This window comes from Vigna angularis, chromosome 7 (genome assembly GCF_016808095.1).
Source record: "Vigna angularis cultivar LongXiaoDou No.4 chromosome 7, ASM1680809v1, whole genome shotgun sequence".
In the NCBI taxonomy this organism is placed as follows: Eukaryota; Viridiplantae; Streptophyta; class Magnoliopsida; order Fabales; family Fabaceae; genus Vigna; species Vigna angularis.
Window position 1 is genome coordinate 15,092,933 of NC_068976.1, and position 102,093 is coordinate 15,195,025.

The following is a 102,093-nucleotide window of genomic DNA, read 5'->3' on the forward strand; positions in this document are numbered from 1 at the left end:
TCGTAGAAGTAAAATAGTTGCATCAAAACAACCATGGTGAAACTGAGTTTATTCCCAAATTGCAACCTCCATGAAACCATCTTCAGTGGCACAAGCCCTGAACATGCCATTGCAATTGAACCCACAAGCCACTTCTCCGGTGTTGGAAACTGCAATGAGCCCAGCTTTTCCTTCATCGAGACGGTGCTTGATCACAAAATCAACGGCATCATGAAGCTTCAAGTTTTTGTATTCCATCACCGCTGCCACCTCACGCGCCAGAGTGCCACGTATGATGGCCTCGCCCTCACCCGTGCACGAAACCCCACACAACTCGCAAGCGTAGGTCCCAGCGCCGATCAGCGGCGAGTCACCGATTCGACCGGTCATTTTGTTCATCAGTCCACCGGTTGACGTCGCCGCCGCACACCGCCCCTCCCGGTCCACCACTACGCAGCCAACGGTCTCCGGCGCGTACACGCTTATCGGGAGTCCATTCATCTGCAGTGGACTCTCCACACCGGATCCACATGTCTCGTATCCCGAGTTCGGAATTCGGTAATCAAACTGCAATCATCAACATTATCACCACACGTGGCGCAAATTTAGCGCAACATTCGTAAATGAAATAAAAGATCCGTGATTAATTAGTACTAGGAGTAACTGATTACGTACCAGGATTGTGTTGGCTTCCTTTGCCAGCTTCAGCATGCCCACATTGTCAGGTGTGACAAAGTATTCGTTGTCCACAACCTCCACCCCCTATCAAAATATTCATAAATTTTCACTTTCACCAATACAATTAAAATGCATCACGTGAAAAATGGTAGGTGCAAACTGAAAGTAAACAAAAAAAGCAGATCTTTTTGAAAAATAAAATAAAATAAATTGAACGTGAAATGCTAATTAATATTATTAATTTGAAATAAAACAAATGCTACTATTGTCATTACGGCAAATGAGAAGAAAGGCAAAAGCGAAGTTTGTTTTGTTTTGGTTTAGTTTAGAAGAAAACATGAACCTGTTGCCTGGCGAATTCTTCAGCGCCAGAGAAGGCGATGTATGAATGTGGGGATTTGTCCATAACTAAACGAGCCAGCGAAATGGGGTTCTTCACGGTCGTAAGACCCGAAACGGCACCGCAGCGCCGTTTCGGCCCATCCATGATGCTAGCCTCCATCTCTACCGTTCCTTTTTCCGTCAGGGCAGATCCACGGCCCGAATTGAAGAGCGGATCCGTTTCCAACTCCCTCACCTGTCACACAAATCACACTCTTCTCAAATCTAAGAAAAAAAACAACTAAATTATTATTATTATTATTATTTGCGGAATATAAAAAGAGCAAAACGAAAGAACTAAGCCATGCACGTTGAGTTTGCATTTTGGAGATAGCTTATAATGTTTGTAAGAGGTTGTCGATATGTACCACAAGTTCGACAACATCGATGGCGGGAACATTGGAACGCAGAGAAGAGATTCCAAGATTGAGACAGCGAGTGAGAAGTTGTTTCGCCTCTTCCTGGCGCTCGAGTGGGAGATTAGGGTCCACACCGGCGCCACCATGCACAGCAATTGCCCAACCTCCCATTTTCTTTTTCTCACTGCTCTACCCTGACTTTCTCTCTCTGGATTTCTGAGCCTGCGAAAACCTAAGCCTTCTAATGTGCTTTTATAGGCAACCTCGGACTTCAAAATTTTATGTGTTGGAAATGAATTTTGGATTCCATAAGAAGGGTTTGGTTTCGAACCTCGCCGCCGGATCTTTAGGGTGGGTAGACAGATTCCCAGTTGTGTTACGCTTTTGGTTCTCCGTTACGTTCCGTTATTTTCTTATATGGGATTTCCCCCTTATTTTGGCTCTGTTTATTTTTGGAAAATTTTGCTCCTGCCACGAATAATTATACAGTGTGCTATTTTTTAACACTATCACCTCTACCTAATATATATACCCAATTACGGTAGGTTTTTATTTTGATACTGTTCTTTTAAGTATCTTTATATTTAGGGGATGAAAAATTAACTCAATATACTTATATGTGTACGTGGGGATTTAAGCATATAAGTATATTGAGTTAATTCTTTTATGTTGGATTTTTATTGGAAAAAATTAAGAAAATGCACTTACAATGGATATATTTAAGCAATTCGAAATAAATAAGTAAAAAAAACGAGTTAATGCAAAATGTGTAAGATGAGAAGTTTGGTTATTGTGATAATTACGCGTGATATTTCTAATTAAAGACGTTTAAAAACTGTTGATTTAACTCTAATTATTATAATCACATGTTAGCATCCTTAAAACAATTAAAAATTTCACCTCAAATTAATTAAGGAATCTCTGTTAATTATTTCTATAAAAACATCTTAGACAACTTAATTCTGTTTCATTTAAATTAGAAAAAAATTAATGTAATCTCTTCGGATGAAAATATGGGTGAAAACAATTGCATAGTAAGTTAATGTAGTAAAATTAACATTTCAAAACCTAATTCTCATAGTGTGCAATTACCATTTTGGCCCCGTTGTGCACGCCCTACTTTTCCAGCCATGCAGAAGGAACCAGAAGTTTGGCAAAAAGAGGTGTGAGATTCTCCTTAACAATAGGAAAAGAAAAAAAAATTAATTAATCTATTGATTAATTGTTTGAATTATTATCTGTTTTCTGTCTGTTTCTGAAAGATTCACCTAAGAAGGAATCATGCATTTATTTTCTTTTAGTATACAGAGACACGAATGATTCTAATATTTCTACGTGATGCCATCTCGTTTTTTGCTATGGTCTGAATTAATAGCATTTGTTTAATCTCTCGAGATTATAAACTTTAATGTCTTTAATTGACCTTAGCTTATTCTAATCTGGCTTACTAATAGTGCCGCGGTTTAATAATTAAATCATTTTTAGTAGCTCAAAATCATGGTCGCTACTTGCTACAGACAAAACCTTCAATTTAAACATTTCCTCATTTTTCTATTTTACCTTTCCTTAGAAAACTCAATTAGAGAAGGATCTAGGACGTATAACATATTAAGCAAAGAATATTGGTAAATCTCGACAATAAATATCTATTAATTAACTCATAACTAAAGTTATATTTTAGTTAAAACGTGTTAACAACTGTATACTAAATAGTACTAATTACTATAAATAAGTGCATGGAATAGACTATGACTTTAGAAAGTTTGAACAAATTTCCAGATTCATGAATCTGTGTAGCAGACAGAAGAGTATTGTTAATTATGCTTCCATGGTCGAGGGAAAAACAGTGACAAAGTGGGCCATACAAAAGAAAGAGAAGAGAAATAGAATCTGAACAATGACCACTTTAAAATGGTCAAGTGCCCCTACTTTTTGGTCACTCTCCCTAAACCAAGGGGCTGGCCCCAAACAATTTGCAAACATTATTAATTTCTCATTACATAAATAATTGTCCTCACAACATTATTATATTTTAATTAGTACCCCACGTTTAATTAATCTCGTTTTTATTTCATTTGTTTATGATTAATCTCATCTTAGTTGGTGCACTTTCGATATTTAATTCCGCCACTTATTTCGTGAATATGGAAAATTTGAAGTTGATCACTTAGAGAGAGGTGGTAGGGACTGCCCAGGTGGGTTGGTGACAATTAAAATCTTCAAAAACTTTATTTAGCAATTCATTAATTATTCTAAATTCTAATGATGAAAAAAAAATGAGGATTGCTATTGGTTGTAATTGATGAAAAAATGAACCTCGAATCTTTTGAATTAAGAAATATGGATACATGGACCCAACGGCTACCTAACTAGCTATGACCAGAGTAAACAAAAATAAAAAGGGTTAACAAAATGAAACTTTTTTTTTTTCAATTAGTGTTGTATAAAAAATAATGAACAAAGACGGCTTTTCTAACACTTTTTTAAACACCATAAACTACAAAAGATTTTATTAAAAAAACATGTTAATTTTAATATTGGTTGTAAAATTTATGAAAAATTCTCACTGCTACTTGAGAATAGTGATTGCCTATTATCAGTATGTTTAATGGTTAATTATCTAGAGGAGCACGTGATCAAAATAAAATATTGTTATTTATTATTATAAGAAAGAAAGAGGTGGTAATAGTAGTATACGTAGTTGGAGACACCGAGTTCCTAGCTTTTGGGTATGTCGAATAGCCAATAAGTGAGGACCATGACATGTCAGTAACGACAACTCTTTCCTATTATGGTTTTGGTTTCTCAGGGTAATGTCACATTGTACAATTTATTATGGTTTTTCTAGTGTTTCTGCTGGCCCAGTTGCTCACCATTATCAAAACAATTTCCAATCAGTCATCATTACCACCAATTAAACACATCATCTAGGTTTTGTTTCTTTGCATAAAGATGGATTTAATGATAGTAAATATATATGGATTTCAGAGGAATGGAATGTACATATGAAATTTATAACAGATAAAAAATTATTATAAATTTATAAGCGTTATATACGAGTTATTTGATGAGTATAATGGATAAAAGTTGTTTTAACAGATTAAAATGTAACATTACGGTTTTATTTTTATGGTTAAAATTAATATAAAAAATAAAAATTAATTAACTAAAATTAATTTTAAATAAATTTTAGATAATTATTTTTTAAATAAAAAAATTAATAGGAGTAATCATTATTTTTATTATTATTATCAAAATAATAAATAAGACAGAATATTTTTGTAAATACACTTACCATCTAAGCAAATTTTTTCATTTTAAAAAAATGCATATCCTTCTTAAATTAATCCTTACAAATTCTTGAAAACAAACACACTTAGTAATTCCTTGGAAACAAACAACACTTTTATTTTATTTTCGGATCATCCAACATCTTTAAAATGATTTAATTTCAGAGTTGAAAAAATTTATATATATATATATATGAAATGTTATCTACATCTCCTAAAAAAATTATAAATCGTATACCTTCAATCAGAAAATTTAAGATTCTTTCATTGCCCTCCCAACCTCTGTATAATTTTTTTTTTAAGAAAAAGAAGCTGAATTATTTCCAATTTTCAAAAAGGAAGAAAAAATACTAGTAAGAATATTAGCAGTATAAATATAAATTCAAAGTTACATAAATTAAAAATAAGAAAGTTAGATGACATATAAAAGAATTCCAAAATCTTAAGTTTTTTGTTTTTACTAAAAACTATATCAAAATTTTAACTATATTAATTATCTCGTTAGTGTAGAAATCCATCTCACACTTGAAGAAAAAACTAATAACGTATGTGTGGTGGAGATTAATTAATTAATTAATTAGTTTTACTTAGAAAATATATATTTAATATTATACAGATTGAATAGGAAAAGAAGATTAAAAACTTTTGATTATATCGAACATGAAAAAAGTGTGCACTCAAAAGTAGTTCTCCCTAGCTCTCAGACATGAAAAATGAACCTAAGAAAGTGAACCAGTTTGGTTTAGAGGATAGAAAGACGTGGAAGAAGAATGTTTGCAAAAGAAATGATAAAAAGAGAACATTTTGCAAACTTTCGAAGAAATACGCAAATATACAACCAAATAAATAAAACATAATGATATTTTGACAACATTTTAACAAATTTATGTGCTATTTTTTCATTGATCCAAAATTATTTCATAATCAATGACAATAATCATAAACACTAACATGGATCAATCACAAAATGACACGTAGATGATGTTAAAATATTGAAAAAAAAATATTGTCAAAGTATCATTATCTATAAATAAATAATGTTGTATACAGACAATATTAAAATAAGTGATATATTATGTATAAAATGAAAAATAGAAGAAGGGTGTTGATGGAAGGTAGAAGGAGTGATGCATGTGGATTGGCAGAAGTAGCATCCTAGAAAAGTGGTATGGGTAAAGAATCTTAGAAGATACTTAACCTACCTTTCCCTCCCACCGCTCCAACACACAACATTTGTTTTCATGCGTTTCAAACGATTCTCGTCATGTGTTCTCTGTCTTTCCTTCTGTCCCTCGTCCTTTCTCCATACCCACCCTCTTCTTCTTTTCATTACCTTTTTAAATCATTATAGTCATTTTAAGATGAGTTTTCAATTTTTATATTACTTAGGAATATTTTGTAAAATAATCACTAATTTTAAAATAAACTCTCTAATACAATTTATGAGTATTTAATGAGATGTGAGTTTAAGATGATACGAAATGCAATCTAAAAATTTGAGTGAATATTGAAAAAATGGTGGATCTGGAAAATTTGATGGTGCAATCGATTTGGGCAACTGGATTGGTGAATGGTCCTATTAAGATGTACGGGGAGATTATGAATTGCACCCGTGACTTGTTTTAAAATAGTTGAATCTTGCTCAAATATACTTGTACGTACAAAGAGAAAAAGTATTAAAAAAGGTAAGATTATTGAGAAACAGAATCAGGGTTTGGTTCGGTTGTGACGTGGAAGAAACAATGATAGAAAAAGAGGAAGGATTCTGAGAACGGTTGTAGCACAGCATGTGTTGTTATGAGACACTGTCAAGGAATGCTAGCTACGGAATTCCAGATTCTGATTCCACTACGATACCTCGTGATAGCTTCGCCATGCCATGTGTTATATTTATTTATTTTTTTATAACTATTTTATTTTTATAATATGTGTTAAATGAACACATTATTCTTTTTATAAATCATACACTCTAAAGTCTAACATGACTGAAAACTTCTAAAATAATAAATTTGATGACAATATTGGAATACCATTAACTGGGCTTACAAGTAATTGGGCTTAGTTGTGTTCACAATACTCTGATCTCTATCAACATGGGGTGTTGCTCCCTGTACCACCGCAAATCTTTTCATGCACCACCCTATTCCATAATTGTCCTTCACTAAAAATTGAATTACCATGTTTAAACCGTTAAAAAAAATAAACGAAAATAGAAAATCCAACATTCAACGGACATCAGTTAACGGATATCCATGTCCGCTGAAGGCCGAACGGATTTCCACATCCGTTTCGGCCTTACCAGTACACACATTTACATATATATACATGGGAAAGCATGGAGTATGCTCTAAGGAAGGGGGAGGAGACGGTGCACCGTGAGGTGGAGATAATGCAGCACGTGTCGGGCACCCTAGGGTTGTAACTCTGAAAGCGGTGTATGAGGATGCGGAGTGTTGGCACCTTGTGATGGAGTTGTGTTTCAGGGGAAGGTTGGTTGATAAGATGAGGGAGGGGCCATGTTCGGAACACGTGGCCGCTGGGATACTGAAGGACGTAATGATGATGGTTAAGTATTGTCATGATTATGGGCGTGATCCATAGGGATATTAAGCCTAATAATGTTTTGATTACTGGTGGGAAGATAAAAGTGTGAGGGTGGGTGATGGAAATTTAAAAGAGAAAGAAAAGAAGGGAAGGGGGGATGGGTGATGGAAATGGAAAAGAGAAGGAGAAGAGGGGAGGGGGGTGTGCACGCTGGAATGAGGTGTTGAATTAGGGTATTTAATTAAAAATATAAAAAATTAATGGTAAAAGTAAAAAAAAATAAACCTAATGATATTTTTGGAAAATAAATTAATTGGGAAGGTACAATAAGAAGACTGGGATGGTGGAGAGAGCAACACCCATCAACATGATAATTTTTCGATCTTGCTTGATTCAATAAAATTATATAACCAAGGTCAACTCAATGATGTCGAGACCAACCATACTAAAAAATAATAGATTTTTTAAAGAAATAATATATTAAAATATATTTTTTTTTTACTTTTTAAGTAAAACTTGAAATTATCTAATTTTATATTTCTTGTATGTTTTTATTTTAATTTTCTTTTTAAATGGCATATTTTATTATAAATCATATTTATTTTATAAAAGTAATTACTACCCATCAACATAAACCATCTATCAAACCTTTTTTATAATAGTAATATTTTTTTAGTATTTATAAAATATGTTTAAAAGGATTAATTTAAAACGACTGAATTATTATAGGAATAACATATTAAAATGACTAAAAAGATAATGAGAAAAAAATTACAAGAACTAAAATTAAATAAAAAAGTAATAATATTTTAATCGATAAATATTTAGAAAATATACAAAATTATAAGCGACAACGTATAAAAAATAATATTTTTTTACAAATATAAGTAATGTTAATACAAAATTTTAATCTTTTAATAGTTAATTTGTTTTTCACCTTGTGTACACTTATGAGTTTTAAGTCCGAGTAAGCATAAGTTCAAAATTATAATTTTTCTTATTTAATTACATTTTAAAAGAAGGCTTATTTATCAGTTTAATTAAAAAATTCATCATAACAGCTTTGTTTTAAAGTTATTAAAATATTTCACATGAATATTTTTATCGCATTCTACAAAAAAATGAGATTACACATGGACAAGAATAATAAATTGACCAAAAAATAATATTGAAATAAATATAGTGAATCAAGTTATTTAATGAAAGTAGTCAACTTGGATATTTTACACTAATGACATAATTATAAAAAGCACGCGAGAAGAATCTATGTCGTAAACAATGCTTTAAAAAAACCAAAAAAATGGAGAATAATTATAATAAAAAGTAAAATAGTTGGTGTTGTATCTGAAAAATCCATAATCTTAAATTAAAAAAAAACCCTCAAATATTAAATTTAAGGAACTAAAATAATACATAATATTAAATTTAAAGAACTAAAATATTGGGAACCTTTAAAACCAAGTGAACTTAACGCACTAACATAATGTACATTTTAAGATAAATATTAATAATAATAGTAATAATAAAATAAATATAAATCTTATTAGAGAAAATATTATGTATTAAGTAGTTTTATAATTAATACACAATTTAAAAAAAAACATAACAGGACCCAATTTATTAGTGTCTATGTATGGGGTGTTGCTCCCTCCACCATTATCCTATACTTCCTCCACCTCCTCACATTATTTTAAATACAATTATATCTTTAACTTAAAAAGATTTTTATTTTTATCCTATTTTAAATAATTTGAAATCCTAATTTTACTTTCCCAGCACCCACCCACGGAACTTTCTTCTCCTTTCCCCATTTCCGTTTTACCTCCCGCACTTCCATTCCTTTTTCTTCTCAGTTTTTTTTTTTGGTTTGAAAGCTTCCATTGCCGCCGTGGTGTGAAAGAGCGTCGCCACCGTGGTGTGGAAGAACATCGAGGAGCGTCCAGAGCATCAATCAGCGTGAGGAAGTATACATCAACGGATGTGACATCCTTCAATGAATGTCCCCAAATAAAACAAACTCTAAAATAAAAAACGTAACCTTTAAACGGAGGTGACATCTTCAACGGATGTCAACATCCGTTTAAGGTAAAACGAATTTCGACATCCGTTTTTCCTTAAACGAATGTTGACATCCGTTGAAGGATGTCACCTCCGTTTAAAGGTTACGTTTTTTATTTTAGGGTTTTATTTCAAGGTTTATTCGAATACGAGTAAGCACGACACGCACTACACCACTCTACGCACTACACCACTCCACGCACTGCACCACAAGAGCGACACTGCACCACGAGAGGGAGAATGCTTGATAATTCTTTCCACCACCATCAACCTTTGCAACTTGTAGTATCTCACAACGACGAAAGAAAAAGAGGAAGAAATATAATGTTAAAATGAAAGAAAAATATTTTACTCATGTACGGGACTAGAATAGGTTATTAGTGAAATAGGTTGTGAATGAGTAAAATTAAAAAATAATAACCTTAAAAATAAAATTTTACTGAGGGACAAAATAGTAAAGAGGAGGTGGAGGAAGAAAGGTGTGGTGGTGGAGGGAGCAATTAAGTAGGCAATAAAAGTTGGGCCATTGTGGGCCGAAGGCAACTCGTATTTAAAGGGCCCAAGCCCTATGCAGTAATAGTGGCAAGTTCTTCTTGTTAATACCCAAGAATTAATAAAATGATTTCTAATTCCACCATGCATTTCACAGTCTACACATGTCACATCATGAACGTCCTTATAGCAATATATTCATTATGATAACATGAAAGTCAAAGACAACGTAGCCTTTTTCAACGTCAAAAATAGAGAAACCTCCGTGGACTATGCATAACACTCCCACGTTTAGTCTTGTTTACCTAAAATGTGCAATGAACAGTTAGCATTGTACATGGATTTCCTATTTTCCAAACATTATTGTGTGTTGAGTAGAATGTGAATTAGTCAAAGCTTAAAAAAGTCTCAAGCTAATTAAAACCACTTCTTCTATTTTCTTTCATCCCACTGTTTATGTAGAAAAAACTGCCTGAATCTACCTTTCATTATGAGAATATATATAAATGAATGGATATTTTAATAACTTCTTATTTTCTATATTTAATTTTTTTGATACAACAACATACATTATTCAAGTAATGATTTATATAAAAAATATTTAAATAATAATTGGTAAGTCTACCAAAATAAATATCTCCAAAAATGAAGTTGGCTATGATTTAGTGTATATTAGCTAATCATGGAAGTCTCTAGAGTATTAAAGGCGGAATAAAAAGAATGCTTTAATAATTAAAATCATATATCATTACCTTTACTTAATTAAAAATTTGATTTTTAATTTGCTTTTTTGATTTTTTCTCTCACTCAATTAAGTCTTTATTTTTTCTTTAAATACTGTACGTGGTTTCCTCTGTTAAATCAGTGTAAAAGGATTTAGAAATATCACTAATCAAAATCCCAATCTGAGACATGTTAAAATATGGATTATATTCTACTTGGAAGGTATCATTTATCAAAATCAAAGGAGTTCAAAGATAAAGTATAATTCATATATGATATGTGACACTTTAAAATAATGTTAATTTTAATTTAATCGAAGAGATACATTCTATTTTTAAAAAAAAATAGAAGCTCAACTGAGTCAAAACAAATTAAAAATAAAAGTTTATGAACCAAATTACTAATTAAGTCCCTCGGATACTAAATTACATTTAAATAACACCTAATAAAAGAAAAAATAAATATTATAAATAATATAAATGTAGTAAAATAGGATATAAAAATAAATTATAAATATTCATTCAAGGATCGGAACATTAAAGTAGAGTGTTTCCCAACCAACATATAAACTTTCTCCATTTTGTGTAACTTTAAATTATAATTTTAAAGAAGTACATGTTGCTTAATCACAAGAAAATTGTGTCTTGTCTAACACACAATTCATCAATATTAGCTAAAACTCGTTGATAATTTGTGTTTACTTACTGATTACCGATGATAAAAAATAACCAGTGAAATGGTTGTCAATAAATTTTATTGACGTATCGTGAAATTCCTTAGTAATTACCAACGGATATTGGTTGTTGGTAAAATTTGTCCTTAAATGTCGCAATTTAATCCTCTTCTTTCTTTTCATTTTTTTTCTTCTTCCTCCCCTCCCCTCTTGCTCCTCATCATCTTTCTTCACTTTTTACTCATCATTTTCCTTTTTCTCCTCCTTCACCACCATTGGTGAGTTGCCACTGTCTCATTGTCATTGTGCCACCGCCACTATCATGCATCTATCATCATTGTGTCTCTTCGTCCTCCTTCCCTTGTTCTTCTTTTCTTATTTTTATCACCCATCTCTTTTTAATATATAAAAAAATTGATAAGACTTGGCAAAAAATTTACAACTCATTTTATTGACGAAATTATCGAAGAATTTAGTTGAGTGACTTTTTTAACATAAACAAGATATCATCCATTTCACCTAAACAATACTATTGCCACTTACGCAAAAAGCAAGTTAAGAGCAATACCCCTATAGGATTTTCTTCGCTTTAGAGGCTACCACATTGCTCAAGCATTCATGCCAACACTTGAGTAATAATCGCTTATTGAGTGTTGCAAGTAACGTCACTTGTATCACGGTAGAGACCAGGTGAGTTAAATCACAAATGAATAACATATTGGGCTTATACGCTTTTATGTAGAAAAATTTATATCCTAACTATCAAATGTAACATTTGGCCTAGGTAAACACTTGATTCTATAATTGGTATCAAAGCTAAAGTCATGAATTTGATTTCTACCATGACAATTATTAATCTAGAGATTATTTCAGTTGTTATCAATTGTCTATGTTGAAGGTCAAGTGGTCAAAGTCGTAATTAAATCATGACACTTTGACCACAACGCGCTCTTAACTCAAAAGAGTTGAACTTTGATTATTAGTTATAATTTTTGACGTAGTAATAAACTCTTAATCAAATATTATGAAATAACATAAGTTTCATAATCTCCTCCATAACCTTTAGATGTTTTATTGTCCAACTAATAATTAAACTTTCAAATCACACATTAAATTATGTAAGAAACTTAATACTATAAGTGTTTTAATTTTATTTCATATCTCTCTAGTCTCTTCTAAACAACAACATGACACTCCAATGATATATACCTAGAACACTCTAAACAATAAAAACACAATATTTTACTTTTTTACAACTATTTCAGACTTTTATTGGATTCAAAATCCATAACATTATTATATATACTAAACTATAATCCATTACATCTTCATGTAACACATCTTTTAAAAAGGAAAAAAAACTAAAACTCTAATTGATTATAGTTATCAAATCGAAATTTTGGTCAATTCAAAATATTTTATACTTTTTCAACTTTCCAAGATCTCAATTTTGACAAGAATTTAATAATAGATTTTTCTATACTTGTGAGAATATTTCTTTTCGAAAAAAAAAATAAACTAAAAAATAGCATTTAATTTTTATTTATAACTTTTTTTCCTGTTCACTTAAAATCTATTGTTAAAATAATATTAGGGTGTTAAAATCTATCTATTCCATTTATTAATACTCTTCTTTTTATCTCTATATTTTAAAAATAAATTTTAATTTAAAATAAACTTATAATATAATTAAAAAAAGTTATTTATATATTCTAAATTTTATATTTATCATATATGTAATAAAAAAGAGAGTGTGAACCCATAATGGAGCACGTGTCGGGTGTGCAATGTTAGTTCCCAAATTAATATGCGATAAGTTTATATGATATGAATATAATAGTTAATGAGAACAGCTGTTGCAACGTTTCTCACTACACTCTTACTATTCACACCCACCCTATAACACACGCACCATTCCAGCTATGCTGTCAGAAAATTTCTTTAATATAATTTCTAACTTCTCCCTCATATTTAAAGACAACATTAGGATAAAACTAGAGAAGTGAGAAAGTAAATAATTTTTTTCAAAATGAACAATTAAGAATTTCATATTTAACTTTGCTATATGTCAAGGTGAGAATTTTTTTCAAAAGTTTCATATCGACTAAAAAAAACCAATTCATAATTTATAATATATAATGTGTAAACTTATCTTACAAATTATTTTAATTAAATTTAAAGTTTACTTTATAATATATTTTATCACTAAATTTATACTTTGATAAAATAGATTTTATTATATTGTATACTTTTTGGTCTTCCCTTTAAATAAGAAAAAATAAAAGGTGTATGAATAATTTTTGGTTTTGTATGAGTTGCATGAATGAATGGGAGTGTGAGGGTCCTCCACTATAAAAACAATCACGCAAGGAATGTGTATCTTCTGCTAAAGCCCATCAATTCAATTTCATTTCTCTATTACATTCCAATTTTATCAGTAGTGGGCCACTTCCATACCAATTTTCCAACCATTTAATCCTTATACCTCTTTTTCTTCTTTAGGTATTCAATGTCCAACTAAGTCTATGGTGTTTAAAACTTGTTCAAAATTAAATTTAAAAAAAAAAACACCAAAATTGTAATTATAACATTTTAAATTTATTTTGAAGTGTGAAAAATTTATATATCAAACGTCAAACCATGCATTTTATGAATAATAAAGCTATGAAAAAGACAATTTGGTTCGAAAATTAATAATGATCAGAATAAAAATTTTAATAATAAGAAATAATATTGATAATAAATAATATTAATAATAATAATATATTAATTTTTATTATAAGGGAAAAAATAGTAATTTTGACATGAGTAATAATTCAGTTCCAGAAGAACCTCAAGTACCTTAAACTGTTTAAAATGATGAGATTTCAATAAATTATGTCATGAATAAGATAATATGAAACCAAAATGAAGTCAACATTAATGAGACTTTTGCATATAATATATTGATGAATCTTATGAGTGACAATGAAGATCAAGAACCAATAACCATTAAAGATTGTCGGCAAAGAAATGATTGACCAAAATAGAAAGATGCAATAGAAGCAACATTAGATTTGCTTGCTAAGCAAAAGGTTTTTAGACCAGTAGTTAGCACATATGAGGGTGTAAATTTTGTTGGGTACAAATAGATTTTTAGGCAAAAACAAAATGAGAAAGATGAAATTGTTAGATACAAAACACAATTATTTACTCAAGGTTTTTCACAAAAAAAAAACATAGTATTAATTACAACAACATTTAGAGACACATTCACTAGTGAATATAACAACATTTCGATATTTGATTAGTCTAGTTGCACAAGAAGGTCTGCATATACATCAAATGGATGTTGTTACAATCTATTTGTACGATTCTCTTTAGATTGAATATTTATATGAAACTCCCTCAAGGATTAAATTTACTTTAATTGTTGTATATGTAAATGAAGCTGATTGCTTAAATAAAGAATTTGAGATGAAGGATTTTAGAAGGGAAAAATTTTGTTAAGGGATAACAAATTACATATTTAAAGAGGTGTTTATGTATATCAAGAGGGATATATGGATAAGTCACATCCATTATGCAATATAATGGTTGTGAGGTCATTAAATGTTGATAAAGGCTCTTTTAGACCTCAATAAAATGATGAAGAATTTCTTAGTGGATAAGTACCATATCTTAGTGTTATAGGAGCACTAATATATCTTGCTAATTATATTCGATCTGATATAGCATTTACTGTAAATTTGTTAAGCAAGATATAGTTCTTTATCTACAAGAAGATATTACACTAAAGTAAAACATATATTTCGTTATCTTAAGAATACTATGAATACGAGTTCACTTTATCCAAATGATTCAAAATCAAATCTAATGGGTTATGTATATGCCTATTATTTATTAGATCCTCATAATGGTTTATCACAAAAAAAATGATAGTTGTTTACATAAGGTGGCACAAAGATTTCATGGTGTTCTGTAAAACAAATTATAAGAACAACATTGTTAAATCATGTGTAACTTAGCATTATATAAGGTAAGTGGTGAATATTTTTAGTTAAGATCTATAATTCAACATGTGTTACAACTTGTGGTCTATTTTAAGGAAAAATAGAATCAACAACAAAAGATTGGTGTCAAAAAAATTCGTTCATGAAAATTTGACAGATTTATTTATAAAGTTTTTGTCAAAAAAAACTTTTGAACAATTAATTTACAAGATTAAACTTCATCATCTTGATGATGGATATTTACATGAGGAGGGAAAATAGAATATGTGATAAAAAATAAAAATGATGTACTTTTTTTTTCACTAATTTTTTATTCAAAAGGGATTTTCCTAATATTCTTCCCATAGTTGAGCCAATAAACAGCATATAAATACATAATTATGTTAGTAAGTAACTTAAATATAATGGCATGCGTATGGTGGTGTTGACTGGAAAAAGCGTGATAATTGAGGGTACGATGGTAGCCGCAGCTAGTAATGCTACTACAACTTCCATTCTCCTCCTTCATTATTACTTCTTTTCATCGTAAAGGGGTCAAAAATCTTATACTCTCCTTCTGTGTTCTTCTTTGTGCAATTTCAATACCAGCGTATCATTGGCTTTTCACTTTTTTACTTTTTCTATTGCAGCCATCCTTCACCACCTCTTAAAACACTACCATGTTAGGAACACAAGCATGCGAATATTTATAAAATAAATAAAAACTAATCTTTTTGTTTTGAAGGAGTTTTTCAAATCTTTATGGGAGAAAAAACTCTTTAATTCCAAAAAAGATGCGCACTATTCAAAGCATTTTTCAGAAAACAAATTCATCGTTTTCTTCTTTTTAGGGACAGGGGAGGTTTTCTTTTCTTTTTCCTTTTCCTTTTTTCAGATGCTTCTAAGACTATCCCAGTCTTATTTATATATTTATTATACTAATAACTTGTTAGTCATAAACCTTTCTTTTATTAAAAATCACTAGTTAAATTTTGCTGGAAATTATTACTTCATATATTAATATTATGAATTTAAAGTGGGTTCATTCAGCTCATGTAGTTTGGTCAATGATAGGTTGAATTAAACGAATCATGTCAGTTCAACTTACTTTTTTTTAGTTAAAAAATTTATAGCTTGAATCTATTCATCACGAGTTAGATTGTTAGTAGATTGAGTCATTTAAAAATGTTTTATTTTTCTTTTTCTTTTTTGTATATTTATTATAGTACCATTAGAATGAATTCACTCAATCCATTATCAGTACAATTAAAGTATTTATTTATTTTATATAACATTATTATTATAAGGATAATAATTGAAAATTAGAGTGTTAACATACACACAAATAAATTAAACATTTAAACTATTTAAATATTATTTAACAACACTTAAATATTTTAAAAAAAAGCAAGACCCTAGTAATGCGCTATTTAAACATTGCAGTGATTCAATCAACTCATTATTTTATAACATTACAATGAGAGTGCTTGATATGATCTTTATGGATCTTTTAAATTTTCTAATAATTTTTATTTTTTTAATTAAATATAAAAAATAAGCATTATATATTTAATTTTTATTTGTATTTTTTTAGATTTATGGTAAGTATTGATATTAAAAGTATTTCTCAACTCAATATCAATCCTAAATTGTTTTTCGACAAGTTTGTTTCACAGATGAAGAGATAATTGAAAGAGAATTTTGAGGAGAGAAAAAGAAAAGAAATAGCAAATGTTTAGAGACAAAGAGAAAATATTTGATAAATATCATGCTTAAATTAGGACGAAAGATATAGAGATAAAAAATTAGAAGAGAAGAGAGAAAGAGATTAAAGAGGAGTTAAGAGAGAGAGAGATTAAAGAGAAGGAGTTAAGCGAGAAAGAGATTGAAGAGAAAGAGTTGAGAGAGAAAGAAATTTAAAAGGAGTTGAAAGAAAAATAATTTAAAGATGAAGGAAAATATAATGATAAATATGGTGTTTTTTATGCAAATATTTTTTTTTCCATTCAACCTCTCAAAGGAAGAGCTTTTAATGATATGTTGTAACCTATTATTTGGTCTCAATCTATTAATAACGTATACACATATCCTAATTTTGAATTGAAAAACTAATAAAAGAATAACCTATGACCCTGTTATTATATGTTTATCTTGAAAACGTGTATTCATGATATTCGAGAACGAATGTACATGAAGAATAAGGGATGAATATGATTTTTGGAAGTCTTTTGAATTTTCTTGTAATTTTTATTTTTCAAATAAATATAAAAAATAATCACTCATATAATGAAGATTAAATGCATCATTAACAAAAGTTAAATATTAGTTATTGAGAATTAATGTGGAAGGTAGATGGTCCTGTCTAATTTATCCTATAAAAAGGTTACACTTGTAACACAAATACAACATACAAATTTTGTTAGAAAATGAAGTTTCTTTTCTGTGAGAATTTTGTGGAGTTCTCCCTTGTAAGAAGTCAATTTTAATCTTATCAATAATGCTAATCAACTCCATAACTTATAATTCACCTTCTCATTTTTTTTTAATGTGACATCAATACTTTTTTTCCAAACTAAATATGAAGAGTCTTTCCTAGTTTCAAATCGGTGTTCACTTATTTTACCTAACATTATTCTAAGAAGTGATAGTTGAAAATTAAAGTATTAACCTATCTAACTTCATAAATTAACAAATAAATAAATTAAATCTAAAATCTATTCAAGTATTATTGAACAACATTTCAGTATTTAAAAATATCAAATTATCAATCTACATAATTAAAGTAGTAAATAATTATAACAAATTTTTGTGTCAAAATAATACAAAATTAATAAAAAATTGTTGTTGATGAATTACTCTATTTTTAACTCTACTTGAACCTATTTAACTTATGAATTAAGTGAATTGAGACCAATTAACTTAACCTATTTTTGAAAAAACAATTATTTTTATTTTAATCCAAATTAAATCCGTGATAAATGAGATTACTTCATGAATTGAAACTCATTTTCATGGATATAAATAATCAGCATTACAAAAGTCAATTTACTATTTTTGTGCACACTGTATTCTTGGAAGTGCCTAATACTTGGTACATTGATACATCCTTTTCATGTTTTTCTTATATGAAAACAAAAGGTTAAATTTTTGTACTTTTATTTAGAGTTGTGAGAGTGGAGAAAGTTAATAAATTAATTTGACCTATGAATCATGATTAGTTAAAAAATATATTACAATTTTTAATTGCTCAGCTCACCCATATTCTATTGATGGTGAGTTGAGGTGACTCACAAACTCGTAATAAAAAAAAAAATAGATGCATGTAAGTGGGTGAAATTGGAAGAATTTGATTAGAGATGTTAAAACGGGCCACTAGGCTCGATCCAACCCGACCCACCACGGGTTGGTCACTTAGTGAGTCAATCCAATTCGGCTCATTTATTAGCGAGTCAAAAAAATTTGAATCCGGTCCGACCCACCATGGGTTAGTGGGTAAACAGGTTGGCTCACTAGCTCACTTAATTACAACTTTTTTTAAATAAAAAGAAAATTACAAATTTTCTATAATTTAAATCTAAACAAATTTCACTCTTACTCCTAACATGGGTGTTTAATTAATTTTGAAAATAAGGAACTTAAATAATTTTTTCAAGCAAAAACAAAATAATAAATATTTTTTATAAAATTAAATTTTAATAAAATAAAATTAGGTAGGTGGGTTGGTGGGCAAACCCGGCCCACCATGGGTTTAACCCGCATGAGCCGAGTTTAAATGAGTCGGGTTGAAATCTGACCTTTGATGAGATTGAATTAGTTCAACTTAAAATAATTCAATACACCTTTGATGGGATTAATTGAAGAACAAATTATGTTATGAGTTTTAAAAAATTCTAAAATTGAAATTCTAAAATACATTTTTAAATTCTATAAATAGAATATTATTTCATATTTAAAAAATTAAATGATTTAATATTTTAAAATATATATTTAATTAATAAAGTAATAAACTATATTAAATAGTAGTTGTTATTGTTATCTTTATTTACTAATTTTTGTTAAATTAAATCTCCAGTCAGTATATAAAATTTGTCACTTATTCTATAACAGATTAAATTGAGTTGAGTTTAAAATCAACATCCCTAACATATCTTAATTTTCATATACATTTCACATTTAAATTAGGTGTTTTCTATCATTCAAAAAAATTATTAAAAAAAACCATCTTATCAAATATTTTTAATCTTATAATTTTTTTAAAGCTTTGAGTAATTTATAGATTTTAAGTTAAATTATAAATGGTTTAACTAACAATTTGATTCAAATAGTAGAATAAACTTTATTCTTTAGTTCATTTAATCCTTAAGTTTAGACAGTAAAAACTAACATAGATTAAAAACAGAATCTACATGAATTGTAAAAAAAGTTATAAAGTGTCGATAGGTAATAAAATAATTTAGAAGATAAAATTTGTATAACTGTTGGAGTAAATGAGTGAGTAATTAAACTTTACAAATTTAAGTGTAGATCATAAGTTTTCAACTAAGTTACAAATTTGTTTTTACAAATATAATATTTATCAGAGTTAACTAGATTTGAATCTCTTAATGTGTTACTTTCATAGAGCTTTAAATATTACGAATTAATAAATATATATATATATATATTGATAGGAAGAAGATACCTAAATGAAAAGGGTCAGTCAAGTTTTTCCATAAAAATTAGTTATTAACACAATAAAAAATATATATTAGAAGGGAAAAAAAGTACTATGTTAATTAAATGATATTTTATCTATTCAATGAGTAACCAATATTTTAAAAATGAGCTCCAATTCCTTTTAAAAAGTAAACTTTTGAATTCTAATCAGTGAAAAAAAAAACTTATGATAAATGAATATTCATCGAAAAATTATTATATTTTTAAGAATGTTTATTACCAGTAAATTTAATAAATATTTGAGAACGGGGACAAATCTATAATCTAAAACATTAATAAAAAAAATCAATATCTTCTTTCAGTTTTTTTTTAATAAGATATCTTATTTGAGAGTTATATAAGAAAAAGAGAAAAAAAAATTGAGCGTATCTATTTGCACAATCATACATATATACTAAGTAATAAAATTAAGACTTGAATCTTATAAATTCTCTCTTTTGAAATATGATGACATGATTTGAAAAACAAGACTTTGATCTTAAATAACATCCAAGATTTTGAATAGGGGATTATAATATTAAAAAATTATTTTTTTGTCTTGAAAAAATATGTTTAGATCCACAACTAAATAGAATATTATTGAGAATTTAGATCTTATAAAACATTTGCATTGGAATAAAAATTACAATAAAAGTAATGTAACATAACACAATCCACAAAAAATAAATTACAATCATATATAATAATTCTTACAATAGACATACTCTAATGTTCACATTGCTACTATCTTTAAATTGTAGTAAAAGAGTTTTAAGTACGATAATACTGCAAATTGATAATTAATCACATAATCAGCTCCTAAGTTTAGTTATCATGTACAGTGCCGTAATCTTGAGGTGTAAAAAAAAATGACATATTTCAATAAAACAATGATCAGTTTTATACTTTATTTTAAATTGTCGTCATTTAATTAAATAAAAGTTTCAACGTTTTATTTAATGTTTGCTCATTTATTTTGTCCAAAATAATAAACAACCCTCCATTATTATTTAGGATAGGTCCTTAAAATGCTAAATTAGTTATATAGGCAACCAAAAAATAAAACTTGTTAGTTAGTTTGGAATTTTTTCGAGAAGCTAAAATCATAATTACCAAGAAAATGTTTTTAATTCAACTGAAATCACTATAAGAATTAAAAAAAATTAAATTACTATTTTCTAGAATAATAAAATTATTCACAAATTTAAGTACATATTATTTTAAAATGTAATATAAGTAAGTAGCAAAAATCTTAATAATTAATGTTATATACAAATTTAGACTTTTATTCAAAAATCAATTTATATGAAGATTAATTTAATGATTAATTGTATAAAAGTTCGTGTTATATAAAAGCTAATTTAGTAAATAAGTAATAAAAAAATGGTAATACTTTGATTTGATTGTTCATAATTTTATGTTAATTTACCATGAGAGAGAATTGTGGATTATTCATAATTCACAACTATCATTAAGATTTAAACTCTCTTGTGTTGAGGCTTGATGTAACCCTTTGCACTCTCTTGTATTGATACTGTTTTATTAATCTAAGTATGTCTTTTTTTTACATGTTTGTGAATTAGTTTTTGCATGTTGTTGCATGAATTAATCACTCGTCTCATTTTACTAGTTTGGGATTGAGTCAGAATTAGTTTCAAGTTATGGTTCAACTAGTTCTTCTTATGTTTTTAGATGTAGGAATACATCTACGGTTCTAGATAGTTATAGAGTCCTGAACTTAAAGCAATTGATTCATTTATATAAAAGATTAAAAAATACTGCTTTACATTAACAATTATAAATAATACTAAAATACATAACATATCATCAACATTCATATAAATATTCAAAAAAAGTTGCAATATTGAAACAACAATTCTATCATAAAATAAAATAGTGTGATCACATCACCTTTAAATCAAGATTATTTATCCTAAGATATTAACGTAACTTAACTAGTTGCTCTTACCTATTATGGTTTGTTTATTCAAATTTAAATTCTTAGCTGCACTACTCTCTCAAAAAAAGGAAATTAAACTTTGTAAATAAAATATTTTTATCAATAATATGATCTAGACTAACAAAGATTTATCTTTGTCCTAAAAAGAACACATGTAAAACTTCAAACTCTTTTGCAAAACTATTTCAAAACCCTACAAAAAATAAAAAATAAGGAACTTACTTAAAAAGAAATTCTGAATGGATAAACTTATTTTGTTCTTCACCAAGATTTATAAGGATCACAAAACAAAAAAGGTAAAAACAAATTACTTTAATTTTATGAATAAAATTTAAGTTAGATGTTTTTATTATAAATTTTATTTTTAAATAATAAAATATTCATATTTCATTAACTACATCACTTCTACTCTTAAATATTTAATAGTTCTTTACAAAAACAATTTAAGTAACTATTATATAAAATTAATTTAGTGATTAAATTATATAAAAATTAATTCAATAATCATGTTATAAAAAATCAATTTAATAATTATGTAATAAAAAATAATAATTTAATAATGTTATAAAAAATCAATTTAATAATGTGATAAAAAATCAATTTAATAAATATGTTATAGAAAAATAATTCAATAATTATATTGGATACAAATCGATCTGGTGAAAAAAATAATTAATAATTATTAGTTTTGAAGGAGGGAAGAAACACAATGTCCAAGTGCAGATTATATGAAAAAATAAGATTTGAATGAAGGAGTATTAATGGGAGTGTTGACCTGTAGGAAGAGTTCATGTTCTGTGACACTTCATCATTCACTAATTCATAGTTATTTGTAAATTTAATAGTAAATATCTACTTATATGATTAGAAGTAAAAGCAAAAATTACTTTGATATTTTCAGTCGGTAGATGAATATTTCCGAGCTTAACTTTTAAGGTTCTGCAAACCAATAGTTAAGATATATATTATGAAATATAAAACATTTTCAACTATTTAAACAATATACATTAAATAATAAATTTTATATCTATAATTTGAGAAATCATTTCCTTTTTCCTAAGCTATCTATTTAAATTTTGAAATTAATCTCATAATTTCATATGATGTAGGGCCCAATAAGTAAGCCTCTTACTTTTTCCTAATTTTGTTATTAACAAAAGTAATTGTCAGACCTATTTTATCCAATTTTTTAATTAGTATCATAAGCAGATGCTATAATAATATTAATAGAATTTATCACTGTTCTAATTTTTAATTCATACATATAAAAAGTAACGCTATATTTGTGTTTAACATTTGTTATTATAGCACTTAAAATAAGAAAATATTTTTCTTAAAAAAATACTTTACTAAAATGAAAAACCCAGACGAAATATTTTCATCTATTAGTTTTTTGACAGCCTGTACCTCTTTTGGCCTTGTTCATACATAAAAACATTAACGCTTTTTATATTTTAATAATTATATTTGTGTTTAACATTTGTTATTATAGCACTTAAAGTAAGACAATATTTTTCTCAAAAAAGTACTTATTAAAATGAAAAACCCAGAAGAAAATTTCCATTTATTAGTCTTTTGACAGCCTGTCCCTCTGTTGGTTGTAAAATAATTTAAAATTACTGTTATTATTTTTATAAATATAAATCTCAAAATAAATGATTATAAAAATGAATGAATATTGTATATATAATAGTTTGTAATGGAATGGTGAACAACCTCTGGTCATCCACGAAGGATAAATTTATTACTGGTGAATAAAAACAAGGAAAGTAGTTTTACCTGAGACAAAGAATTATGACTACATGAGAGAATAGAATAGAATATATGACTATAATGTTTTTGGTTTCACAGAAGACAAAAGTAAAACGATGAAAGTTGAAATGAAGGAAGAGAATAATAATAGCTAGCGAGGAATGGTGAGAAAATCTGAGTTTGAATGCTTCAATAGAAGCTGATCTTGGCTCCTACTTTTCTTCAATGACGCACCTAACTCCCAAGAATCACACGAACTATCACAGCTAAACGACCCTTCCATCACGTCGTTTCGGCTACACTGAATGCACTCAAACTTCCTTTTCTTCAAATTCCCTCTTTTACCCTCTTCACTCTTCCCTGACACAATCTCCATCATCACCTTGTAGCATTCTTTCACCTTCTCCTGCAACACAAAACTTCCATATTTTAATTAATCCGACAAAGGTAATAATAATCACTGCTCCTAATATGGTTATTAATTAATTGAGATTAAGAGTGTCGATAAAAAAATATTGTAGCTAGGTATTGTAGGGTCCACAATAAATGAGTTATGCAGGTGGAGATGTTCTACTGTCTTTGACTATTAGCCATGAAAAGCGTAAAACATTTCCGTTTTCCATGATTTATAATCAGAAAACAACACATTGGTGTTTAAGACAACGCCAACAACCTTGTCGATTCCGAGAATACCCAAGAGCTGATCTTGGTATTCCTCTCCCAAACCAGGCTCCACAACACTCACCACGCGCAACGTCGTCGCAGTTGCCAACACAGAAGGAAGAAAACTCATAAATCTCGACTCTGCAACATAAAAGATCAAACATCAATAACAACAAAGATCGAGAATGTGAATCAGACAATGAAACAAAAGAAGAAAGCATAAGATCTGGTTGGAAGTAAGTTAGTTAGTCAGTTACCTGCAAAGACAGAGAGAAGAACGGTTTCACATCTTCTGAGAAACTCCAAGCAGAGATGACCCTTTAAGCCGAGTTTTCTCGTGATGTAATCAAGGAACGAGAGAGGTGTTACCGGGTTCATCTTCCATCCGAGTGTGGAAAGGACCAAGATTTCCATTCTCTTAACCGTTTTCGCTTCAAAAAGGTACTTACTCTCCCCCACCTTCACGATCAAGAGAAAAAGCATCAGAACCAAGTTAGAACCATCGATCAAAATCTAGTATCGAAGATCCGGCATTGATCAGAAACACGAACAAAACAGTTCATACATAGATAAGATCAAGAGACATACTTGGAGGTCCACGAAAAGGGGCACGTGGGTCTCTTCAACTTTGGCTGCAAGAGAGAGGCACGCCACTGCAACGAGTTGCGTGAGCCACGGCTTGTCGTTCTGGAATCTGAGGGTGAAGAGGAACCTGTCGAGGTAGTTAACTGCGAGAAGTGCTGTGAGGGTAGAAAAGGAATGGTGAAGATTCAGTTTGAGAATCCAGTCCACGGCTTCTCCGCGAGAAGAAGCCAGAGAAGGGTTGTTTGGGAGAGAGATGGAAAGGCTGTTAAGGTTTTCTTTGGCGAGAAGAGAAGAGAGCTCCTGGGTGTCCCAGAAGAGGTCTTGTTCTGAAAGGACCACATCGGAGGAGTTCGGTTTTGAGGTTGTGCCGATGTAATCATCTTCTTCTCTTTGTTTTTCTTCCTCCAAATGAATGTTGTCCTCTAAGCAGAATAGGGTGTCTAGAAGGGGTTTTGGGTAATGGTGAGACATGTTTGTTCTAAGAAGAGGTTGTCCGGCGGTGGTGGTGAAGATGTTGGTTCATTGTAGAGGTGTCTCTGTGATGTGGGTTGATGGATTTGACATTGGAGAGGTTTTCTGTGTTTGAGAGAAGAGAAAGGAAAAAGAAGGAAAAAGGAGGAGGCAGTGAGTGAGTGATACCATAAACTAAAGGTCCTTCTTATTTATTGATGATGGGCTTTCTTTTGGACAACTTTTTTTTTTTTAATTTCTTTTCCTTCAAATTCTTCTTTATAACAAAAAGTTAAGTTTAATAATCATGCATAATTACAGGAAAAATATTCACATTATCAATCTATTAAAAATAGATATTAAAAAAGTGAGTAAAACAACTATCAAGTTTATTTCTTAAAGTATGAGACATTATAAAATGGATAATATGTTGACAAAGGTGAGAAAACTATATCAATAGGTCATTTTTTCCCTTTTTTCAGGCATATCTTAGCTAAATTGTGTCATTAATCTTTTATGATAAATAATTTATACTAGTATGAAGTTAAAAAAAAAAAAAACTCGAAATTGGTTTTTTGTTCTTGCTTAATTGTCACCTCGTCATTTCACAACGCAACTATAGTGTAATAACTCGTGTACTGCATAAACATTGAAATATACATTGTGCATAACTTATAGTATTACGTTTTTAATTACTTTTAATCTTTGAAAACATTTACAAAAAACGCTGTGCATAAATATTTAAATAAAAATACAAATGTGGAAAACTCATTTTTAATTTTACGTAAACATATATTAATGTATGAGTATACATATTGAATTATATTTTATACATAATCTTTATTTCGCTCCATATAAACTTTTCTATTGATATTTCGATTTTAGATTTCTTTTTTTTATTTAAAAATTGTCAGATGAACTATAGTTCTTACTATTAGTCTCTAACAAAATAGATTAATAATCACTTCAGACATGAAAATGAATTCAACGCAATATATTATTTTATTTTTATGTTTTGTTTTTAATAAAAGGTGTTTTAGATCGCATGAACTAGATATAAAATCTGTACTCAGGTCTGTGTAGATTGAAATTTTTTCCAGTGAGAAACTGAAAGTAAATTGGCCTCAGAAAAAACTGTACTCATGTTCATATGTCTGCAGTATAATATCCTTTCATTAGAAGCACAGAACATTTTGAATTTTATATTTTCACAACATATTTTATTACTTATTTTGTGTATATGTTTTCATAATATTTACAATTTTTACATATTTTACTGATTTGTTAAATATGAGAAAAATAAAATAAAAGGTAAAACAGTTTTGGTACGATAGAGAGGTGTCTGTGTGATAGGATGATAAGGCCATTGGAAAAAATAATAACTCAGAGACGATGGAACCATAACATTACGTACTCCGAATTTCTGTCAAACTATCACTCTAATCATTATATTATATAAATGAGATTATATTCATTTTGAAAATAGGTTTTATGTTATTAAATTAGTCTTAAACTTACATTTTAATATGAATTTATTCGTTAAATGGGATCATTTATAATTTTTTTTTAAATATTATATCTTAGTATAAAATAATGAATTACATATAAAAATAAAATAAAATTTTATATTTAAGAATCTATAAAATAGAATATTATAGTAAATAAATATATTAAAATAATAAAATCAAATATTTTATTTTAAAATAAATCAGTAATATAAATAGAAAATTTTAACCTCATCTTTTTATCTAAAACATAGTTTATCTTTCTAAAATATTATTCACTAAAAAATTAAATATATATGATTTATGAATTTGTTTAATATTCCTCTTATATTTTTTATTATTATTGAGTTGTCATTTATTTTGGTATATAACTTGAAATTAAATTTTTTTTCAATGTACTTTAAATGAATATCTTAAGTCTAGAGTTTTAATTTTACTAAATGATAAAAAAAAAATAACATGTATAGAAAATTGAGGAATGTGAATTTCTAAAATGTAAAGACTAAAATTAAAGAGAGAAAGAAGCCAAAATTATGAATAGAAAACTGTTTTTTTCACTCTTCAAAATAATTTCGCAATCAAATTACTATTAAACTAAACGGTATTGACAGGGAAATTCTTTGTCATGCAAAACGAACAACACTGAGCCAAATGAATCAGTTTTCTTATTTAAATTTACTTTATTATATACTGTAAAAATAAAATATTTCAAGAAACATAAAAAAGGTTTTACTTACTGTCACGATATATCATTGAATAGGATAGCATAAATAAATAATTAAATTCAGAGATTATTTTTATGCATTTAAATATTTTGTACTAAAATAAATCTTAATTAAAACTTACAAATGTATGATGCAAACTACAACTATTATTAGACGACAGTTTTTAAAGAAACTTTTACATGCACTGTAATTAAATTTTAAATATTTTTTTGTGAAATTTTTTATATCTCGTTAGTCTCTATAATATAAAATTTATTATTATTATTATTATCATCACCATAATATTTAAATATTAAATAATTTTGGCCTATTGATTCAATTATTTATTAAAGCAGTTATTTAGGATTTAAATTCGTTTAAGGGAAATAATTACCAAAGCATGTTTTTAAATGTCTATCCAAATTACGATTTTATACACAAATCCTTTTACAAAGTATGTCTTTAATTTACTATTTGGAATTTTTTTTTAATAAATAAATAGAAAAAATAATAACAAAAATATGATGATAAGCTTATACTTTGGATTAAATGTGGTCACCACCCTTGTACTTTTATATTGGTAAATTTGGTTAAAAGTACGTGAATTTAGTTTGTCTTAAATTTAAAGTATATAATAATGTTTTTAGGAAGGAGACGCCAAATTTATCAATATTGAAGTGTATAAGAATCTTGAATATATATAAAGTTTTTTTCTTCAAAAATACTTATTGAATAAATAAAATTTAATCTATGCATAAGTTAAAATATATTTTTTACAGAAATTAATACAAAAACAATTTTTGTGAATTAGATTGTGTATAAAATAATTAAGATTTCTTGAAATTGTTTTACTTTTCTACTATAAGTGTTTATCAAAAAGTCTGCCAAACATAGCCTAAGCTTGATTAAAATAAAATTCAGCTTATTTGCTCTAACTCGTCTAGATCAATAGCGTTTGAAAAGAAGGATAAATTCTTCTTTCATAAAAGTATTCATTCTTAAATATATGTATAGATTAATCATTTGATAAAATAATTATATTAAATTTAAAATTTCCTTTATTTCAGAGTGAATTTGGATGAGCTTAAATAGCTTATAATTTACATAAAAATAATTTAACTTTATTTATATGACAATAGCTTATTCAATAAACAATATTTGTTCACCAAAACAGATACAAACTTCTCTGGTAAAAGATCAAACATAACCTAAATTCTTGATATTTATAAGTCTCTCTCATGAATTACAAACAATTGAAAGTCGAGTCAATGAATCTAATAATAGAATCAAAAGGGTTCTAATTATTACTTAAATATAAGATTTCAATTTATGAGAATAATTTATTTTTCCTCAATTGGGTATATGAGATGAGAAATTATTTTCTGCTAAGCATAAATAAAATAAAAAAGAAATTATAGAGAAAGGAAAAAGGTTTGTAGCAGAGTGGAAATTCAGAAGCATGCGTGTAGTTAATTTTCTGAGATGATAGGTTGCTTTCTCTTTTATATATTTTTTCTTGTTTCGAAATCTTTTACATCTTTTTAAAGGCTCAATCTCCAATAAACAAAGTAGGGGCAAGCTGGGCAAACAAAGAAAGAAATGCAGAGAGAATAGAAGAGAGGAGGTTGCTATAACTACCAATAAATTATTTTTTATCTTTTATAGATTAGTCTTAATATTCATCACTAATTACTTTAATTAAATGACAAATCTCTTTATTTTTATTCTATATCTTTTATAATCTTCAATATTATATGTTTTCTCCTGTCTAAGTGCATGCAATAAGATATGATTTGGAACGAAAGAGATATAGGATTAAAATCAATCTAAGGCGATGATAGTGTGGTGGTTGTGCATTTTGGAAGCTAAGCTCTTTGTGTGGTGGTTTCCAGCCAACACCATAGTTGCAACAAACTACTTTTTCTCATTGCTCTTACACACACCACACTTTAGCACCTAACTTAGGTTGTCCTCCTTCAACATGGACCAACTTGTTTCAATTGTGGAACATGCTCCTCAACTTTTACTTTGTTTTCATAGGATTTCCTAAATTTTAGCATGCTAAGTTTCAAATAAATTGTTGAAAATCTTATATCAATAAAAAAATAAATAAGATTAATTTAAAATATATAAATCTTATTATATAAATTAGTTTTATAAAATTAAATTAAATTTAAAATGTATTTATTAATACTGTTAAATATATTATCTTTTATTTTTAGTTAGTTTGTTATTATTTTTTATTTGTATTTTGGGCTTAATCCATATTTATTTTATTATAAATACAAGACCCTATGTGTATATATTGGGAGATTAATCCCATATATAGTTTTTCATTATATTCAACATGATATTAGAGCTATGGTTAGAGCATATCCTAGCGATATTTGTTGTTTGTTAGACATGTTGTTTCACCCGTTATGGAGTCGTTATTAGACCACCTATGTCTAGTCTTACGCTCGAGATGATGTTTATACCTCGACATGAAGGGGTGTGTTGGAAGTTTCACATCAACTAGAGATAAGACCAATTTATAATATATAAGTGGGTGCAAACCTCACTTTACAAGCCGGTTTTGTGGGATTGAGTTAGGATTAAAGTTCACTCTTTAACAAATATAATACCAAAATTATATGATAGAGTCTATTATGATCAAATTTGTATTTATGGTTTTGTTTCTTTTCTTAAATTTTGAGAATAGCAATAGAAACAGGGATGACAATGGGTCAGACTAAATATAGATAATGTCTACCCACTACTTGATTTACAACAAAAAAAATTCACCTACTACTCATGTGCTAGCCGCACGAATATCTATTTAAAAAATATTCACATATATTTCAAAACTCATCAATATTCACAAACACATTCAAGTATTTAAAAAAAAATATTTTTTAAATAAAATTAAAGTAAAATTACAAAAAATGTATAAAATATAATATAAATTAAATATAAATTTAAATTCATTTCATTTAAATTTAATTTAATAAAATATAAATTTAATTTAATTTTAATTAAATTTAACTTAATAAAATATAAATTAAAATTTTACTTTTATTTCTTTTATTTTTTTCATAAATATCCATATATACAAATAATATAACATTTATACTTAATCTGTTTATAAATAGATATTAAAATACTCTTAACTACTATTTATTATTTAATAATCAATAGATAGAAATATGAAGTGTTAATTGTTAGTTTTATGATGAGCATTTGTAATCTTAACCTAAACGAGTTTAGTTGAAAAGCTAAAGAGTTAATATAGAGTTGTAATGAGAAGATAATGATGAGTTTGTAGATGTAAAAAGGAGGTATATAACCGTACAAGTAGATGTAAGAGTTTGTAGAGACAAAAACAGGAACTCAGAGTTGAGTGTGGTCAAAGTCCCCACAGTGTGAAGAAGCAGAAAGTGGTTCATCATTTCCTTCTTTCACAATATTATTCAAAATCAATTACTTTATTGGGACTCATAAATCCTTTCTGCTGCTGTTGCTGTTGCAGTTGTTGCAGTTGTTGCAGCTGCAGCAGCTGCAGACGCAGCTGGTACAATCCAGAATGTAGCATGCACTGCATTAGCTGGCTATGCATTATGCATACATACAGTATTATTACATTACATTCTCATTTCTTCTCTTTTCTTTTCTACTGCTACTCTGTTACTTTTACAGGTAATACACCTGCAAATGCAACTTACTCCTTTTTTCTTTCCTCTTAATTTCTACACATTTTTTAGATGATAAATTCAAATTTCTTTCTCTTCTAATTTCATCAATCTTAATTTTTTTAAGTATATTTAATTCAATGTAAAAAGAACTGTATCAGTTTCAAGTCAAAATTATATATTAAACTAAAATAGTCCCGCAAAAGTTTGCCTCCATGTCCTCTGTTTAACACAGATAAATAAAAGCATTATTTTTCACTTGTTAATATCTTTTACTTCTACAAAAAATAATAATGAAATGTGTGCTTTAATATATTTTTTTAAACATTTTTAAAATTAAAAGACAGAAAACATTTTAATGTGCTTGAATGAGAACATTTTAATGTGTGATTCTTTTTATATAAAATATTGAATTTTTTATAATAAGATATATTTTTTAATACAAAATATATTAGAGTATTTTGTTAGTTAAAATTATAAAACTTTAAATTTTACTTTAAAAAAAAGTAAAAAAGATTTATTTTATAATTCATAGTCTCGTATATTTTATTTTTATTTTCTTTGAACTTTCTCATCTACTCGGTTTTAAATAGAGTTTTATTAACTTTAGCCGCAATTTTGATAGTTTAAATTATGTTTTATATGTATGATTGAGCAATATTCTTATCTTTATATAAAAGGTTATTAAAGATTCAAATTGTTCACTGACTTTCTTCTCTTATTATTTATTTCAAGATTTTGTTACGAGAAGATAATTTTAATTGATGAGGACAATAATAAATTATATCTACTGGAATCCAATAACACAAGAGCGAATATAAGCTTAAAAAAATCAGAAATATGAGTAATGTAACATTAAAAAAATACATTTTTGAGGTTACAATGGTTTAAAAATAGAAAGATTTAATTATTCTAATATTAAATGTTTTAATATAAGTAGTTTTATTATTAATTAGTTTTACTATTTTAAAACACATCATTCCATTAAAAATCATTTTTTTAAAGTTTTTTAACTTATTTATAAGGGTTATTCTTTTTTATTCGTCCCATTGAAGAACTGAGACCATAAAATTGATCCTTGCGGCGAGTTTTTCAGTCTAGACTGTTCAGTTTCTATGTTTGAGTAAGTTGAGTTTTCAACCATTTTCTTTGGTCTTTTTTTATATATGTTGCATGTGGGTCTCACTCAACTTACATTTGTCTTTTAAGTATTTAATTAGAGTATTTGTTGATCAATGGTTCTAATGGTGTATCTTAATCGTGATTTTGTGGTTCGTATGAGCATATATGCTTTCTTGGCATTTAGGGATGTTTTAGGTTATGTAGAGTGGTTTGGTCATATGTCAGGTAAGGGAAGCTCACTACCAAGTTTTGTTGTTATTAATGTGTTGTTAACTTTTGTTGCATGCTTGATTTGATTAAAAATTTATAATTTGGTATGTGAAATTGCTAATGTGAATTTTGTTGAATGTGTGGTGTTTTACTTTAGAAATTGTGGTAAAACATGTTAAATTTTGTGGTAATTGCCCTCTTAAATGATTTTAAGGTTAGTTGTGTGAGTATGTGCAAATTAGAACTTGATTAACTATTTGGTCTTGCCTGATTTTGGTCTAAAAGTGATGTTAGACAGGTGAATTTCTATAGGGAGTGTTGTTTGAGTGAATTGTATGTTGGTGGTTTTTATTAGTGGTTTTAAGATTTGTTTAGCATCTTAGTTCACCAAAATCTGATGAGAAATTGGTAAAATTTGGTATGAGAGTTTTAGAGTATTGGTTTGAGCCATGCACCTAATTCCTAACTAAAAATTTAAAATGATATTCAATTGTGATTATAAACATGCTTTTGAATCAATTCTAGTGTCAAGAATACTAGTTCGGTTATTTGGATGAGTTTTAGATACAATCAAATCTGAAAAATCGTGTAGCTTTTAAAAACTGACAAGAATAATCAATTATTAACGTGATAATCGATTATTTTAGTCAAAATTGTATCTTTGCTGAAAAACCCTATAAAATAATTGATTATCAGATATGATAATTGATTATTGTAGTAGGTATTGAGAGATAATCGATTATCATATCTGATAATTGAAAGTATTATTTGTTTTGCTAAAAACTCTATAGAATAATGAAGATAAAATAATGAATTATTTCAGAAAAAAATGTTTTGTGCTGAATTTATGATCTTTTAAATGTTTTCTTAAAGAAACAAGATGGAATGTACAACCTCAAGTTTTTATTGAACAAAATCATAGTGAAGAAAACTTTCTTATAGAAAAAAAGTTCAATATCAAATATTAGTTAAAAGCTTATTTATTATCATACACAAGATCCGTTATTATTTATATAGTTTTTGTAATTAAATAGTTTATGTACGATCCAAGAGAAAACATATACAAGTTATTTATTGACAAAAAAAATTTAATACTTAAAGTCAAGCTAAGAAAATGATTATTCTTCGAAAAATGAGACATTGACCATGAATATACTTTTATCTCCTTTCTGTTTATTTGAATATATTTTTATCTCATTTTCTAAAGAATAATTATTGTAAATAAAGATCATAAAATATAATTTATATAATTCAAGTCAATAAAAAAGATTCCGTTCCTATAACTTTAGTATACTTTGCCTTTTTTCCTAAATTAGTTTGATAAACTCTACTCCATTAGGCTTCAAAACACCAATATTCCGTGGATTAAGGAAAGTATTTCCCAAACATCGACTATTGATCATAACCAGCAAATTAAAGAATTATAACTTCTCACTTTTTCACTAGGCCATGTGACGGAATTCTTATACCAGAATTATTAAAAACCTTTAAATATTAGACTTTTACTCAACTACCCACTTCTTACACTATGACCACGACATATTAATTTAAACTAAAACAAATAAACTCCATTATTAATAAATATACCTACTAACACACACCATGATCTTGACACTTTAAACAAAAAAATTCTTCAAAAAGTAAATTAACTTATATATACAAATATTCTTCTGTATAACTTTTTAAAATACAATTCTTAATATGTACATAAATTAATTTTTGCTTTAATAACAATTTCATTTTACATTTTATAAATAATTAGATAGAAGTCTGACACGAAAAACTAAATAATATAATCTCATCTTAAAGTTGTTTAAGCAATCATTTTCATTTAAATTGTTATCAATTAAACCTACAACCAAAATCTCTACTTTTGTTCCGTTTGCATTGTGGAAATCCTCTAATCATGAATAATGTTGTTAACTTTATTCACTAATTCACGAAAAAATAATTATTAACTAGTGCTAATACAATTATGCATAAATAAATATTTAAAAATACTTTATTTTGTATCGGTATGGTTGATGTAAGTAGGGATGACAATTTCACCCGCGGATACCCGTATCCGCGGGTAAAATTCGCAACGGGTAGTTACTATCTGCGGGTATTTACTATCTGCGGGTAAGGGGTAGCGGGTATTTTAATACCCGCTTCTAAACAGGTTGGGTACGGATAGTATACTACCCGCCCCGCTGGTACCTGTTACCCGCAAAAAATTAAAAAAGTTTAATAATTTATATATCTTTTAATTAAATTTAATTAAAAATAAAATAAAATAATATTTTATTAGGTTAAATTTAATTAAAATTAAAATTTAATTTATATTTAATTTAATTTATATTATATTATATTTTTTTGTAATTTTATTTAAATTTTATTTTTAAAATATATTAAATATATATTTTTTTTATTTTTTGCGGGTATCTACGGGTACCCGCAGATTTTAAAATACCCGCGGATATTTTTTAAACGGATACCCGCGTGGGTAGCGGGTCGGGTAGCGGGTCAAGTAGCGGATACAGTTCTATCCGGTGGGTCGAGTTGCAGGTATGCAGTACCCATGCCCAACCTGTCCCGTTGTCATCTCTAGATGTAAGTGTGTAGGCTTACCAAAAAGAAGATAAAGTGGTGGAATTGGAAAGACGAAAAGGCTTACCACAACACAACTATGCTAATGATATTAACAATGGAATTGGTTTTGTGAAAAAGAATAAATAAAGTAGAATTAGAAAAAAAATTAAATGTTTATTTTCTTAAACAGTTCAATAATAAATAAATAAAATTAGCAATAATCTTCTATTAAACATATAATTCAATAAATGTGATGATGAGAAGATGAGTTGTGAAATATTGGTCCACATCGATCGACTTCCGGTCCGGTAGGGTCCGGTCTGGACCGGGCCCACAAAACATAGTGAGAGATTTAATGATAATGTTTTTGGAGTAATCATAAAATAAGATGACAGTACATAATAATAGTGAAATTTAATCATAGCAAAGGGTTGACCTTTATAAACATTGCTCTCTTCTCACTTTTCTTCTCATTTCTTTTTACCCACTTTTCACCATTCTTCTCTCTTCACAATTTCTTCACATACCAACAGAAATTGGATTCAGTGTTTCAATGAAGAAACCTATGGAATTCATTTTCCTTTTCAGAGATAAAGTTAAGGTATCAAAATTAAAGTTATCAGCTTGATTCATCACTCTGTCACCTTTATTCAAACAATTTTCAGAATAATTTTCTTTTTTAATTAATTATCGTTAGAGGTTAAAATGTGAATCCGACACCCGAAATAGTCATGATTACTGTATTTATCTTTAAATATTAAATTTGTAATTACTTTTAATGAGTTTATTGTTTTTAAAATTGAAAATATTAGTACAAAAAGAATAAAGGAATTAGATTACACCGAAAAATCCAACGATACAGATATCATAGAAGTTGTAAAAAGCAATGTTGGTATGTCAGGATTCCCACGGAGTGTCGGGATACAATCAGTAAAATGAACGAATCAGATTGCACCAAAAAATGAACCATCTATGTTCCTCTGATTTTGTAAAAAGCAGTATCCATCATTATGAATCCTACAGAGCCCTCTAAAAATGAACGATGGAGATTGTATTGATTTGCTAAAATGCAGCATGTTTCACTAGGCTCTTGCACTTCGTGCCCTACAAAATTAGAGATTGCGTTAGTTCAAACAAATTAGCGATGAGATTGCAATAATTAAAAAAATTTACCATTCCACCAATTGTTTGTCTATAAATGCAAACCTTATTGAAATTATTGATTCCAATTTTTATAAAAATAATTTAAGTAGATTTTCAATTTTTTTAGTCTTAATAGATTTAATTTTTGAAAATTAATAAAATTAGGTTTGCTTAATATTGTTTTATCAGTCTTAAAAATACCTCTAGTATAATTCGTAGTTTTTTGTTTTTAATATTTTATTTGCCCATTTAGTTCAGTGTCGTATTAAGTGAAACTGTTAGTACACAATTCGAGTTAGACTCAAACGTGGTTTTCTTATATTCAATTTAATAAATTTATTTTTATTCAATTCAATTTCAATTTTTATTATAATAAGATAATATTTTTCTCACCAAATTTGTTTTTGGTATAAATGTTTTAGTATTATTTTTATTAAAATTGATATTTTTATTAAATATTTTTGAAATTATTTTTAAACTAATTTTAATTATATTATTATATTTCATTTAAATAAATTAATTTTAAACAATTTTTTATTTAAGATAAAGTAGTTGTTTTGTTCCTATTTTAATTAAAATAGTTCAAGCATATAAAAACTATTAAATTTATTAATATAAATAAAAAATTTAGACATATAAAAATTTACATAAATAATTATTAATTAAAGAAGTTTAGATATATAAAAAATTATTTTAATTAATAAAAATATTTGTAAACATTATTTATAAATATTATTATTTTTATTAAATAAATTTAAGTTTCACTTAAAAAAATAAGTATTTAAAATATTGAAATGAAATTATTAATATAGTTGGTTTAAAGACAATTTCATAGATATTTAATAATAATGTGAATTTTAATAAAAATATCAATCTAACATTTATAAAAAAATAAATTTAATTTTAATTTGAAGAAAAAAATTGTGATTAAGTTGAATAAAAAAAGAGACAAAATTAAATATAGGATAACATATCATAGACTATGTTATGTGCCCTAACTATTTTATGGGGCCTAACTATGTTATGAATAAAATAAAATTTACGAACTAAAACGTTAACATAGTTGATTCACAACTTTTCAAAAAATGAGATTAAGACAAATTGAAAAACTTACTTTGAATTATTTTTACAACAAATTTTGACCAAACTAAATTATTAGTTAGTTCCATATTTCTTTTAATCGTTTACTAGTAAAAGTGGCCATTGGGAAAAATAAGGCGGAGAATGTGTCTTTTATATGCATAATAAAAAAGAACTATAACTTATGATGCATGGAAAAACCTAATTTCACATCCCAATACATTTAAAAATTTAAAATAGTAATAAATATTGAACTAGTTTATTTAATTTAATAAATTAAATTATTGAATAAAAATCAATAAAATGATTGTGATACAGTTATATTATTTTTAAAGGGTGTTAACATATTGTGACGCATAATAATTTATTTAAACACATAAAATATGGCGCTAAAGCCACAGAATGAATGTCAAGGTCATTTCAAAAACTCTCTGAGATTTGTGACCAAAATGAACCCAAAAACTATCTACCATTCGGCTGTCCCCTATTTTTTAATCAACCTCATTCCCCAAAAATCTCTAAATCTAAAACGCTCCTGGTATTTTAGAAACAGAAATTTGTGTACCTATAAAAGAACAGGCAAGGACCCAGTTAGATATGCAAAGCAATCTTAGAAACTTATCGTGCTGAAGAATCAATAGTTGGACCACTGAAAAAAGAAAAATGGAACCAATAGGGATTGATAGAAAATAAAAAGAATTGCCATTCCGAAAAAGAAATAAAGCAACTGCTCTTTCAGATGACACTTGTCTACTCCTACATCCTGGAGACAAGAAAAACATCGAATCCATCTTCAGGAAAGAGTGGTTAAACGTATCACACTTTGACACTAGAGAATGATGATGATTTGATGAAATTGTTAGATTTATCAGCAATCATCAAACCAATAAATGGAAAGAAAGGTACCTCTGTCTTTGGATTTAGAAACATATGCAACTAAACATCGAAAAACCCAAGTGGAATTTCTCCCTAATGTTGACTTGTGCAATGTAGCACTGAACCTAGTTGGACAACCTACCCCAGGCCCCAGCTGAGTTCGACCCTTTTGACTCTCTCATTTGTCTGTCCTCAACTACTCCTAAAATAACCCGTGAACAATATAGCTGGACACAGTCAAGAATCAGTACAATTGTAGGCTTACCAATTCCGACTCATTTTCCGAAAATTTTGTAAATTTGTGTTATGTATCTTTAGTCAACAAAAAGGTCTAGTAGCACATTCCATGCCTCATTACATATAATATAGGAGTGTGTGGCGGAATCAGAAGTGTAAATCTGCAGAATGTGAAGTGGTAACAGTTCAAATGTGAGTTAATGTGATAGTTCTGTCCTTTACCTCCTCCATAGTTTCATTCGTTGCCAGAGAATTGAGTCCACATTCATGGTGAAAATAGCCTCCAAACATCTCAGCAGAGCACATTCCAAGTAAATGCAGAGAAACATTTAAAAGATAAATCGTAAGAACGCAATTTCTAACACATTACTGGCTATTGTTAAAATTGATTGAAATTCACAATTATTGGAATCACATTTATTAGTTAATGAATTCACCTGATTTAGTAGTTAGAGTGTATTGATAACCCCATTTAAGAGATGATGTAAGACGAGGCTGAATCCTAGTAAAACTGTAACTATACTAAAGGCAGTCAATCCATAAAACATTATTCCTTACAGTCTGCGAGTTTACCTAATCATGAACTTTTACAAAGACAAGTGTTATGCAAGCTAACTTCAATAATTTTCTACACTCCCTTCAGAAATAAGCTACACATCCCAGCCAATTGTCACTTCTACCATTTACTTCACAAATTATAAGTACCAATACCCCATCGTTTAGTAAGATCTTTAAGAAACCTTTTATTAACAAACCTTTCTGCACTTATTTGGTACTTATTTTTAATGTATTCTTCAAGGCACACCCGATAGGAGAAGTCGATCCAGCTACAGTCAGTTCTTACCACAAAAAGGCACCTTGGAAATAGATATACAGGATGCTGATCAACCTATAAGAAAATAAAGTCATAAAGGCTGCACTTACTGCCAACTTTGAGAAAGAATATAGCTAGTAAATAAACAAAATAATAGCAATGCAGGTGAAGTTTAAAATAATAACAAAATAATTACAATTAAAATGAAATGCTTTTGAAACACACAAGCTTACCATTAAAATAGAACTCATTGAGGTTTTCTTAGATTACATCAAGACCTCCGTCTTTTTAAAATTCTACACAAACCTTTTTGTTTTGTTTTAAAAACATACATTGCCACCCATTTTCACATTACACAAGAACTGCTTTACGTTTTTTAAAATCATTACTTACATCTCCTGTGAAGTTTAAATTAATAACAAAATAATTACAATTAAAATGAAATGCTTTTGAAACACACAAGCTTACAATTAAAATAGAACTCATTTAGGTTTTCTTAGATTACATCAAGACCTCCGTCTTTTTAAAATTCTACACAAACCTTTTTGTTTTGTTTTAAAAACATACATTGCCACCCATTTTCACATTACACAAGAACTGCTTTACGTTTTTTAAAATCATTACTTACATCTCCTGGTACGCCTCAGTAGGGTAGACCATTTTAATGATTAAAAATTAAGTGGTGGAAGTGTAATTCTAAAATATCTTGGAGGGTGAGATGGTGTCATCTAATTTACTCTTAAAAAGTCATCCGACTTGATTTCTTTCATGCATTAGGCTATCAAATAGCTATATTCGAAGTCAAACAAGGAAGGGTAAAATAATATTATTTTCGGAGGTCCTGTATTCCTTGAAAGTTGGCACTTGGGAGACAAATATTGAGTATCGTCAAAGCAAGGGTGTTTATGTTCTCATGTCATAGTACCAATCAGCGCAGATTTTATTTGTTCAATAAATTGTATTAACAAACCAGCAAAGACATTGGAGATTAAAAGGGTATAATCTAGTAGAGCTAACTAGAGATTCATAAGCTTCAACCGCCATCCAGCACAATACTTATACCTAATGTTATCAGCTGCACAATATTCTAGTACATTTTTTTCTGATTGCAGTGGTAACCTAGATGGTAATAGAAAATAAGTGTTCTTTCAAAATGCATTAAATCAAAGAAGGAAACGTGGCTACTGCTGTTTTGGGAAGCAAGAGAGTGGAAATTGGTGAACCAATGCACTCAAATTATCTATATGGGTAGAGATGATGATCAATTTCTAAGTGTTACCATTTCAGCTTAATTACACCCAAACTCCTCCACTATCACTCAAGTGTTTCATGTCATCTAATAGATTAAATCAAGTATCCAGTCAGTTTGAGGGTGGTACACTGTCATTTATAACAAAGCAATGCTTTATGACGGGTAGATCTTTTTGTTGACTTTGGTTACAGAAAAATGAGGCGGCACAATGCCACATCCTCAAAAAGAGCATCATGTTGATTAATGTCTGATACCTGATTTCACTGGTTTGAAGCCTACAGGGAAATTAATGTCACAATTGAACCTAAGAAGTTTTACGCAATATCATTGGAACGTCATTTTGAAGATGTACCTTACTACATAAACTTAAAAGTATATAGTATTAACTCAAACTACGTGCATACAGATAAAAAACAAAATGAAAAACCTAGCATTTTGCACATTGGTAGTTTGTGCCCATGCATAAACGGGCAAGCAAGAGAACAGCCCTTTGACACAGGTTACCAAACCGTTCTACATTAAGGGTGTGTTTACTTGAGGGAGAGTGGGTTGATGGATTTAAAAGTAAATTGTTTATTGTTTTTTTTAAGGGATTTGGAAGTGATTGAGAGTGAATTTAAAAGAAAAGTTTATGAAAGTTTGTGTTAAAAAAATTGTTTTAATAAATAGAAAATAAAGGTCACAAAAATTGTCCTTAATGGTAAAAGTAATATAAAATGATATTTATGAGTACACCATGGTTTAACATTGAAGACAGTATTGTAAGAGGCCAACACCATGGTGGTCATTTTCAACATTCTCCCAACCTTTCAAATTCTGACAAGAAAACTCAAATGTTGAAGGGGGTTCAACACTTCCAAAATAGAATGCAAGGTATGGAAGATATGCAAGGACGTGTCGAATTGAAGATAACTTATCCAATTTAACTCTAGACATCAATCAATAGATGGCAAAAGTCAATTTCAATGTCAACTTAATTCACCACAAATTAGAGGATTAAGTAGTTTATATTTGCATAATTGTATCATGTTCCTTATGATGTGCCTACATATTCTCATGTCATATTTTAAGTTCACTTTATTAACTATCTGATTATGGATATTTTATGTAAATGAAGTAACCTCTAATCATTGTTTGTCTTTCATAAATACAAGAATAGTAATAAAAAAATTCCATTTAAATTTATTATAAAAACAAAAACTAATACCACATATGACTACATTATATATTTAAAACAATATGGTATTAATTACTTATTACTTTTTTTTTAATTCTACTATTTCAATAATTTTTTCCAAACAATATATTACTCATAAATATCATTTTGTATTACCTTTACCATTAAAGACAATTTTGTAATCCTTATTTTCTATTTATTAAAACATTTTCTTAATCTATCACATCAGTCAAATCCTTCAAAAACTTTCACAAACTTTACTTCTAAATTTACTTTCAATCACCTCCAAATCCCTTCAAATAAACAACACACAATTTACTCTTAAATCCATCCACTTCTTCTCCTCAAATCATCTTCCTCAGGTAAACACACCCTAAAAGACTGAACAGTCATGGATTTTACAGAAAATCTTCGTTGATAATTTCAGGTCTGTAGCTCAATCAAGACTACTTACTAATTACAAACAAACTATTTCTTGGATCTTCCAATCTGTTTTCATGGTAAACACTGCACACATTTTAGAAACTTTGAAGTTAGCAAAACCAAAAAGTTGAACAAAATCAAACGAATGGCTTAATTATAATTTTAAAGCAGCTCCATCATTTCAAGAGATTGACTTTCACAAGCAATAAAAAAACTGAGTCTGATAGCAATATAAGATGATGATTTTCATGGGAAATCAGTGTAGAGAACAGGTTAATTGCAAGGTTTAGTTGATGTACTTGAAGGTATTTTACTGTTTTGAAGTAGGGAATGGTAAGGATATTTTGAAACCATGAGATGGGTTTTAAGAACTAGACTCGTGTTTCTATTAGCTTGTCTGGTAGAAGTGAACAGTAATATATGAAACTGGTGTTGACTGATCAAACTAGTGCAGAATTACAAATTATTTCAAAAAATGGGGTCGTTTTGAAACGTTATACCAATCTGGAGCTTTCTGCCATATCACCAGGAAATCACCAATCCATGTAGCGATTTCCAATACCAGGTGGCAATATATCTTTTGAAAGCCCTTCAACTCACTGTTCTCTAGTACAGTTCCATCCAAGCGAGCCATTTTCCAGTTAAGTTCTTAATCCAATTGCTCTGTACTGAACACAATATGTTTCATGTTCTGCACGGCGTTTTTCGTTTTAATTTCATAAATTCTCAGTCTTCCATGACCTTCAAGATGTTGCCTTGACTTTTATTTTGGTGAAGCACACATTGTCTTAGTTTCAGGTCAGGTCTCTGTTCTGTTTTGTTGCTCATTTTCTAATTTCTATTTTGTGTGTTAAGAGTTCAGAAGGCTTAACTTCTCATTGGTCACTACAAGTCATGATACCATCCACTCAGCCACAGGGAACAGCTCCATGGAGCACTTATGCTTCAGTATTTTGTGCAGTAGTAAAACTACCAGTGATATAACCTTGATTTGACATCACATAATGGCATTGGAGAAACTGTAGATAGACGTCTACTTCAAATGAGTGGTTCAAGTCTACAAGAGCAAATGACCATATGGGTAAAAGAGCAATCGACACTATACTTAAGTCTACCTTTTGAAATGGTGTTATTTACTTCCTTAAGGCCATAGCCCTTGCGCATGTTCTTATGTTTGTTGATAATTAGAAGACCAGGAATGTTTGCTATCATTCATAGAATGTTAAATGACTAATTTTATAGTTTCATACTGTGATTGTTAAAATAACCTTTTTTAATTCATGGAATCTAGAACACATTATATACACCAAAACACATGCACTAAGAGAAGGAGGTTTGACTCTTAGGCAACAAAAGTTGCAAGAATCAGTTTTTATGAAATTAACCAAGCTCTCAAAAGAACATTTTGATCGTTGAAATAAAGTTAAGAGAAGCTGCTGAAGATAGGTTGGTTTTTCAAGGTGATACTTGGAGTGTTTTTGCCAATGTAATAAGGACTGGTGAGCCTTTTGAGATACACTTTGCAGAAAAATATTGAAGGTGGCATCTCCTTCCCTCTTCAAACTCTAGGGGCAAAGAAAAGGACGGAAACTATAGAAGAATAAAGAATTGAAGAGAAGAAGGAGGAGGAGAAATCTTCAAATTTAGTAGCCGTGAAGATACTATGAATTAAAAGATTTGGAAGACTCTGCTAAAGACAAACTTGTAACTAAATTTGAGTATTTAGTTACCTTCAGCATTAGTGGCATAAACTTGTAACTCTACGGTCACAATAATAGCTATGAAAAGTCCAAAAACATATTGACATTACGGTTGAGAACATTTTACTAAAACCCTTTTACAAGCAGTTAGTTGGTTAGAGTTCACGTAATTTAGGAGAAATTCAATCACAAGTCACATTGATATAAACATGTCAAGGTAAAGGAACCAACCGATATCATGCATAAATACATAATAAACATTAAAATAATCATGCATGTGATTCACTTCAAATAACATTATTAAGACAGAATAAGAATCTATAAATCAAATTAATCACGCATATTATTCACTCCACTTACCATAATGGCCCACAAGCCACTTCCGATTTTATCTTCATAATCTGGATGATAAATAAGAACGTTTTCTGTTATGGCTCTTTCATCCTCCATAGTCAATAGTTCCCCATTCTTGTACCTGCAAAGACATAAACAAAGTCGTTTCACGGTTCACACACAACATCCGAAACTCGTAACCTTAACACTAATGAATTGATTGAATCTCAAAATACCTTGGTGAGAAGAGAATATGTCTGGTTAGCTTAACTATCGGTTCAATGTCTCTCACAATCTTCTCCTCTTTGTCCCTCCATTCCGGATCATCCACCTCGACGTCGGAACTGCGGGTGTGGGTCCCGCCTGATGCGTTCTCGGTAGCTTCTTCCGGTGATAAGGTGGCACTGCACAACAGACGGTGGCCCTGAGGCGGCGCCACCGGCAAGCCTTGGAAGCTACGGAGCCGAAGGCGGTGAAGCAGAAAATGCCTAGCGGCCATCACTGTTGTGTCAGTGTTTGCGTGGGTCGGACACAAATTCAATGTTCAGCGACGAGCAAGTTTTGTTCCCTAGTTTTGGATTTTGGAGGGCTCGTGTCAATGTGCAATCAACGTGTAAACAGGCTCTTCAAGCCCAATAAGAATTATTTTATGCTAATATTACGTTATGAAATTATTGTAGATGGAAGATTTTATCCCAATGTACACGTATCTCTTTTATACATGATAATCTTGTTTATTTTAAATAAAATTATTGTAGATGGAAGATTTTTCTTCTAGTTATGTTTGGAATAAACTTTAAACTTAAAATCATCATTTAACATATAATAACTCTTTTATATATTGCATCGTTTAAACTTCAGATTATTGAATAAGCCAAAATAAGTTCCTATTTTGGCCAAATCCAACTAAAAAGTATCACAAATAAGTTTTGTAAGAAAAATATATTCAAATTCTAAATTTAAAGATTTTTAATTACATAAAAATCAATCAGCAACTCATGTTTTAAAAAGTTAATTTTGTTATATCACGACATTTTTCAAAGTAATAAAGTAATCCATTTTCTCTCTCCATGTAAATTAAAAATTATTTCTCCACAGTCTTTATTTTGAAGGACAAAGGTTTGAGTTTTTATCTTAGAAACAAGTCAAATATCCATCAATAGAGCATTGAATTGTCAATTGAAAATTCTTAAAAAATTTCACAAATATCTGTCTAGTTAATATAAATCGATGAAACTTATATATATATATATATATATATATGCATGAAACAACTTTCTACATGTTCTTATATGGATTTTAATACTAAAATAAAGTTGTGTAGTTAGAAAATAAAAAATTAAACATTCTCTACATGCTTAAGCATTTATAAGTTCAATGTATATTAATAAATGCTTAAGATATATTTGTCAAATGAAATATATTATCCACCTAAAAAAAGTTCTATTGTGTTTTTATAAATTCTTATTCACAATCCAAACATATAACTATGAAACTATATTAGTATTAACATATACAATTTTTATGCAGTCACACAAATAGTTGTATAGTGGTAAACTAAAAAATAAGAAAACTTGAAATTTGAAGACAAAAGAAAACTTGCTTGAATACAAAATTTATAAAAATCTAATTATTTTATATTCTCTCACATTCCAATTTATAGAATAAAAGATGAGAAAAAGACTTTATAAATTCATACAAAAAATAATATATTTTATGGTATATATTATAACTTTTAAATGATAAGAAATTTCTTTACAATTTTTACAAGGTTGTAAAACAATCGCTTACTTTAACCTTTTTTCTGAGTTTACTTGAGCTCTTTTTTTAAAAAAAAAAAGTTTACTTTCTTTAATGAGAATTTAAAACGAAATTACGTATCCCTTAACAACCAGTTAATGATCATGAAAAATATAACCTAGTGAGCTATTGATAACTATATATACATGAAAGTTACATGCATGCATGCATGTTTATATTATAATTTAATTTATTTTAATTATCTAAATCGATCAAGTTGGGTTTTTTTAGTTCTAATTAAAATCATAAATAATTAAACCTTTAGAATTTATAATTTGACCAAACTAACTAAAAAGTTTAGTTAGGTTGTCATTCAAATCATGTTTAGTTGTGTATTTGTGCCCTTTCACATAATTGCTTATAATTTATGACTATGGTCATATTTTCAAATAAGAAAATTTGTCAGCTAGAGATTAAAGATATCTAATGGACCAACCTCCTAATTTGGCATATTCATTTAAATTATTCCAAATGGAAAACAAATCGTGAATAGTGAACAATCCATTATTATTTTGTTTTTAAAAGTGCACTCGTGTTCGTTAATATATATTATAGTTCATCTAAATTATTTGTGCTAAATTAAGTGATACGTAGTTACAATACTCGGAATTTGTTTATATTTCTTAATTTTCAATTGTGGCATTATATACATATATTAGTGTTATAGTGATTTATTATACTGATTTTAATTCACTAGTCATAATAATAAGTTAAGTGATGACATTTTTTTAAATATTATAAGTTTTTTTATACTAACAAGAGGTAGTGTTGTTAAAACAGATCACTTGACCTGCTTCGGTTCAGCCTATTACAGATTGGTCACTAACCCAACCTGATTTATTTGTAGTGAGTCAAAAAAATTTAAACTCGACCTGGCCCATTATGGATTGATGGGTTAAACGGGTTGACACGTTTACTCACTTAATTACAAGTTTTTTTTTTCAATTAAAAAAAATAACAAAAATTTTCTAATTCAAATTTAAACAAAGGTGAAAGTTCTTAAATTAGATTTATGATCAAATAAATATAAGATTTCATTCATACGAAAATATTACAAAATCTCCTCAACAAAAATTTTAATTGCTTCATAGCAATTCAAATTTGTTTCTGCATAAAAATTGAGTTACCAAGTAGAGATTTGTGGATTTTTCATGTTGTCCAATTATTCTACACAAAAATAATTTCACACGAACTTCCATTTCAATATTTTGTAAAATGATAACATGACAAAAAGTACTTACTAGAAAAATTATGTGGGTTGGTGAGTCAACTTGATTCACCACGGGTTCAACCCGAGTGAGCTAGGTTCAAAATTGGCTCATCAAAATTAAAAAAAAAAAATCAACCCTACTTGATTTGAACCCGTGGTAGGCCGGGTTGACTCAAAGGTTCCAACTCGTTTTGACAACACTAGTTAGAGGTAGAACTGGTATAGAAATGATGCTTGTAATATTGGAAAAGACTTTTTGTATCTATTCTAGTTATAATTAATATAAAAAAAACACTTTATTTCTTTTTATTTATAAACACAAAAACAATGTTTAGTGTTTCTTATTCCATATTGCTTCTCGATCCAACACCTACACCTTACTTCACCTTCACTTTCCTATTTTCTTCTTCCAAACTCCATTTTCATCCAGGTAACATCATCTCATCCTACCACCACCACCCAATGGTGGGAGTGTATAGATCTAATGCGATGAAGTTATGTTGATAGCCTCGATCGCAATAGTGTAGAAGTGAATTTAAGCTAACTTCATCTTCAACCTAACCAAGGTTAGCACAAGGAAGACACCATTATTGCTTCTTACAAGGCTGTCGACAACATTGATCACCATCGAAAGCCTTGCGCTGATGTTGCTCTTGCGCTTCCCCTCCCGTAGTTTGGACCTTCATTATCTACCCAATGCCTCTATTGTGCAACTTCAACTCCGTCAGGGTCATCATCATCAACATTGCCACAACGCTTAAACAGAGTCATTGCCCATCGTTGGCGCTACACTTATTCTCCCTCACACTAGGTTTTCTCTTTTTCTCCCCCCAAATGCACAACCATGGAGTGACATTAAAGTCGCCATCTATAAATGGAGGAACCACCAATCGGAGACGCCACTGCTTCATCTTCTTCGTATGTGAACTATTCTGACAAAACTCCAAGTGTCACTGTTCCTTCCTATCCGAGCCTATTCAATCATTTTTCTCTTTTCTATTCGATGTATAATTTTTGTTCATTATTTACCATTGTAGCACAGAGGGGCAAAAGATGAAACATTGTTAGGACATTAGTTTACAATTCAATTAAACACTAAAATATAAATTACTATCTTTATTTGGTTTTCTGAAAAGGCTTTATTTTTTGGTGATTATGCTTTTTTGCTAGGTCACTTATCATGTGATGGATATTATTGTTCTTGCGTGAGAATGACTCCAATATGCGTGAATGAGCATAAATAGTAGCGGTATAAAAAGTAGGTTGAGTGATGGAGAATGAAAATAGTTGTAAAGAAAATGATGTTTCGTTCAAGACATAATATGAAGACACTTTATATACTTGTTATGACCTTAATCATATAAAAAATAAAATTTTCTATACCGGTTATAGAATTGATATAGAAAAATAAAAACTTTCTTACTATTTGTTTTTATATCAATTTTGAAACTAGTATAGAAAATATTTTTAACCCGTATTGTTTTTAGTTTATATATATATATATATAAAATTTACAATACATAAAAGACTTTCAAAAACATAAACTATTATAATTAAAATATGCAACATATAAGTATTTTTTTAGCATGTAAATACTACTTTAAATTTAGCATAAGCGTTTTATATTAAAATATCACAGTATTTTTAACTATTGATAATTTAATTTAAAATATTAAATTATAATTTAGAAATAGGGATACCCATAACAAGATTGAAGCAAATAAAGAGTTAAAAAATATTAAAACGATTTTATTGAATTTTTTAAAAGAATTTTTTAAGACAACTGATTTAATTAATTAGTTATAAATATATAGAAAGAATGTTGTCATTGTTTTTTATCAAGATTATTCGAATGAGAATTATACAATAAATATTATTAGTTTTACATTTGTCTAGGTCTAAGTCAGTTTAAATTCTTTTTTATTCTTCCATATTTTGAAATGTCTTTCAAGAATAAAATCATTACGAAACTCCAGTCTCTAAAGCGGATTATACTTTAGATAAGGAGTGATTGATCATAACAATGTTACTCCAATAAATTGGAATTAGAACATTAATTACCAACATGAGAACAATAACAAAATTCTAAGACAAATCATCTTTATTGAAAATGACTAGTAATTCCTCTTAGACTTCAATTGAAGAATAGATGATTAAAGTGTTTTGTGTTAATAATTAAATATACAATAACATAATATTTTGACACTAAAATGTACTTTATTAGATATGTTGTTAAGAAATAAAAACATAAATGTAAGAAATAGTATCATGTGTTTACAAAGTTTTTGTTAAGATTGATACATTACTTGAATCAAATTCATTTTTCATTATATGAAAATAAAGAAAAACGATAGAGAAATTCTTTCAAAATAAATCGGTGTGTAAAATTGTAATTTAATTACTATAACTCGTTATTATTTAATGAAAATTGTAATTCAATTACTATAGATCATTGTCTTGTTATGAAAAGCGCATGAATGTTCTTTCTCAATTCTTTTTTTGTTTAATATTTATTTTGGTTCCTAAGTTTGTTAAGTTTGTTCAAAGTAGTCTTACATTTTTTAGATGTAGGTTTCATATTTTGTAAGAAACAGTTCAAGTTGGTCCTTTTTACTGACAGTACTATTGCCCCTGGCCAAAATTGATTGAGGTGTGCAATTATTGATATCCTTGGCCAAAACTGAATGAGTTGACCGTTATTGATTGCATGGCACGTTGAAGTCAACTGATGTGACAATTTCCTTAATTTTACTCAAATTAATTTGCTTACTCTTTTTTTCCCAATCATCGTCTTCCGTCCAAGAAGAGAAATGAAAAAGAAAAAACAAACAAAACCTCAATTTGCAATCATCCTCCTCCAAGCAAAAATCCATAATCCTAATTTAAACCCTAACCTCAAATTGCAATACCAAACCAACAAAGAAAAATCAAGAACACAAAAGTAGGAATCCCAAAATCCAATTCAACAACCTACAATTTGAGAAAGCAAGAATAGCAAATCTTAAATTGCAAGATAATGAACATCAATCTACAGAGGAGAAACAAAATCTCAAGAAAAGGAAACACAATTCGCAAACAAAGAAAAGAACCAAAAAATCCGAAATCAACCATGATTCAAAACTCTAATCTGAAATTCCTAAAATTCGCAAGATCTGAAACACAAGAAAAGGAAACCCCAAAATGCTACAATCATCAAGATCATCCTCTTCATAGCTCAACCCGTGTGAATCGCGAGCCAGATCGTGAGAAGACGCTGACCCTAGTCGCTGCAGAGACGTTGGAGAAGGAAGCCTTCGCGTTGCCGCAAAGACGCTACTGCTAATGCCCATAGTAACTGCGAAGATGGAAGTCACGTCTTCCACTAAAACTCGTCTCCCCTTTTTGTAACATAACTGAACATGCCATTTATTATTAACTAAAATAGACATTACGTCCATAGATTTTCAACGCAGTAAGTAAAAAAATAAAAATTAAACCATTTTTACAAAATATAAAACAACTGTAAACATTTGAAAAAGATAGAATCACTTTAAACAAACTTAATAAATAGATCACAAAGTTCTTACGTATAAAAGAACATTTATACTGTTTTAGGTCTTCAGTATGATGATAATACATACTTTTTTGGTGTAGATCGTTTTTGTTATAATGAATTAATACTGTTCATATATTTTATTGTTTTATACGTTTAATAAAAATGTTTGTTATGACAAAATTAACACATTTAAGCTTGTTGGGACCAGCTGCAAAGTTTCGCACATGACCTTACCATCAAGTGAGTTATAGTTAGTAATTAAATAAATCAAAGTACTTTAGTTTTGACAAAACAGAAAAGATAATATTATATTTGAAAAAAAAATTAACTGAAACTTAAAATATATATGAATGACTAAATTACTATTTTTAATATAAAAAAATTGAATTGAATTTATGTGTGCGAACTATTATTTAATTATATATGGTCTCTGATAAGAGTATTAAATTTACAATAAATATTCTTAATTTGTAATTAAAATTATTTTAATTTATTGAACTCACTAAAGATAGTTCAGAAGATTTAAATATAGGAATGAAGTCATAAATTTTCACACGTCAGTGAGAAAAAAAGGAAAAGATGATGAATTAGGTTTATCATATAACATCAAGAAGAGGTGAATGGTTGTCTCAGAGAATTTCACGACTCTATTTGGAGAAATCTTTTAATATGAATTTTTAAAAGAGAAAAAAAAAAGTTTTGTCTGTTACTAATTTAATTTATTTTCTTATTATTTATTGAAAAAATTCATAAAGAAATTTCTCTTTCTAACAGCACCCTTTGATTTTTCTTGGTGGTCCATTATCATCATTCATCCCTTTGTCATTATAGTTCATGATTTGACCGAAATAATATGACTAAAATCAAATAATGCAACTAAATGCGTAATTTGATTTTTCTAAAGTTTTTTCATTATCATTCAACACATTACTATTCGTTCACAAGGTACAACTAAAAAACACAGCTAGGACTCCCAATGAAATTTGACATAATTATGATTGACATATTTTGGTTAAGAAAGACTTTGAATAATTAGAATATAAAACTTGTACTTTATGTTTTGATGACACGTGATGTATTAAGATGAGTGTCATTGTTTTGTTTGATTGTTCTCGTGCATTAAATTAGGTATTATAAATAGATTGAATGAAATTTATTATGATTATACTTTTAAAGATATTTTTAGAAGATTTCTTTATTGGTTGAGGAATATATTAATTGTTAGTTTTGAAAAAATTTAATTTTGAAAGAATATTGATCTCACAAAATATTTAAAATTTATAATAGATGGTCATTCATAAGTAAATAATAAGTTATGTTTAAAATCTAATTGATTATGTGAAGTTTGTTTAACTGTGATTTGTAGATATAAATAATTAATGGATTTTTGATAAATTTGTATATCTGTCAGGAACAATATAATCTATTATTATAATTAATAATTGTTTTTTATTTATCGGAAATTATATACTAAGATTTTTTCAAAATGTAAAATATGAATTGGAAAAATTATACGTTGTCCGGACATATAAACTAAATTTCTTGATTTTGGATACTTTCAATTTGGAAAAACTAATCAGTTATGAAATATAAATATTAATTTGCAAATTTATTTTTATTTTAAATATAGAAATAATCTCTATAATATATCAACTTTACCTTTACCTGTGTAATATAACCTTTTTTATTTGAATTATGATGTAACATCCCAATTTAGTAATATAGAATTATTAAAATGAACATTACATAGATAATGATATAACGAGAACTACAGTTTTACGAAGAATAAAATTCTTCATCCGAAGAACAAACACACCACCTACACTTCAAGCTTCACCCTCAACCTCCCGTTGAGTCAACTGAAAGATTGTATCCCTAAGTTCACACTATTAAGGTGATCATCGCAATAGAAAAACAACAAACAAGACAGACCACAAAAATGCAAGGGTAAGCTAGTTGACAATTGAGAAAAGATATATTTTTATAAACTCATTTAAAACATGTTATATACAACCAACATATCACTACACAATCATCAAACACTTTATGCATAATACTTAATATAAATGGACTGTCCATACTTAGAATGATTGTCGAGCTATGGCAGGTCGTGCACTCGTGGTGACTTCTACTGCTTTGCAAAACCATTGCCAATGGGTTTCATCATACCACACTCACGAGGTTAGTCCGTTATCACTCACCTTGGGCCATACTGGAAGCACCCAAGAATAAGATCTCCTGCTACTCCTCACGACATGGATCAATCCTCTCTACTTGAGAATGAAAGACCATTGAAGTTTCAGGATAACCCCCAATACTAAGCTCTTGCATTCATTCTAAACTTACTTGAATCTCAACTAGAGATTGCACTTTGAATCACAACATAGGGCACCACCATGTATCCTCTCCTTGAGAATCATGGAATTACGTCCATTAACCATACTTTGAACTTTACACTTTGAAATCACCAACTTACACTTTGAAATACAACATACATCAATAACCAATGATATTACATAATACAACTTCAACTTACTTCATAAAGTACTCAATGTTTCATTTAAAACAACTTAAGATCCAAAGAAAAAGTGAACTAAAACTGAACCATTCGCACAGCGCACACATTTGCATAGCGAAACCAGGGTCTTCTCGCACAGTAACCCAGATCGCTATGCGAATCCTGAGACAGAGACCCAACCTTCTAAACCATTCGCATAGCGGTTAGACTTGTTATTCGAATAAACTACAACTTGAATCAGACCCCAAACCCCTCGCATAGCGTCCCAGTTCGTTATGCGAGAGCCTTAGACCCCAACCAGTCGCATAACGACCTGATTCGCTATGCGAATCATCAAACAGAAAGCAACTCTCTCAATCCATTCGCACAGCGCACCCATTCGCTGTGCGAATGCCTTGGCAGAGAGCATCTCGCCAAGGTGACTCGTTATGCGAATCCATTTGCATAACGAGTCTGCATAATCTGCAGAACGAAATTTTGCAGAACAAAATTCTGCAGAATTGTGCAACTCAACCACAACTTACCAATTCTAAACATTTTTTCCAACTTCTAACACCCCTATATTGTTGTATATACTTAATTAGACTTGACTAAGTGATTCTAGACCTTCACAACATCAATCTAAGTTGATTATGAACCAAATTCTATTCCAAAACTACAAATTTCTCAACCTAGAGACACAAATCAAATTCTACCATATTTCACAGTTGCTTGAACCACTTAGGGACTCAAATAAGTCCCAACTAACCTGTCTAAGCTATCCCAACTGACCAATGCCAGTTTCAACTCCTAATTCACAAATTCAATACTCCACTTCCTCAAAATTGACCTTCTACAAGCATAATTCATTTCAATTTCATACCAAACATTCTCATAATTGATTTTCACCATTTCACACATCCAATTACAGTTCAAAACAACAACCAAACAAATTCAATTACTCAGATTATCAAATGTGCACATTACCACAATCTTATTACGCATGACATACATCTTAAAACCAAGTCAATTTGCTAAATAAATTGTTCTCAGCTCAATAATCACAATTCATCACACATATACTACTCAGTCCTAGTTTAAAACAGATGTAGCTTCCCTTACCTCTACACAGCGGCACCACTCAAGAGTCCCCCCCTCCTCCCGATAGTTGCTTGCACCACAAGGTATTTCTAAGAAAACCTACGATTCACCAATTGGTGAGGAAAAACCAGTCTTAAAACCATATTGAAGCCAAGAATTGAAGGAAGATAACACAAGCTACATGCAAACAGAATCTGCTGCATGCTCATAGCTAGGAATGACAACGGGTCGGGTCGGGCACGGGTAGTGCCTACCCGCAACCCGACCCGCCGGATAAAATTGTACCTGCTACCTGACCCGCTACCCGCTGGGTACCCATTTAAAAAATACCCGCGGGTAGTAAATATCCGCGAATAGTTACTATCCGCAGCAGATTTTATCCGCGGATACTCGTGTCCGCGGGTAAAATTGTCATCCCTACTCACAGCCCCAAAATGAGCGGAAGAAAAGGGAAACAACTTACCAGTTGAAGAACAAGAAACTGATCGGTCAAGATTGTAGTCCTCGACGCCAGGATAGTCTAGGCACTTCCTGATCGTCGAACATATAACTCAAATGAGAGAAGATCTAGAGAGAAGGCAGAGAACTCTAGGTGATAATGTTATAGATAAATATAAGTGTTTTAGATATTGAGCTGAGCTTTAGAAAGTTCTATTTATATTATAAAATTATTTTAAAGTAACTTGCTCGTCTCCCTATTTTAATACACATATGTAGTCTAATACTCTATTTTCTAAGTTCTTACATTTCACAATATAAAATTTTATTATTTTGACATTCAATGACAAAATATTATCTTCAAGGGGTTTGTATATAATTATCATTACAATATGTAATAATGTGACACTTCGTTTATAGGTCATATAAACAAAATTCAAATCAAACATGTGAAATTTCACATTATAAAAAATATAATGAAAATAAAAAAAAGTTTAGTGGATTATAATAAAATTAATTATATTTTAGTTTATAAATTATAATACCATTGTTTTTTCAAAATTTTGTTTATGTTATATCTCTATACATAACGCAGTTCTTTTCATTTAATGATTTAATTATGTTAACTTTTTTATGTAATAAATGAGGATTCAAACTAGTCTTTTTATAGTATATATGTGATCTTTAAATTATTGACATGTGTATTTTTTTTTCTTTTGGTTTTTTTCCTCTCTTTTATGAATATACTCCACACTATTCAAGAATGAAGCAGATTTGAGAAAATGAAAAGTGAACACATATCTTAACAATTTAAAGACCATGCATATACAGTAAAAAAATAGCTTAATTCACTATTTATCATATAAAAAATAATTAATGTGGTTAGAAAAGAATGACTACATTTATGTATTTCTTAAAATATAACAAAAACCAAAATCACCGAGAAAGAACTAAAAACATAATTACCTAATGTAATAATTTGAGTAACTAATAACATATTTTTAAATTAAAAAAGCTTTATTTCTTTCATGTTTCTAACATCTTTAATTATGACACATTATTTAAGCTCAATTATGTGAAAAAATCTAATTAAAGTTTTTATAAAAGGTTGAGAGAAAAACTATTGATGTTTCCTTAAGCAACATATTCAATTATATTTTTTAAAAATATTTTGTTATGATCAAATTCTCTTTATTATACCGTCTTCCAATCTTGATATTTATCTTGACATTGATTTTTTCTTTAAAAAAAAAATTCTTTAAGAAACTAAGGTTCTTTAATTCAATATTAATAGTTAATGATAAAAAAGAAAATCAAATTATCAAATCCAATTCATAACTATTTAAATCCAAAATACTTAAAGTATATACTATATTTATTTCAAATCAAAATTTACATTTTTCAATCATAAATTTAATCCTTTCAAGTGATTTTGAATTTAAGGTTTAAATTATATATAAAATTTTGAAAATTTAAAATATAAGTTTGACTTTGAACTTAATTGAACTAATATATTCTCATATTGAGTTAAGTCAGGTTAGTATCAAATAGAACTGAAATATTAAATAAATCAATATTTTATTGAAAAAAGTTTGTTTTATTAAAAAAAACTTAAATGCTTAGTTCGTTCTCATAGAGGTGAATTTCTGTTTAGTATCCGGTTTTAAAAATGCATCTATTGAGTTTCAAAGTTGTAAAAATTGTATAAATGAAGTTCCCTCCACTAAATTGGCTTAAACGGAGTTAACTCCACACTGACGTGACTATAAAATCTAACTTTTTTTTTTCTCTCTCATGTATTTTCTGCAACGTTTCAGCTTTTTCTCTCTCTATTATATTAATGATTCTCATAAATGAGCAATGGCCATATCTGCCCCCACCAAGTACGCTAATAAGATTCTCCTTCCACCCTTTGCACCAACATCACATCAACCTCACTCACTCAAACTCTTCTTCACTACTCCACACTCTCTTTCTCTTTCTCTTCTTCCTCGCATCAAATTCAACACAAACAAAAGAGAGAAAGAAACATGAAACCCAACGAAAACGTGGCAATATTGACCAAGACAGACTCCGAGGTTAGCAGCCTCTCCCAGTCCTCACCGCCCCGCTCTCCTCGTCGGCTTGTATACTACGTCCAAAGCCCTTCCCGTGACTCCTCCCACGATGGCGAAAAGACCACAAACTCCTTCCACTCCAACCCACTCCAAAGCCCATTGGGCTATTCGCCTCACTCCCACTCCAACTCCTCGCTGGGTCGCCACTCTCGTAAGTCCGCCTCCACCCGCTTTTCCGACTCCCGCAAGATCAGCTTCACCAATCGCAAGGGCCTATGGAGGCCCTGGAAGGATCACTTTCACTTCCCGACATTCATCTTCGTCTTCCTGCTTCTCTTTACCTTTTTCTCTCTCATTCTCTTGGCCAACTTGTTAGTGGTGGTAGGTGATGCATTCAATTGATTTTTTTAATCCTTATAATGTCATAAAGTATGTGAAAAATTATTGATATGTATTTTTTTTAATTTGTTGTCTTTATTTAGTTTATTAAATATTATAAATATTTATATTAATGGATATTGAGATCTCCAAAAAATTGTAGAAATAAAGATTAATTTGGTATATTGATAATATCTTAATAAATGCATTTTTAAAATTTTGAGACTCAATAAATACATTTTTAAAATCGGATACTAAACAAAAATTCAACTCTTAACCTGGGAACGAAGTAAACATTTAAGCCTATTAAAAGCTAATCAACTTAGAAAAGACTAATCATAGAATGAGTGATTTTGTTAAATAAGTCATTTTAATAAAAAGACATGTAACACTTGGTTATTATGTAAAAAAAACTTTCATGGGACAAAATTTGTTTTATTAAAAACTCAAAAGGTTTTATCATTAAATGAGTATTTCTTTATTAAACGAATCTATCTTCAAAGGTATCTTGTTAAGCAAGCCTCCTGTATTAAAACTTTTAAAAATGTAGGTGAACTTGTATTATTGATGGATAAGAAGGAGTATTTTTTTTTTAGAAAAATTAATATTTTGAAATTTAAAAAAATGTGATTAAATGCTTTCAGGTGCGGCAAATGATTAAGTATATAATAGAAATGAAAAATGAACTAAGAGGAAATTGGTATATGTAAATATATAATGATTTCGTTACATAATACAATTTAAACAAAATTATTTTTAAGGATAAAATATTATATTTAAAGATTTTAGGTTATATATTGAATTTGAGATTCTTAAATAAATAATTCTGAGTTTAATAATATTAAATTCGTAAAAAAAAAATTAGTTAAAGTTAACTAAATGTTCCTACAGTCTATTATGTGGTGTGAAAAAAATAATAATTGTGTCATAAAAATTTAACTTGTTACAGAAGTAAACTGATAACTAAGTAAACATAATATCACATGTGCAAATTTGTGCAAATTTCTAAGTCCAATTTTCTTTCTTTGAATGATTAATATAGATCTACATATTAAAATAAGGTTTTAATTTTTAGTTATACTTGAATATTGATGAAATATTTATCAAAATGAATTTGTCTTATAAGTGTACTTGAAAAGATTTACAGCGAAACAATATATTTTTATTTTAGTTTTTAAAACACTTAACTCTCAAAATTTAATAAATTTAAAATGAAAATTTCATAAAATAGGACTATTTTAAAAGTTAATTAAAAAAAATGAAGCAAGTCCCGAGTCAACCTATTCAATAGACTTGGTCCATGGTCTATTAAATCTTTGCAAGGACCAAAATTGTGTTTGTATTTGAAAGTTCAAATTAGAATCTTCCATTCTCATCCTTAATTTAACAATCTATTCAAACTTCATTGTCCATTGACTTTTACTCTACCACTTTCTGTTTAAAAATATATTTACTTTAATTAAAACTGAAACAAACAAATCCAAATCTTTTCAATAAATATTTTAACATTACGGAGTTATTAAATAAATAAATAAGATCTATATTGGTATCATTCCAGATGCACTGATTTGGATTCCAAGTCATCATTTTTTTTTCCAATAAACATTTTAAACTTATTGTATAAATGAAACATTAAGGATGAGCTGTATTTGTAACTTTGCATGATATATATAATTACTTATTTTAGTAAATGCAAAAGAAATAATTTTTCTCATGTGCTTTACTATTAAAAAAAAATCAAGTACTTTATTTGTTAGAGAGAAAAAAAATGAGCATGAGAAACAAATTAATAGTTAAGAATAGCCAATACTGACATTTTTTAGCTTCGTTTATAATAAATAATTTAAGGTAAAATATTCAAATATGAATGTATTATTGATATGCCCATAATGGTATAGATACTTGAAGGTTTAAATTTTTTATTTGTACATGAAAATATGTTTTCAACACTATCTTCTAGAAAATGGTAATGGAGAATACTATGGGAGTTTTTTTTTCCTTCTAAAGAGCACCCTGTAAATAAAGTATTTTTCTAGTGGCGACAAGTTATTTTAAAAGAGAATGTGACAATGACATAAATAAAATTTTTATAGCATTATTTAATATTTTATATTCTTCTAATAATTAATTGAAAGTAAATCATGACAATAAATTACATATTAAGAAAATGTTTTATGTGTTAGAAACATTTAATTGAGATAAATGTTGAAAATAAAGTAAGTTAAGTTTTGGTGAAAATGGGTGGCTTCAGCACTATGAAGCTGTATAAGTCTCCATCACTCAACGGCAACAAAAAAAATCCTTGAGAAGAAACCCCAGTGCCTGCAAACACGCTCCCCTCATGACGTTGATTCACACGTGCCGCAAAAGCGAGTGAGAGAGTCCACGGTAACCCGGTGAGGTTGTCCATACGGTATTGAATTGTATATGGCTGGTCGCGGTAGTACCGTTTTAAAAAAAATTGTTCACTTTATCGGGTCACACCAAACAGAGCGCAGAAAAAAATAAGGTGAAATGAATATTGATTTCAATTCCGCGACTAAACTCAGAACCCAAGAAGCCATTCCAAGGGAGGAGGAAGACTTAGCTAGTGGCGAGTGAGTTCAGTGGTTATACGGAGGAAGAGTCCGGGATAGGATAGTAACGGTGAGAGCCTTCAATCTCAACGGTTTGTTTCTTTTATTGTTTCCTTAACTGCCGTGGATGGGCCAATCGGCGTCCTCCGCCGCAGCCGTCGCTTGTCGTCGCGAGAGGGACCAAGGCAACCGCTCTGTCAACATCTCTAAGACCAGATCCACAGCCTCGGTTTCGCCGATGGTTGGTTATTCCTGTGGCACCAGCGAAGGCGACAGCGAAAACCGCCGTGTTGAGACGGCAACCGATGGAACCACCGACTACATATCTGATCTCCCGAACGAGTGTCTGGCTTCGGTGTTTCAGTTTCTTAGCTCCGCTGATCGGAACCGCTGTTCGCTCGTTTGTCAGCGGTGGCTCCAGATCGAAGGACAGAGCCGCCACCGTCTCTTTCTGAACGCCGAAGCAGAGCTGTTCTCGGCGATTCCGTCGCTCTTCTCTCGGTTCGACTCCGTCACGAAGCTTGCGCTGAAGTGCGACCGTAGATCCGTGAGCATACGCGATGACTCGCTCGTGCTGATCTCGCAGCGGTGCCCTAACCTCACGCGTCTCAAGCTACGCGCGTGCCGGGAGCTAACCGACGCTGGAATGGAAACGTTTGCCAAAAACTGTAAGGGATTGAAGAAGCTTTCGTGCGGATCGTGCACGTTTGGATCCAAAGGAATGAACGCGGTGCTCGACAACTGCGGCTTGCTGGAGGAGCTCTCCGTGAAGCGCCTCCGCGGAATCACCGACGCGGCAGCGGCGGAACCGATTGGACCTGGTGTCGCGGGGTCGTCGCTGAGGACTATTTGCCTGAAAGAGCTCTACAACGGACAGTGTTTCGGAACGCTTATTCTCGGCGCGAAGAATCTAAAGACCTTGAAGCTTTTCCGGTGCTCTGGCGATTGGGACCGGCTTTTTCAATTAATGGCAGATAGAATGACTAAAATGGTTGAGGTTCACCTGGAGAGGCTTCAGATTAGCGACATTGGACTGCAAGCGATCGCGAATTACTCGAATTTGGAGATTTTGCATCTTGTTAAGACTCCTGAATGTTCTGATATTGGACTTATTGCAATTGCAGATAGGTGCAAGCTTTTGCGGAAGCTTCACATTGATGGATGGAAGGCGAATCGAATTGGCGATGATGGGTTGATAGGTGTTGCTAAAGGTTGCCCTAATTTGCTTGAATTAGTGCTAATTGGGGTTAACCCTACTAAGACGAGTTTGGAAATGTTGGCATCTAATTGCCAGAATCTTGAGCGGTTGGCTTTGTGTGGAAGTGATTCGGTCGGTGATCCTGAAATTTCTTGCATTGCTGCTAAGTGTGTGGCTTTGAAGAAACTGTGTATTAAGAGTTGTCCTGTTTCGGATCAAGGGATGGAGGCATTGGCGAATGGGTGTCCCAATTTGGTGAAAGTGAAGGTTAAGAAGTGTAAGGGGGTTACCCCTGAGGGTGGGGATTGGTTGAGGAGGACTAGAGGGTCAGTTGCTGTTAACTTAGATACTGGTGAGGCAGAACTTCAGGAAGCTAGTGCTAGTGATGGAGGGGCACAGGAAAATGGTTTAGAGTTCCCTCAAATGCCTGCCCAAATCGCTGCGGCAGCATCATCAACATCGGGCAGCACCGCCCGATCTAGTTCGTTCAAGTCGAGGTTAGGACTTTTATCTGGGAGGAGTATAGTGGCTAACACTTTGAGGAGATGGTCAGGTGGTAGCACTAGTGCACGCCATGGTTAGGGGCAGGTCCAAAGCAAACCTTAGTCTTTGACCATTTTCATTATTTTGTGCTGTATCATTTGATTGTTATGTGTCCTGTACTTAAATTTGAAATTTATGCCGTGTGATGTTTATTGGCTTTTGGAATTGAAGCTTCACGGTTGAAGTGACGGTCACATTCTCTCTCTCCCCCTCCCTCTCTCTCACTCTCCCCCCCTCCCTCTCTCTCACTCCAATCATCTATGGTGGTCTACTTTGTTTGGTAAACTCTGTTACGTGTCCTCATTCTCTCCCAAGGCATACCATAAAATCCGTATGATTTATACATACGAGATAATGATATACCTATTAAAAAAACTAGAATTATAAAAATCTTGGTCACTAGTTTACTTGTTTGAATCTTTGGAACAGTATTTCTCTTTTGAATTTTGTCTGATTCATATTCATATTCATACTCCCTAGCGTTCCACAGTAATGTGTCAACTCAATTCCTGGATTTGATTGAGTTGGAAAAAACTGTAGCGTGTTAGCAAGTGCAGTTTCCTGGAGGATAATGAGGACTGACTTATGTGATTAACTGATCATGATTGGTGTTCTATGTGCAAACTATTGTATTGTGTCAGATGTTTGACAGTGGATGGCAGAGGATATGCTTTGTTTTCTGTGCATGTCTTGGTCGATTACACAATGGAAGCTAGCATGTAGAAAATGCTCTCTTGTATTTACATGTTTTCATTTTGCTGATGACATTTGCTCGGCTTTTGGGGCTGCAACTTCGTATCCATATCGATATATCCAATACTTCTGTATGAGTTTGAGGTGATCTGATTTCTTTGGCAGCATGCAGTTTACCTTTTACTTGCATCCATTTGACAGTTGGAAGGACAGGCAAATAAACTGGTTCTTATTGTTTGATGTACTCTTTCCTCTAATCTTTTCCTTCTAATTGTTCATACAATTTTATAATATAATCAGTGCTATTTGAGATTAAAATCTCCAGGGGACTGATGTCATTCGTAGTATGGGGCTAGCAAAAAGATCTATTGGGCTCCATGCGTTGCAGGCTTGATTTATGTTTCAAGATTTTCTTTGATTTCATTATACTGTTTGTGGAAAATATCTTGTACATTTTGTTGCCATTTATCTGGCGCAAAATATTTTCCCCATCTTGGTGCTATTTCCCGAATACTTGTATCACCATATGTACAAAATTTAATGGTGTCCTTTAATGTGTACTTGCGATGAACTGGATCCTATCATCGTGCCTTGATCAGGGACGATTTGTTTTTGCTGCCAACAAAATTCAGGTGTGGATTAAAGTTATAGAAAGCATTTTTGTTATTTTGAATGCAAAATTGAGAAGGAAAGATGCTGTTGGACTAAAATTACTTTTAAATGTTTGACTTGAATTGAAACTTTAACATTCTTTAAACTTCTCAATTCATAAATTCTTCTAATAGAACGTGTGATTCAGACATGTGTGTGCCAACACACCCAAACTGTGTTAAGATGGAGTCATGTACCTAGATTTATCTAAGTGAGAGATAGGTTTTACTCTTTGCTATTCTTTAAAGTATAAAGCACATGATTGTATGAAATTTGTTTGGATGTCACTTCTGAACAAGGAATTCTTGGAAGGCCAAACACGATAGCGACCAAGGGAGAAAAGTAAAACTGTTCCATTTTTCAGAAGCGCGTCGTGAAAGCCATTGCCATTTGTGGTTAGTCTAGTCACAAAAGTCGGATTATGAACCGATTTGGCAATTGTTGTGGTCAAAATAATGGTTCAGAAATATTGATGAACTTCCTCGAATCAAACGAGAAAATTGATCACACGACGGTTCACAATTTATACAAAACCAGCCGATTCTTCTAGTTTCAGTGATAAAAAAAGTGATTCCCAATGAGAAATCATGTTCAGTCCTGAGTCATTTGCTTTTGTCCATAACTGGATGAGGACAACACCAGAAAAGAAGTTAGAGGCCTTTGTTGACTTACCAAAAGTTGGTTCTGTGCTCCAATAATGTCAATTCCCATTTTCTATTTTCTATTTTGAAGCATTTAATCACCAACTCGTTAAAACGGTATACAAGTTTATTGCTGTAAAATTGAAGGAAGTCAATACCATGAGACGTATTCTTTTTTTTTTATGGGCATTATTGAGAGAGGCCAATCGTTTTCTTAGTTAGTGAAAATCGTTTCATTCTAAATGGATGGATGTTATTGGTATTGTTACTGTAAATGTTGAAGTAGGTTTAAGCTAAAAACATTTAATATATATATTTTTCTAGTGCTAAAAACATTTAATGTATATTTTTCAAGTGACTGTGTATATATTTATTTATAGACTTAGAAACCGTGCATATTCATCTTTTATTTAAGAGTAATGAGATTGTAGGTCTTTGAGGGATTAAATGAAACAAAATTAGGATTTATTCGGACCTCAAGTCCAGTTCTGAGATCTAAATATATCACTCATTCTAAGATTAAGAGTCGTTGTCCGAAATGGACCAGGTACAAATATAATATTTCGTAAATATAAGGTGCATGCAACAGAAAATCGATTTGAATCCAATTATTATGGAACTGGATTAAATTTCACTAGTCTAAAATCAAATCAATCTTGTTATGCTAATTGGTTTGTAATATCGATTAATTGGTTCTCGAGTGATTATATAGTAAAGTTCTGCATCGAGTAAAATATGGAAAAGGAAAATTAGAAAACTAAGAAGAGTTCATTTGAGTATTAGCACCACAATTCTTAAATATGTGGGAGATTTGGATAACGGTTTGTATTTTTTTTTCAGAAAAATTATATGAGAAAGTTTGCAATTTTTATAAAAGAAATTATACTATACTTTGCCGTTTTAGTTAAAAGAATTATATGCTGAATAATAATATTTTGTTGAGTATTTGTAGATACAGATTTTGAGGTACTAAATTTGGTTATGTTTTCATTTAAATTTCACGTTTTGCTTTCATTAAAAAAAGATGAGTTTCCTATTACATAATTTTCAGTTATAACATTAGAGTTGAGATTCTAATTGAGGGAGGAAGAAGAAAACTTTAATATGCTAAGCAAAGTCAACTTTGTGTGTTACATTTTTTTTAAGAGAGATTAGTCCTAATCAATTTTTTTTTTCTGCATGGACTTCATGTGTGATAGAGTCTGACTTGATTGAAATGGTGCTAATGATGGATTTCACCTTAAGTATTAGTAAGTTGCTACAATGACATCAAGTTGCTCACAAAGAGTCTAAAGTGCAAATGAGGATTGCCTATGGGAAGGGTTACCACCATTAATGAATTTATGTAAGTCACCATTAAAGTCAAACGTTTTGATTGTTACCGATCGTTATAATGTGCAAAAGTTAACAAGAAGCCACGTTAAGAACTCTTTTCTGTAGAGATTATTGAGTGAGACCAATAACTTTCTTTAGTAATGAAGTCTTTTCATCTGTATTATAACACAAATCTTATCTTTTTACCGAAAGTTTTTCGCTTAAAACATACTAATGAGTGAATGATTGATTTCCAACAAATAGAAGAGAGTATGATCGTCTTGGCTTTTTCTGAGTGCCTTGACTGCTGTAAGCCTAGATCAACAGCATATTGCAGAGTGACATTAGATTAATTCGTTTAAACATAAAATAATTATCTATAAAATAATCAATTATATAGAAAAACAACTTATTCAAAAGCTAGATATAAACTTTTCTAATAAAATAAACATATTTACCATTTTTTTATGTATTAGTACAATCAGTTAATAAAATGAATAATTTTCTATTCTTTTAATAAGCAATCCTATAATGCTAAAATAAATTACTTTTTATCCTACTCGTTTTAGAAACACTTACTTCAATTTAAAACAAGCAACCTGATTTGCGTCTTAAAATAGGTTTTAAATTACTTATTTTTAGAAATTAAACACAAACAAACCTACCATTATAAGCTATGAAAGACTACACCAAAGACACTTTGTTTTTAGTTAAAACTTTCTAAAAATTACCCTAGCGAAAAACACTAGATAAACAAGTGAATTACAAAAATGTTTGAGTTCCAAAAGGTGACGCCAAGAACATGTAAAAAATTAATTTAATTTAAATCTTCCACACTAGTTAATTAAGAAATTTACTAATGCTAATAGATTATAACTTATATAAACAAGTTCTCAATTTATTAACAACTCTCTTTATATCACTTGTATAGAATATACGTTAAAATAATACTTTTATTTTTAAGCAAGTCTTCTAAACAAAATTCAATCGGATATGCTGTGTTGCTACCGTTTCTCACTAAACGTTTCAGTTCCAAATTTGACCCATAATAAAAGGAAAAAGCTTAAATGAGGAAAAGTTACTCTGTATCATCTTTCATATAGATTGGCATGAAATAGAGAAAAATCTGCAAAGAAAATTAATTTCTTTTGGTGCTAAAGTAAATGCCAATTCTCAAAGCGATTTGGCCAATGCAGTTTTGAAGTACTTCAGCCGAAGTTCATATACCTTCCAATATGATATCTCAAGGCAACTTAATGTCGCACATTAAGACCTTGGTGAGAAACCATCGATGGTTTTGTTTTACCCAACATTTTATCACTAAAAAAAGAACCAAGACTTGCAATCATGATGAGATTCTTAAGATTTTATGATTATAGAAGAGTAGAACTAAGGCAAACAAATCATGATAAAATTTTCTTACAAAGAACCTGGACGTATCCTTTAAATTTTAGCTTTGATAAATAACGATAAAATAATTAAGCAAGAGTGTCTCAGGATCCAAAGTAAAAGATAATAATCAGTTGTTACTTTTGGAATTAATGGTTACCTTAATATATCAGCAGTATAAACTTGAAACAAGACGTTTGATGAGTAGATTGAAGATATACACAACTCGATACGGTTCTATTACTTGGTTTTCTTCTCCTTTTCGACCTGGGGTTTTTGGTATAATATTATCTGACTCAGGATGGTAAAATTTGTTGCGACACCAATTGCATAGCCCAAGAGAACTTCAAAAAAATTAAGAAAAAGTCACAATGATAGGAAATAGTACAGGAAGACATTTAAAATAACACTGCTGTACAGACCAAAAATGTCAATGACATAATTTTGTTAGTATCAAGTCAAGGAGACCGAAGACATGATTTTCGAAAGAAAGATATGTTCTATTTTATGTACAAAAAATAATGGAAACTGTTAAGAAGTGGACTTAAGTCTAAGTCAATCCCACAAAACCGGTATGTAAAATGAGGTTTGTACCCACTTATATATCATAAATTAGCCTTATCTATAATCGATGTGGGATTTCCAACACCCCCCTCACGCCGAGGTATAGACATCATCTCGAGCGTGAGACTAGACATTAATGCCTGGTCCGATAACGGCCCGATAGCGGGTGGAACATGTCCAACAAACAACAAACATCGCTAGGATAGGCTCTAACCAAGCTCTGATACCATGTTAAGAAGTGGACTTAAACCTAACTCAACCCCACAAAACCGGCTTGTAAGGTAAGGTTTACACCCACTTATCTATTATAGATTTGCCTTATCTCTAGTCGATTTGGACTTCCAACAGAAACTATTCATAGGTGGCTTCAATATTAACAAAGGAAACTATTGAAAAGTCACCATTTTCGCTGTAGTAGTATTAGGACTTCCACGTCACAAAACAATATTTAAAAAAGAGATTTTAAGTCTAATTCAACCTCACAAAACCGACTGATAAAAGGAGGTTTGCATCTACATATATATACTCTAAATTAGTCTTATTTCTAGTCAATGTGGAACTTCTAACACACCATCTCATGTTGAGATATCTACGTCTTGAGATTAGACATTAATGAATAGTGAGTATAGACTATACGTCCAACAAACACAAATCTCGTTAGTATAGACTATAACTTGTTTCTGATACCATGTTAAGAAGTGAACTTTAAGCTTAGTTCAACTCCATAAAAGATTTAAAACATGGAATTTGAATCTAGTGCTCGTTAAGGCTTAAGAAAAGCAAGTCTGTAGTGTGCTCGAGTTCTCGAGATCTCTACCCTTCTTATTCACTGATCATCCAAGAGACCTATGAACTATGTCTTCATAGTATATATTATTACGATGTGCTATCATCCTTGGGAAAATCAACGTATTGTCTTGCTTACAAAGAACCATGTACCTTATTTGAAAATAAAAGTGTCATATTTCTAAGAAAAAAAGGATTCCAATCCTAGCACTCCATTAATGTAGTCTTTAGATACAAAACAGTAGTTTAGTTGTTTTTATCTCTTATTTTCTAAAGCAAAATTAACAGTCTCAGATAAGGGGGGGAAATACACACATGGGAGATGTTTTCGAACTCTTTTAAAAAAAACACAACGTTTAAGCACTTGCTTTGATGTTGACCACTTAATTACATACACCATCTTTGTTTATTGCCAACATCTAACCATAAAAACTGCAACCGCTACACCCAAAACTACACCTTGCTTTTTTCTTATTTTAAGATTTGTATAGAGCATGCTCTAAGATCCTCAAAAGTAAAACAAATAAACACTACTTTTAGCACCAAAACACTAAGTTAACATTCATTGACAATGACAGAAACAAGTCAAGAAGACGAAAACAAATTAAGCATCAACTTACCACTGTTTGGTGCATTTTCTTGGATAGTTGTGAATACTCTAACTGCAATAAACAAAACAAATATATTAGTCTGCAAAAACAAACGGAAACTCACCAAAACTTTACTGAAATCACAATGGCTTACCCATTGAACCAGCAAAATTCATAAAAGATGTTAAGAAGCTGAGTTCCCCAGTACTTTTATTCTGCTCAAACATAGTAAGTTATCAATGAAGAATAAGGCTGGTGAAACAAAGAGTCAACATAATTCATGAAACGAAAAATTGTAGACAAAAAAAAAACTTTAAGGAATGTAGAATCATAATATGGAAAAATTCAGCATAACTATAACAGGGTTCAAGGCATCCTAGACTCCCATTACACACAAGTCAAAAAAGCTAATGGTTCTTTTAAAAACATAAGCAGTTATAGCATATACTCGGAAACAAAGTTTCTTTCATGTATTTTAGTGTCAAGTAAGCCATCATGAAGTAGAGTGAAAGAACCCATTTAAGTAGACATTCTGACTGCAGAATCAAATATTGTTTTGAGCGCAAGTACTTAAAATAAGTTTGTAAATCTGATGACAACTAGGCATTTTTGTCCAATATAGCAGGAACATTGAATAGGTAATATGTTTTCAACTTACAGAAAAGTTTTGCCATATTTGTGGGATCCTGGCAAAGAGAAAAATTGCATGCTGGGATGCCTGGAAAAGAACATATCCACATCTCAATTCAAGAAATATCAAGTGATGAGAACCTAGTAACCAACAGATGTAAAATAAAGGCTAAAATGCTCAACAGAAACAATTCTGCAAGAAATGAATAAAAACCCATCTTTCTAAATTCAGCGAAAAAATAAAGCTTTAAGAATACTTCATTCATGAAAGAGTATCAAAGCCTCCACAACCAAGTGGTCTAGTGTTTCAATCCATGTCATCCTCATTATTTTAATAAGAAAGTTTAATTTTAGCACCAGGTAGGTGGCTTGCACATTGTTCATGTTTCAAGCACAAAGGACTCTTGCATGAGAGGTCAAGAATGAAATAATATAAAGAAATTCATGTGTTTCAGCTTAAACTTTTATGTTTAGGATTTAGGGTTTTAGGATAATTGGTTCATGGCATTCAATTAGAGCAAATTTTCATCAAGCACAAGTAAATGTATTTTCAACATTCTCAAATTTAGAGAACGACCAAAAAATCACTAAATGGTGTCTGAGCTGATTGTGTTTGTGTATAAAAACAGTGAGTACAAGTATATATCAAAGTAAAAGGTTATAGCCATGACTATTAACCTTAAGCTATGTACATCCAAAAGCAGTTTTTTACAAGAGCTGTACAACAAATAAACTATTTTAACATCCCCCTCAAGTCGAAGCATAGAAATTGTATGCACCAAGCATTTAGAACATATAAACTGAATTCTAGACCCTCTAAAAGACTTGGTTAGAATGCTTAAGAGATGGTTATTGGCACTAATAAGTCCATTACTAAGTTCCTTAAACAACAATTACTACTTAACCGTATGACAATCAATTTTTATGTTTGGTTCCCCCAAAAACACTAGATTGGAGGCAATATGAAGGGCTACTTGATTGTCCACTGTCTGCTGCTTTGTCCACCGTCGGCCACAATATGCCCCTTTTCTTTGTCACTGAGCATCCTTTTCCTCCAGTGACCACCACGATGTAGACTCAGCGACCACCGCACTTCATTCACCCCTCCAACCCTTGGTCGACTATGCTCCAACCTGGCGACTGTGCTCCAATCCGACCAACAATGCTCCAACCCGGCCGACCATGTCACAACCTAGCCGACCATGCCCCAACCCGACAGACTGTGCTTCAACCCAGCTACATCCCCGTCTCCCACAGTGATACCATTGTTGAAGTTTCAATCTTTCACCAAGGTAGGTACACAAAGTAGTCAAGTGATTAGGCTATCCAAAAGGAATTTGATCACTAGCAACAATTTGATCACATACAAGATCGAAATTTGAATGTGAACTTCTCAAAATTAGAACCACGTATAACTTTTCAAGTTTTTGTTTTAATATACTACAATGAGTCAGCTACAACAAATCTATTTATTCATTTCTCTAATATAACCTGGACTTTTGCTAGACGAGAGACCATATCATGGTTGGTCTATTTGACGGAGACTACTTTTGTGTTGCATCAAAGGGATGATGAATGTCATTAGCAAAAACATCTTGGGGCTTTTCCAAAAATGTGTCATGAAGGAACTCAGTATCTCTGCAACATTGGACAAAACATAGTTGAAAGTCAAGCTTTTGCCACTGAGATTTATTATTTTTAGTGGGTGTTGAAATGTAATATGTTTTTAGATATAGGCTCTGTAGGAGCCTATTGTTTACTGTTTATTGTTGATTACTGTTTTTCATTATTGTATAAGTATGTGTTTAGTGTGAAGATAATAATATGAAAAAGAGAGTTTCTTTCTCTTAATTCTCCAAAATGGTATCAAGAGCCAAGCACCGGGGCTCTCTTCTGTAGACGCCATCAACCACCAGCCGCCGCCGTCGCCGCCGTTTTCGCCGTCGCCGTCGCCGTCGCCGCCGCCGGCGCCGGTACCCCATTTTCTCAGGAAAATTTAGGGGTTTTGTGCGCCTCCGTGAGCGCGACCCAACCCTGGTGGTCGCCGTCCCTGCAAAGCCCTCACGCGCTGCCACGCGCCGCCGCAGCCCGCCAGATCTCGCGCGCGTACTGTTCACGCGCCGCCCTACGCTGGTCGGAATTTCACCGCGCATCTAGGGTTCCGCTCGCCTCACTCTCCTGAGCCTATATCTGATCTTACTTCCCTGTTTCAGTGGGTGTAATTGATACCTAGGGTTTTCTCTCTCCCAATAGTTGAATATCTCTCCAAGTCTGGTTCATTTTCCGATCTGTAATGGCATCTACTGCAATTAATTCCTCTCTATCTGCAACTCCTATCATTACATCTGCAAAACTCAACTGGAAAAATTATTTATCTTGGTCTTCTGCAGTGGAATTATGGTTTCTTGGTCAAGGACACCATGATCATCTAGAACAAGATATCTCTATGGTTCCAGATGAAGAAAAATCTCAATGGCAAAAATTGGATTTTCAGTTATGCGCAATTTTGTGGCAGTCAGTGGAGCAAGAGGTTTTAGATATCTTGAGACCCTATAAAACATGTTCATCATTCTGGAAGAGGGCAGAAGATATTTTTGCAAATGATGTACAACGTCTTTTTGATGCAACCCAAAGAGTAGCTTCTCTAAAACAAGTCAACCATGACATGGTTTCTCATATAGCAAAGGCTCGGGCTGCTGTAGAAGAATTAAAGAACTTCTTTGTAGCTGATTCATTAGAAGGGATCAATAAAAAGCTTGACAAGTTTTACATGGTCCTAATTCTAAGAAGCTTACACTCCGATTATGATCATGTACGTGATCAAGTTTTAGCTGGTGATCAAATCCCTTCAATGGATGGTTTGGTTACTCGACTTCTTCGAGTACCTCCATTGGTGAAAGATGAGAATTCAATCGATGTTATTGGAACATCAGCTATGATAATGCCACAAGGAAGAGGAGGAGGCAGAAGCAACCGAGGACGTGGTGGTCGTAGCATACGTCCTCCTCCTCAATGCACATACTGTAAGAAACTAGGCCATACTCGAGACAAATGTTATGTTCTACATGGATATCCAGACAAAGTTGCTCATGTGTCTAAATCTGGTGATCTAGAATCCAGAATTTCAAATGAAGAATATGAAGAATTTTTACGTTACAAATCTGGAAAACCGTCTAATCCTGGCCAATCCTCTGTCATGACTAGTGTGCCTACAGCCAGCCTATCTCAATCTGTGGAAGGTCATAATCCATGGATTCTGGACTCAGGTGCCTCAGACCATATCTCTGGTAACATTCCTTCATTTTCTTCATTGTCTTCTCCAAGAATTCCTCATCTCATTACCGTTGCCAATGGATCAAAAGTGAAATCTCAGGGAATTGGAACAGTTTCCTTATCTCCTTCACTAAGTTTAAATTCTGTGTTATATGTTCCCAATTGTCCATACAATTTAATCTCTTTGAGTCAGTTGACTCGTACCTTAAATTGTTCCATAACCTTTACGGCCAATTCTTTTGTTATACAGGAACATGGGACAGGTCGTCTGATTGGAGAAGGACATGAGTCTCAAGGACTTTATTTCTTAAAACCTCATTCCTCAGTTTCCTGCTTTACCACTTCATCCCCCAAACTTCTGCATGATCGTCTAGGCCATCCAAGTTTGTTCAAGTTGAAGATGATGGTTCCAAGTCTCAAAAAATCCAAGTCTTAGATTGTGAATCTTGTCAATTAGGAAAACATGTTAGATCTTCCTATCCTAAAAGATCTGAGACACAGTGTGATTTTCCTTTCTCAATAATTCATTCAGATATTTGGGGACCAAGTCGTGTTACTTCATTTGGTTTTAATTATTTTGTAACCTTTATTGATGAATTCTCTCGATGTACTTGGGTTTATTTAATGAAAGAGAGATCTGAACTTTTGTCCATATTCAAGTCCTTTTTTATTGAAATTAAGAACCAATTTGGGAAGACAATTAAAATTCTTCGAAGTGATAATGCTAAGGAATACTTCTCTCTAGCATTTTCTTCATTCTTATCTTCCCAAGGAATTTTACACCAGTCAACCTGTCCTCACACTCCACAACAAAATGGCATTGCAGAAAGAAAGAATAGACATCTCATTGAAACTGCACGTTCCTTAATGTTGAATACTAATGTTCCTGTACATCATTGGGGCGATGCAGTCCTCACTGCCTGTTTTCTTATCAATAGGATGCCTTCTTCCTCTCTTAATAATAAAATTCCTCACTCTGTCATTTTTCCCAACGACACTTTATACCATGTTTCCCCACGTGTATTTGGGTGTATGTGTTTTGTTCATAATGTTTCTCCAGGTCTTGATAAGCTCTCAGCAAAAGCTATCAAGTGTGTTTTCTTAGGATACTCTCGTCTTCAGAAAGGGTATAGATGTTATTCTCCCTTCACAAAGAGATATTATATGTCAGCTGATGTCACATTCTTTGAGGATACACCTTTTTTTTCTTCCTCCATGGAGGATCGTTCCTCTGTTCAACAAATGTTTCCTTTACCAACATGTGATCCTCTAATTATTCCTGATTCAGTACCTCAAAATCAAAATCCAAATAACATTGTTCCTCCACCTCTTATCACATATCAACGTCGAACCCAATCTCGAACTCCTAACACTGACGATCCTCGAGACTCAGATCCTTCTGCATCAGATCCTCAGACCATGGATCCTTCATCATCTTCACCTTCTACTGATTCAGATGATAACTGGCCCATTGCCCTCCGTAAAGGTATTCGTTCTACTCGCAATCCATATCCTATTTATAATTTTGTGAGTTATCATAACTTGTCTCCTACATATTTCTCCTTTGTTTCCTCATTATCATCGACTAAGGTTCCTAATAATATTCATGAGGCACTTGTTCATTCTGGATGGCGACAAGCCATGGTTGATGAGATGAAGGCACTTGAACACAATGGCACTTGGGATCTTGTCCCTCTTCCTCCTGATAAGAAGCCTGTTGGTTGTAGATGGATTTATACTGTTAAAGTTGGTCCTACTGGTAAAATTGATCGCCTTAAAGCTCGACTGGTAGCTAAGGGCTATACTCAAGTTTATGGCCAAGACTATTGTGATACTTTTTCTCCTGTGGCTAAAACCAGTACCGTTCGTATTTTTCTTGCTATGGCTGCCATTCGTCATTGGCCTCTTTATCAGTTAGACATTAAAAATGCCTTCCTTCATGGTGATCTGGAAGAGGAGATATACATGGAGCAACCTCCTGGATTTGTTGCTCAGGGGGAGTCTGGATTAGTTTGTAAGTTGCGTCGTTCCCTTTATGGCTTAAAGCAATCACCTCGAGCTTGGTTTGGTAAATTTAGTCAGGTGGTGCAAAAATTTGGACTGAAACGTTGTGAGGCGGATCATTCAGTGTTTTATGGTCACTATTCTCCTGACAAATGTGTTTATCTCATGGTGTATGTTGATGATATTGTTATTACAGGGAATGACATCACTAGAATTAATCAGTTAAAGAATCATCTGTTCAATCACTTTCAAACTAAAGATCTGGGTCGTCTAAAATATTTTCTTGGTATTGAAGTGGCACAGTCAAAAGAAGGTGTCATTATTTCACAAAGGAAATATGCTCTTGACATTTTAGAGGAAACAGGTCTGACAAATTGCAAGCCCATTGACAATCCCATGGACCCAAATCAAAAGTTAATGACAGATCAGGGTGAACCTTTCTCAGACCCAGAGAGATATAGAAGACTAGTTGGAAAACTCATTTATCTTACCATAACAAGACCTGATCTTTCTTATCCAGTTGGAGTTGTGAGTCAATTTATGCAAAATCCACATGTTGATCATTGGAATGCAGTACTTCGCATTCTCAGATACATAAAAGGAAGTCCAGGACAGGGACTATTGTATGAGAACAAGGGAAACACTCGGATCGAAGGATATTGTGATGCAGATTGGGCTGGTAGTCCAATTGATCGAAGATCTACTACAGGATATTGTGTTTTACTTGGTGGGAACCTTGTATCTTGGAAAAGTAAGAAACAAAACGTTGTTGCTCGATCTAGTGCTGAAGCTGAATACCGATCTATGGCTCTGACTACATGTGAACTTGTGTGGATTAAACAACTTCTTCAAGAATTGAAGTTTTGTAAAAATGAGCAAATGAAACTGTACTGTGACAATCAAGCAGCTCTACACATTTCCTCCAATCCTGTGTTTCATGAGAGGACGAAACACATAGAAATTGACTGTCATTTTATTAGAGAGAAGTTGTTGTCAAAGGAACTGGTTACTGAATTTGTCAATTCTAATGAACAACTCGGAGACATGTTGACCAAATCTCTAAGGGGGCCTAGAATTCAATTTATATGTTCCAAGCTTGGGGCATATGACTTATATGCTCCAGCTTGAGGGGGAGTGTTGAAATGTAATATGTTTTTAGATATAGGCTCTGTAGGAGCCTATTGTTTACTGTTTATTGTTGATTACTGTTTTTCATTATTGTATAAGTATGTGTTTAGTGTGAAGATAATAATATGAAAAAGAGAGTTTCTTTCTCTTAATTCTCCAAAAGTGGGAATATCACTAGCCACCTTCGCCAAATGGTCATGGTATTCTTGACCATGGAATCACAACTCCATTGCAGTAGACCAAACCAAGTAATTTTTCCAGTTGAGTTTTGCAGTTGAAATGATACAGGTACCAGAAAAAGAAAGAACATGACCTTAAGAGACTATTTCAAAGATAGAGCACATGGAATGAAGGTCATAACAAAGACGCAAGGTAGAAGAGGTCAAGCCAAATGTACTCAACAACATCAAGTTTGTCAAAATGATGAAACAAGGGTAGAAACATGCCTAGAAGATGCTTATAAAGTTGGTGGAAGTGGTTTGGCAGGATTTCAACATGTGAGTGATACGCACACACGATAGCTTTTTGGAGAAGAATTGTGCATGGAAGAGCGTGACTGAGTATTAGGCCGCGCAACTTCTTGGTTTGAGATGCAGACCAGACCCTAAGATTGTCAGACTAAAATACATTGGTTGAGGTGGTGGACACAGTGGACAGTAGCCAAACAAGTAAGGGGAGAAGACAATGCAGGATCTTACCCACTTTAATACTAAATTGAATTTAGAGGATGGCCAAAAAGAATGAATGTTTTGTCTCAGCTAGTGTAAGATAAAGGCTTCAGCCTATGACTCTTAACCTTCACCTAGGTACACCAAAAATCAGCTTTCTAAAATTTGTAAAACAACATAATTAACAACTACTTTAGCAAAAAAAAAGTTGTCACTCACATACAGAGCTTCAAAGAGGAAAGGATCAATTTGACCAGCAAAGATAGTGGGTGCTATAGCAGAATATCTGAAAACCAATGCATCAAGGAAATGATCAAGAATATCTGATTGAATCACATAACACAAGAATAAAAGCCTAGTTCTTCCTCGAGCCAGTAGGATACAGCAATGCCCGGATGCATGTTATTGTACTCAAAGGTCGAGAGTAATAGTAGATTACAGCAACCAATATTATAGCTGTTTCAGAAAATAGAGAGGAAGAAGCGGTTAGATAACTTGAAGAAAATGGAAGAACAACATAGCTATACCCAGCAAAAGATAGATCAGTACAACTAGCATGATATAAAGTCTATGATACCTGTGCAAGTACTAATTTCGGTATTAGTGTCTAGAGTTAGACAAAATCATGAACAAAATGATGTAGGACAAAAAATTATAGATAGGACTCTACAAAGCAAAGAAACTTTAAGAAAGATTCAAATGTAATCAATGGACTGGCTCTTCTGGTGTAACATACTAAGAAATAAAAAGTTCAAAATGATTTTGTATTTAATATTTAAGGAAAATATATTCCTACAAAGGCAAGTTCAGATTTATAGTACAAACGAAAGCCTTTCACGTTATGTGATCATTCAGCCTACATCTAATAGGAATTTCAAATTACAATTATTAAAATATAACTTACTAAGGACAACTAGCAAAAAGCCAATTCCCAAAATGTAATCCTTGGCACTAAAATAAAACATCTAGGGATACAACCATAACCCAGCTACTAATTACTTTCTTTCCTACCCGCCCTGCATCACAAAATAAGAGAAAATAGCTTATTTTTAAAACTAACAAGATGATTTTGTTTATCCCAGGACCTGTTAGACCCAAATAGAGCAACTTGTGAAAGTGCTTATTTAATGACAAACTCCAAACAACATTGCATAAACTTAAACACACCATAGTCTCGCCCAACTCACACAAGGCAACTTCACACTACGTATCAGTTCTGCACAAAGAATGAACAGAAACCAAAAATTAAGCCAAAACTGTTAGCACACCTTGGATCAAAAGAAACAGCAACTCTCCGTAAGCCGAGAATGAAAGACCTTTGTGGAGACAGTAAGCCAACGCGATGGTGTATCCGATAACTTCGAGCTCAAAGGAGATCATGCTAAGGCCCCTCACACTCTTATGCTTCAGAATTTTCATAATCTGAACATTAAACGATAATAGCGTAACGAACACTGTGCTTCCGAATTGAACATCCTCGTTAAATTACTATAAGCTAAAAGAGGTTAAACATGCTTAGAACAACATTTATCAAACAAAACCCTAACACTGACACAACCGGAGTAGTAGTATTAAGTAGCAATGAACGGAACATGAGAAACGAAGAAACAAATAATGAAACGGTTAACGATTAGTGCCTGAGGGAGTTTGACGGTTGTGGAGGCGGCGACGATGGCGTAACCGAGGAGTTTGGAAATGAGAGGGAGCAAGCAATCCTTCTCCGGAAAGTGGCCGTGGCGGAGCGATCCCACGGCGCAGCTAAGATCAATCCCTAGATATTCCATCGCTCTCCACCTGTGAGATCTGAAGAAAACGCTTCTTTCACCAAACAATTCTCTTTGACTGAATCGATTGTAAACTCAAACTACACTTTCTGAATTTTCAGGTTCGATCAAGTGTCAACAAAGAAGAAATGTATTTCTTCTTTTTGTTGCTCAGTGTTATTCTTTTACCATTTTTATTTTCTTTTACCTTTGCTTGAACTATCTTAAAATCAGGTCTTATCAGGTGTTCTTTTATTATTATTTTAGTTTCCGGATTTTAAAATCCTGTACATTTCATTAATATTTGATTATTTAACTTTAAGTAGTTAAATTATTTTATACTGTATTAAATTAGTATAATTTGAGATTTTTTTTTAAAGGGGAGAACGAGAAAAGTGAAAATTCCATCAGACTTCAAATTGAATATTTCAATTTACAGTAGTGCAGTTTGTTATGAAGAGAAAAGGAAATACCTGCATAAAAAACTTTTTTAAAATAAATTTTAATTAAGAACTTTTAAAATGTGAAACTTAATTTGATGGAAATCAATACTTTGTACATCTTAATAAAAACTGTTTTCAAGATAATGAATTAACTTTAATTTTATATTATATATCTGTATTTGTTTATATTACTCTTAATAATATTTGAGAATTTTATTTATGAAATTAAACGAGTAATAAATCGCAGTTGACCAAGATAAAAGAGTTAGATTGACTTTTGATTTTGACATGTTAACAATAGGTTGAGTTATCTAGTACATGTTTAGCATAATCTAAAATTCCTTATTCATCCCACGAAATTTTAATTTTAATATATCTCTATCTACCTATTTATCTATATTTATGTATATATTAAAGAATGTTTTATTGTATTAATATAATTTACATTTTAATTGGTCCATTAAAATTTTTAATAGCTAGGATGAATTGAGAAGATTGTTCTGGATTAAAATTACAATATGTCATTAATTATTTATATTTTTAGACAACATAGTACAAAAATAGTTATTTTATTTTAATTATGCTTAATATTTTAAACATATAATATAAACCATATAATATGGTTAACTAAGGTATTAGTTGTAAAACCTCTTAAATAAACTAATTCATGCATAGAAATTGAAGTCATTATTTTCAATTGTTTAAATATAATCTCAAATAAAGGATTTACATCACAATTATATCATAAAAAAAGAATATATTTATATGTAACTAATATAATAAATTAATTAAGTGACTATCTATGAGGGTCATTCTCTAAAAGCAAGACTAATTCTCTAGAAGAACTTCACTAGATGGAATTCCATTCATTGGACAGATTCTGTAGAATTTGCAATTTGGCATGATTCTCCAAAATCCAGATCCACTTTCAAACAAGTCAATCTTCTTAAATTAGCAAGTCTAAAATGTACCAATCAATATTTATATGGTAAAGCTTTCATGTAATAGCTGATATCACTCAAATTAAACATACCATTTTTTGAATAAATGTAACCGTCAAATGCTCAAATTTTCCAATTCAGGCTTAACATTTAAAGTTTTAAATTTTGTTAAATGATGTCATTCATTTTCATTTTTTAGAAAAATCTCAAATAACTTTCTTTTTTATGCTTCAATTTAGTTTTTATTTAAATTTTTGATGCAATAAGGTCATTCTTATTAGTATGGTTCTGGTTAAAGAGATGTCACATTTTTTTATAATTATTTTTAATATATTTAAAAAATTACTTTTTATTTTTTTAAAAATTACTTTTTATTTTTTAAAAAAATAATTTTTATTCTTTAAAAAAATATTTTTTATTTTTTTAAATAAAATTTTGTAATGTGTCAAACTAACATGATATCATATGACAGTGTGATATAACAATAACGGTGTCAGTGCTACGTATCACTATAATGCCAAATGTCATCGCATTTGTCTTAAATTAATCTCTATATTCTTATTTTGTCTTAATTTAATCATAATTATTATTTTTGAATGAAACAATTTCACGTCTTTTCGAATGGAAACAAATTTGTTTACACTAATATTTTCATTAAAATCAATACTTTTATTAAACATTTTTAATAATAGGTTTAATACCTATTTTGGTCCCTCGGTTTGTAGGGTCTGTTTAAAGTTGTCATCCTTTTTTTCAAAAGTTCACTAACATCCTACTTTTCGCAAAAGCGGTGCTCGTTAGTCCTTTTTGCTTACGGCGTTAAAAAGACTAACGGCAAAGCTGTCCAGCTGGCAAAAAACTGATGAGTTGTACAGTTTTGGTTGTGGTGGCACTGTGACTTCATTATATGTGTTAAAATAAAATAATTTAAAATGACGTGGAATATGTAAAAGATAGGGTTAAAATAAAATTAGGATTAACTGAAGCGATATTACATTTGGGGTAAAATCAACTCGCGATTTCGGGGTGATTTAGGGTTCAACAATCCAGATTTTGATTCCTAGTGAAATCGCGTTCGTGGTTCGTCGAAGAGTGTGGTTCGTTCATCAGCGTTGGTGAGGTTAGTCTTCTTACTTATGTTGTTGGTGTAGTTACTAATTGCATTATTAACTACTTTCATTCATGATGTTTGTCGTCTTTAATGGGTGGATTTTATATTTGTTTTGTAATGGATGGAATGGGTTAAAATATTATTATATTTGTCGCGTGCTGGGGGGTTTTATGGAAAAAGTAGTGGCGTTGGGTGTTGAAATTGGTCCCATGGGTGTTAATTTAAGTTAATTGAGTGGTCCCCCTTTCCATTTGCAGGGTAAGGATGTCTAACGATAGGTTTGAGGTAGTGGTCCACCACGGTGGGACCTTGATAAAGGAAGTGCCCTTTAAGTATATAGGTGGGGAGATATGTTATTGGGACATTGACCCTGATACATGGAGTTATTTTGGAGTAGTAGGTTCACTTAAAGATTTGGGTTACATTAAAGTAGAAGAGTTATATTACAATATTCAACATGTTTTACATAAGCTATATGACGATAAAGGAGCTATGAACATGATGAATGTGGGAAAATTGTTGGGGAAAGTCAACTTGTATGTTGTACATAAAGTGAGCGAAGCAGTGGTTGTAGAAAATGAGAATGAAATTCTTTACCTTTGCCAAGGGCTTGCAGAGAGTGGTGAGGGTAGTGGGGTTGAGGCTGGTGTAGAAGGTCCTATTGAAGTGCAACAGGAGGTTGAGGAAGGTCCTCTTGACTGTGGTCGTGACTTGGAGAGAGATGATGGAGTGTAGGTTGACATAGAGGGTGGCGTGGAGGTGGAGCAGGATGGTGTATTGGGGGTGGAGCAAGTGTTTGAAGTGGAGGTTAACCAAGAGGGTGTAGTGGAGGTGCAGTGGAGGTGGAGGAAGTGAGTGTAGTGGAGGAAGAAGTAGAACTGCATAGTGAGGAAGAAGTAGAACTGCACAGTGAGAAAGAAGTGCAAGTGGATACTGAGGATGAAGCACATATTATTGGTGAAGAGAACTTGGAGGAGGCAGGAGATTTGGATATTGGTTTGGACAACAGTGATTCAGAATACAGGATGGAAGATAGAGATAACGAAGCACAAGGACATGGTAGGGGGTTGTCAGATGATGAATGGGAGTCAGATGTGCTGTTAACTCCAGAAAATAGTGGAAATGAGGAGGATGACACTAAGGACAGACCAAGTAGAGGTCCCTTTCCTACATATGGGAAAAAGAAGTCAATGTCAGATTACAAATGGGAACTTGGTACTATATTTACTGATAAGGATGAGTTTAAGGAAGCCATTAGAAGCTATGTTATTCATGCTGGGAGGGCTCTTAAGTTTGTAAAAAATGATAATCGTAGGGTAAGGGTAAGATGCATGGGTGGGAAAAAAAAGTGTCCATGGGTAGCTTACTGTGGGTATTTGCCATCACGCAAGATTTGGCAGTTAAGGAAGATTGTCGATGTTCATTCTTGCCGCAGGCAACTGAACATTAAAATGATGAATACTAAGTGGTTGAGTCATGAAGTAGATAAGTCTTTACATGAGAATCCTAGTATAAGGGTCCAAGACATACATACTAAAGCATTAAAGAAATGGAACACCAATGTATCAATTTAGAAAGCAAGAAGGGCGAAGTTAATGGCATCAAGTCAACGTGAAGGGGATTTTAAAGAACAGTTTCGAAGGATTTATGACTACGCACATGAGGTATTGAGATGTAACCCAGGTCAACGGTTAAGGTTAAAGTGAACAATGATAATGGTCAGTCCATATTCGAGAGATTTTATGTTTGTCTTAAAGCATGTAAGAACAGTTTTATTAGTTGTAGGCCCATCATTTGTTTAGATGGTTGTTTTTTGAAAGGTCTTTATAAGGGAGAGTTGCTTACTGCTGTTGGGAGGGACCCAAATGAGCAAATGCTACCCCTTGCATATGCAGTAGTTGAAGTCAAAAATAAAGATAGTTGGTCTTGGTTTTTGCAATTATTGGTTGAAGACCTTGGGAGCAATGAAGTTTGTGGGGCGTACACGTGGATGTCTGACCAGCAAAAGGTGCATGCACTACTTAAATTATTTTATTATTCGTACTTTATTAATCATGTATGTTTGATTAAAAAATTGATGTTGGCAGGGGTTGGTGCCAGCTATCCAAAAGCTTTTGCCTAGGGCAGAACAAAGATTCTGCATCACACACCTTTATGCTAACTTTAGGAAAAGATTTTCTGGTCAGATATTGAAAAATTTGATGTGGAGGGCTGCCACAAGCACGTACCCCCAAGCTTGGGAGAGAGATGTTGAATATCAGAGCAGTAAATGAAGAAGCATATAAATACCTCATAGTCATTCCCCCAAGGTACATTATTTCCCTTACATGTACAAAGATTCTGCATTACTTATGTTTGGTAACCCATTTTCTTCATTCTTGTGCAATAAGTATTGGTCAAGAAGTAGGTTCACAACTCAAGCAATGTGTGATAGCCTAGATAACAACATCAGTGAAGGTTTCAACAGTGTTATTGTTCATGCCAAAGCAAAACCCATTATCACCATGCTGGAGAATATTAGACTGTATTTGATGAAAAGATGGGCCACGAACAGAACGAAGGTGGCATCTATGGATTTTGATATCTGTCCAAAGATCAAAAAAGGACTTATCAAGGAATGTAATTTATCAAGATATTGGATCCCAAGGTAATATTGTTCTTGTGCGTTAATTATGTTCATATTCAATTGTTGATTTGCCTTATTTATGTTCATTTCTTTCAGCTGGTGTGCAAGAAGGATTTTTGAGATTAGGCATGTTTCAGTCATTGGGAACAAGTTCACAGTGGACTTGTACAATGAAGAATGTAGCTGCAGGAAGTGGATGATCAGTGGTATCCCATGTTGTCATGCAGTTGCAGCAATGAACTATTCAAATGTAGACCCAGAAACTTTTATACCAACTTGGTTTAGGAAATCCACATATGAAGAGGCATATGCGTCCATCATTTATCTTGTGAATGGCCACCTCCTATGGGAAAAAACAAGTTGTCCTGATGTACTGCCACCACTTAAGAGGAAGATGCCTAGGAGACCAAAGAAAAAAAGAAGAATGGAGCCATGGGAGTTAACTAAGGATGGGACCCAAATGAGTGTTGGTGGACACAGAAAGAAATGTAGCATCTGCCGTGAAGTGGGGCACAACAAAAAAGTGTGCCCTTTACGTCCAACCATCATAGAACCAACAGAACCAACACAGGCACAAAGTTCACAACCCCTTGCACCTTCACAGCCATCAAGTCCCCAATATCCTCACCCACCACAACCAACTCAAGATTTCATCCCAGATTTAACTCCACCAATAGCAAAGAAAAAGTTAAATATTAGAAGAAAAGATCCATAGATTTAACTGAAAATTTGGATGTATTTGGATCTATTTTGTACTCTTATTAAGCACTTTAATTATGTATGTTGTACTCTTGTTAAGCACTTTAATTTTGTAGTGCTAACTTTAATTAAATATGTTATTATAGTTGTAGTGATATTATGTTGTGATATTTGAAAGTAGTGATATTATGTAATTATATCTGTTAGTATGCCAGGTATCCTTAATATGTATTACAGTCATACACGTTAGGGACCACCTTGAACAATTTTTTAAGGAAAGGGGGACCACATTTAACATTTTTAAAACGTAGGGGGACTAAAACGAACTTTATTGCACGAACTTAGATTGTTCACTCATATTACAACACCAACTGATATTACATGAACAAAACATGAAGCTAAACACCTAAGCCATTACATGAGCAAAACATACATTGCACATTGCACACCTAAGATCAACCTAAACACAACCACAATGTCATAATGTTCAACACAATAACAGCAAACACAACTCCAACTAAGAACTTTATCCTTCTCTGCAACTCTTTCACATTATTTTTGAGATCACATATCCTGTTGCTTTGCCTCACAATTGTATCATCTCTATCATCAGCGTTGTCTTTAGAACACCACTTGAAAAAGTTACATGACATCCCAGTTGAAAATTCACCCTATTATTCACCAAGAACACAAAAATGTATGAACACATAAAATCCAATACACATAAAAGTGACTACGGTATTCAAAACACCTTGTAATGACGACATCCCCAAAATTTCCTCACAGCATTCCTTGAAGTTCTGGCAACTTTCATTACAACAATATCACCACAGTAGCAAATAGGAGTTATCCCAACTCCCCTCGAAACAGCACCATGTAAGGATTGCGAAAATCCTTTGCACGTTGCCTTCGAACAGGAAGAACAACTTTGTGATGAAGCCATCTCTAACCCTAACCCTTTACTTTTAAATTTGGGAACAACAGTAGCATAAATCTCCAAGAACCCTAACTTTGCTTTTAGATTTGAGAACAAATGTAGCACAAATCACCAACAACCCTAACTTTGCTTTTAAATTTGGGAACAACAACCATGAATCACTTTGCTTTCAGGACGAATCAACAATTCAATTTAACACGTCAACCAAAATTGTAGAGTTTTTTGCTAGCTGGGCAGCTCTGTCGTTAGTCTTTTTAACGTCGAAAGCAAAAACGAATAACGTGCACCGTTTTTGCGAAAAGTAGGATGTTAGTGAACTTTTGAAAAAAAGGAGGGCAACTTTGAACAGACCTTAGAAACCGAGGGACCAAAATAAGTATTACACCTTAATAATATTAAGTTTATATATATTTATATTTTATATTAAACTTTATTTTAAATTTATTTATTTTAAAATTATTTTAAAATCTTATATTTGAATTTGTTAAATTGTTATTTTTAAACCAACTCAAACATTTTAAAAATATACAATTATTTTCAGAAAATTGATAAATGTACTTTATTTTATGAAATACAATTCATAAACGAATTGAACATATTTATTAGTTAAAATTAATTTTAAATATTTTATTAATATTATTTTTTATAAATAACTTGTTAAAAATATTTAGTAAAAATATTTATATAATATTTATATAAAAATTAAATTTCATTTCAATTTGGAGTGGACAAAATTGTTTAATTTAAAAAAATTTAAGACTTGATTAAGACAAAACAATAATACATGAATAACTGAAACTAAAATAATGATAAATTGTCAGTGTCACATTACACATTGTCTCATGATACAACACTAGTTTGATACATAACAAATCTTTATTTTTTAAAAAATAAAGATAAAATTAATTAAAAAATATTTAAAAAAATTATGAAATGACATATGACACATTTTTAACATTAGTACAATACTAATATAAAAGACTTGCATCAAATTTTTTAAAATTGAAAAAAAAATCAATTTATTCTTAAAAGAAATAAAGACGAATGAGATGATTTAAGCTAAAAATTATTACGACATGACCAATATTGGTTTCAATCTAACCCACCATGTCATACCACCACCTAGTTCAAATAATTTCAAATTTCAATATTTCACGGATACTTAAAAAATAAGTCCACCTTTCCTTAGTTCTTATATTATTCAAGAAATTGCTTCAAACATTTAAAAAGGGAGAGAAGTTCTAACTTGCTTCCATGATGCCTGATTCACACATTAAATATATGACTACAAGCCTAGTATAATAAATATAATTTATTTAGCTTTGACCTCACATGCGATACCAAAACTTCACACAGTCTACTAAAACAAGAAATAGAGAACTTGAGATTTGAGGTATGAAAAAATTTACTCTAATTTAAATTCTAATAAGTTGGGATTCATCATCATTTTGCGACCATTGACACTCTTTTTCGAGAAAATGATGAGAATCAATTTCAAAAGTTATAAAGAAGTTAGAGAGAATGTTGACAAAAAAGTTTTAAAATATTATAAAATAAATAAATAAATAATTAGTTTAAAATAATCTCTATCAAACATAAAACACAACTTCATTTGGTGAAGTAAGATAGGATACATTCAATATATTACCTACCTCGATGTATTTTGTCACTACTAAATGTTGGTGGTATAATATTGGCATATGATAGTTTTTAACATTATTTATTTATTTTAAAATGAAAATAAGAAATTATATTAGATAAACATGTATTTAACATAAATAAAAGAAAATTTTACTGATTTATAAATTTTAAAAGCAATTATTTAAATTTTAGAAAGATGAAAAAGAGAACACATAATGAAAAACGTATTTAACTTTTAAAATCTTGTAAGTCAAATCCTATTATAAATATCTAGTTATTTGAAAATAAAATAACAATAGGAAGGATTAGGTAAACGAAAACAGTAATTCAATGAATTGATTGCAACCCTTATAAATTTGAGAGATGAAATTTGAAAAAGCAAAATATTAAAATTGCAGATTATTTTTAATAAATAAAATCTGTAAACATTAAATTGGAATTAGACATGACAACTACATGGGTCAAAAATATGTATTGATTCACACTTTTCTTCAAAATTTCAATTTACCATTATTAGTAATTTATTATTTGTCTTTTGATAGAATTCCAAGATATACCATACAAATTGGATTATATATGAATCTAACCTATATAAAATCTTAAAACTATAACATAAAATATTTATGAGTTTTTTATATATATATTTTTAAATTTTAATGTAAAATTTAAACTTAAACTTGAATTTCCAACTTGGAACAATTGAAGAGTTTTTCTTCTTCTTTAGATTGCTTAAGATCTCAATCTAGTGATCACCATTCAAAGGAAGTTGAGCTACCTCCATAGCATACTAGCTAGGTGTATTTTCCATTCAAAGACCATACCTACCATTCAACACTCATGCATTGCCAAAAGCAATCTACAGATGGAAACCAATGGAAAGTTTCAGGTTGCCTACACACCAACCAAGTAACAAGAGTGAATGGATTGCAAGAGGAAAGATCCAACTTTTTTTCCATAATAGCTATGAACTTGGATAGGAACATTCCACCAACCTTGAATGGAACCACAAAACAAGGAAAGATGGTCCTGCATAAATAAAAGTGTCTTAGCTACGCATTGTTCAGAACACCGTGTTTTCTGTGGTCAAATTTTTTTGAAAATCATGATATTTTGTGTCTTATTTTTTGACTAATGAAACATTGTAACTTGAAAGTTTTCAATAGATTTGAGAATGACTATAATCACCCTATGTTTTAGTTTAATTAGATGGTAATAATTTATTGTTCATGACAGAGATTATTATATTTCTCTGCCACAAGGGAATATTGATGGAATGCTTATGGAATACTACTTTCTCTTCTGCACAATAAGGCTAAATATAAATTCAGTGCAGATACAACCTTCTGCTACTTCATTTCATATTTTCTTTTGTACGTTACATCTCACATTTTTTTTTTTGTGAAAAAGACATTGTTGATGTTGTCTTAACACCTCGCGACCAAGTTGTTTGTTGGATGATAGGTTTACCTTAGCAGTTGCAAAATGGTAACAGCAAGGCTATAGTTGAAAAACTGACAAAAGAAAATGCTCTCCTATAGACATTAACAAGTCTCATCAAGAGTTTCCCATTTCTGTCGTACTAATATAATAGATTATGATTTGGAGACAATAATGTCTTGTAAAGATATGGTCGGAAATTCATTTTTCAAACTTATGTATTTGAATAAATATTTGTTGAAAAAAGAACAAAAGTTTAAATTATTAGGGGAAGACAGGTGAATAATTGCTGTTGTTGTATGATTGTGTAACGTATGATTCAAAAACTATCATAGTTTTAAGGAGAATTCATCTCAGAATGAATGAAGGGCTGACCAAAGAGTTTTATGGAGTGTAAGAAATTGATGCAAGGAAAAAATCAACTTACCCGGATTGGATTTCATTTTGCAAGTGAAGCTCGACCCTGTGTAAGAACGGCCCCTATAATGCAGTGTGCTGGTGTAGAAAACGAAATGAAATAGAGTGATAGATTGAAGTCTGCATCAAGAAGCTGTCCAAAGAGACCATCAGTATTTGCCCCTGGTCCCCAACACCACTTTTTCTGCTCAAATTTTTTGCTATAATGTACAGTTTTGTTATAATGGTATTTGAGTTATTTCATCAGGAAACACCTCAGAACATTTATTCATCAGATAACTTGTATAAAGGTTTTGTAAATTTTGTATCACTTGCCTTGATTTTTGAAGTTGCATGATTGAAGATAACTGCACCATCAACTAGTTTAAATACAATGGTTGTTATCTAAATCAAACTTCGTATTTTACAATAAAAATAGAGTAGTTTCATGTTTAAAGTCTATTACTATTTTCTCAAACTGTAGACAATCAAATCAATGGTTTACTTACGAATGTATTATTGCACGATAAATAACTCTTCTAATTAAATACTTCAACTATTTCTTCTGAAAACAGCATTTCCATTAAAATCTAATTTTAAATTAACGCATGCTACTTCATCGCTTTAGTCCACATATTCAAAAGGAGAATGATTTCCATCAGCCATAATACCCTCTCAGCAAAAAGCAGCTAAACTAAGCAGAATTCAACAAAGCACGCACATGGGTCCAGTGTATTCCAACATGCAAGGAAATAATAAGATAAGATAGCATGTGAATATGGGGCAAAACCAAATATAGCTTCAATGTAGCATAATTTACAGAACTTGGAAACTAACAGCAATGAAATTATGTTCGCCATTTGGAGTTTGAATACAAATACAAGAGCATAAATAATATGGCCCTATGTACACAGCCAATGTTCGACTGAAATTTGATCAGGATAAGTCTGTTTGTGTATCATAATAAAATGATACAGATTTGCATGTTACGTGCAAATAATATGTAAAAGTAAAGGAGAAGTGTATGTGCTCTTCTTCCTTTTACTTCATCACTGGCTCCTTCTGCACGTATGCATTCCCCTTAACAGCTTAAGCATTGTTGACCTTGTTGCCTGCAAATCCCCCATGGGGTTTGGCTGGAGTACGCCTCAATGCCTTCACTCCAAATGGGTTGTTCTCGCTCTGTCATTCACAGAAAATTCAGATAAGTATACAAAAATGCAATTGCATTCACGCATCCCTTGAATGCTATGTGCTCTCTCTATAATGATGGAGTATGAACTATCAAACACCAAATTCCAAAATAGTTGTAAATGCAAATGCTTGGTTCAACCTGAAAATTCAGTTCAAAATGCAAGCATGTAAAAAAACATTAGTAGAAGGTCTTTGTCATACCCTGAGACAAGTTCCAGCTCTAACGTTGCAGATGGGATAGTCATGAGGGCAGCAACTGTAGTGGTCATCACAGCAGGTAGCACCTTCAAGAGGACAGCAACCCCACTCAAAACAAGCGTTTCCAAACTCGAAAATGCAGCAACAAGTGGCAGTGTTTGAACAGCTGTAGTAATTGTCACAGACATTTGGTGGCTTCACGGGTGAAGGGGGTGAGGGTCCAGGGTTGGGTGGGTTTGGACCACTCTTAACGGGATAAGATGGCTCGATCGCAATTCCACACTTTCCTGATCTGCTGTTACCCAGATTTCTTTCCATTCTGATGTATCCTTCCTCTCCCCAATCAGCACCCCATGAATTCCTCACAATCCAATAATCATGACCGTTTTCTGTACCATACCCAACAGCCACAACACCATGATCTAGTGCTGTTCCACATCTTCCAGAGAAGACACCCTGACAAATATGAAATATACTGATTAAAAAATTATGTCAACATTGCAAAACCAATTTTGTTTAAAATTGAATAGGGAAAGAGTGGAAGTTTTTATGTTCTAATCAAAAGCAAAAAATAAACCACATGTTTTTCACTTAGACTCAAAACTTTGGACTTTGGATCTTCCCATTCTACTTCTTTCTATGCAATAGGTACACCTTCTTTTCCCAAGTCATGAATAAAATCAGATTGGAAACTTACAGATGAATAAAGTTGAAATTCCCTTCCTCCTCCTTCAATAGCAACGCTCACGGGCTGATTTGCAACGGCCTTTTTCAATGCTAACTCATCATAGGAATTAACATCTTCATAAGAATCAATAGAAACAACTTTGGCATTTTTCTGCACATTAGCAAAATAACCAAACAAAACAAAGGAACATAAGAATTTGATTGATGACTATGTTTTAGAAGCAATTATTTTCTTAAAAAATCAGGACCAAGTTACTAACCCTATACTGGTCACATGTACCATCAACACCACGGTAAGGGTAATCCTCCTCGGAATCAATGCCTCCATTGTTGATGATGAACTCAAATGCATAGTCCATAAGTCCTCCATTGCATCCCATGTTATATCCTGTATCACAATCCACCAATTCTTGTTCTGATAATGAAATCAGTTCGCCAGTCACTATCTTATTAATTCCTTCCACTGCACCAATTGCTGAGAATGACCAACAGCTCCCTACATTAAAGAAAATAGTCATTAAACAAATCACAAACTAACCTTAAAAAATTACAGGTTGTTAAGACAAAGATCACTCAAGAAACTCATTTGTCAGAATACAACTGCAAACACTGAAGCACTCTCCTACTCCTTGCTCTGTTATAATTCATGCTTCACTTCATCCTAGGCTAAAGTAACTTTCTTTAAATTATTATTTTGACCTTTTTACTCAGGTTAAAAATATAGAGAATATTAAATATTCTTGGACAACAAAAGCTAAAAAATTGGTATGGTGCTGCACAGAGACAAAGAACTATAAAAGTGATTGGTAGGTTTTAAGTAGTTATGTGTCCTGACGAATCTGCGTAAGATTCATAGGCACAAACTTTTTTATCAGATCAAGTTATTATCACAAGTCACGGGCCATCATGCTACTTTTGTAATCCTGATCTAATTGTGTAGTAATGGGGACAAAAGGGTTGGGTAGGTGGGCCTCAATTAAAATCTTGAATTGAGGTTTCAAACGTAAGAAATGTTGAATTTATCGTTAGATGTTGTCATTCCCCATATTAATCAATAGATCAGGTGGATATTCAAGCAACAGCAAAGCAATCAATCAAATATGACCAACAAAAATATCAACAATTATTAGTTAAAGAGAAAGCGGAAAAAATCGCAACTTTTATCATTTTTCAATGTAAAGAAATAGGACCTATTCTTTTTTATCACCGTAGATATTTTCTACAAACAGGTAGATGATCAAACAAATGTAGACATTCAAAATTACAAACAATCATTGATACAAAAATTATTGTCAGGAATCAGATGTATTGTTCTCAATATCAGACTCGAACTCAAGGTCAACGGATAAACATAGAACAAACCCACGCTACTTGATTCAAAGTAATTTTTTTTTCATAAAAAAAATTATTAAATCACATTCGAAGAAGGATTCAATCCGATATGCAAAATTTCCTCATGGCAGACCGTCACAACACTACGACCAAACCACGACAATCATAGTATTACGATCAGTCCATCAACGATCGAAATACTGCTGTCAGGATAAGTAAATGATCCAAAACCGAGTGAATTAAGGAAAAAGCGTAACGGGATAAAAAAAACCCCAAACCATTGACTAAAATACAATTTGGTACCAATTAATCTAGGTAACAAAACAATTAAGAAAATAATTGCAAAAGCAGATATTAAGCACGGATCAAATGATAAATTAAAAAAACAAGTTACGAATTTAAACTTTTTTTCTTTCAATTGAAAAAAAAAGGATAAAGAAAATAGTAAGAGATAAGTCACAATACAGAGTGGCACAGTGCTTACCGCAGCTTCCTTGGTCTTTGACTGGGACAACAGCACCTTGCTGCCTCCAATCAATGGAATCTGGGAGTGCGTCTCTGACACGTGGCGTGTAACGGTTGCTCGGGGTCCTTCCCAACCTCCGGTTCGGGTCGATCCTCGTTCCCAAGTACCTGGCCCTGTACTCCTCGTTGGTCAGATCCGCGAACCGGTTCAGTCCCAACCTGTAGGTTCGGTTCGCGGCGTTTATCTCGTCGACGAATTGCAAGTTGTCTTTGAAGATCTGAAACCTCTTATCCTTCTCGCCGAGAGCGTTGTACAGTTTGCCGTGCTTCACGAGCCACTCCTCGTACAGGGACATGACCTCCTCCTCGGTGCGCCCTGTGGCCTTGTCCCGGTGGGCGTTGTCGTAGGATATTATGGACATGTCCAAGGCTGAAGAAAGCGCGAAGAGCGCGAACAACAGCATGATCGCCATGTTGACGGAAGTAGCAGAAGCCATGTTTGATGAAGAAGAGAAAGAAAGTGTGAGAGTGGAGAAAAGGTACACTGAACTTGACCTTTTAAATAGAAAAGAAAGAGAGAGGGGGGTTGGATAATAATTGGATTAAAATTTATTTATTTAAAATAAAATAATAATTGATGAAGATTAGGTAGCGAATAATATCGCGAAGGACGTGGAGCAGAATTAGTAATTATTGATAAGTAATTAACCTAAATGACCAATTTAACCTTTAGATAACTAAATTCCTGAATTATAATATTAACAATGTAGATTTATATTTTAATGAATTCACGTGTAGAAAAGGTTTGGTTATGGAATATTTGAAATATAAGAAGTAGATCGATATAGGCAAAGGGCATTTTGGGATAAAAAAACTTGGTCACTTATCTCACGCGCACGATACCAACTTCCTCTCACTCATTTTCTAATTCCGTTCACACTTTGGAAATTTGTACTTTTATTTAATGAACAAAATATTCTTGTATTTTTATGTATAATGTAGGGTATCCATACTCCCCACTCTTTATCTTATTTTAATAAAAGAATTTTGTGTTACCTGTTTTGTTATTAATTAAATATTTTTTTTTAAATATTTGTGGATTTTAAAAAATTTACTAATAATATTTTATAATATTTTAAAATAAAATATGAAATATAATATAAATTAAAATATAATTTTAAGTTTAATTAATTTCACTTAATAAAAAAAATTAAAAATAAATTTTATTAAATTTAATTTAATAAAATACAAATGAAATTTTATATAATTTTTACAGATAATTAATATCTTTTATATAATATAATACCAAAACTTAATCCATATATAAATAAATTTTAAAATACCTATTATTTATGAATAAAATAAATTATTTTACAAATTTTATCAACATGTATTCATCCAACATGTATACCTACTTTTTACTCATGTTTATGTTGTGCTTTTTGGGATTTCTAAGTATATCAATAATTATTTTTAATAAGAAATTATTATCAAGATTTATTTAAAAACTTTTAATAAACTACTTTTTCGTCTAAAAAATCAGTCAAAATTAATATGGTAAATAAATTTATGATTGATGTGGAATATTTTAATTAATTAAATATAGATTTTAAATGTGAATAATGTTTAAATTTTTAGATCAAGTACAAAATATTAAGATTTGTTTGTATATCATCTATCGGCCTTTTTAAATTATTAAAAAAATTTATATTCATTTAATATGTAATATTTTAATTTTTATAGTGTTCATCTGTTATACAATATATTATACTTTTAATAAAATAAAATACTTGATTTGAAAAAAAAAATATAAATTTTTATTATAATTATCCAAAATATGATATATATATATATATATATATATATATATATATATATATATATATATATATATATATATATATAGTTTTATATTACAAGGAGATATACTAAGTTGAATAAAAACGTAATATAGATTTTATAAAACAGTCAAAACGACGAAATATCTTACTATAAGCTTAAACAGTGTTAACAACTAGCTCCTGCTCACACCATTCGGTAATCATTGCAAAAGAAAACACAAACACAAATACCAAAAATATAAAGACAAAAGAATAAACTAAAGTACCAAGAGAACATTCATATAATTTAAAACAATAATATCACATTTATCATCCAAATCAAACAATACAAAAATAATCATATCAATTTTAAACTTTCACTATCTGGATAGATGTATCGATATTGGACTCATGTGGAATCTGCCCCCCATATGTGGTGAAACAACTTGTTCATATCATACTACCACTCCATCAAACTACCACACACCAAGGTTAATCATCGTCAAACATTTATGGCCAATACATGACCATCAGACTAAGGATCTCCTCTTAATATTCACGACATAATCATCATTTTCTACTTGAAATTGAAAATTATTAAGAGTGTCATAATTATCTCCCAATCATGAAGTTTCTATTTCAATACATCACACTTAAACACAACACTCGGTATTCCCTATGTAATTCCTTTCACCAAATATTTAACTGGTACCCACATCCATGTTTATCGTTCATAAAGCATTCACATGTATTAAAACTATACATATCATCATAATCACCATATAATGTGTGAACAACTACCATACATATTAATATTCAAATTGCATGAAGCGTCGTGCATACTATCAAATTCATCCACTATAAACATATACATAAATATGTTCACAAATAATAAATATCTATCTTTTTACAATATAGTTGATTATTTCACATGATAATCGATTATTATAGAGAGTTTTAAGCAAAGACAAAAATATTTGAAATAATCGATTATCATATCTGATAATCAATTATCTCATAATATCTATGCAATAATTGATTATAAAATCTAATAATTGATTATTCCATAGCGTTTTTCAACAAAGACGCAGTTCTAACTAAAATAATCAAATATCATACATGATAATTTCTATTAATTTTTAAATATAACATAATTTGTTTTAACTTAATTATCCTCTGAACATATCCAAATCACCAAAATAGTATCATTGACATTATAGTTGATTCAAAAATATCCAAAATTGAATATCATTTTACTTATTTAGTCATAAAAATCAAACCACAGATCAAAATTCAAGATATTAAATTTTATAAGTTACAGGTCGTGCCTAAAACGGTAAAGAAGTCCTAATGAGTACATTGAGAGTATATTGCTTTTAGACAGAAACATATATAACACGCTTTTTATAACTATTAAAAGTTGAGACATAAATAAAATATAAATTTTCACTTAAAAAGACATGTGCAATTCTCCAGTTGCCATTTCTAATAAATATATATTGATTTGGCATTACGATAGAGTTTACCAGAACATGTTAAATAAAAAATTTCGTTACCAGTTTTTTAATAGGGTTTCATCATCCTCTTTTAAGTGGGATCAATGGATGCAACATTAATAGAAAATTATGATAAAATATCTTAAACTTATAGTTCCGTAAAAAATATTATTTTATTCGTCATGTTTATAGGCATTTTTACGAATTGTGATTTATTTTTATTTAATAACTAAATAACATTTTAACAATTATGCATCTACTCTCCTCCGTTTTCAACTTTATTTTGAAATTGAGTTTCCATGAGTCACCCTTCCACCAACTCCATGTTACTTATTAGAATGTAAAGATAAAAGTATAATATTTTATCAAGAGTAAAAGATATTTTATATGTTAACTTGTTTAATAATATTTAAAATTTTCGCAAATTAGTTTATAAGAATGTGATATGAGTAAAAGGATTGATATATTCTTATCATGAAAAAATTATACTACGAACAAAAATTACAGTATTTAACATTTGTTTTAACATAATTTAGAAAAAAAGATTAATTTATGAAGGGTAAAAGAATGAATATTAAAAAAATAAATATAGAAAGTCCATATAAAATTGCTCCTCAAAGTTATGAGTTCACATTTAAACAATAAAAAGTCTATAATATTGCACTCGCGATTCACGCAACGCGCGTGCATGGCGCGTATATTTAAATATGTATGTGTCTCTTCATTGGCATTAAAATATCTACCCTCACTATCGCAAGTTGTACACATTAAAATGTTATCTTTTTTGCCATCTCAATTTAATTAATTCAAGACATTTATTAAATATCATAGTTATAAACTTTACAATTTAATTATCATAATTTTACTTTTTCTTATTCAAAACTATCATATATTTTATCACTATAAATTTTAATATGCATACATTTTATCAACATGCTAAATATTTATAAAAAGTGTATATTTTTAAAATAATGACATCTTATTATCTTTGTAACATAAATCTATAAAAAGTTAAAAGTATAATATTAAAGTATGCAGTGAAATTTTGAGTGATAATTGAATGGCAAATATATAACGAAAACTATTTAAATTATAACGTGGATTAACTGTAAAAACCAATTAAATTAAATTCATAAAAGATCTTCGCCCACTTTCTATGAATCAAAGAAAACAGTAAACCTTGAAAACATTTTATTATATTGTAAAAATAATAATAATAAATCGTCTGATTATTATTATAAGTAATCGAGAGTTTCAATTTAATTAAGTTTTTTCTTTAAATAAATAAACTTTATCCGTAATCTAATTTTTGTTCTCTTTTTATTTTTGGCACTTATCTTACACTTTTATATTTTTAAACATATTTCGTTTTCAAATTCTGCATGGGTTAAGATTCCTTGCGTGAGGATGACTATTTTTCTTGAATATTTTTTTCAGTCAAAACGTTTCCGTAAATAGTTTATTGTTTTTAGAATGTTAAAATAGAACACGATAACTAGAATAATAACAAAATTGGCAAAAACTAAAGATGAAAGTGTTAAATAAAATTTATTTAACTTGTTTTTGGTTAATCTTATCATCATAAAAAAAATCGTTTATATTATTAAAAACTTTCATCGAATGCAGAAAGTGGTATGCGAATAAAAGCATGCCACGTCTTCTGCCTCCATTGGTTTAGTTTGCGTCATTGAGTGGGAGACTGTGACAGTCAGACATTTTAATAACTTTTTTTCTCTCTCTATTTTTCCTTTTCTTTGAATAAATAAAGTTATTTTAAATATTTATCTCATTTTCTGTTTTGGGGAAAATAGCATCGCAATGTAAACAGGATACTGTTGTACCATCATCACCAAGAATCCATTTTCTTTCTAACTATGGTGTGGTATGAAGAATAGACCCACATGAAGATTCTTTTTTTTTAAAATTGTTTATTGCGTTGCAAAATTATTTGTAGTGCAGACAACCTTAAGTATTCATTTCAAATAAACTCACATGTTACTCGACATTTTTTTCACGTTTTATAACCGCACAATAATATAACATGGAAATAACACAGAGCACAAATCACACCCCATATTTAAACCTCCAAAATCAATAGATAAATTATCATATAACAATTTTTTTAAAATTAAAGTTTTAACTGATGGAACAACATTCATACAAATCAAGTTCTCTTATATTTAAATTATTCATTAATTTTTAAAATCTAATAATTATGATATACTGAAAAAATAATAAAAAATAAATATCTGATTTATTTTATAATTTTGGAAATTTAAATAAGTAAATGTTAATTCATTTATCTCACTATTAAATAATTCGATATATTGTAATTAAAAGTGTAACCCTAGTTATGACAATTCATTTATCTTTTATGAGATTTTATTTTCAAATCTTTATAAAAATAATATAAAGTATAATCATGAATTTATCAATTATTTATTCCATTTTTCAGGTAATAGTAAACAAATTCACGTTATCATATATAACTTTTTGTTTATAAAAACTAATGAAAACATACCCATCGTATTTACTCTTTTTATATAATAAAGTTATAATTATAAAAGTAAAAACATAATTTTACTGTAAATAATTTTTATTTACTTTATAAATAATATTTTATTAAAAATGATTAAATTTTAAAAACATCAATTCTATAAAAATGGTTAAATTAGAAAAAAAACGTATCTTAAAGAGTAAAATTTTGTAAATAGTACTTATCAGACAGTAAAATAATATATTAAAATATTTGAATAATAATTGGTTTTGTAAAAACAAATCTCTATTGTAAAAAAAAAAATTCCATTGTTACGATATTTATATAATTCATATTATAAGAATGTTAGCTAAGTTTTTGTTTTATTGTTTGGAACAAATCTCACAGCAGAGTTCTACAAAGCATATCTTTCTTTGACGTGTTAAATTTTATAGAAACGTATCTAAAAAAAGTTATGAATATTAGATTATTTATAATAATAGTTTTTTTGCCTTTTTTCATTAATGTTGTTCATGTTAGGTCTATCGAGAAAAAGATTCTATGTGAGTTATACAAACACTAATAACATTTGAGCCAACTATATAAGGAATCGACATCACTCTTTATTCAAAACTTTAAAATAATAAGTTAATGCGTCTTTCATTCTTATATACTATTATTCCAAAAATACATAATATATTTGAAAGGAAAATATTTAGTCAATCTGTTTCATGTTCAAGAGCATATAAAAGAGGTAAAAAACACTTTATTTTTTAATTACGATAGGGTTAAAAAGTAGCACACACATCTTGAAGACAATGTGTTATTTAATACGATATTTATAATTTCTTCTTAGGGAAGATGAACTTTTACACAACCGATGTGATGTTTCCATTCCAATTACCAAACATATTTGTAGCTTGCATCTTCTTCTACGTGTTAAGTTTTCACGTTAAAGACGCAACGTTAAGCAAGACAATTGAATCTGATTTGTATTTCAGATATTATTTGCTTCTTACTTATACATCTTCATTATTTCCCTTGTGTTAGGTTTATCACAATCACGTGTTGTTGCTGTTAGTCAAAACTACCGCATTCCTTGTGGATTAAGAATACCGTCACTTTCCTTTTCCTTGATTTTTTTTTAGTTTCAAAGATTTGTAATATCTAGATTTGGATTCAAAATTAAAATAAATAAATTCTTTTCAACTTTTATTTATTTTCGTTTTTTTAATTTTAAAAATAAATGAATATAATCATTTAAAAATATTATAAAATTAATTTTTATATATATAAATAAATTATATAAATTATGTTATTAATTCAAGTATTATATCATAATACTATTTAATATGTTTAAAAAATTAACTTATTGAGTTAAAATGACTATAATTATTCATTTTTAAAATTTAAGAATAAAAATGTATTAAAATTGGAAATATAAATACATTTTTATTTGACATACAAGTTTAATAATTTTAATTTGACATTAATGTTTAATAATTAAAAATATATTTAATATTTTTTTTTTAAAATTATTTATGTTTTTTTCATAAAATGTGATTTTGATTTTTATTCCTATTTTAAATTTTGATCATATTAGACTCTCGTATTTAAGAAATATATGAATTTCCAATTAACTAAATTTTGGCATACAAGACAACTTGTAAATTATATCTAATATGATCAATTGTTTGTTACGTGAAAAATGATTAATATTGTTGGATAAAAAAAACACTACCTTTATATTTTTTTTAATTTCTTAAATGTAAGTCCTAACATAATAAAGTTTGAGATAAAAATAAAAAGACAAAAACATGATTAATATTTTTTAAAATAGTAAATATTGAAATTAGGATAATTGATTAAAAAAAGGATAAAAAATAAATCTAAATTTAGTTTATTTAAAAAATTTAACTTATAAAATAATGAAGATAGTCTCACTTATAATATGTGTAGGAAAATGAATAAAATGAAACGTGTTTGATATTGTTCTAACAAACCTTATCTTGAGCATTGGTTCACTATTAGTAAAACACAACCCACGTCACTCTTTTATCCTTCAACAATATAAAATATCTCAACACAATTGATTGGATCGGATAACTTCCTTCTTTGAAATTTATGACTATTTTTTAAATTTTGAAATTCAAAATTTGGCTTTAATTTTTTTTTAATCATTCGTCTTTTCAAATCTATTCTTTCGCTTTAGATTTTAATAAAAGAAATCCCATTTTTTCTCTGTTCCCATTGATGCGATTTGTAGTTTCTATTTTTTTAATAACTTCTAAAATATTTTTTAATAAAAACTTACAATTTAGTACGAATTACAATGACATGGAAAAATAAAATAAAACAAATGTCGTAGTTGAAAGAAATGTTGTTGAAAAACTGACAGATTTCTACAAATTGAACAGCATTTGGACTTTGTAAAAATGATAAAAAAATATAATTTCTACAAAATAATAATTTTAATGGTTTTATTGATAAAAGCAGAGACGAAATTACAACAAGACAAGTCTACGATAGGCAGATATGGTGGCGTACGAAAGTTCTCTGTGGTTTCCCTCTTGCGAAAAAGATTCCACAGTGAAAGTTCAGACACTGGGCCATCGTATTTATTAATATTAAAAGTTTAATAATTTATATAATATTGTAAAATAAGAAATAGGAAAAAATAATACTTCATAGGCGTATATTAATTAAAGGTATATTATCCGAACAGTCTATATTTCAAATCAAGGTCTTACATATTAATTACTATTTTTCGTGATACACAGTTCTAATATAACGATTAAAAAATGTTATAATTCTTTTTAACTATCATATGCTGTTTGCAGTTATTTCACCCTTTTAGGATTTTGCTTCAATATATTAATATTGATAGATGATATTTGATAAATGTACAAGTGTTTATCGAACGATTATTAATTATTAACCGTTCCGTCAACATCAAATTTAAAATATCTAGTTAAAGATATTAAATATGTTGTTTATGAGAAACCGACCGAATTTTAAAATAAGTTTGTTTATATTTTATTGGGCCTGTATCATATTAGATCTATGAGACAATTTACAAATACAAGGTCAGGGCCATCAGTCAGGTATGCTCAATTCACACTCCAAAACGTTCCATTCACATTCTACTCACACTCTATTGAGTTCATAATACTCAATCATCATACAAAACATTCATTTTGTGAGCAAAAGCTCCTTCAACATACGCCTAACTTGAGCGTCGGAGTGCCTTTACAGGTACCTCCCCCCTCGGTCAAGACTGAAGGCAACCAGGTGGTCTGATTGAGGCAACCGAGCGGTCCAGACTGAAAGAGCAAGTGGAGCACGTGATTCAAGCGTCATAAAGGTTTGTGTCTCGGTTCCGAAAATATCTACCGAAACATTTTGGCGCCCACCGTGGGGTCGGGGGCCCTTATAACCACAAGGAACCGAACAAGGATGTAGTCTCACCATCAACGTCAATAAACTTCTATGGCTTTGTAGATAATTATTTTGATATAGATTCATTTTATTAATTAATTTACATGACTTAATTTAAATATCTTAATTCCATATTATAATATTGTTCAAGATTTATTAAGGGTCCAATGATGCACTCACCACTTAGCCAAATTTGGCATCAAGTGTTCAACCATGTCATAGGAATTAGGCCATTCGGCCTCGCAGGTATTAGGTCGTTCGACCTCATAGGAATCTGGCCATTCGTCCTCACAGGTATTCGGCCCTTCGGCCTCAACTATTAGGTCATTCGGCCTCACAAGTACTCGGCCAATCGGCCTTACAGGGTCGTCCACAAAATTCAAGAAACGTTCCAAACCAAACTCCTATGTTCAAAACCGAACGACAAAGACAGTCCCCCATGGACTATAAATCAAAGACAGTTCCCCATGGACTATAGATCAAAGACAGTCCCCCATGGACTATAGATCAAAGACAGTCCCCCATGGACTGTAGATCAAAGACAGTCCCCCATGGATTATAGATCAAAGACAGTCCCCCATGGATTATAGATCAAAGACAGTCCCCCATGGACTATAGATCAAAGACAGTCCCCCATGGAATATAGATCAAAGACAGTCCCCCATGGACTATAGATCAAAGACAGTCCCCCATGGACTATAAATCAAAGACAGTCCCCCATGGACTACAAACCGAGCGGTAAAGACAGTCCCCCATGGCCGAACGGAAGATATAGTCCCCCATGGACTATAAACCGAGCGGTAAATACAGTCCCCCATGGACTATAAACCGAACGATAAAGACAGTCCCCAGATGAAGGCTCACTCACAGGTATTCAGCCCTTTGACTTCTCAGTACAGGTGACAACATCCTACGCACAAACCGTCCGACCTCTTTCAAGCTCATAAGTCCTATAGTTAATCATAGCTAAAAGTCGAACGACTAACTTGGACTTGCGGGGCATGTATCAGATATAGTGTTTACCGAATGGTTACTAATTATTAACCGTTCGATCAACACCAAATCTAATTGGATATGTTGTTGATGAGAAACCGACCGAATTTTAAGGTAAGTCTGTTTATATTTTATTGGGCCTCTATCATATTAGATCCATGAGACAACTTATAAATACAAGGTCAGGGCCATCAGCCAGGTATGCTCAATTCACACTCCAAAACGTTCCATTCACATTCTACTCACACTATACTGAGTTCATAATACT

General features: G+C 30.6%; 8 protein-coding genes across 10 annotated transcripts in view; 3 read left to right on the top strand and 5 right to left on the bottom strand.

Annotated features, from left to right (window-relative positions):
• LOC108336256 (probable isoaspartyl peptidase/L-asparaginase 2) overlaps positions 1 to 1,782 on the bottom strand; it is a 1,940-nt gene extending 158 nt beyond the window's left edge. Inside the window, exons 1-4 of the mRNA XM_017572641.2 lie at positions 1,407 to 1,782; positions 1,001 to 1,234; positions 655 to 741; positions 1 to 546 (exon numbers count right to left, since the gene is read on the bottom strand). The exon at positions 1 to 546 is cut by the window's left edge and continues 158 nt beyond it. Of these exons, the coding sequence (XP_017428130.1) occupies positions 49 to 546; positions 655 to 741; positions 1,001 to 1,234; positions 1,407 to 1,568 (981 nt within the window). The 5' untranslated portion in view covers positions 1,569 to 1,782 and the 3' untranslated portion in view covers positions 1 to 48. The remainder of the gene's footprint in view (positions 547 to 654; positions 742 to 1,000; positions 1,235 to 1,406) is intronic.
• Positions 1,783 to 23,606: 21,824 nt separating this feature from the next.
• On the bottom strand, positions 23,607 to 25,436 carry LOC108337346 (cyclin-D3-1). The gene is made up of 4 exons (XM_017573849.2): positions 24,807 to 25,436; positions 24,476 to 24,677; positions 24,229 to 24,359; positions 23,607 to 23,961 (listed from the first exon to the last, which is right to left on the bottom strand). The coding sequence occupies exons 1-4, from the start codon at positions 25,272 to 25,274 to the stop codon at positions 23,707 to 23,709; spliced, it is 1,056 nt and encodes a 351-aa protein (XP_017429338.1). The 5' UTR covers positions 25,275 to 25,436; the 3' UTR covers positions 23,607 to 23,706.
• A 13,429-nt stretch (positions 25,437 to 38,865) lies between these two features.
• On the bottom strand, positions 38,866 to 44,691 carry LOC108336446 (protein DCL homolog, chloroplastic). 3 transcript variants are annotated; one of them, XM_052880549.1, is made up of 4 exons: positions 44,305 to 44,682; positions 44,096 to 44,210; positions 42,067 to 42,119; positions 38,866 to 39,258 (listed from the first exon to the last, which is right to left on the bottom strand). In XM_052880549.1, the coding sequence occupies exons 1-3, from the start codon at positions 44,565 to 44,567 to the stop codon at positions 42,108 to 42,110; spliced, it is 390 nt and encodes a 129-aa protein (XP_052736509.1). In that variant the 5' UTR covers positions 44,568 to 44,682; the 3' UTR covers positions 38,866 to 39,258; positions 42,067 to 42,107. The 3 variants fall into 3 exon arrangements, with proteins under 3 accessions (XP_052736509.1, XP_017428390.1, XP_052736510.1); XM_017572901.2 differs by lacking the exon at positions 42,067 to 42,119 and having other exon boundaries at positions 44,305 to 44,691; XM_052880550.1 differs by lacking the exons at positions 38,866 to 39,258; positions 42,067 to 42,119 and adding an exon at positions 43,072 to 43,092.
• An 11,988-nt stretch (positions 44,692 to 56,679) lies between these two features.
• LOC108337022 (uncharacterized) lies at positions 56,680 to 57,108 on the top strand. Its single transcript, XM_017573459.1, has one exon. The coding sequence runs from the start codon at positions 56,680 to 56,682 to the stop codon at positions 57,106 to 57,108; it is 429 nt and encodes a 142-aa protein (XP_017428948.1).
• A 2,212-nt stretch (positions 57,109 to 59,320) lies between these two features.
• LOC108338280 (F-box protein At1g47056) lies at positions 59,321 to 61,595 on the top strand. Its single transcript, XM_017575067.2, has one exon. The coding sequence runs from the start codon at positions 59,788 to 59,790 to the stop codon at positions 61,438 to 61,440; it is 1,653 nt and encodes a 550-aa protein (XP_017430556.1). The 5' UTR covers positions 59,321 to 59,787; the 3' UTR covers positions 61,441 to 61,595.
• A 4,542-nt stretch (positions 61,596 to 66,137) lies between these two features.
• LOC108336224 (mannose-P-dolichol utilization defect 1 protein homolog 2-like) lies at positions 66,138 to 77,716 on the bottom strand. Its single transcript, XM_017572584.2, is given in 9 exon segments — positions 66,138 to 66,424; positions 66,426 to 66,433; positions 68,060 to 68,101; positions 68,184 to 68,244; positions 68,688 to 68,747; positions 75,952 to 76,018; positions 76,116 to 76,188; positions 77,001 to 77,154; positions 77,370 to 77,716. Coding segments are annotated over 9 exon segments (651 nt in total). The 5' UTR covers positions 77,517 to 77,716; the 3' UTR covers positions 66,138 to 66,385.
• On the top strand, positions 70,391 to 72,584 carry LOC128197782 (uncharacterized). Its single transcript, XM_052880552.1, has 2 exons — positions 70,391 to 71,946; positions 72,183 to 72,584. The coding sequence occupies exons 1-2, from the start codon at positions 70,953 to 70,955 to the stop codon at positions 72,218 to 72,220; spliced, it is 1,032 nt and encodes a 343-aa protein (XP_052736512.1). The 5' UTR covers positions 70,391 to 70,952; the 3' UTR covers positions 72,221 to 72,584.
• Positions 77,717 to 88,499: 10,783 nt separating the features above from the next.
• Positions 88,500 to 92,149, bottom strand: LOC108338196 (cysteine proteinase mucunain). The gene is made up of 5 exons (XM_017574943.2): positions 91,622 to 92,149; positions 90,066 to 90,301; positions 89,816 to 89,956; positions 89,122 to 89,574; positions 88,500 to 88,908 (listed from the first exon to the last, which is right to left on the bottom strand). The coding sequence occupies exons 1-5, from the start codon at positions 92,097 to 92,099 to the stop codon at positions 88,816 to 88,818; spliced, it is 1,401 nt and encodes a 466-aa protein (XP_017430432.1). The 5' UTR covers positions 92,100 to 92,149; the 3' UTR covers positions 88,500 to 88,815.
• Between the last annotated feature and the right edge of the window lie 9,944 nt (positions 92,150 to 102,093).

Bases quoted from the DNA above. Each gene is read 5' to 3' on its own strand.
- LOC108338196 (XM_017574943.2), bottom strand. From the start codon at position 92,099: ATGGCTTCTGCTACTTCCGTCAACATGGCGATCATGCTGTTGTTCGCG. The intron at 89,575-89,815 runs GTAAGTTTCCAA...CATATTTGTCAG, and splicing joins AATTTCAACTTTATTCATCT to GGTGTCTTCTCTGGAAGATG. The intron at 88,909-89,121 runs GTATGACAAAGA...TGTGAATGACAG, and splicing joins GAGCTGGAACTTGTCTCAGG to AGCGAGAACAACCCATTTGG.
- LOC108338280 (XM_017575067.2), top strand. From the start codon at position 59,788: ATGGGCCAATCGGCGTCCTCCGCCGCAGCCGTCGCTTGTCGTCGCGAG.
- LOC108337022 (XM_017573459.1), top strand. From the start codon at position 56,680: ATGAAACCCAACGAAAACGTGGCAATATTGACCAAGACAGACTCCGAG.
- LOC108337346 (XM_017573849.2), bottom strand. From the start codon at position 25,274: ATGTCTCACCATTACCCAAAACCCCTTCTAGACACCCTATTCTGCTTA. The intron at 24,360-24,475 runs GTAACTGACTAA...TTTATGTTGCAG, and splicing joins TCTTCTCTCTGTCTTTGCAG to AGTCGAGATTTATGAGTTTT. The intron at 23,962-24,228 runs GTTGTTGGCGTT...TTTGTGTTGCAG, and splicing joins GTATTCTCGGAATCGACAAG to GAGAAGGTGAAAGAATGCTA.
- LOC128197782 (XM_052880552.1), top strand. From the start codon at position 70,953: ATGGCATCTACTGCAATTAATTCCTCTCTATCTGCAACTCCTATCATT. The intron at 71,947-72,182 runs GTAACATTCCTT...TTTGTTATACAG, and splicing joins TGCCTCAGACCATATCTCTG to GAACATGGGACAGGTCGTCT.
- LOC108336446 (XM_017572901.2), bottom strand. From the start codon at position 44,567: ATGGCCGCTAGGCATTTTCTGCTTCACCGCCTTCGGCTCCGTAGCTTC. The intron at 44,211-44,304 runs GTATTTTGAGAT...ATGTCTTTGCAG, and splicing joins CATATTCTCTTCTCACCAAG to GTACAAGAATGGGGAACTAT. The intron at 39,259-44,095 runs GTAAGTGGAGTG...ATTTTCTTATAG, and splicing joins GTGGCTTGTGGGCCATTATG to GTTGATCAGCATCCTGTATA.